The sequence below is a fragment of the Taudactylus pleione genome, unplaced genomic scaffold, assembly GCF_031769625.1.
Source record: "Taudactylus pleione unplaced genomic scaffold, aTauple2 ptg000162l, whole genome shotgun sequence".
NCBI lineage: Eukaryota > Metazoa > Chordata > Amphibia > Anura > Myobatrachidae > Taudactylus > Taudactylus pleione.
This window is the reverse complement of record NW_028284564.1, coordinates 10,617,743-10,761,921: the sequence shown is the minus strand read 5'-3', so window position 1 is coordinate 10,761,921 and position 144,179 is coordinate 10,617,743. Positions and strand designations below refer to the sequence as shown.

The window sequence follows — 144,179 nt, the reverse complement described above, 5'->3', positions numbered from 1 at the left end:
AACACCAACATAGCAGTCAAGGCCTCAGTTATACGTTTTGCTTCAGGATGACTGCTGTCGTACTTCATCCTCATCGCTAGGGACTGTTGGAGGGTCAATTGTTTAGTAAAAGTAGTGATGTTCCTACTTCCTCTCTGGGATGATGAACAACTCCCAGCAGCAGCAACAGCACTAGGAGGAAGAGGTTCTTGATCTTTCCCTATTTTATTTTTATCGGAGAAAGTTTGGTCCTCCATTTATGTTATATTGATATATATACGTGCGGCTAAAGCGCACACAAACACAGAAAATATTATTTTATTTTGGCTGGAGAGTAGTGCACTTTGTGGGTTACACCACCCTTTAAGAAATGAGCCAGCCGGCTCTTTACTTATGGGACACAGGCGCACGCTTGGCGCTGCTCCTTTGTTGATGCACGTGCAGCCACAGTGCACACAATTCACAAACACAGAAAATAATTTTTTTTTTGGTTTGGACTGGAGTGTACTTTCGGGGGTTACAGCACCCTTAACGGTCAAGCCAGCCGGCCCTTTACTTATGACACAGGCGCACGCTTGGCACTACTTTGTTGATGCACGTGCGGCTACTGCGCACACAATTCACAAACACAGAAAATATTTTTTTTTTAGGTTTGGACTGGAGTGTACTTTCGGGGGTTACAGCACCCTTAACGGTCAAGCCAGCCGGCCCTTTACTTATGACACAGGCGCACGCTTGGCACTACTTTGTTGATGCACGTGCGGCTACTGCGCACACAATTCACAAACACAGAAAATAATTTTTTTTTGGTTTGGACTGGAGTGTACTTTCGGGGGTTACAGCACCCTTTAACGGTCAAGCCAGCAGGCCCTTTACTTATGACACAGGCGCACGCTTGGCACTACTTTGTTGATGCACATGCGGCTACTGCGCACACAATTCACAAACACAGAAAATAATTTTTTTTTAGGTTTGGACTGGAGTGTACTTTCGGGGGTTACAGCACCCTTAACGGTCAAGCCAGCCGGCCCTTTACTTATGACACAGGCGCACGCTTGGCACTACTTTGTTGATGCACGTGCGGCTACTGCGCACACAATTCACAAACACAGAAAATAATTTTTTTTTTGGTTTGGACTGGAGTGTACTTTGGGGGTTACAGCACCCTTTAACGGTCAAGCCAGCCGGCCCTTTACTTATGACACAGGCGCACGCTTGGCACTACTTTGTTGATGCACGTGCGGCTACTGCGCACACAATTCACAAACACAGAAAATAATTTTTTTTTTGGTTTGGACTGGAGTGTACTTTCGGGGGTTACAGCACCCTTAACGGTCAAGCCAGCCGGCCCTTTACTTATGACACAGGCGCACGCTTGGCACTACTTTGTTGATGCACGTGCGGCTACTGCGCACACAATTCACAAACACAGAAAATAATTTTTTTTTTGGTTTGGACTGGAGTGTACTTTCGGGGGTTACAGCACCCTTAACGGTCAAGCCAGCCGGCCCTTTACTTATGACACAGGCGCACGCTTGGCACTACTTTGTTGATGCACGTGCGGCTACTGCGCACACAATTCACAAACACAGAAAATAATTTTTTTTTGGTTTGGACTGGAGTGTACTTTCGGGGGTTACAGCACCCTTTAACGGTCAAGCCAGCCGGCCCTTTACTTATGACACAGGCGCACGCTTGGCACTACTTTGTTGATGCACGTGCGGCTACTGCGCACACAATTCACAAACACAGAAAATATATAATTTTTTTAGCACTTGGGGGGAGCACCCCTGATGGACAGAGCACCCCCTGGACAACACTACAGCACTCCTTTAGGACTGGGACACTGCACAGGACTTTGGAGTGGACACAGCCCCTATGGAGAACTGACTGCACAACACAGTCCAGCCAGCCCCTATGGACTTTGAAGTAGTGGACACAGCCCCTATTAACAACAGCAGCACAGCACAACACAGCCAGCCCCTATGGACTTTGAAGTAGTGGACAACAGCAGCACTACACTACACTACACTACACAGCCCTAACTCCCACCCTCCCTCTTCACTGTCCACAGCCGAGTGAGAAAATGGCGCCGACGCGGGTACCTTATATAGGATCCAAAACCCGCGAGACTCGGAAGGCGGGATGATGACGTTTTGCCTCGATTTCAGATCCGAGTCAGGCGGGAAAAGTCGAGCCTGATTCGGATCGGACTCGGATCGGGGGGGCTCGGGGGGGTTCGGATTTCAGAAATCCGAACCCGCTCACCCCTAATTAGTATATGTGTCTATATATATGTACCTACAGTGTGTTTATGTGTATCTTAACTATGTGTATTTGTATATGGATATGAGTGTCTGTATGTACCTATGCATATGTGTATCTGCTAACTGTATATGGATATGAGTGTCTGTATCTATGCATATGTGTGTCTGCTAACTGTATGTGGATGTGAGTATCTGTATGTGCCTATGCATATGTGCGTCTGCTAACTGTATGTGGATGTGAGTGTCTGTATGTGCCTATGCATATGTGCGTCTGCTAACTGTATATGGATGTGAGTGTCTGTATGTGCCTATGCATATGTGCGTCTGCTAACTGTATGTGGATGTGAGTGTCTGTGTCTATGCATATGTGTGTCTGCTAACTATGTGGATATGAGTGTGTGTGTACCTATGCATATGTGCGTCTGCTAACTGTATGTGGATGTGAGTGTCTGTATGTGCCTATGCATATGTGCGTCTGCTAACTGTATATGGATGTGAGTGTCTGTATGTGCCTATGCATATGTGCGTCTGCTACCTGTATGTGGATGTGAGTGTCTGTATGTGCCTTTGCATATGTGCGTCTGCTAACTGTATGTGGATGTGAGTATCTGTATGTGCCTATGCATATGTGCGTCTGCTAACTGTATATGAATGTGAGTGTCTGTATGTGCCTATGCATATGTGCGTCTGCTAAGTGTATGTGGATGAGTGTCTGTGTACCTATGCATATGTGCGTCTGCTAACTGTATATGGATGTGAGTGTCTGTATCTATGCATATGTGTGTCTGCTAACTATGTGGATATGAGTGTGTGTGTGCACTAGGGGTGAGCGGGTTCGGATTTCTGAAATCCGAACCCCCCCGAGCCCCCCCGATCCGAGGCCGATCCGAGTCAGGCTCGACTTTTCCCGCCAGACTCGGATCTGAAATCGAGGCAAAACGTCATCATCCCGCCTTCCGAGTCTCGCGGGTTTTGGATCCTATATAAGGTACCCGCGTCGGCGCCATTTTCTCACTCGGCTGTGGACAGTGAAGAGGGAGGGTGGGAGTTAGGGCTGTGTAGTGTAGTGTAGTGCTGCTGTTGTCCACTACTTCAAAGTCCATAGGGGCTGGCTGTGTTGTGCTGTGCTGCTGTTGTTAATAGGGGCTGTGTCCACTACTTCAAAGTCCATAGGGGCTGGCTGGACTGTGTTGTGCAGTCAGTTGTCCATAGGGGCTGTGTCCACTCCAAAGTCCTGTGCAGTGTTCCAGTCCTAAAGGGGTGCTGTAGTGTTGTCCAGGGGGTGCTCTGTCCATCAGGGGTGCTCCCCCCAAGTGCTAAAAAAATAATATATTTTCTGTGTTTGTGAATTGTGTGCGCAGTAGCCGCACGTGCATCAACAAAGTAGTGTCAAGCGTGCGCCTGTGTCATAAGTAAAGGGCCGGCTGGCTTGACCGTTAAAGGGTGCTGTAACCCCCGAAAGTACACTCCAGTCCAAACCAAAAAAAAATTATTTTCTGTGTTTGTGAATTGTGTGCGCAGTAGCCGCACGTGCATCAACAAAGTAGTGCCAAGCGTGCGCCTGTGCCATAAGTAAAGGGCCGGCTGGCTTGACCGTTAAGGGTGCTGTAACCCCCGAAAGTACACTCCAGTCCAAACCAAAAAAAAAATTATTTTCTGTGTTTGTGAATTGTGTGCGCAGTAGCCGCACGTGCATCAACAAAGTAGTGCCAAGCGTGCGCCTGTGTCATAAGTAAAGGGCCGGCTGGCTTGACTGTTAAGGGTGCTGTAACCCCCGAAAGTACACTCCAGTCCAAACCAAAAAAAATTATTTTCTGTGTTTGTGAATTGTGTGCGCAGTAGCCGCACGTGCATCAACAAAGTAGTGCCAAGCGTGCGCCTGTGTCATAAGTAAAGGGCCGGCTGGTTTGACCGTTAAAGGGTGCTGTAACCCCCAAAGTACACTCCAGTCCAAACCAAAAAAAAAAATATTTTCTGTGTTTAGCCGCACGTATATATCAAATCGATATAACATAAATGGAGGACCAAACTTTCTCCAATAAAAATAAAATAGAGAAAGATCAAGAACCACTTCCTCCTAGTGCTGAAGCTGCTGCCACTAGTCATGACATAGACGATAACATGCCATCAACGTCGTCTGCCAAGGCCGATGCCCAATGTCATAGTAGAGGGCACATACAATCCCAAATGGCAAAGTTCAGGAAAATGACCTTGAAAAAGACATTTAAATCAGCTGAAGAGAAACGTAAACTTGCCAATATGCCATTTACGACACCGAGTGGCAAGGAACGGCTAAGGTCGATCCCTAGTATGTTCATGACTAGTGGTTCAGCTTCACATGACGATGGAAGCCCTCCTCCCACTAAAAAAATCAAAAGAGTTAAGCTGGCAAAAGCACAGCGAAGAACTGTGCTTTCTAAGAAGATATCACAAATCCCCAAGGAGAGTCCAAGTGTGGTGGTGGTTGCGATGCCTGACCTTCCCAGCACTGGACGGGAAGAGGTGGCTCTTTCCACCATTTGCACGCCCCCTGCAAGTGCTGAAAGGAGCACCCACAGTCCACTTGCTGATATGCAAATTGAAGATGTCACTGTTGAAGTACAACAGGATGAGGATACTGGTGTAGCTGGTGCTGAGGAGGAAGTTGGCCCGGAGGATTCTGATGGTGATGTGGTTTGTTTAAATCAGGCTCCGGGGGAGACAGTTGTTGTCCGTGGGATGAAAAAGCCCATCACGGTCATGCCTGGGCAGAAGACCAAACATTCCACCTCTTTGGTCTGGCAATATTTCTATCCAAATCCGGACAACAACTGTCTTGCCATATGTACCATATGTAAAGGTGAAATAAGTAGGGGTAGGGACGTCAACCACCTAGGAACATCCTCCCTTATACGGCACCTGCAGCGCGTTCATAAAAAGTTACTGTCAAGTTCAGAAACTTTGGCTAAGACCGTAAGCAGTCCAGGGACACCTAAATCCCGTTGTCCTGTTGTATCCAAGCGCCTGCAAACCACACCGTCAACTCCCTCCTCGTCAATTTCCTCCTTAGTCAGGATCGGAAGTAGTCCTGCAGGCCATGTCACTGGCATGACTGACTCTCCTATCCGGGATTCCTCCGGAGGATCCTGCATTGCTACGCCTACTGCTGCCGCTGCTGCTGTTGCTGCTGCTGGGAGTCGTTCTTCATCCCAGAGAGGAAGTAGGAACACCACTACTTTTACTAAACAATTGACCCTCCAACAGTCCTTAGCGAGGAGGATGAAGTACGACAGCAGTCATCCTGAAGCAAAACGTATAACTGAGGCCTTGACTACTATGTTGGTGTTAGACGTGCGTCCGGTATCCGCCATTAGTGCAGTGGGATTTAGACAATTGATGGAGGTAGTGTGTCCCCGGTTCCAAATCCCGTCTAGATTCCACTTCACTAGGCAGGCGATACCGAGACTGTACAGAAACGTCAGAAAAAGTGTCCTCAGTGTCCTGAAAAATGCCGTTGTACACAATGTCCACTTAACCACGGACATGTGGACAAGTGGAACAGGGCAGACTAAGGACTATATGACTGTGACAGCCCACTGGGTAGATGTATCACCTTACGCAGCAACAGCAGCAGCGTCACCAGTAGCAGCATCTCAGAAACGCCAGCTCGTTACAAGGCAGGCTACGCTGTGTATCACCGGTTTCAGTAAGAGGCACACCGCCGACAACCTCTTAGAGAAACTGAGGGAAATCATCGCCCAGTGGCTTACCCCACTTAGACTCTCCTGGGGATTTGTGATATCTGACAACGCCACCAATATTGTGCGGGCATTACATCTGGGCAAATTCCAGCACATCCCATGTTTTGCTCACACAATAAACTTGGTGGTGCAAAATTTTTTGAAAAGCGACAGGGGCGTGCAGGAGACGCTTTGGGTGGCCCGAAAAATTTCTGGCCACTTTCGCCATTCAGCGACTGCGTGCCGAAGACTGGAGCGCCAGCAAACACTCTTGAACCTGCCCCGCCATCACCTGAAGCAAGAGGTTGTGACGCGGTGGAACTCAACCCTCTATATGCTTCAGAGGATGGAGGAGCAGCAAAAGGCCATACAAGCCTATACATCCACCTATGACATAGGCAAAGGAGGGGGTATGCACCTGACTCAAGCGCAGTGGAGAATGATTTCCGTGTTGTGCAAGGTTCTCCAGCCCTTCGAACTTGCCACACGTGAAGTCAGTTCAGACACTGCCAGCTTGAGTCAGGTCATTCTCCTCATCAGGCTTTTGCAGAAGCAGCTGGAGAAAGTGAAGGAGGAGCTAAGACGGAGCGATTCCGCTCGGCATGTGGGACTTGTGGATGAAGCCCTTCATTCGCTTTGCCAGGATTCCAGGGTGGTCAATCTGTTGAAATCAGACCACTACATTTTGGCCACCGTGCTCGATCCTAGGTTTAAAGCCTATGTGGTGTCTCTCTTTCCGGCCGACACAAGCCTGCAGAGGTGCAAAGACCTGCTGGTGAACACACTGTCAGCTGAAGCGGAACGTGACACGTCAACGGCTCCTTCTTCATTTTCTCCCGCAACTGGGGCTGCCAGGAAAAAACTTAGGTATCCTAAGCAACCCGCTGGCGGTGATGCAGGGCAGGCAGGACCAAGTTTGGACATCTGGTCCGGACTGAAGGACCTGGCAACAATTTCTGACATGTCTACTGTCACTGCATATGATACTGTCACCATTGACAGAATGGTGGAGGATTACATCGGTGACAGCATCCAAGTAGGCATGTCAGACAGTCCATACCTGTACTGGCAGGAAAAAGAGGCAATTTGGAGGCCCCTGTACAAACTGGCTCTATTTTACCTGAGTTGCCCCCCCTCCAGTGTGTACTCCGAAAGAGTGTTTAGTGCAGCCGGGAACCTTGTCAGCGAAAGGCGTAGGAGGTTGCTTCCACAGAATGTGGAGAAGATGATGTTCATCAAAATGAATTATCAGCTCTTCCAGGGAGACCAGCCTCCAGAAGGTACAGAGGGACCTGTGGTGGTGGATTCAAGTGGGGACGAGTTAATAATTTGTGAGGATGAGGATGTACACACTGAAGAGGGTGAGGAATCGGTGGATGAGGAGGATGAGGATGACATCTTGCCTCCGTAGAGCCAGTTTGTGCAGGGACACATTAATTGCCAGCTTGTTTTGTGGGGGCCCAAACGAACCAATCATTTCAGCCACAGTTGTGTGGCAGACCCTGGCGCTGAAATGATTGATTTGTTAAAGTGTGCATGTCCTGTTTATACAACATAAGGGTGGGTGGGAGGGCCCAAGGACAATTCCATCTTGCACTTCTTTTTTTTCTTTGCATTATGTACAGTTTGGGGCCTAGTTTTTCTAACTGCCATCCTGTCTGCCACTGCAGTGTCACTCCTAGATGGGCCACGTGTTTGTGCCGCCCACTCGTGTCGCTTAGCATAGTCATCCAGCTACCTCGGTGCAACCTTTTGGACATAAAAACACTATTGTGAGGTGTGAGGTGTTCAGAATAGACTGGAAATGAGTGGAAATTAAGGTTATTGTGGTTAATAATAGCATAGGAGCAGAAAAACCTACAAATTCTGTGATTTTAGCTGTTTTTATGCTTTTTTAAAAAAAATACAGATCCAAAACACAAAAACCCAGAACCCAAAACACGGAAGGGTGGTTTTGGCAAAACCAATCCAGATCCAAAACACGAAGAAAGATCCAGATCCAAAACCAAAACACAAAACACGAAAAGTGGCCGGTGCACACCCCTAGTGTGCACCTATGCATATGTGCGTCTGCTAACTGTATGTGGATGTGAGTGTCTGTATGTGTCTATGCATATGTGCGTCTGCTAACTGTATATGGATGTGAGTGTCTGTATGTACCTATGCATATGTGCGTCTGCTAACTGTATATGGATGTGAGTGTCTGTATGTACCTATGCATATGTGCGTCTGCTAACCGTATGTGGATGTGAGTGTCTGTATGTACCTATGCATATGTGCGTCTGCTAACCGTATGTGGATGTGAGTGTCTGTATGTGCCTATTTTTGCAATTTTGTAACTGTATATAATATGAGTATATGTGTACTGTACATATGGATATGAATGTGTGCTCATGTGGTTGGTGTATGTATATTAGTATACGTGTCTGTATATATGTACCTACAGTGTGTTTATGTGTATCTTAACTATGTGTATTTGTATATGGATATGAGTGTCTGTATGTACCTATGCATATGTGTATCTGCTAACTGTATATGGATATGAGTATCTGTATCTATGCATATGTGTGTCTGCTAACTATGTGGATATGAGTGTGTGTGTGCCTATGCATATGTACGTCTGCTAACTGTATATGGATGTGAGTGTCTGTGTCTATGCATATGTGTGTCTGCTAACTATGTGGATATGACTGTGTTTGTGTACCTATGCATATGTGCGTCTGCTAACTGTATGTGGATGTGAGTATCTGTATGTGCCTATGCATATGTGCGTCTGCTAACTGTATGTGGATGTGAGTGTCTGTATGTGCCTATGCATATGTGCGTCTGCTAACTGTATATGGATGTGAGTGTCTGTATGTGCCTATGCATATGTGCGTCTGCTAACTATATGTGGATGTGAGTGCCTGTGTCTATGCATATGTGTGTCTGCTAACTATGTGGATATGAGTGTGTGTGTACCTATGCATATGTGCGTCTGCTAACTGTATGTGGATGTGAGTGTCTGTATGTGCCTATGCATATGTGCGTCTGCTAACTGTATATGGATGTGAGTGTCTGTATGTGCCTATGCATATGTGCGTCTGCTACCTGTATGTGGATGTGAGTGTCTGTATGTGCCTTTGCATATGTGCGTCTGCTAACTGTATGTGGATGTGAGTATCTGTATGTGCCTATGCATATGTGCGTCTGCTAACTGTATATGAATGTGAGTGTCTGTATGTGCCTATGCATATGTGCGTCTGCTAAGTGTATGTGGATGAGTGTCTGTGTACCTATGCATATGTGCGTCTGCTAACTGTATATGGATGTGAGTGTCTGTATCTATGCATATGTGTGTCTGCTAACTATGTGAATATGAGTGTGTGTGTGCACCTATGCATATGTGCGTCTGCTAACTGTATGTGGATGTGATTGTCTGTATGTGCCTATGCATATGTGCGTCTGCTAACTGTATATGGATGTGAGTGTCTGTATGTACCTATGCATATGTGCGTCTGCTAACCGTATGTGGATGTGAGTGTCTGTATGTGCCTATGCATATGTGCGTCTGCTAACTGTGGACCTCATTCAGAGTCGGTCGAATCGGCCGCATGGTCGTACGGGAAAAAAGGCCGGATATGCAAATGATTCCCTCGCAAGTTGCGTCCCTAAGTTCGGATCGGTAGCTGGCCGACCAAGGGGAGGAAGCGGCCGGAAGACCAAAAAATACGCCCCCTTCTCATACGCATTACACGTCATCTCCGGGCATTTAAGAATTAATTGAGACCATCGAGAACCATCGGAACTGGTCGTAGAGCTTAAGGTTGACCATACCCTCTCTTAAGCTCTACGATCATGTCAGTGTAAAAACCTTCCATGTCACATGTGCCATGACGCTACTTTGTTAATTATGCACTCCCATAAACCGTATGCACTCCCATAAAACGCCGTTCGCATAATTAGGCACGGCCTGCGTTCGGATCTCCACTCACCCGTTTTCAAGCACCTTCCCCTGTTACCACCCACAAACGCCTCAATCTGTCACTCAAACTACCGACCTGGCTGTGTTCAAGGAGAGAGAAATTTCTGATCGTAGTGGCTAGTTTGCGCACGCGCATTGCGACCTTTACACATGCGCAGTATAGCGAACATCGTATGACCGTGCGCCCGCTTCGACCGACTCTGAATGAGGTCCAGTATGTGGATATGAGTGTCTGTATGTGCCTATGCATATGTGCTTCTGCTAACTGTATGTGGATGTGAGTGTCTGTATGTGCCTATGCATATGTGCGTCTGCTAACTGTATGTGGATGTGAGTGTCTGTATGTGCCTATGCATATGTGCGTCTGCTAACTGTATGTGGATGTGAGTGTCTGTATGTGCCTATGCATATGTGCGTCTGCTAACTGTATGTGGATGTGAGTGTCTGTATGTGCCTATGCATATGTGCTTCTGCTAACTGTATGTGGATGTGAGTGTCTGTATGTGCCTATGCATATGTGCGTCTGCTAACTGTATGTGGATGTGAGTGTCTGTATGTGCCTATGCATATGTGCGTCTGCTAACTGTATGTGGATGTGAGTGTCTGTATGTGCCTATGCATATGTGCGTCTGCTAACTGTATATGGATGTGAGTGTCTGTATGTACTAGGGGTGTGCACCGGCCACTTTTCGTGTTTTGTGTTTTGGTTTTGGATCTGGATCTTTCTTCGTGTTTTGGATCTGGATTGGTTTTGCCAAAACCACCCTTCCGTGTTTTGGGTTCTGGGTTTTGTGTTTTGGATCTGTATTTTTTTGAAAAAAAGCATAAAAACAGCTAAAATCACAGAATTTGTAGGTTTTTCTGCTCCTATGCTATTATTAACCTCAATAACCTTAATTTCCACTCATTTCCAGTCTATTCTGAACACCTCACACCTCACAATAGTGTTTTTATGTCCAAAAGGTTGCACCGAGGTAGCTGGATGACTATGCTAAGCGACACGAGTGGGCGGCACAAACACGTGACCCATCTAGGAGTGACACTGCAGTGGCAGGCAGGATGGCAGTTAGAAAAACTAGGCCCCAAACTGTACATAATGCAAAGAAAAAAAGAGGTGCAAGATGGAATTGTCCTTGGGCCCTCCCACCAACCCTTATGTTGTATAAACAGGACATGCACACTTTAACAAATCAATCATTTCAGCGCCAGGGTCTGCCACACAACTGTGGCTGAAATGATTGGTTCGTTTGGGCCCCCACAAAACAAGCTGGCAATTAATGTGTCCCTGCACAAACTGGCTCTACGGAGGCAAGATGTCATCCTCATCCTCCTCATCCACCGATTCCTCACCCTCTTCAGTGTGTACATCCTCATCCTCACAAAGTATTAACTCGTCCCCACTTGAATCCACCACCACAGGTCCCTCTGTACCTTCTGGAGGCTGGTCTCCCTGGAAGAGCTGATAATTCATTTTGATGAACATCATCTTCTCCACATTCTGTGGAAGCAACCTCCTACGCCTTTCGCTGACAAGGTTCCCGGCTGCACTAAACACTCTTTCGGAGTACACACTGGAGGGGGGGCAACTCAGGTAAAATAGAGCCAGTTTGTACAGGGGCCTCCAAATTGCCTCTTTTTCCTGCCAGTACAGGTATGGACTGTCTGACATGCCTACTTGGATGCTGTCACCGATGTAATCCTCCACCATTCTGTCAATGGTGACAGTATCATATGCAGTGACAGTAGACATGTCAGAAATTGTTGCCAGGTCCTTCAGTCCGGACCAGATGTCCAAACTTGGTCCTGCCTGCCCTGCATCACCGCCAGCGGGTTGCTTAGGATACCTAAGTTTTTTCCTGGCAGCCCCAGTTGCGGGAGAAAATGAAGAAGGAGCCGTTGACGTGTCACGTTCCGCTTCAGCTGACAGTGTGTTCACCAGCAGGTCTTTGCACCTCTGCAGGCTTGTGTCGGCCGGAAAGAGAGACACCACATAGGCTTTAAACCTAGGATCGAGCACGGTGGCCAAAATGTAGTGGTCTGATTTCAACAGATTGACCACCCTGGAATCCTGGCAAAGCGAATGAAGGGCTTCATCCACAAGTCCCACATGCCGAGCGGAATCGCTCCGTCTTAGCTCCTCCTTCACTTTCTCCAGCTGCTTCTGCAAAAGCCTGATGAGGGGAATGACCTGACTCAAGCTGGCAGTGTCTGAACTGACTTCACGTGTGGCAAGTTCGAAGGGCTGAAGAACCTTGCACAACACGGAAATCATTCTCCACTGCGCTTGAGTCAGGTGCATACCCCCTCCTTTGCCTATGTCATAGGTGGATGTATAGGCTTGTATGGCCTTTTGCTGCTCCTCCATCCTCTGAAGCATATAGAGGGTTGAGTTCCACCGCGTCACAACCTCTTGCTTCAGGTGATGGCGGGGCAGGTTCAAGAGTGTTTGCTGGCGCTCCAGTCTTCGGCACGCAGTCGCTGAATGGCGAAAGTGGCCAGAAATTTTTCGGGCCACCCAAAGCGTCTCCTGCACGCCCCTGTCGCTTTTCAGAAAATTCTGCACCACCAAGTTTATTGTGTGAGCAAAACATGGGACGTGCTGGAATTTGCCCAGATGTAATGCCCGCACAATATTGGTGGCGTTGTCAGATATCACAAATCCCCAGGAGAGTCTAAGTGGGGTAAGCCACTGGGCGATGATTTCCCTCAGTTTCTCTAAGAGGTTGTCGGCGGTGTGCCTCTTACTGAAACCGGTGATACACAGCGTAGCCTGCCTTGTAACGAGCTGGCGTTTCTGAGATGCTGCTACTGGTGACGCTGCTGCTGTTGCTGCGTAAGGTGATACATCTACCCAGTGGGCTGTCACAGTCATATAGTCCTTAGTCTGCCCTGTTCCACTTGTCCACATGTCCGTGGTTAAGTGGACATTGTGTACAACGGCATTTTTCAGGACACTGAGGACACTTTTTCTGACGTTTCTGTACAGTCTCGGTATCGCCTGCCTAGTGAAGTGGAATCTAGACGGGATTTGGAACCGGGGACACACTACCTCCATCAATTGTCTAAATCCCACTGCACTAATGGCGGATACCGGACGCACGTCTAACACCAACATAGCAGTCAAGGCCTCAGTTATACGTTTTGCTTCAGGATGACTGCTGTCGTACTTCATCCTCCTCGCTAAGGACTGTTGGAGGGTCAATTGTTTAGTAAAAGTAGTGGTGTTCCTACTTCCTCTCTGGGATGATGAACGACTCCCAGCAGCAGCAGCAACAGCAGCAGCGGCAGCAGTAGGCGTAGCAATGCAGGATCCTCCGGAGGAATCCCGGATAGGAGAGTCAGTCATGCCAGTGATATGGCCTGCAGGACTACTTCCGATCCTGACTAAGGAGGAAATTGACGAGGAGGGAGTTGACGGTGTGGTTTGCAGGCGCTTGGATACAACAGGACAACGGGATTTAGGTGTCCCTGGACTGCTTACGGTCTGAGCCAAAGTTTCTGAACTTGACAGTAACTTTTTATGAACGCGCTGCAGGTGCCGTATAAGGGAGGATGTTCCTAGGTGGTTGACGTCCCTACCCCTACTTATTTCAGCTTTACATATGGTACATATGGCAAGACAGTTGTTGTCCGGATTTGGATAGAAATATTGCCAGACCAAAGAGGTGGAACTTGACAGTAACTTTTTATGAACGCGCTGCAGGTGCCGTATAAGGGAGGATGTTCCTAGGTGGTTGACGTCCCTACCCCTACTTATTTCACCTTTACATATGGTACATATGGCAAGACAGTTGTTGTCCGGATTTGGATAGAAATATTGCCAGACCAAAGAGGTGGAATGTTTGGTCTTCTGCCCAGGCATGACCGTGATGGGCTTTTTCATCCCACGGACAACAACTGTCTCCCCAGGAGCCTGATTTAAACAAACCACATCACCATCAGAATCCTCCGGGCCAACTTCCTCCTCAGCACCAGCTACACCAGTATCCTCATCCTGTTGTACTTCAACAGTGACATCTTCAATTTGCATATCAGCAAGTGGACTGTGGGTGCTCCTTTCAGCACTTGCAGGGGGCGTGCAAATGGTGGAAAGAGCCACCTCTTCCCGTCCAGTGCTGGGAAGGTCAGGCATCGCAACCACCACCACACTTGGACTCTCTTTGGGGATTTGTGATATCTTCTTAGAAAGCACAGTTCTTCGCTGTGCTTTTGCCAGCTTAACTCTTTTGATTTTTTTAGTGGGAGGAGTGCTTCCATCGTCATGTGAAGCTGAACCACTAGTCATGAACATACTAGGGATCGACCTTAGCCGTTCCTTGCCACTCCGTGTCGTAAATGGCATATTGGCAAGTTTACGTTTCTCTTCAGCTGATTTAAATGTCTTTTTCAAGGTCATTTTCCTGAACTTTGCCATTTGGGATTGTATGTGCCCTCTACTATGACATTGGGCATCGGCCTTGGCAGACGACGTTGATGGCATGTTATCGTCTATGTCATGACTAGTGGCAGCAGCTTCAGCACTAGGAGGAAGTGGTTCTTGATCTTTCTCTATTTTATTTTTATCGGAGAAAGTTTGGTCCTCCATTTATGTTATATCGATTTGATATATACGTGCGGCTAAACACAGAAAATAAATTTTTTTTTGGTTCGGACTGGAGTGTACTTTGTGGGTTACAGCACCCTTTAACGGTCAAGCCAGCCGGCCCTTTACTTATGACACAGGCGCACTCTTGGCACTACTTTGTTGATGCACGTGCGGCTACTGCGCACACAATTCACAAACACAGAAAATAATTTTTTTTTGGTTTGGACTGGAGTGTACTTTGGGGGTTACAGCACCCTTTAACGGTCAAGCCAGCCGGCCCTTTACTTATGACACAGGCGCACGCTTGGCACTACTTTGTTGATGCACGTGCGGCTACTGCGCACACAATTCACAAACACAGAAAATAATTTTTTTTTGGTTTGGACTGGAGTGTACTTTCGGGGGTTACAGCACCCTTTAACGGTCAAGCCAGCCGGCCCTTTACTTATGACACAGGCGCACGCTTGGCACTACTTTGTTGATGCACGTGCGGCTACTGCGCACACAATTCACAAACACAGAAAATAATTTTTTTTTAGGTTTGGACTGGAGTGTACTTTCGGGGGTTACAGCACCCTTAACGGTCAAGCCAGCCGGCCCTTTACTTATGACACAGGCGCACGCTTGGCACTACTTTGTTGATGCACGTGCGGCTACTGCGCACACAATTCACAAACACAGAAAATAATTTTTTTTTTGGTTTGGACTGGAGTGTACTTTCGGGGGTTACAGCACCCTTAACGGTCAAGCCAGCCGGCCCTTTACTTATGACACAGGGGCACGCTTGGCACTACTTTGTTGATGCACGTGCGGCTACTGCGCACACAATTCACAAACACAGAAAATAATTTTTTTTTTGGTTTGGACTGGAGTGTACTTTCGGGAGTTACAGCACCCTTAACGGTCAAGCCAGCCGGCCCTTTACTTATGACACAGGCGCACGCTTGGCACTACTTTGTTGATGCACGTGCGGCTACTGCGCACACAATTCACAAACACAGAAAATATATTATTTTTTTAGCACTTGGGGGGAGCACCCCTGATGGACAGAGCACCCCCTGGACAACACTACAGCACCCCTTTAGGACTGGGACACTGCACAGGACTTTGGAACTGACTGCACAACACAGTCCAGCCAGCCCCTATGGACTTTGAAGTAGTGGACACAGCCCCTATTAACAACAGCAGCACAGCACAACACAGCCAGCCCCTATGGACTTTGAAGTAGTGGACAACAGCAGCACTACACTACACTACACTACACAGCACTAACTCCCACCCTCCCTCTTCACTGTCCACAGCCGAGTGAGAAAATGGCGCCGACGCGGGTACCTTATATAGGATCCAAAACCCGCGAGACTCGGAAGGCGGGATGATGACGTTTTGCCTCGATGTCAGATCCGAGTCAGGCGGGAAAAGTCGAGCCTGACTCGGATCGGACTCGGATCGGGGGGGCTCGGGGGGGTTCGGATTTCAGAAATCCGAACCCGCTCACCCCTAGTATGTACCTATGCATATGTGCGTCTGCTAACTGTATGTGGATGTGAGTGTCTGTATGTACCTATGCATATGTGCATCTGCTAACTGTATGTGGATGTGAGTGTATGTATATACCTATGCATATGTGCGTCTGCTAACTGTATGTGGATGTGAGTGTATGTATGTGCCTATGCATATGTGCGTCTGCTAACTGTATGTGGATGTGAGTGTCTGTATGCACCTATGCATATGTGCGTCTGCTAACTGAATATGGATGTGAGTGTCTGTATGTACCTATGCATATGTGCGTCTGCTAACTGTATATGGATGTGAGTGTCTGTATGTACCTATGCATATGTGCGTCTGCTAACTGTATATGGATGCAGTGGCATAACTAGGGCAGGGCGAGCGGGGTTCGTGCCCTGGGCGCCGTTGGACCGGCGGCGCGGGGGGGCGCCGCCGGCCACGGTACCGGCCCGCCCGCCCTAGTTAGCCAGTGTAGCGCTGACCGCAATGAGTGCGGTCAGCGCTACACATTTGCACAGGACCGGTGCTAGGCTTCCAGCGCCGGTCCTGTGCTGCACGCCTGAGCCCATTCCCTCCCCCTGAGCGCTTGCCCAATATCGCTAGGAGGCGTGCTCAGGCTTTGCATAACACACGCATCGCCGCCAGCGCTGGCTGCGATGCGTGTGTTAAACAGCAGCCAATGATAGTCAGATAGACTCTCATTGACTGCTGCAGCACCCACTGCAAGAGCCGGACTTCCGTCCGGCTCCTGCAGTGGGTAATGGGACTGATGTCATGACGTCTGTCCCATAATGCTGAGCGCGCCACAACGGGCGGACTGGCGGGCGGGAGCGGCATCGCGGACAGGAGCAGGAGCAGCGTGGAATCAGGTAAGTATATTTTTATATATATTTATTTATTTTTTAACCTATCTGCACAACGGGGGAGGGGGGTGGCTACTACGGGGGGCGCCATTGGGAGGACCTCTACTGGGGGGGGGGCTACTCTACTGGGGACTACTACTTGGGGGGAACTACCACTGGGGGCATTCTAAAAGGGGCCTATTACTAGAGGCACTGCACTCGGGGGACCACTAGCACTCGGGGGACCACTACTGGGGGCAATAATAGGAAGGGCCACTACAGGGACCACTGGATAGGGGGGGTCACTACTGGGAGCCTGCATCAGGGGGACCACTACTGGGGGCTTTGCATGGGAGGGGGGGACTACTGCTGGGGGAACTATATAAGGGGCTTATTGTTAGGGGCACTGCGGGGACCACTACAGGGGGCAGTATAGGGGGGATCACTACAGGGTGCCTGCATAAGGGGACCACTACTGGGAAAACTGCATGGGGGACTACTGCTGGGGGCACTAAATAAAAGGGCACTGCATAGGGGGGGACTACTACTGGGGGCACCATATAAAGGGCACTGCATAAGGGGATACCACTACTGGGCGCACTGCATTGTGGGGACTGCTACTGGGGGCACTGCATAAGGGGCAACACTACGTGGGGCACTGCATTTGGGGGGGCCACTACTGGGGGTACTGAGTAAGGGGAACTAATTGGGGGCTGTATAAGAGGGACCACTACTGGGGATACTGTATAAGGGGCACTACTATGGGCCTGCATGAGAGGGACCACAACTGCATACTGGGGTACTGTATAAGGGGTACTACTGGGGTTAAGGTGCATATGGATAGGAATGTTCAGTTTGAAAATAAAGGAGTGTGCCATGTTAACACGCCCCATTTTTAAGTGACCACGCCCATTATTATTATTATTTTATTCGGGGGGGGGGGGCTCCCTTTTCAAATTTGCCCTGGGCTCCAAATACCCTAGTTACACCACTGTATGGATGTGAGTGTCTGTATGTACCTATGCATATGTGCATCTGCTAACTGTATATGAGTACGAGTGTCTGTATGTACATGTTTGTACTTATGTATATGTGTATAGAGTGTCTACTGTATGTGCACATGTATTTATCTAAGAATATATGCATCTGTATATGGATATATGAGTGTCTGTATGTAGAAATGTGTATCTATATGGCTGGCTGGTATTCATATACAGCTATACACAAATATATATTGGTATTTGTGTTTATTTTATATTGGTATAAGTGTGGTGGAGACCACATTGTTTTCTAAGCGGCATTTTCCATAACATCTTGGAGCGCAGATTTTTATTTTTGTTTTTGAATATATATATATATATATATATATATATATATTAGGGGTGAGCGGGTTCGGATTTCTGAAATCCGAACCCCCCCGAGCCCCCCCGATCCGAGTCCGATCCGAGTCAGGCTCGACTTTTCCCGCCTGACTCGGATCTGAAATCGAGGCAAAACGTCATCATCCCGCCTTCCGAGTCTCGCGGGTTTTGGATCCTATATAAGGTACCCGCGTCGGCGCCATTTTCTCACTCGGCTGTGGACAGTGAAGAGGGAGGGTGGGAGTTAGGGCTGTGTAGTGTAGTGTAGTGTAGTGCTGCTGTTGTCCACTTCTTCAAAGTCCATAGGGGCTGGCTGTGTTGTGCTGTGCTGCTGTTGTTAATAGGGGCTGTGTCCACTACTTCAAAGTCCATAGGGGCTGGCTGGACTGTGTTGTGCAGTCAGTTCTCCATAGGGGCTGTGTCCACTCCAAAGTCCTGTGCAGTGTCCCAGTCCTATAGGGGTGCTGTAGTGTTGTCCAGGGGGTGCTCTGTCTATCAGGGGTGCTCCCCCCAAGTGCTAAAAAAATAATATATTTTCTGTGTTTGTGAATTGTGTGCGCAGTAGCCGCACGTGCATCAACAAAGTAGTGCCAAGCGTGCGCCTGTGTCATAAGTAAAGGGCCGGCTGGCTTGACCGTTAAAGGGTGCTGTAACCCCCAAAGTACACTCCAGTCCAAACCAAAAAAATAATTATTTTCTGTGTTTGTGAATTGTGTGCGCAGTAGCCGCACGTGCATCAACAAAGTAGTGCCAAGCGTGCGCCTGTGTCATAAGTAAAGGGCCGGCTGGCTTGACCGTTAAAGGGTGCTGTAACCCCCGAAAGTACACTCCAGTCAAAACCAAAAAAAAAATTATTTTCTGTGTTTGTGAATTGTGTGCGCAGTAGCCGCACGTGCATCAACAAAGTTGTGCCAAGCGTGCGCCTGTGTCATAAGTAAAGGGCCGGCTGGCTTGACCGTTAAGGGTGCTGTAACCCCCGAAAGTACACTCCAGTCCAAACCAAAAAAAAAATTATTTTCTGTGTTTGTGAATTGTGTGCGCAGTAGCCGCACGTGCATCAACAAAGTAGTGCCAAGCGTGCGCCTGTGTCATAAGTAAAGGGCCGGCTGGCTTGACCATTAAGGGTGCTGTAACCCCCGAAAGTACACTCCAGTCCAAACCAAAAAAAAATTATTTTCTGTGTTTGTGAATTGTGTGCGCAGTAGCCGCACGTGCATCAACAAAGTAGTGCCAAGCGTGCGCCTGTGTCATAAGTAAAGGGCCGGCTGGCTTGACCGTTAAAGGGTGCTGTAACCCCCAAAGTACACTCCAGTCCAAACAAAAAAAAAAATTATTTTCTGTGTTTGTGAATTGTGTGCGCAGTAGCCGCACGTGCATCAACAAAGTAGTGCCAAGCGTGCGCCTGTGTCATAAGTAAAGGGCCGGCTGGCTTGACCGTTAAGGGTGCTGTAACCCCCGAAAGTACACTCCAGTCCAAACCAAAAAAAAATTTATTTTCTGTGTTTGTGAATTGTGTGCGCAGTAGCCGCACGTGCATCAACAAAGTAGTGCCAAGCGTGCGCCTGTGTCATAAGTAAAGGGCCGGCTGGCTTGACCGTTAAAGGGTGCTGTAACCCCCAAAGTACACTCCAGTCCAAACCAAAAAAAAAATTATTTTCTGTGTTTGTGAATTGTGTGCGCAGTAGCCGCACATGCATCAACAAAGTAGTGCCAAGCGTGCGCCTGTGTCATAAGTAAAGGGCCGGCTGGCTTGACCGTTAAGGGTGCTGTAACCCCCGAAAGTACACTCCAGTCCAAACCAAAAAAAAATTATTTTCTGTGTTTGTGAATTGTGTGCGCAGTAGCCGCACGTGCATCAACAAAGTAGTGCCAAGCGTGCGCCTGTGTCATAAGTAAAGGGCCGGCTGGCTTGACCGTTAAGGGTGCTGTAACCCCCGAAAGTACACTCCAGTCCAAACCAAAAAAAAAATTATTTTCTGTGTTTAGCCGCACGTATATATCAAATTGATATAACATAAATGGAGGACCAAACTTTCTCCGATAAAAATAAAATAGAGAAAGATCAAGAACTACTTCCTCCTAGTGCTGAAGCTGCTGCCACTAGTCATGACATAGACGATAACATGCCATCAACGTCGTCTGCCAAGGCCGATGCCCAATGTCATAGTAGAGGGCACATACAATCCCAAATGGCAAAGTTCAGGAAAATGACCTTGAAAAAGACATTTAAATCAGCTGAAGAGAAACGTAAACTTGCCAATATGCCATTTACGACACGGAGTGGCAAGGAACGGCTAAGGTCGATCCCTAGTATGTTCATGACTAGTGGTTCAGCTTCACATGACGATGGAAGCCCTCCTCCCACTGAAAAAATCAAAAGAGTTAAGCTGGCAAAAGCACAGCGAAGAACTGTGCTTTCTAAGAAGATATCACAAATCCCCAAGGAGAGTCCAAGTGTGGTGGTGGTTGTGATGCCTGACCTTCCCAGCACTGGACGGGAAGAGGTGGCTCTTTCCACCATTTGCACGCCCCCTGCAAGTGCTGAAAGGAGCACCCACAGTCCACTTGCTGATATGCAAATTGAAGATGTCACTGTTGAAGTACAACAGGATGAAGATACTGGTGTAGCTGGCGCTGAGGAGGAAGTTGGCAAGGAGGATTCTGATGGTGATGTGGTTTGTTTAAATCTGGCTCCGGGGGAGACAGTTGTTGTCCGTGGGATGAAAAAGCCCATCACGGTCATGCCTGGGCAGACCGTCTGGCAATATTTCTATCCAAATCCAGACAACAACTGTCTTGCCATATGTACCATATGTAAAGGTGAAATAAGTAGGGGTAGGGACGTCAACCACCTAGGAACATCCTCCCTTATACGGCACCTGCAGCGCATTCATAAAAAGTTACTGTCAAGTTCAGAAACTTTGGCTAAGACCGTAAGCAGTCCAGGGACACCTAAATCCCGTTGTCCTGTTGTATCCAAGTGCCTGCAAACCACACCGTCAACTCCCTCCTCGTCAATTTCCTCCTTAGTCAGGATCGGAAGTAGTCCTGCAGGCCATGTCACTGGCATGACTGACTCTCCTATCCGGGATTCCTGCATTGCTACGCCTACTGCTGCTGCTGCTGCTGTTGCTGCTGCTGGGAGTCGTTCATCATCCCAGAGAGGAATGAGGAACACCACTACTTTTACTAAACAATTGACCCTCCAACAGTCCTTAGCGAGGAGGATGAAGTACGACAGCAGTCATCCTGAAGCAAAACGTATAACTGAGGCCTTGACTGCTATGTTGGTGTTAGACGTGCGTCCGGTATCCGCCATTAGTGCAGTGGGATTTAGACAATTGATGGAGGTAGTGTGTCCCCGGTTCCAAATCCCGTCTAGATTCCACTTCACTAGGCAGGCGATACCGAGACTGTACAGAAACGTCAGAAAAAGTGTCCTCAGTGTCCTGAAAAATGCCGTTGTACACAATGTCCACTTAACCACGGACATGTGGACAAGTGGAACAGGGCAGACTAAGGACTATATGACTGTGACAGCCTACTGGGTAGATGTATCACCTTACGCAGCAACAGCAGCAGCGTCACCAGTAGCAGCATCTCAGAAACGCCAGCTCGTTACAAGGCAGGCTACGCTGTGTATCACCGGTTTCAGTAAGAGGCACACCGCCGACAACCTCTTAGAGAAACTGAGGGAAATCATCGCCCAGTGGCTTACCCCACTTAGACTCTCCTGGGGATTTGTGATATCTGACAACGCCACCAATATTGTGAGGGCATTACATCTGGGCAAATTCCAGCACGTCCCATGTTTTGCTCACACAATAAACTTGGTGGTGCAGAATTTTCTGAAAAGCGACAGGGGCGTGCAGGAGACGCTTTGGGTGGCCCGAAAAATTTCTGGCCACTTTCGCCATTCAGCGACTGCGTGCCAAAGACTGGAGCGCCAGCAAACACTCTTGAACCTGCCCCGCCATCACCTGAAGCAAGAGGTTGTGACGCGGTGGAACTCAACCCTCTATTTGCTTCAGAGGATGGAGGAGCAGCAAAAGGCCATACAAGCCTATACATCCACCTATGACATAGGCAAAGGAGGGGGTATGCACCTGACTCAAGCGCAGTGGAGAATGATTTCCGTGTTGTGCAAGGTTCTCCAGCCCTTCGAACTTGCCACACGTGAAGTCAGTTCAGACACTGCCAGCTTGAGTCAGGTCATTCCCCTCATCAGGCTTTTGCAGAAGCAGCTGGAGAAAGTGAAGGAGGAGCTAAGACGGAGCGATTCCGCTCGGCATGTGGGACTTGTGGATGAAGCCCTTCATTCGCTTTGCCAGGATTCCAGGGTGGTCAATCTGTTGAAATCAGACCACTACATTTTGGCCACCGTGCTCGATCCTAGGTTTAAAGCCTATGTGGTGTCTCTCTTTCCGGCCGACACAAGCCTGCAGAGGTGCAAAGACCTGCTGGTGAACACACTGTCAGCTGAAGCGGAACGTGACACGTCAACGGCTCCTTCTTCATTTTCTCCCGCAACTGGGGCTGCCAGGAAAAAACTTAGGTATCCTAAGCAACCCGCTGGCAGTGATGCAGGGCAGGCAGGACCAAGTTTGGACATCTGGTCCGGACTGAAGGACCTGGCAACAATTTCTGACATGTCTACTGTCACTGCATATGATACTGTCACCATTGACAGAATGGTGGAGGATTACATCGGTGACAGCATCCAAGTAGGCATGTCAGACAGCCCATACCTGTACTGGCAGGAAAAAGAGGCAATTTGGAGGCCCCTGTACAAACTGGCTCTATTTTACCTGAGTTGCCCCCCCTCCAGTGTGTACTCCGAAAGAGTGTTTAGTGCAGCCGGGAACCTTGTCAGCGAAAGGCGTAGGAGGTTGCTTCCTCAGAATGTGGAGAAGATGATGTTCATCAAAATGAATTATCAGCTCTTCCAGGGAGACCAGCCTCCAGAAGGTACAGAGGGACCTGTGGTGGTGGATTCAAGTGGGGTCGAGTTAATACTTTGTGAGGATGAGGATGTACACACTGAAGAGGGTGAGGAATCGGTGGATGAGGATGACATCTTGCCTCCGTAGAGCCAGTTTGTGCAGGGACACATTAATTGCCAGCTTGTTTTGTGGGGGCCCAAACGAACCAATCATTTCAGCCACAGTTGTGTGGCAGACCCTGGCGCTGAAATGATTGATTTGTTAAAGTGTGCATGTCCTGTTTATACAAAATAAGGGTGGGTGGGAGGGCCCAAGGACAATTCCATCTTGCACCTCTTTTTTTTCTTTGCATTATGTACAGTTTGGGGCCTAGTTTTTCTAACTGCCATCCTGTCTGCCACTGCAGTGTCACTCCTAGATGGGTCACGTGTTTGTGCCGCCCACTCGTGTCGCTTAGCATAGTCATCCAGCTACCTCGGTGCAACCTTTTGGACATAAAAACACTATTGTGAGGTGTGAGGTGTTCAGAATAGACTGGAAATGAGTGGAAATTAAGGTTATTGAGGTTAATAATAGCATAGGAGCAGAAAAACCTACAAATTCTGTGATTTTAGCTGTTTTTATGCTTTTTTTAAAAAAAATACAGATCCAAAACACAAAACCCAGAACCCAAAACACGGAAGGGTGGTTTTGGCAAAACCAATCCAGATCCAAAACACGAAGAAAGATCCAGATCCAAAACCAAAACACAAAACACGAAAAGTGGCCGGTGCACACCCCTAATATATATATATAACTGTAGTGCTATAACTCCACTTCTTAAAAGTTTTTATTAAAGCTACCCACACACATTTTCCCAGAGGGGCTATAAACATTAGCTGCATTACAATCCACTGCTCTCTGTAAAATCTTCCTCCCTCTCTTCCTACTGTCCTGTCCTTCCCTTTCCCTCTCACCTTCACCTGCTGTATACCCCTACTATGGTTATAACTATTTTGACTTTAATATGTGCATTTGTAAAAATGAAAAGGTAATCTGTACTGGGACAGGAATGGCTGTGTACAGTGGCGTAAATTCATCCCAGACGCCCGGAGGGAAGTTATACTTTGGTGCCCCCCCTCGTCACAGCCGCTGACACTGTAATGTAGCAATTCGCATACAGACAGGCTATAGATAGACAAAGGTGGCAGCTGATGGTCTGACATGGAAGCTCTCCACTAGTGTATGGTGGCGTGTCAGGTGCCGGGAAGGGGTGCCATGTATTGGGCTGCCGTGACGGTACACTCCGGGTACATAGTAACAGCCCTAAGTGCAGGGAATATGTTGTGGTTAATGGAGGAGGTGCCCCTTCAGTGCTGGAGCGCGGTGGCAGGCGCCTCCATTGTCTCCCATAGTTCTGCCCCTGGATGTGTATGATTGTATAGCTCTGCGTTATATGATGGGTATTAGTGCAAGGCTGTCCAAGTTGTAGTCCCACATCGGGGCGGAGTGTTCCGGGCTTATTTGTTTGCTTCTACAGTACTTGTCTGATAATGAATCTCTAACTGATTTATATTACATAGTGGGTGAGCATGAAAGGCTGACGCTGCACAATCTGTAGGGTCTGACTTATTATTCTGGCATGAGATGGATTCACTCTGTATTAAGGGGTTGATTCAGAGATGGGCGCTATAGCACAGCCACTGCGTCTTTGTGAAATTAGGCTAAAGCTGCAGAAGGCATCTTAAGCAAAGAGACACTCATTGGAGGTTCTCTTATCCGCTGCTGCATCAGAACAACTGCGTGATCATCGGGCATCTGAGTAACCCTCAGGTTACTCACAATGTCCAGCAAAATGACGCTGCCAGGGCCAGTGAAGCTGCGTCCAAGAACACAGCCATTTGGCTTTGGCACACCCAGAAAATGGTGCCGAAAACATCCCCAGCAGCATGTCAATCATGATTGGCGGGTGGGACACAGGGTGGTTGGATTTAGACCCGTTTACTAGGCTGCGTTCGCTTGTAGCCGGCCGATTGTTGCAAACTGCGCATGTGTATAAGTTGCAGTGCACATGCGTGAACCGATCACTGCGATCGGGAGATGATCGCTTTGATCATACTTCCAGAGCGCTAGTTTGAGTGACAGAACGGGGCGTGTGTGGGTGGTGGCTGGGGATGGTCTGTGTAAACGGGGTGCGCTTGCACTAGCGCAGGCATGGCTGGGCGTCTTTACACCAATTTAAGGGCGTGCATAATTAAGACGCAGCGTCAGCATACACGTCACTGAGCTGTTACACACATGGATGCTCGCAGTGCTTGCGGTAGGCAAGGGTCTACCTCAAGCACTGTGTGCTGGTTCTATGTCACCTGATGGTACCAATGTTTTCATACACTTCCTGGAGATGACGTCTGAAAGTGGACGTCTTTTCTCCACGCTGGTGGGCGTCTGACTTCACCCGGAGATCGCACGTTAAGACATAGAGGGAGCCCTATGTCTTAGCGTTCGATTGCGGTATTTGAGAGCACCTGCAGCCTAGCAAACAGATCTGAATCAGGCGCAATCTTGCAATAGGAGACCTGCACATGCACAGATCTCTAATCCCGCCTACTTTGCTATTGGCTCCGCCTACAGTTGATTTGGTGCCGCCTACTTCCAGAGATTTTTCCAGGGCCACTTTTAATCCCCAATCCGCCCCTGGCTGGAGCTACTTCATCAAGGGCTATTGTTAGAGTTTGGTTAAGGTGTGATACAGCAGTCTCAGGAGAAATGAATGTAGAAATTGATGACAGTAGTTGTTGTCTAGAGGTGGACAGTTGTTAAAATTACCGATAAGTTGTAACAAGCAGAGTGTGGATTCTATAAGCCACAAATAGTGATTTGGAGGTGGATGGGAGACACATGATGTGTATGAGGTACTATAGGGGAAAAATGTGGCTTTATTGTATTTGGCCATGGAATGATTGTTGGTGCCAGGCAGGGTGGTCTCAATATTGCAGAAACCGATGAACCTTCGGGACTTTCATACTACAGTTTACAAAGAATGGTGTTGAAAATAAATAACATCCAGTGAGCAGCAGTTATGTGGACAAAAAATACCTTGTTAATGCAATAGGTCAATGGATAATGACACAACTGTTGCAGGTTGGCAGGAAGGTGACAGTAACTCAAATAAATAGACAATTTAAGCAACATCATCAGTGTTTACCAGCAGCGGCTCCTACCCTCTTGCATGAGGCAGCGTGGCGCCGTGCATGTGCATAACACCGGTTTGTAGGGACTGCATCGGCTGCAGCCCCTAGAAGCTATGTAGGGCTGCCCCAAAGGCAGAGCAGCGGCTCCCACTGGAAGCCGCTCTCTGGTAATGGCAGCCCAGACTAGCAGTCCCAGGGGGAGAAAACACCTCCCCCTGGGGCTGCCCATCCTGTGTGTGACTGGCAGGTGGCGCTTCCAATGGGAAGCCACTGCCAGTCACAGTCAGTGTAGCCAGTGCAGTCACAGAGATGGTGGATTTTACTAGGGGATACTTTTACTTAGTCCTTAGGGATGGATACACCTACTCAGATACAGCTTAATGTAACCATATGTGTGTACCTTGTTCACTCCTCCATCCACTCCCAGTATCAAGCGCCGCTAGTGTAAGTTCCAGGGGCATATTAAGAGAGGAGAGGTCCTGTGTTCATTCCCCGTCTGGGGCCCCCTCCTCTCTCCTCGGCTGCCGTCGTGGCAGCCATTTTACCAGTGATTCCCCACTGCACATGCAGAAAACGCCGGGAAAATAGCTGAGGAAGCCACTTTTCAGGTGTTTTGTATAGCGCTACTCCATTGGACTTCGAAGAGGTAAGTATAAAAAAAAAAGTATGTGTGCAGGGTGTGCGGTGCGGGCCCCTCTTATACCCAGGGGCATGTGTGCACCGCACACCCTGCATCCATTATAAATACATCCCTGGCAAGTTCCAGTTAATTCTAAATACTCACACATTGTAGTGGCATGAGCAAAGGATAAAATTCTATGCAGCTGGACTAAACCATGTTGCAATGCAAGGGGTGCAATACATCTTTTTTTTTTTTTTTTAATTCAGGGTGAATATTTTTGCATGTGTATCATCCCGACAGGTGATAGGTTACTGCAGGCAGCTATGTCTTACCTAGTAAGAAAGAATCTCACTGCCCTGTTCAGTTCCCTCTGTCTTCTATCCATTCCGCTTTTCACCAGAGAGGCAAGGAGGGGTACCCCAAATACCAATAAATATACCTTTTTCTACAACAGAAAGTTTCTTTATTCAACACAGAATTAAATTCTCCTATACGCAGTGTTAAAAACTATTTCTAAATAACTTCTCACACTACAATCGATTCAAGGATACATTTTTACAATAACATTTTATATATACAGTTTTGCACACTAATAAAATTAACTTTCACTGTCAAACATATTGGTCTATAATCTATTGCTATTGCCGCAACCTAATAACCATTACAATCTAACACTTAAGACAAATATTACAATAAGTCACTGAAGGGAGCTTACACTCTTTGGCAAAGTCCCCTTTTGTTGGTGCACATATGTTTTATCCCTTTGCTGAACACTGTAACCGGCCCCGGAAGTCTAATAAATTGGGGATAGTATTTATGGCTGTTGGTAAAGGCAATGGGTAATTAATTGTCAATAGTTAGCTGTCACTTAGCGGAGGTAACATGGAGGCAGGCTGTTAGCATGATGCACGGTGAAAGCGTACACTTTAATGGTGCAAACCCGTCTCTGATAGTAACTTGCTTTCAGGACATCCTTGTGCATTGAATGGGTGAAGAATATGACCTTTCCAATCTACTTGTAGCAATGACACAGAGGTTTAGGCAATCTTTAAATACACTCGACTACATTATTAAATATGCTTAAAAGAGAGGCAGATGAAGGGAATATCAGTCACTTGCAGCTGTAGATCTGAACTAATCAGAATGATCTCTTAGTCCTCTCAGTATGATTTGGGGAGAGTTAGAGTACAACTTTGTCTCTTTCTGTGGGACAGGGTATTGGTGCAGGTATCAGTAATCTCACACTGTCATTCTTCTGTGCTGCCCCACGGACAGCTCCTGTTTATCCACCCCCTGATGTGACACCAGCCTCCCACATGCAGTAATTGGCTGCAGCCCGTCAGTAACACACAGGGGGATGGCAGATCTCCTTTCATTGCTTCTGCTTCGTAGACACTCTGGATGCTGCAGTCCTGGAGCTCTGCCACTCTCTCGAAACCCTATGCCTGGAGGTTCATGCTGCGCCTCACAGCTCCTCTCCCGTGCGCTGGGGGCTCCCGCTCTGACTGTCACCAAAAACCTCTGTAACTGACTCGTAACAGTCCACCTAAGCCAACTGCCGCAGCTTCCAGTCATGTGACCTCCTGCTGACTCACCATATGCCCAGTGCACATTGTATTTACATGTTATATATTTTATATAGGACCCAACATGAGTGAGTACACCCAGGTCTGGGGTACCACACATGTAACTCACAAGTACTGGACAGCTTTATTTTAAACACAAATTTAAATCTCTCTCCACCTGCAGTACAACATGGTTTGCAGAGGTGCACAGTTAATTCCTTTTTTTTGTTTTGCTCAGCCCCAAAGGGCAAAATTTACTAAGCAGCAGGTTTACTAGGGCCAAAACCACCATAAAAACTAATATTAGAATATAATAGAACAGGGCTGTCATTTATAAACTGCCTCCAAACCCCAGGGTTTAGGACCCACCGCTTAGAAAATTTTGCCCAAAGTGTCTTTTTAAAACATGTATTTGGGCTTACATACAAACTGAAATGAGCCTCATCTGTTGACATGACATGTTTTATTGCAACTCGTAGAAACAAAATGGGAAAAAAATCCTAGTTATTCAGGTGTAATGCTTGTACATTATACAATTATTTTGGCGATCCATCTAATATCGGCAGATCACCCAGATAATTGTACTGTGTATGTGCGTGACCAATCTAAAAATATTGATTGGCGCAAATGCGAGATCGTCCAGTATGCAAAATTTTGAAGTAACGAGTCGGCCGTATCGTGCAGTGTATGCACAGCCGCGGCCGACCGAGGGACATTTTCCCAGTTCCTTCTCAGGGGAGGAACAGAGAATGTCTCCTCCCCGGGTCAGGAAGCCAGGTATAGTGGCCATACACTGTGACATATCTCACTGTGTATGACCACCATATCTGCTGGGTGTCAGCCTGCTAGATAAAATGCCTGTTAGTCTGACACACATTTTATCTGTTAAGAGTACACACAGCACTGTTTTAGGGGCATATTCAATTACCCGCGAAAATCTGTTTTTGGCGAAAAGATTTCGCAGGTGACGTCATTTCGCCAGGCGAAAAATTATCCTCGTATTCAATTCAAAAGACTTTTCGCCGGTGCAGAAAGTCAATGCATTGGAATAGGCGAAAAAGATTTGCCTATGAAAGCTGTCGAAAAAAAGTGCAGAATTGGGGTTTTGGGGTGCAAACTTGCGGAAACCACCCAGCACCTTTGGGACAGGCCCTCAAAGGTAAACTGTGTAAAAAAAGTAAAATAAAAACCTAAAGAACACCCCAAATAAGAACTTTCATTTTGGGGATGAAAAAAAAAAAGTTGGGGGACAAACTTATAAACTGGCGAAATAGTCTCCAGGGGGTCCCCAAGTATGCCCCAGGTGTTTCGTCAGGTGGATTTTTTAAGTTTTGTAAAATTTCAGTTTAGCAACTTCAAAATATTCTAGCACCCATTTCTATGTACCCCAAATTTGCTAGGACTACTTATTATCTGCAAAAAAACCTGCTAAATGCTATTCTTCACCACTCCTTCAAAGACGCTAATTAGCAGCTATTGAGAGCATTTAAGTACAACCAATACCTTCAGCAGGCCTATTCAGGGGTATCTATAGTGATCCCCAATGTCAGTGCATCTTTTGGGGGGTGTCAGGCTGATTTCCCCAAATCTGACAAGACTTTTCGTCAGGTTCGAATTCGCCGGTCCCGTTTCCGCCGATTTCTAATTGAATACGGGGATAAGCGGGGACGAGCGTGATACTTATTCACATGCAAAACCAGCGATGTCGGCGAAAAGTCCAGCATGCGAAAAGTACAGGACTTTTTGCGGCTAATTGAATATACCCCTATGTCCTCAAAATACAGCTTTTCACTCCTAAAATAGTAACAGGAAACCAGTCATCTCTCTTTGCATAGAACATAATTGTTTGATTTTTTAAGGATGTTCAATAAACCACACATCCACATGTAAGCAAATATGGTCTCTGTATCACATGATGATCACAAGTGTTTATGCAACACCACAAGATGAACATGTGATTTGGCTGGTTTACATTATACAACTGTGTGTCAAACTAATTTCACAATAATATGACATGATAAATAAGCAAATTGCAAAAACAACTGTCATGCTTAACATAGCAGTGTCTTTAGCCTCTTCCGAAGGCTGCGTCCTCAATATCATATAAAATTAGATTTTGTAAATGTTCAAATAACAGAGAAACAATTCCCAGTTGCTGCTATTATTTGCCAGCTTGAGATTTATGATCTGTTGCATCAACTGTATAAAATGCACAAAGGGATCGCAATTGCAACCGAGTACACAGATCAGCCTATGATGTGTAATGCGCATGCACCGCAATGCGCGTGCACAGGATAGCATTGCGATCGCACTGCCATCACGCACGCAGATTAAAAGCCATTGCAGAGTGAGTGACGGGATGTCAGCGTGACAGTATGTCAGATAGAAAGCCATTGCAGAGCGAGTGATGGGGGAGAGGTGGGAGAAACACAGGCGTGCCTGTCCATTTGAATGCTGTTGCAAGGGCGTGCATAAATTAGCCACTGCGACGCATATGCAGCTTCAGTACTCACTGAATGCAACGGGACTTGCAATTTCTGAGATAGGTCAGAACTGCTGTAATTCTGCGAAGGGACCAATGTTACCGATGTGTATGCAGGACTGCGAGGTATTACGGATGTGAGAAAGAGGTAGTGGGTGTCACATTACCATATTCTCAAAGTTGAACTGCGTGCGATTACGCAGCCACGATCGCAATAGTGATCCATGCTGAATAAAGTCCAAAGTTCACTCTGTTATAAATAATACATGTTAGTTCTGAACTGCAGGTCACATCTCCTACATACAGAGAACAGGGGACCTCATTCAGAGTTGGTCGTTGCGGCTGCTCGGTCGTAGGGGAAAGGGGCCGGATATGCAAATGAAGCGATCGTAAGTTGCGTCTCTAAGATGGGTTCGTTAGCTGACGACCGAGGGTAAGAAGCGGTCGTAAGTCTAAATACACGCCCCCTTCTCGATCGCAACACACGTCATCTCCGGGGATATAAGGATTAATCGAGACCATCGGGACCCATCAGAGCTGATCGCAGAGCTAAAGGCTGACCATACCATCTCTTAAGCACTACAATCTAGTCAGTGTAATAACCACCCATGTCACGTGTGCCATGACACTACTTTGTTAATTATGCACTCCCATTAAACTCCCCTCGCATAGTCAGGCACGCCTCCTTTCGGATCTCCACACCCCCGTTCACAAGCACCTTCCCCTGTTACCACCCACAAACGGCTCATTCTGTCACTCAAGCTAACGACCTGGCTGTGTTCAAGGAGAGAGCAATTTTTGATCGTAACAGCTAGTTTGCGCACGCACATTGCAAATTTTACGCATGCGCAGTTTAGCGAACATCGTTTGCGTATGACCGAGCGGCCGCAACGACCGACTCTGAATGTGGTCCTGGGTGCTTTAGGACAAATACAGTGCTTCTGTAACACAAGCAAATAAAGTGCCAGAATGAAAACGCCAAGATACAGATGTTCAATACTAAGCAAGAATTTCCAAATAATCCCCAAAGACATCCATCTAAAGATAACAGGAATCTTAAGCTGGGTACACACTGATAGATACATTGGCCGATCAATTGATTGGCCAATGTATCTGCTGCCCGTCGAGCAGTGTGTACCCGCGATATGTCAGTGAACGCCGGCGTTCACCGACAAATCGCATTGGCTGTGCTGCACAGCAGATGGACAGATATGTCTGCAGACATATCTGTCCATTGGCAGGTGTGTACGGGAGGTTGCCAGACAGCCATGAACACACACAGCTGCAGCCGTATGGAGAGGGACGGGACATGCCCCCGCCCACCGGGACACGCTCCCTGGTTGCCGGGACCTGCGGGCAGACACAGATGATGGATGTTCAGTCTGTACGAACAACCACCATCTGCAGATATATCCGTATAGTGTGTACCCACCATTACAGTATATGTGAGATTGGATTAAGGGACTCTGTGGCCAGTTGTTTATCTTTGTTTAATGAGCATTTTATTTACATTTTAAACAAATATTCATACTATTAATTAAAGGGAATGGTTAGAGCTTGGGGGAAATGACTAAAGTAGTGATTGGCACATAAATGTAACCCTTTGTGATCAACTTACATTCAAAGCTTTTACAAAAATTGTTCAAGACAGTTAACATTTAAATCATATGCAGAAATATAGGAAACAATTGTTATAAACCAAAATTTAGTGGTGGAAAAGATCCCTTATGAATTCGATCAATTGGACAAAAATTTGACAGAAGAGCCAGATTAAAGATATGCCTCATTCTGTATACATACTACTGTATATATTTCTCCTATTATTGAGGAGAAAGAACGGGGTCAGTTTCCTTGCAGTAGATGGCAATTTTAGTGTATTATTAATGGTCCATAGCGGACCATTATGAAGCTTTGGGCACACCTGCTAAATGTGTTTAGCTTTGATCAGTGCCCACTCCTCCGAGTCCAGGATCTCCCCCGTGTCACATTTGTGAACCTGAAGACAGAAGAAATCTATATGCCAGTATCATAGCTGTAATACAGAACATCAGGGAATGGCATGGTCTTTAAATAGGTTATCATAGAAATGGCAGTGTTAAAATTATTGTATTAATAATTTGTCTGGAATATTAAATCCATCCTAAACTTCTGCAAAGGAGGGGAAATCCCAGAGAGGTGCAATGTCAGCAAACTCCTTGCTTTATGGATTTAAAAAAAAAGAGTAAGTCCACCTCAGGGGGGAAGCCAGGGCAATGCTAAACTGGAATGAGAAATGAGGCAGAGACAAGTAATGGGGGTTACTGTCACATTATCAATGGAAACACTATTGTCAGATGTTTCTTAATGTCAGAAGTTCTGTCATTGGGGAATCCAGACGGACGAGGAAACTGAAACTAAGTTCTGTGACAGACACAGATGGAATCTCAATGGGAAGTGCCTGGGATACAAAAATAAATCTTGGCAACAAATTCATATTGACAGAATTAGCTCTTACAGTCCAATAAAATAATCCCAGTTGTTACAATACAACAACCTACCTGTGATCTTTAATTTAGAAGAAGCAACACTATGTGGTCTCCTGTAAAGTAATATTGTTTAGCTTGGTTGCTATGGGTAACAGATACTGAGGCTTTAGCCCTGTCTGACCTGTACTCACACCCCACTTCATTTTGTGTTACCTTCTATGTAAGCATTTGCTCTCAATTTCAAACATCAGGTGATACAACCACGCTGCGGCATACCTCAAGCTACCCCACTATCCTGGTTTAGGTTGGATTGTTCTAATTCTAGGGGACTATCCCAGCAGCAGAACTTTTTTTCATCTTCTGGGATTATTGGGAGGTGCATTGAGCTGGCGGGTGGGTTTATTACTTCAGAAGTGACAGGTGTGGCCACAGGAAACATCACATTCCTCAACATGTGGATGAGGCCAGGACCACAGCACAAAATGACGGTGTCCACTTACTAGAAGCACGCCTTCATTATCCCAATTTCACAAATATAAATGTTGAAAGGTGTGCTCTGTGCAGCTTGGTGATTAGGTCATAGGTGAGAGACAGATAGGGGCAGTATTCAGCCAATGAGAGTGAGCATGCATAGCTGCCAAAAACATTTTTTTGGCGGCTACTGCACTTTATTGAATCTACCCTATAGGGGCTAAAATCTGAGTTGCATACAAAATGGCTGTAGTTGTGGGCAGCCGTGGAAGCCTGTTTTACTACTTCTAGCTAATGCATTTATCTGTTCAACTAATGCTGGGATTCGTGCCTCCCATTGATTTTCCACCAGCCGCCACAACCATCATCATTGGTATTGACATTACATCAGTCCCATGCTATGTGGAAGAGTTCCATTAGAAACAGGCTTCCTTTCCCCCTACGCACGACTCCGAATCGCAAGGAGGAGATTTTGATACACACCATGATACTCTCACAAGTCATGGTGGGTGCATGTGATCATTTTGCCACTGGCCAGTATGCTCCCTGAAATGCCCTATGCCACAGAAAGACAGATCCGGACAACTTTCATCCAACTCAGAATAGGACGGACATATGAAAAAAATGGTAAATTCTCTACTTCGCCTGCGCTGTTTGCAAAAACTCGCCATTTGAGTCCACGACTCTGAACCAGCCCAATTGTGTTCAGTGCTGCTATTGAATTTATGATAATAAACTGATGAGAAGAGATATGTAAGTTCCAGTTATCACTATGAGTTCTCCTTCCGTCAAGATCAATGTATTGGGAAAAAAAAAATCAATGGCGGAAAAATGTTACTGGGATTACAACAGTGAAACAAAAAGAGGAGCACAAATTATTAGCTATTTTAAGTATATCGCTAATATATGCACCTATGCAGCACAACACATTAGTTATATGAGCAATCTTTGCGGATATCTTTCTGTTCTCTTGGATATCTTTGGACAAATCAGACTTAGCCACACCCCGGTGTGATGTCACCTTGCCCTGCCCAATGACAACTAACACATCCCTTGCCGGTAGTCCACAAACACAGCATTTGTAGGAGGATATAAAGGTTATGAGAAGTAGAGAGAACCTTGCAACACATATATTATTATACATTTATTAAAAAAAAAAATTAAAATAAGAAAAATAAGGTTAGTGTGCTTTTAAGAACAAATTGTAAATGTTTTATAATAGCGTCATTTTCCTTGTGTCAAAAAGTTCTCATTTTATGTATAGTTTTTATTTACGTATCACATACCTACCCCATATTTTAGAAGATAACATTAGTTTTGCTATAGCATATGTATCAGGTCATAATTTATGGGATACATTTGTACTGACAGTGGTTAAACATCACAGTTTCAGTATATTCAGCCAGTGGAATTAATTTGCCTGTAGAGAAATTACAGTTTTAGAAGACCACTAACAATTTGGTCATAAATGTCTTTAGTCATTGGCACATATGATTTTACAGAATCATCTAAGAAATAGATTAGGTCTGATGTTACTGATGGGTTGAATCCTTGTTCCACCAGGCGGAATTTTTGCTGTTTAAATGTACCAGTTACTTCCATGTTTTCCTAAGAAAAAAAAAGTAAAATATATAGTAAGCAGTCATTAAAATTTGGGCTGTACAATCTTGTTTGAGGACAAAAATGTTTACAGATACATCCGTACTTAGATTTTACAGTCCCCTGCCCACTTTCATGTATAATTCCCGGGGCCAAAAAGAAGTGGACAGTGTTTATGTTAAATACAAAAATATACAGTTTGTAAAATGTAATCTCAGGTTATCAAATAGGAGGATAACAATATCAAATGCGTTCATACTGTATGTTTCACAACAAGACCAGCTTGGGCATGTTTGACATGTGGTGGTGAAAGGACTATCCAAAACAACATCACATGGTCTTTAAAAATTAGTAGAAAAATGCACAAAAATGTCACACACTATTCAACAACTACTAATATTTAACTGACACATAATTGTTCTGGAACATAGCAGAAATATGTGAATGATATCAAACGCATTGCTTAGCACTTTCGGATTGAACAGATTCGTAAACATAATAATATTATGTTTATGAAAAATAAAGGTATGATATTTCTAGGCTTTTCTGCTGCTACAAATGGCCGTATGTGACATGTTTGATCAAGCAACCTGATCAGACTATGAATGTACAAAGGTTCTTTCAAATCTACAGTAACTTCAATATTTTTGTATAAGTTATGGCTCCCATAGAATCATTTACTGAACTTTGCTAGACTCAAAGTCTTGAAATGTGAAATCTGTTCCCATAAACAAGACTGCAATTGTATGCTGTCCGATAACAGGGGTTCAATGAGATCTAAAACAGCATAAGAGTCAAGAAAAAGAGTGTCAAGAAATGTTGGTCCTAAGCACAGTGACCTGGTCCATGTCAAAGGGCAACGGACACCGACACTCGCTTACCAGGTCCAGCAGTGCAGGCTGGCAGCTGGGCAGGCGACGGGGAGCCCCAGACGCCCACTGCTTAAGTCCCCGGCTCTATCTCTGATGCCAGCTGCAGTTTCTCCTCGCAGCCGCAGCTCCCATAGGGCTACACGCGCCGCTAAGAATCAAATTTAAAGGGGCATATGCGCCAATAGTGACATCACTGTAGGGGCCAAAATTGAAGTCCCACTATACAGGAGGGTCTTGGATACTTCCCCTTTGCCAGAGTATAGGCTCACCTATCTCCAGCGTTTTGATACTTGTGTATCCTAACGTCAGCTATTTTCAGTGACTTGATTCCATCTGATCCTTTGGTACTGCATTTGGCATTCCGGTTTGATCGTGACCTCATTCAGTCTTATCCCTGGTACTGTTCCGTCCATCTGGTTCTGACTCAGCTTGTCAACTACGCTAGTACACCTCACTGCGCACTTTTAGTTACACTCCAGTGCACACCAGCACCGATATTAGAAAACCTAGTTGGAGGGCTGTTGTCACGCTGGGAGGCGGTTTTCTGGAAGCTGAGGCCTGAGGCTGCGGGAGGAAATGGAGGCGAGGGGCCTGAATGTACAACCTCCGCATCCACGGGTCTTGGTCATTGGCGAGACCTAGTCAAAGGTGCGGAATCTAACCCACGAGATGGTGATTGCCAGTGACCCCACCAATCGGGATATGGGCTTCAGCTGCACCTCATAAGCAGGTCGCGGTCCTTTGACTAGGTGACCAAAGCCTGCGGGAAAAAGGAGAGACGAACATTCGTGGCCCAAAGGGTCTGTGCCAGTAAGGGGCACGTAGGGACAAGGAAGTGTGCACCACGGTGCAATACTGTAACACGTAGGTAGGGACCACAGAGTCCAGTAACGAGGTGGGTAGTGGTACTGAAGCCAGCCAGAGATTATGACTCTGGAGAGGTGGGTACGTATAACTACTTTCAGGCTGTGATGGTAAAGCACTGGTGAAATGGATAGTATACTGCACACAGGCGGCGGTGGTAACGCACTGGTGGAATGGAGGTATACTGCACACAGGCGAGGTGGTAACGCACTGATGAGATGAATGATATAGCTGCACACAGGCTGAGGTGGTAAAGCACTGGTGAGATGAATGATATAGCTGCTCACAGGCTGAGATGGTAAAGCACTGATGAGATGAATGATATAGCTGCACACAGGCTGTGATGGTAAAGCACTGGTGAGATGGATGATATAGCTACACACAGGAATAGATCACTGGAAGCAAGGGAAACTGGAACGAGAGACCACTAGTAGCACTAGCAGCGACAATGGTTGTTCAGGCAACTACCTGATACACAGGAGTCGGATATATACCCCTGGAAGCCCACTGATTGGTCCACAGTGTCAGCTGACCGGCCAGACTGTCAGGGAAGGAAGGATAGTCAGAGAAGGAAGTGTCATGGCGGCGCCCATGACAGGAACTCTGATCCCCGCGCACCAGGCCGCCCGAGACACCAGCATCAGGGAGAATGCTCAGCATCTCCCACGTCGCCGCACCAGCCGCCCGACTGCCCGGGAAGGCAGAGGAAGCCAGCGGGACGGTAAGGGACGGCCGATCCCCGGCTGAACTCTAACAGCTGTGACCTGCATGTCGGGTTCAGTTAAGTCCAAACCCCTTTACGAGGGTCCCTGGTGAATACCACCAGCACGTTATACTCTGTGCCTCTGTACTGAGTATCCTGAGCCAATCCTGAAGTACGGTCAAGCATCCAATATCCATCTGTAAGTTGTGACAGTCCACTAACCCTCCCATTCCTATAAGAATACTTTTGAGGGTATGTCTCTCTGGGTTCCCACACCATTGTATGAAGTTAGCAGAGTCCTGACCCTCACAATAAGCTCAGCCAATCACGTTTTATGCTTCTTGGGTGTCTTTGGAGCAGAAGAGATTAGAAGCAGAGCTGTTTATATAAACCAGCTGCTAATTGAAGGAGCATCCTGGCCTCCAATTAGTAGCCAGATTCCATTCACACACAGAATTACTGCAAATGTCTAATGGTCCGTAGATCTCCAAGCAGTGCAGACTTTCATTAATAGATGTTCTCCCTACTTGTGAAAGCTGAGACTCTACTTACTACAGAAGGGACCTCCACCAAAGTATTCTTAGTGAGAATGGTGTTAGTTAAAAGCAATATTAAACTGTAAAACGTTTATAGAATGGTATGTATGGATATATAAGTTTAAGAAGGGACTCTTTAAGGGCAGAGAAGAATGACCCCTTCATGATCACCTGGCTAAGGTGATAGACAATGGAAGCTAAGTGTCCTCATTATAGGAGTCATTTTATAAAGTTACTGTAATTACATAGTAAATAAATAGGTAATTTAGTTATAGTGCTCTATAAAATGAAGGTTATGGTGTTTTTAGATATTAATTGACATTATGAATTAAAATTATTGCCTTATTGGTCCTTTCCAAGCGTGCGTAGTATATACAGGGATCAGTTACTGTGACAAAACTGTATTAAACCTATGTCACTGATAACATAAATTATGGAGTTTAGATGGAGTTCAGTTATTATGTCAGTACATTACTTTTCACAGTTCATAGCAGTACTCAAATTCCAGGTCTGGATTATTTTCATCTAGATTTAAAGGGACTATTATACTTTTGAGATTTGTTTATCAGTAAACATAAAATCAGGTTTAAGTCTGCAAAATGTAGACTATATCGTAGACTGTTAAATAAACTGGAAAGCATGGGATTGGATACAAAGATAGTTGAATGGATAAGATCATGGCTGCAGGATAGGAAGCAGAGGGGTCTTTGTACTAAGCAGTGATAAGAGACAGAGTGAAAAGTGATAAGTGATAAGGTGCCAGCCAATCAGCTCCCAACTGCCATCTCACAGGCTGTGTTTGAAAAATGACAGTTGGGAGCTGACTGGCTGGCACCTTATCACTTACTTATCACTTTTCACTTTGTCTCTTATCACTGCTTAGTACATAGACCCCAGAGAGTTGTAGTAAACGGAGTGCAGTCTCAAGAGGGAAATGTTACCAGTGGAGTACCTCAGGGATATGTACTTGGACCAGTGCTTTTTAATATCTTTATTTGTGACATTGCAAATGGTATTGAAGGGAAACTATGACTTTTTGCAGCTGTCACAAAGGTATGCAACAGGGTAGACACACCAGGAGGGGTAAAGCAAATGATTGATGATCTAGGTAGACTAGAAGAATGGTCAAGAACGTGGCAACTACAGTTTAATGCCAAAAAATGCAAGATCATGGACTTGGGTCTCAAAAATCTAAAGGCTAAATATAGTATTAATTGCACTATACTGGAAAGGACTGAAGAGGAAAGGGATCTAGGAGTCACTATTTCAGGTGACTTAAAGGCAAGCAAACATTGTAACAAAGCAATGAGGAAAGCAAGTCAGATGCTTGGTTGCATAGGGAGAGGAATCAGTAGCTGAAAGAAAGAAGTGATAATAACACTGTATAGGTCATTGGTACGTCCTCATCTCAAATACTGTGTTCAGTTCTGGAGGCCATATCTCCAGAAGGATAGAGACTGTACAAAGAAGGGCAACTAAAATGATGCAAGGTCTACACCACAAAACGTACCAGGAAAGACTAAAAGATCTTAATATGTATAGTTTGGAGCAGAGAAGGGAAAGTGGGGACATGATAGAAACTTTCAAATATATAAAGGGTTTTAACAAGGTAAAGGAAGGAGACATTCTTCAAAGAAAGAGAAGTATTAGAACAAGAGGACATGTTCTGAAACTGGAGGGTGGTAGGTTCAGGGGAAATGAGGAAAAATGACTTCACAGAAAGGGTAGTGGACAAGTGGAATAGCCTCCCATCAGAGGTGGTAAAGGCTAAGACAGTAAAGCAATTTAAACATGCATGGGATAGACATAAGGATATCCTTCAGAAGAAGTAAGGATCAATAAGGGTTGAGGTAACAATATGTTTAAAAATGGGGCAGACTGGATGGGCCAAGTGGTTCTTATCTGCTATCAAATTCTATGTTTCTATAATCATATAACAATATATATAATAAAATAATCATTTTTTACACGAATAGTTAAAACCCAAAAAGCATTAATAATAATGAATGTATATCTATGAAATTAAATATATAGCATACCTGTCTCACAAAAACAACACATACAGTACAGTATGTCATCACTATGCATTCCTTATGTAAGGCTGGAGCCTAAACAGTTAATCCAGTGTGTTCTTTGATAAGAGTTAATACTGTTCAAATCACAACCTCTAAGGTCACGAGAAGATTTACTTAAACCTATTATATATAAACCTATGGTAAGCCCTCTTCCATCTAAAATGAGCAATGTAGAAATAGGTAGTGTGAAACAGAGTATTTCAGATTGTTAATAGAAGTGCAGTGTCTGCATTAAGTATTTTTTATAACTCTCTTTTCCAGATTGCTTCCTTTACAGAGAAAATTGGCGTAGCATCACAGTTTTCTTTATCCTTTGCCCTATATATCGATGTCCGCATTATCCAGTAGAGACCTAACAGGGAATGTTTCTATTTGCAATTGGAGATGGCAAATGAGACCAAAAGCAGACAGAGTTAAATTAACCATCGATACAAAGAATTTAAATTTTATAATAGTATAGACTGGAAGATTACACATTGTGTAACAGGATATATCAAAGTGAAATATGAATTTTTCTTTAAAACTATTTAGTGTCAGTAGGTACATAGGGCCTGATTAATTACGGATCGCTATTGCAATCACGGCTGCGATTACGCATACATGTCTGCTGAAAAAATAAGAGAGATGGTAGACTTACCTTTGTTAGCTCTTTTTCTTTGAGGTCCATAGGGTCCACAGGAACTCCATGGGGGGGTATGTAGTTGGAGTGATCCAGGCATCAAACAGTCATAGCTTTAGCTCCCAGAATGTCCTGGTTCTCCTCCATATATACCCCACCCCCAGCCACAGGCATTCGGTTTGTAAACAAGCCCAACTGCAGAAGGCAGTACAAATTACACTAGAATCACTCTCACAAAGGTGAGGGAATCAGTGACAAGAAGGAACAGATCCCAACTGAGGCCAGGTGCGTAAGGGTGGGCACCCTGTGGACCCTATGACCCTCGAAGAAAAAGTTAACAAAGGTAAGTCTACCATAACTCTTATTTTCTTCTTCAGGTTCCATAGGGTCCACAGCAACTACTTTGGGGATGTCCTAAAGCAGTTCTCTTATGGGTGGGGACACTCACTGCCAGAGCATCCACAAAGGTGGCTGAGGGGTCTCTTATCCTGGACCTGTACCTGGGGACCTTGTGGTTGTGATGTGATGCCATGAGGTCTAAATCCGGTAGTCACCACTTGTCCACCTGGAGCTGAAAGATGTGTGGGTGGAGAGCCCATTCTCCGGCGTGTATGTCCTGACGACTTAGGAAATCCGCTTCCCAGTTGAGGACTCCTAGGATGAAAATTGATGAGATTGCTGGAAGATGGCATTCTGCCCAAACCAGAATGTTTGCCACTTCCCTCATGGCTGCCGGACTTCGTGTGCCTCCCTGATGGTTGATGTAGGCCACTGTGGTCGCATTGTTGGACTGAATCTGGACAGGCCTGCCCTGAAAGAGGTCCTGTGCCAGAATCAGCGCCTTGTGCACTGCATGAAGCTCCAAAATGTTTATGGGTAGGTACTTTCCTGAGATGTCCATCTTCCCTGAAAGGTGTGAGGACCTGTCACCTAACCCCATCCTCGAAGACTTGGGTCTGTGGAGAGGATAACCCAATTTGGGATCCATAATGGGTGACCCTTGTTCAGATGAGCTGTCTGCAGCCACCATGAGAGGAAGTACCACACCTCTGACAAGATGAGGATCGTTTGAGACCTTATCAGATGATACTGACTGTCCCACTGAGACAGAATCCATTGCTGCAGGGGCCTGGAATGGAACTGGGCATTTGCCACCATGTTGAAGGTGGATAACATGCACCCCAGGACCTGCATTGCTGAGTGAACTGTGATCTTCGATTGTGGAGCAATTTGCGCACCAGAGCAAAAATCTTGTCCCCCGGTAGAAAGATCATTTGTGCCAGGGAACCCAGTAGAGCCCCCATATGTACCATCTGTTGTGTTGGAGAAAGAGAATACTTTTTCCAATTGACTATCCAGCTGTGCTCCTGTAGACAGACAATGGTCAGCTGGAGATGACGTTGTTGTAAAATCTCTAGAGACTGCGCCAATATCAGAAGGTCATCCAAGTATGGCAGTATCCTGACTCCTTGTCGTCTGAGATGAGCCATCATGACTGCCATTATCTTGGTAAACACCTGAGGGGCTGTGGACAGACCAAAGGGCAGAGCCTGAAACTGGTAATGTTGCCGATGAATAGCAAACCTCAGAAACCTGTGGTGAGAATGCAATAGGCACATGCAGATACGCATCCCCTATTTCCAGGGAAACCATAACATCCCCAGGCTCCATTGCCAGCATAATTGACCATAGGGTTTCCATACAGAACTTGGGCACATGGATAAACCTGTTGAGAGATTTCAGATTCAGAATAGGGCAATGAGACCCATTTGGCTTCTAAATCAAGAATACATTTTAATAATAACCCCTTCCTTGTTGGGCCATAGGAGTGGGGATTATTATCCCTGAACTCAGAAGGGCACGAATAGCCTCTTGGAGTGCTAGGGCCTTGACCAGGTCTGATGGAGGAGCTGTACAAAAAAACTTCTGAGGGGGATGCCTCAGAAACGTGAGGGCATATCCTTGAGAGACCACTTTTCGAACCCAAGCATCCATTGTTGTTTGATGCTAGGTCTAACAACACTGGAGAAGTCAGCTTACCACCCCTAGAGTCCCCATGGGGAGGCCCACCCCATCAGGCACAAGGCTTATTGTCCGGCTTGGAAGCTGGATGTCTGATCACCATGATTTCTCGGTTTGCGGTTTGGCCTTCCTGCAGGAATTATCTGGAAAAAAAACTGTCCCTTTGCCCTTCCTTGTGGGCGAAAGTTCCGAAACGAACACTGCCTATATTTAGACGTAGTCACAGATGGTAATCCGGAAAATTTTGATGCTGCCAAAGTAGCCACTATGTTATCCAATTCTGGTCCACAGTATTTTTCCAGCAAAAGGCAAGGATTTGAGAGCTTTCTTGGATCACGTATCTGCCTTCTTGGACCTTAACCAAAGGGTTCTGCGAGCAACAACCGAAGTTGCCAATACTTTAGAACACAGGTTCTCAAACTCGGCCCTCAGGACCTCAAACAGTGCATGTTTTCCATGTCTCCACACTGAATCCAGTGAAATAATTAGCTCCACCTGTGGACCTTTTAAAACATGTCAGTGAGTAATGAATACACCTGTGCACCTGCTGGGTGACCTGCAAAACGTGACCTGTGTGGGGTCCTGAGGACAGAGTTTGAGAACCCCTGCTCTAGAAGCCAGAAGTCCTGCATCAATAACCGCTTCTCCCATATAAGCAACCACTTCTGACATTTGGGAGAGATAGAACAGTTGTTCTCTGGTAGTCTGTGGCATACTGTCTTCCAGTGCTTTCGTCCATTCCTTCATAGCCTTGGCTACCCAGGCTATGGCCATAGCCGGCCGGGTAATAACTCCAGATAATGAGAAAACTGATTTCAAACATGTTTCAAGTTTTCTCTCTGCAACATCCTTTAGTAGAGCTCTTGATCAATCTGTGTCACATGAGCATCTACAGTTGGAGGGACTTCCCACTTAGTACATTCACCAGGTGAAAATGGGTACAGAGATGTTAACTTCCTTGTAGCATGGAAACATCTATCTGGAGTACTCCATGCTTCAGCCATGAAGTCCATCAGCTGCTCACACTGAGGAAAGTAATCCTTTACCACTTTCTGATGCCTAAAGACTGGAGTCTTAGATTTAGGTGGGACTTCCTCTTCCTTTTTACTAAGTATGGATCTAACTGCTCTTACCAGAGAGCTGACATCCACGGAGGATTGGTGGTCTTCCCCAGCCGAGAGAGACTCAGAAGAGGAACCATGTGTATCCTCATCTAATGATATGTTAGAATCCCCAGGCTGTGCCTGATGGGATACTCTCTTATGCCCATGCTTAATGGTAACTGGTCTATTCGTTTGCACCACATGCTGAGCAGCGGTAGACAGTTGAACCATACTCTGACTTGAGAGAGCATAGGCATGCATCCAGAAAGGATGCATGGGGGCATATACATAGCAGGATGTAAATGCTGCGGGTACCCCATACTGGGAGGCAGTACCAGAGCTGCTGCCTGGTCCACTAAATGCGACATAACCTAAGACCAAGAGGATACCCAAGGTGGCTCTTCTACAGGAGCTGGTGTACCGGATTGGAGAGGTGGCTCTTTATAACAGCCAGCACACAAACCATCTTTAATGAAATCCTGAGCTGACAGGCCCGCCAAATAGGATTTACATGAAACCAGCACTGAAACCTCAACCTCCTGCTTCCCTTTAACCTTTGAAATATCAATGTATAAAAGGTACAAGGTATAAATGCGATGCAATGTGACAGTCTTCACAAGTACCTGTATTTCTGGCAGTATCAATACAGCAGCTAGCACAAGTCACATACAATGCATATGCAATTTAATCACAATGGGCTCTGAATCAACTGACCAACACCCAAGGCTTGGTAGGATGTAGAGAACTATATACCTGACCCAGGGGAGAGAGGTATACAGGGAGATGAACCCAAACCTTCTAAGAAAAAAACAGCTTCAGCAGAGCACCGATGGCGGACTATGAGCGTCTCATACACGAGGTGGGTAGGAGGAGCAACCCATATGCAGGAAACTTTCGTAGGATCTGTGTCTGTGTTGTGGGAGGGGCTGCCGGGGGAGAGCCTACCTCCCCTAGGTTGTAGCAGCCGGCCGGGTACGCTGGCCTCATGGCAGTAGATGCGTCTACAGCCGATCCCCGGCATCAGACAATAAGGCTCCGGTGGTCTAGTGAGGACGCAAACTGTCTCGGGCCCTCACTTCAGTGGCTTCTGGTGAGTCTCTGGCGCTGAAAGGACTGCCGCGCACGATTCCCTGTAATGAGGAATTGCCTTACCTGACATCTTCGTGTGTCCGATTGCAGTCTGGACCTCCAGCGTCCCTGGTAGCTAAGCTCCGCTGTGACCCGCCGAAATCAACAGGTACGTTACTGGTGTTGCAGCACCGGCGGAGGTAGAAGGAGTCGCAGTGCATGCGTCTTGTTAGGATACTCAGCACTGATAACCCAATAAATAAAAAAAAATGAAAGCTTAGGACTGCCTGTGCAGTCCCCTATTAAAAAGGTGCGTCTGATCCTGCTGAGCACTAAACAAAAAACTGAATGCCTGTGGCTGGGGGAGGGGTAAATATGGAGGAAGACCAGGGCATTCTGGAAGTTAAAGCTTTGACTGTTTGGTGCCTGGATCACTCCAACCACAAACCCCCCAAGGTAGTTCCTGTGGACCCTATGGAACCTGAAGAAGAAATATGCTAATGAATGCAATCGCAAAGCCGTCGCACTGCCAGCATATAGACGCCCATTTGCGATCCGTATTGAATCAGGCTCATAGTGATTTACAAGGATGTCAAGTGCATTGTCAAATAATGTAAAAACATAAATGTAGATCCTGCCTTAAAGTACAATGAAGATCCTGTTTCTACTGTAGATGGGTTAGGGCAGGGGTGGCCAGACTTTTGGACTACTTTCAAAGCTAAATTTCTTCCGTGATCTACCGAGTATTACATGTGCAAGTCCCATAGGTGTGCTACTAAATAGGGGTCGTGCTGTGCAAAAAAGGAGATGTGACCTCACAGCAAGGGGCGTGGGCACTGTCCCACCGAAATCACACATTGGCCCTCACAGTAAAAAAATTAAACACATTGGCCTGCACAGGCAAATATAAACACACACACATATTCAATGGTACTCACATTCACATAAAAAAACCCAAACACAATGTCCCCCCACAGGAAAAAAAAACAAAACATTGTCCCTAACAATACAAAAATGAAACCTACATTAAATTGCCCCAGCCCCCACAGAAGACTGACCTGTCTGAGACAGATCAGCTCCCAGTCCCTCCCTGTCGTGGGCAACACCAGCAGCCTCAGTGGAGGCCCATCGGTCTTGATCAGTCCAGGGTGCCACACTGTGCCTCCTTTTGGTTTTGCGCATTTGACCCGGTCCTGTCCCCGTGCCTTTTCCTGGCTTTGGCACCGGTGCATACATGTGACAGCCTCAGCCAATAAGAATCACAGGGACAGCCGCGGCTTCAGTTCAGTGCAGCTAAGCTAGCCAATAGGAATCACCCTGATTCTTATTGACAGTTAATGGACACCTGACCGAAAATGAACATGGTTTCAGCTAGCCACGGCATGAGCTCCGACGCTACTAACTGCTGTTGGATGGGCCAACGCAATTCACTGGTCGAGTGTCTACGGTTGACCAGTCGATCGTGATTGACGCTTTGCAAACTCTGGGTTAGGGTAAAACAAAAAAATAGGTCAGTATTACGTGTTCAGCTGCACACAGAACATACTGTATATCATTTTAATAAGCAGAAGCTGCTTGTGCTAAATATTAGCTATGCAAATAAGACACATTTGAAGGTAAAAAAGTTACACGAAAAGACACTCGGCGCTCCTGCATTATGTGTGGCATGACTTGTAGCGTATGGAGGATAGATGTATGTGGACACATCTGTATATGCACTTATGTGTTGTACAGCATAGGCCTCCCTTACTGAACTTTGGGGAGTGGTATGAAATACCGGTGGCTCGATAGCTGCCGGTTTAAATCCCAACACCAGAACCCAGAGTACTGCAGATCCTGACAGGGGAAGTAAGTACCCTATCCCTACACCTCTCCCCCCTAAACCTCCCTTAGTGGTGCCTAACCCTAACCTCCCACTGGGGGTGCCTAACCCTAACCTCCCACTGGGGGTGCCTAACCCTAACATCCCCTTCCTGCACCCTAAACCTAACCCTCCCAGGGAAGTGCCTAACCCTAGCCTGCCCTCGGGGGTGCCTAACCCTAACCCCACTACCCAGTAGCCTAACATTAACCCGTGGGGTGCCTAACCCTAATGTCCCCCCGAGTGTGGCTATATGTAACCCCCCATCCCCGGGGACAGTACCGTTCTTACTGGCGTCCGGACATTTGGGATTCTGGCATTCGGGATGCCGACACCGGTATCCTGATATCATTTGGGATTGCGGCATCGACATCTTGCCAGTGCTCGGGATTCAGTCGTCAGTATATCGGCGGCCGAGATCCTGTCCGCTGGCATTTTAACTACATCTCGAACTTTGCCAACATGAGAACGGCCCTTTACACCCCCAATCCCTCACTCTGGAAGTGAAGATGCGATCACAGTGGACTTGACATTTTCTGAGCATGCGCAATGCAAAGTCACGCTAGGCACGCTACACAAATTATTGTGTGTTCAACTGCAGTAGCCTCAGATGTTTATAAAGTATTATTTTGTACTCAAGAAGAGAGTGGCTGTATAAAGTATCAGGGAATGGGACTGAGGGCCTGATTCAGACCCGCCCGCGAGCGCTGAGCGCTCGCAAGCGGGTCGATGGTGCCCAAGTGCGCATGTACACGACGGAGGCGGCTCCATCATGCGCATGCGCGAGACCCGAATAACGACGGCCAAGCCATCGTTAAGGGTCTCGCACCAAAGGGGGCGTGCTGTCGATGGTGATTGACAGCACGCCCCCTTTGGTGGGCGTGCCGGGGGCATGGCTGCCCAGACGGAGGCGTTCCCATGGGAACGCCTACCGTCTGGGTCCGGCCCCACTGACATCACTTGTGATGTCAGTGGGAGTGCTTTTGGCTCTGATAGAGCCAAAAGCACTTCTGGGCTTGCGGCAGCGAGACTCTACCGCAGGGTCTCGTCGCAAGCCCGATGGTCGCGATGGTCTTGACCATCGCGACCATCATTTTGGCCGCTCGCTATAGCTGTGGGTGGTCACCCACAGCTATGCGAGCGGCCAGGAGGCCGCTCCAAAAAGGAGCAGGGATGGCCCTGATTCAGAGCGAGCGCTCTGTCAGAGCGTCCGGCTCTGAATCAGGGCCTGACTTTGCAGGTAGCAAGAGAAAGGATTGCAGCATATGTGGGGATATATCTGTTTCATAAAAGAGAGAAAGGTATCAATGGAAAGGGGTTACTGAATCAGTGGCCGAACACAACTGGACTATACAGTAGCTTCCTTATAAAATAATCTTCAGGTGTCTATAGGGAAATGGGAGTTAGAAGAGTGGTGGGAGGTGGTTTGATCACAATTGAAGATTGTAAATAGAGGACCTGGGTTTGAACTAGGGGTGAGCGGGTTCGGATTTCTGAAATCCGAACCCCCCCGAGCCCCCCCGATCCGAGTCCGATCCGAGTCAGGCTCGACTTTTCCCGCCTGACTCGGATCTGACATCGAGGCAAAACATCATCATCCCGCCTTCCGAGTCTCGCGGGTTTTGGATCCTATATAAGGTACCCGCGTCGGCGCCATTTTCTCACTCGGCTGTGGACAGTGAAGAGGGAGGGTGGGAGTTAGTGCTGTGTAGTGTAGTGTAGTGTAGTGCTGCTGTTGTCCACTACTTCAAAGTCCATAGGGGCTGGCTGTGTTGTGCTGTGCTGCTGTTGTAAATAGGGGCTGTGTCCACTACTTAAAAGTCCATAGGGGCTGGCTGGACTGTGTTGTGCAGTCAGTTCCAAAGTCCTGTGCAGTGTCCCAGTCCTAAAGGGGTGCTGTAGTGTTGTCCAGGGGGTGCTCTGTCCATCAGGGGTGCTCCCCCCAAGTGCTAAAAAAATAATATATTTTCTGTGTTTGTGAATTGTGTGCGCAGTAGCCGCACGTGCATCAACAAAGTAGTGCCAAGCGTGCGCCTGTGTCATAAGTAAAGGGCCGGCTGGCTTGACCGTTAAGGGTGCTGTAACCCCCGAAAGTACACTCCAGTCCAAACCAAAAAAAAAATTATTTTCTGTGTTTGTGAATTGTGTGCGCAGTAGCCGCACGTGCATCAACAAAGTAGTGCCAAGCGTGCGCCTGTGTCATAAGTAAAGGGCCGGCTGGCTTGACCGTTAAGGGTGCTGTAACCCCCGAAAGTACACTCCAGTCCAAACCTAAAAAAAAATTATTTTCTGTGTTTGTGAATTGTGTGCGCAGTAGCCGCACGTGCATCAACAAAGTAGTGCCAAGCGTGCGCCTGTGTCATAAGTAAAGGGCCGGCTGGCTTGACCGTTAAAGGGTGCTGTAACCCCCGAAAGTACACTCCAGTCCAAACCAAAAAAAAATTATTTTCTGTGTTTGTGAATTGTGTGCGCAGTAGCCGCACGTGCATCAACAAAGTAGTGCCAAGCGTGCGCCTGTGTCATAAGTAAAGGGCCGGCTGGCTTGACCGTTAAGGGTGCTGTAACCCCCGAAAGTACACTCCAGTCCAAACCTAAAAAAAAATTATTTTCTGTGTTTGTGAATTGTGTGCGCAGTAGCCGCACGTGCATCAACAAAGTAGTGCCAAGAGTGCCCCTGTGTCATAAGTAAAGGGCCGGCTGGCTTGACCGTTAAAGGGTGCTGTAACCCCCGAAAGTACACTCCAGTCCAAACCAAAAAAAATTTATTTTCTGTGTTTGTGAATTGTGTGCGCAGTAGCCGCACGTGCATCAACAAAGTAGTGCCAAGCGTGCGCCTGTGTCATAAGTAAAGGGCCGGCTGGCTTGACCGTTAAAGGGTGCTGTAACCCCTGAAAGTACACTCCAGTCCAAACCAAAAAAAAATTATTTTCTGTGTTTGTGAATTGTGTGCGCAGTAGCCGCACGTGCATCAACAAAGTAGTGTCAAGCGTTCGCCTGTGTCATAAGTAAAGGGCCGGCTGGCTTGACCGTTAAGGGTGCTGTAACCCCCGAAAGTACACTCCAGTCCAAACCAAAAAAAAAATTATTTTCTGTGTTTGTGAATTGTGTGCGCAGTAGCCGCACGTGCATCAACAAAGTAGTGCCAAGCGTGCGCCTGTGTCATAAGTAAAGGGCCGGCTGGCTTGACCGTTAAAGGGTGCTGTAACCCCCGAAAGTACACTCCAGTCCAAACCAAAAAAAAATTATTTTCTGTGGTTGTGAATTGTGTGCGCAGTAGCCGCACGTGCATCAACAAAGTAGTGCCAAGCGTGCGCCTGTGTCATAAGTAAAGGGCCGGCTGGCTTGACCGTTAAGGGTGCTGTAACCCCCGAAAGTACACTCCAGTCCAAACCTAAAAAAAAATTATTTTCTGTGTTTGTGAATTGTGTGCGCAGTAGCCGCACGTGCATCAACAAAGTAGTGCCAAGAGTGCGCCTGTGTCATAAGTAAAGGGCCGGCTGGCTTGACCGTTAAAGGGTGCTGTAACCCCCGAAAGTACACTCCAGTCCAAACCAAAAAAAAATTATTTTCTGTGTTTGTGAATTGTGTGCGCAGTAGCCGCACGTGCATCAACAAAGTAGTGCCAAGCGTGCGCCTGTGTCATAAGTAAAGGGCCGGCTGGCTTGACCGTTAAAGGGTGCTGTAACCCCTGAAAGTACACTCCAGTCCAAACCAAAAAAAAATTATTTTCTGTGTTTGTGAATTGTGTGCGCAGTAGCCGCACGTGCATCAACAAAGTAGTGCCAAGCGTGCGCCTGTGTCATAAGTAAAGGGCCGGCTGGCTTGACCGTTAAGGGTGCTGTAACTCCCGAAAGTACACTCCAGTCCAAACCAAAAAAAAAATTATTTTCTGTGTTTGTGAATTGTGTGCGCAGTAGCCGCACGTGCATCAACAAAGTAGTGCCAAGCGTGCGCCTGTGTCATAAGTAAAGGGCCGGCTGGCTTGACCGTTAAGGGTGCTGTAACCCCCGAAAGTACACTCCAGTCCAAACCAAAAAAAAAATTATTTTCTGTGTTTGTGAATTGTGTGCGCAGTAGCCGCACGTGCATCAACAAAGTAGTGCCAAGCGTGCGCCTGTGTCATAAGTAAAGGGCCGGCTGGCTTGACCGTTAAGGGTGCTGTAACCCCCGAAAGTACACTCCAGTCCAAACCTAAAAAAAAATTATTTTCTGTGTTTGTGAATTGTGTGCGCAGTAGCCGCACGTGCATCAACAAAGTAGTGCCAAGCGTGCGCCTGTGTCATAAGTAAAGGGCCGGCTGGCTTGACCGTTAAAGGGTGCTGTAACCCCCGAAAGTACACTCCAGTCCAAACCAAAAAAAAATTATTTTCTGTGTTTGTGAATTGTGTGCGCAGTAGCCGCACGTGCATCAACAAAGTAGTGCCAAGCGTGCGCCTGTGTCATAAGTAAAGGGCCGGCTGGCTTGACCGTTAAAGGGTGCTGTAACCCCCAAAGTACACTCCAGTCCAAACCAAAAAAAAATTATTTTCTGTGTTTGTGAATTGTGTGCGCAGTAGCCGCACGTGCATCAACAAAGTAGTGCCAAGAGTGCGCCTGTGTCATAAGTAAAGGGCCGGCTGGCTTGACCGTTAAAGGGTGCTGTAACCCACAAAGTACACTCCAGTCCGAACCAAAAAAAAATTTATTTTCTGTGTTTAGCCGCACGTATATATCAAATCGATATAACATAAATGGAGGACCAAACTTTCTCCGATAAAAATAAAATAGAGAAAGATCAAGAACCACTTCCTCCTAGTGCTGAAGCTGCTGCCACTAGTCATGACATAGACGATAACATGCCATCAACGTCGTCTGCCAAGGCCGATGCCCAATGTCATAGTAGAGGGCACATACAATCCCAAATGGCAAAGTTCAGGAAAATGACCTTGAAAAAGACATTTAAATCAGCTGAAGAGAAACGTAAACTTGCCAATATGCCATTTACGACACGGAGTGGCAAGGAACGGCTAAGGTCGATCCCTAGTATGTTCATGACTAGTGGTTCAGCTTCACATGACGATGGAAGCACTCCTCCCACTAAAAAAATCAAAAGAGTTAAGCTGGCAAAAGCACAGCGAAGAACTGTGCTTTCTAAGAAGATATCACAAATCCCCAAAGAGAGTCCAAGTGTGGTGGTGGTTGCGATGCCTGACCTTCCCAGCACTGGACGGGAAGAGGTGGCTCTTTCCACCATTTGCACGCCCCCTGCAAGTGCTGAAAGGAGCACCCACAGTCCACTTGCTGATATGCAAATTGAAGATGTCACTGTTGAAGTACAACAGGATGAGGATACTGGTGTAGCTGGCGCTGAGGAGGAAGTTGGCGAGGAGGATTCTGATGGTGATGTGGTTTGTTTAAATCAGGCTCCGGGGGAGACAGTTGTTGTCCGTGGGATGAAAAAGCCCATCACGGTCATGCCTGGGCAGAAGACCAAACATTCCACCTCTTTGGTCTGGCAATATTTCTATCCAAATCCGGACAACAACTGTCTTGCCATATGTACCATATGTAAAGGTGAAATAAGTAGGGGTAGGGACGTCAACCACCTAGGAACATCCTCCCTTATACGGCACCTGCAGCGCGTTCATAAAAAGTTACTGTCAAGTTCAGAAACTTTGGCTCAGACCGTAAGCAGTCCAGGGACACCTAAATCCCGTTGTCCTGTTGTATCCAAGCGCCTGCAAACCACACCGTCAACTCCCTCCTCGTCAATTTCCTCCTTAGTCAGGATCGGAAGTAGTCCTGCAGGCCATATCACTGGCATGACTGACTCTCCTATCCGGGATTCCTCCGGAGGATCCTGCATTGCTACGCCTACTGCTGCCGCTGCTGCTGTTGCTGCTGCTGCTGGGAGTCGTTCATCATCCCAGAGAGGAAGTAGGAACACCACTACTTTTACTAAACAATTGACCCTCCAACAGTCCTTAGCGAGGAGGATGAAGTACGACAGCAGTCATCCTGAAGCAAAACGTATAACTGAGGCCTTGACTGCTATGTTGGTGTTAGACGTGCGTCCGGTATCCGCCATTAGTGCAGTGGGATTTAGACAATTGATGGAGGTAGTGTGTCCCCGGTTCCAAATCCCGTCTAGATTCCACTTCACTAGGCAGGCGATACCGAGACTGTACAGAAACGTCAGAAAAAGTGTCCTCAGTGTCCTGAAAAATGCCGTTGTACACAATGTCCACTTAACCACGGACATGTGGACAAGTGGAACAGGGCAGACTAAGGACTATATGACTGTGACAGCCCACTGGGTAGATGTATCACCTTACGCAGCAACAGCAGCAGCGTCACCAGTAGCAGCATCTCAGAAACGCCAGCTCGTTACAAGGCAGGCTACGCTGTGTATCACCGGTTTCAGTAAGAGGCACACCGCCGACAACCTCTTAGAGAAACTGAGGGAAATCATCGCCCAGTGGCTTACCCCACTTAGACTCTCCTGGGGATTTGTGATATCTGACAACGCCACCAATATTGTGCGGGCATTACATCTGGGCAAATTCCAGCACGTCCCATGTTTTGCTCACACAATAAACTTGGTGGTGCAGAATTTTCTGAAAAGCGACAGGGGCGTGCAGGAGACGCTTTGGGTGGCCCGAAAAATTTCTGGCCACTTTCGCCATTCAGCGACTGCGTGCCAAAGACTGGAGCGCCAGCAAACACTCTTGAACCTGCCCCGCCATCACCTGAAGCAAGAGGTTGTGACGCGGTGGAACTCAACCCTCTATATGCTTCAGAGGATGGAGGAGCAGCAAAAGGCCATACAAGCCTATACATCCACCTATGACATAGGCAAAGGAGGGGGTATGCACCTGACTCAAGCGCAGTGGAGAATGATTTCCGTGTTGTGCAAGGTTCTTCAGCCCTTCGAACTTGCCACACGTGAAGTCAGTTCAGACACTGCCAGCTTGAGTCAGGTCATTCCCCTCATCAGGCTTTTGCAGAAGCAGCTGGAGAAAGTGAAGGAGGAGCTAAGACGGAGCGATTCCGCTCGGCATGTGGGACTTGTGGATGAAGCCCTTCATTCGCTTTGCCAGGATTCCAGGGTGGTCAATCTGTTGAAATCAGACCACTACATTTTGGCCACCGTGCTCGATCCTAGGTTTAAAGCCTATGTGGTGTCTCTCTTTCCGGCCGACACAAGCCTGCAGAGGTGCAAAGACCTGCTGGTGAACACACTGTCAGCTGAAGCGGAACGTGACACGTCAACGGCTCCTTCTTCATTTTCTCCCGCAACTGGGGCTGCCAGGAAAAAACTTAGGTATCCTAAGCAACCCGCTGGCGGTGATGCAGGGCAGGCAGGACCAAGTTTGGACATCTGGTCCGGACTGAAGGACCTGGCAACAATTTCTGACATGTCTACTGTCACTGCATATGATACTGTCACCATTGACAGAATGGTGGAGGATTACATCGGTGACAGCATCCAAGTAGGCATGTCAGACAGTCCATACCTGTACTGGCAGGAAAAAGAGGCAATTTGGAGGCCCCTGTACAAACTGGCTCTATTTTACCTGAGTTGCCCCCCCTCCAGTGTGTACTCCGAAAGAGTGTTTAGTGCAGCCGGGAACCTTGTCAGCGAAAGGCGTAGGAGGTTGCTTCCACAGAATGTGGAGAAGATGATGTTCATCAAAATGAATTATCAGCTCTTCCAGGGAGACCAGCCTCCAGAAGGTACAGAGGGACCTGTGGTGGTGGATTCAAGTGGGGACGAGTTAATACTTTGTGAGGATGAGGATGTACACACTGAAGAGGGTGAGGAATCGGTGGATGAGGAGGATGAGGATGACATCTTGCCTCCGTAGAGCCAGTTTGTGCAGGGACACATTAATTGCCAGCTTGTTTTGTGGGGGCCCAAACGAACCAATCATTTCAGCCACAGTTGTGTGGCAGACCCTGGCGCTGAAATGATTGATTTGTTAAAGTGTGCATGTCCTGTTTATACAACATAAGGGTGGGTGGGAGGGCCCAAGGACAATTCCATCTTGCACCTCTTTTTTTCTTTGCATTATGTACAGTTTGGGGCCTAGTTTTTCTAACTGCCATCCTGCCTGCCACTGCAGTGTCACTCCTAGATGGGTCACGTGTTTGTGCCGCCCACTCGTGTCGCTTAGCATAGTCATCCAGCTACCTCGGTGCAACCTTTTGGACATAAAAACACTATTGTGAGGTGTGAGGTGTTCAGAATAGACTGGAAATGAGTGGAAATTAAGGTTATTGAGGTTAATAATAGCATAGGAGCAGAAAAACCTACAAATTCTGTGATTTTAGCTGTTTTTATGCTTTTTTTCAAAAAAATACAGATCCAAAACACAAAACCCAGAACCCAAAACACGGAAGGGTGGTTTTGGCAAAACCAATCCAGATCCAAAACACGAAGAAAGATCCAGATCCAAAACCAAAACACAAAACACGAAAAGTGGCCGGTGCACACCCCTAGTTTGAACAGTAGGTTTAATTAAGAGTGCATGATTATAGCAGGATGTAAATTTAAAAAATAATTGTATAACTAGTGTAATTTCTCTTATGAATGCTCAGGATGGAAATATAATATATTGCCCACACATGCCTGAATACCATTAGAAATCACTGTTTTTAGTCACGCAGTTCATTGTATAAAATAATATATGGTGAAAAATTCCTGTAATTTAAAACCTCATTTTTTTGCATTTTACCATCAATAAACACCCCCACTATTTATCCCGCTAATTGTGCCATAGTTACCTACAGTACCTGACAGCGCAGTGTCTACATTGGTACTTGGAATTTTCCCCCAGTATTAGCAGACAGTGGGCCTGATTCAAAGTTGGGAATAGAGTAAGATAGAGTAAGTGACTGTGCATCTTGGTAAAATCATGCTGCACTGCAGGTGGGGCAGATGTAAAATGTGCAGAGAGAATTAGATTTAGGAGAGGCGCGTACAAACTGACATCTAATTTGCAGTGTAAAAATAAAACTGTCCAGCATATTTGGGCTACATGCAAAAGCTCCACAGGCAAAAATAATATATGTATTTGCACATGGCTTGTCCAGGTACAGAGTTACTTGTTCTATCTTACTCTATTCCCAAGTCTGAATCAGGTCCAGTATTTTTAAACATCCTTACCTGCAGTCTTAAAAATCGTGGGCATGCATAACCAGGTAGGTACATCGAGGTGTGCTCATAGGTGCTTTTCAAGTCCATAGACTGACCAGGCTTCAGAATAATAGATACCATTCCCACCTTTCCTTCATGCCCTGAAAGAAAATGTATACATACAAAGCTCAGAATGTATTCAGTTTTGTTTATTAACAACAAATGCTATATAGACCTTTCCAATTGATAGTTGGCTTAAAACTGCATTACCACTTAGTAAAACATTTTACTTGGGTGTCCTCTCTCTAGGTACAGCCCCAAGAACTTCTCAGGTCCTCTTACAGCCCAAGACAAAACCCATAGGGCAGAGGTTCCCAAACGCGGTCCTAAAGGCTCCCCAACAGTTCAGGTTTTAGAGAAATCCATGGTTGAGCACAGGTGGTTAAATAAAATTGACTGAGGTACTAATTAAGTCACCTGTGCTCAACCATGGATATCTCTAAAACTTGAACTGCTGGGGAGCCTTGAAGAACACGTTTGGGAACCTCTGCCATAGGGTATTACTGGGGGAATCAATCACAGCATGCAATCAAGAGATTGCACTTGTGATTGGTCCTTCACCACCACCATTTAAAGTTGCATGATTTAACTGATTTTTTTATAAAAAAAAAAAGAAAAAAGAGAAACCAACATGTAAAAATATAGGTAAAAAATAAAATCTACCATTGATTCAGAATATTTTTTTTTAGTAGCAATTACTTGAATTTACTCAATGGGGTTTACAGTCTGACTTGGCCATTACAAAATCTTATTTTTACTTTTTAAGCTTTCAGTTGTAGAACCCATATTTTAGCATTACATTTTTGCTTGTTGTTGAAATCAGTCCCATAAAACGAATCTGGACGTTACGTTGAAATGTAACCTTTATTAACTTGTCAATAAGAGCACCAATTTCCAAAATTGCTGAACTAATCAAAAATTAAATACGTTTGCAAACTTTTACATTTAGGCCATTAGCTATGTGCTCTTAAGTCACTTTGAAACTTAATATTAATAAACATAAAGAGCTCTATGTAATAATTTATAGGGTATTTAATCCTTTTGAATTTGTTCCAGCTAATTGTAGTCTAGTTGCAATAGAACTCAGTACCAGAGACTTGCAGAAAGTATTCTGTGCCAGATGGTTAAAAATACATTTTGAATTGAGAGCTAAATTATTCTTGATTGTTTTTTTTTTTTTAGTTGTCATAAACAATAGGTGTTATGAGCCTCAGTGATGTGCGATGAGGTAAATGGCTGGGGAGGCACACATGGGGGTGGGTTACTCACTGTAACTCTCCCCTCAATACACTAAGCTTAAGTGTCTATTGATTCTCCTACCCGTATCACTGTGTCTCTTCTCTTCCTCCCCCTGCTGCTACTGCTGACTGAGGTCCGGTGGGTCTCTGAGCAGTGCACTTCCTGGCCACGACACATCCAAGGTGTTCATCAGTGCTCAAGGCACCCCCCCCAAACACATAGTGAGGCATGCCTCTTTTGGCTATCTTTCTGTGCAGTAAATCCCCTACCCCAGCTCTGCAAGCAGTGTCTGATAGGTGAAGCTGAACTCTTGTTGCCTCACCTCACGTCTCTCCCTGCAATTTTTGGGAGCTCTGCAGATCTGGCCAGTTTTAACTAATAAATGATTACAATAAACAAAGATGATATGTATAAGTTATAAATATCTTCTTTGTATTATTCTAATCATTTTTAGAACAATACTCTGGAGCATGACAGTGAGTATGATAGGCGAGGCTCTACCTACCCTGCCTACACGTCCCTGATGAACCTGACAAAATATGTTGCTTGTAATTAATGTATCTAGTGATCTGAAATAATGGAAAATTTTAAATAAACTAAGGTTCCTAAATTACTGTATAGAATTCTAAAAGTAGAAAAGGCCAAGAAACTTTGTTGAAGACCAAAACATTTGAGATACTATGAATTTTTTTGAGTTCCAATTCAGCAAAGGTTTTTGTTAGTTAAATAACCAAGAATAATAATCTGAAAAAAATGTTTCTGATAGGGGAAACATTTAAAATGTGAAAATTGACATACAAATGTTTTTTGCTGTGTTAACATTTGTATACATACTGTAGTATTGTACCTTGTTTATATCACGCCACAAGGAGTCCACAGACCTTTACAAAGTACATGAACACTTTTCTTACATTTCACGAGTTTCGGGGAGTTTATTGTATGTATTTTGCTACTTAAGTAAACAAAATTATAGTCGCACATCATATACACATCCCTGTCCCCCAGCAGATAACGTCACTAATTTAGTAACAAGAGCTTAAGTCCATGAATGCAAGGCAGAAATAATACTCCTACTGAAAATCTTCTATCAAAATAGTAGATATTCACCCTTACAGAGGCCAAAGATCTACTATACACAGCATCAATACAATAAAAGAACTATAAGCCATTGCACTTTTCTGTATATTGTGACACAGTTAGGTTAGGGGGTCCCTCTCCTGGGTAGAGGATTCCTTCCTTACACACACACACAGCGGCAGGGAAGCAGCACACCAGACTGGATGCAAGTACAAGCTGGTCGGCACCAGTCTTTATTGTACAATGACAGAAATATAAAGAAAACATAAATATAAATCCTAGCCCTGTCGGGGCACTAACTTCACAGGTAGTTCCCTCACTACCAGAACCTGGCAGGGCCTAATACCCTCGCCAGCAACAAAGCACAGCACAGTACTCACAGATAGGTTTTTCAAGTGTCTCTGAGCAAACTCCCTGCCTGCTCTCCCAGGTGAGACAATCAGCCTTCAACACACTAGGTTTATATTGGCCACTCTCAGGTGGAAACCCTAACAACCTGTTACCAGGTTGCGAGAACCAAAACCTGGAGTGGCTGTGGGTGGAGCCCTCCCTCTCCTCTCACCCACAACCCCCAGGTCCCAAACCGGATTTTCAAAAAGCCGAAACTCAAGCCTGCTACACTGCAGACTTTCTCCTGGGGGTTTAAAACACAAAAGACAGGAATCTGTGACAAATGTACCTGCCACAGACCACTTTACCAGTGATCCTATCACATATCCCCCCACTTTGTTTCGACCTGTGGGGCGGAACAACTGAAGCCCCCAAACAATGAATGCGTGACAACGCGTCAGCATTGGCCAGCTGGCTTCCTGGCCTGTGTTCCACTGAAAATTTAAAAGTTTGTAATGCCAAGAACCATGTTGTAATTCTCGCATTACTGTCCTTATTTTCAGACATCCACTTCAGAGGGGCATGGTCAGTGATCAATTTGAACTTTCTTCCGACCAAGTAGTACCTGAGAGCCTCTAATGCCCACTTTATGGCCAACGCCTCCTTCTCCACTGTGGCATAGTTTCTCTCATGTACATTCAACTTTCTGCTAAGATAGAAAATAGGGTGTTCCTCACCCTCCTTGTTCTGGGACAGGACCGCTCCTATACCTACTTCTGATACATCGGTTTGTACTATGAATTCCCTTTCAAAATTAGGAGTCATGAGGACTGGTTGGGAACACAACGCTACTTTCAACTCCTGAAAAGCTTTCTCTGCCTCAGGACTCCATTCTACCATGACGTTTTGTTTGCCTTTGGTCAGGTCAGTCAGTGGGACTGCCATGGTGGCAAAGTTGGGTATGAACCTCCTGTAGTACCCCGTAATTCCCAAGAAGGCTCTCACCTGCTTCTTATTCAGAGGCCGTGGCCAGTTTTGTATGGCATCAACTTTATTGAGCTGAGGCTTTATCAGGCCTCTGCCAATGGTGTATCCCAGATATTTTACTTCCTCCATGCCTAGACAACACTTTTTTGGGTTGGCTGTCAAACCTGCCTTATAGATGGAGTCCAACACTGCTTGTACCCTGGGTAAGTGAGACTGCCAATCAGGACTATGAACGACCATGTCATCCAGATAAGCAGCCGCATACCGTCTATGGGGCCTTAGAATCCTGTCCATCATTCTTTGGAAGGTAGCAGGTGCCCCATGTAGCCCGAAGGGCAACATCTTGTACTGAAACAAGCCCTCTGGCGCTGAAAAAGCTGTCTTTTGTTTGGCGCTCTTGGTTAACGGTACTTGCCAATAATCTTTGGTTAGGTCAAGAGTGGTTAAATACCTTGCTGTCCCTAGTCTCTCAATCAGTTCATCCACTCTTGGCATCGGGTAGGCATCGAATTTTGAAACACTGTTCAACTTTCGGAAGTCATTGCAGAAACGCACACTCCCGTCGGGCTTTGGAATCAACACAATGGGACTTGACCATTCACTATGTGATTCTTCAATAACCCCTAACTCTAGCATATTTTTAATTTCTTTCGACACCGATTCTCTTTGTGCTTCTGGTAACCTATAGGGCTTTAGATTAACTTTAATCCCTGGGTCAGTGATGATGTCATGTTTAATGACCGAGGTTTTCCCAGGTACGTCAGAGAACAGCACCCTATTTCTAATCAGAAACTCCTTGACCTCTTGTTGTTGAATTGCTGACAGTTCCCGAAGTGACAGTGGCAAAAACCCAAAGGGCCCTGGACTTACTGGAGGGTCTCGGACGGCCAACAGTACCGTTCTATCTTTCCAGGGCTTTAACAGATTTATCTGGTAAACTTTGTAATTGACCTGCCCCACTCTTTCTAAGATTTCAAAGGGCCCTTGCCATTTAGCCAAAAGTTTATTTTCCACAGTGGGAACCAATACTAACACTCTGTCCCTAGGAGCAAAGCTGCGTTACCGAGCATTGCGGTTGTATACCCTCTGCTGTGCCTGTTGAGCCTGTTCCAGGTGCTCTCTCACTATCGGCACTACCGCAGCAATTCTCTCCTGCACTTGAGAAACATACTCAATCACCGTTTTGTAAGGACTAGACTGCCCCTCCCATGTCTCTTTGGCAATGTCTAGTAACCCCCTTGGGTGTCTCCCATACAACAAGTCAAAGGGTGAAAACCCGGTGGAGGACTGGGGAACTTCTCTTATGGCCAACAATAAATACGGCAATAAGTAGTCCCAATCCCTACCATCCTTGTCGACCACTTTCCTAAGCATGTGTTTTAACGTCTTGTTAAACCTCTCGACCAGCCCATCGGTTTGCGGGTGATAAACCGAAGTTCTTAACTGTTCGATTGTGAACAGGCGGCATAACTCTTTCATGACTTTGGACATAAACGGTGTACCCTGGTCAGTTAGTATCTCCTTAGGTATACCCAGCCTGCTAAAGACATGAACTAGCTCTCTGGCAATGGTCTTGGTTGACGTATTGCGCAACGGGATCGCTTCCGGGTACCTGGTAGCGTAATCCATTATGACCAGAATATACTGGTGTCCCCTGGCAGACTTCATTAAGGGTCCAACCAAATCCATCGCTATTCTTTCAAACGGCACCTCTATGATAGGCAATGGAACTAGTGGACTCTTAAAATGTGGCCTGGGAGCATGATACTGACACTCAGAGCAGGATGCGCAAAAGTCAGATACCTCTTTATGAAGCCCGGGCCAGAAAAACCTCTGCATTATTCGCTCAGTGGTTTTCTCTACCCCTAGATGGCCTGCCATTATATGACCATGGGCTAGATCCAACACTGTTATTCTGTATGCTTTGGGAACTATTAGTTGTTCCACAACATCTTCCCCCTTCTTAGTCACCTGATATAACAAATCCTGCCACATTGCCATGTGGGGATAGGACAAAGGACTATCAGGGTCTACGGGTTTACCATCAACTACTTTTACATTCTCCCTGGCTTTTACCAAAGTAGGGTCATTCAACTGCTCCACGGCAAAGACCTCTCTTCTGACCTCTAAATCAGGCAGATGATCACCTGGCCCAACAACACTTCCCACCTCAATGGGAGGCACATCAGTTGGCGAGCCACCGTCACGCTCCGCATTCTCTAGTTCGCCAATCATAGTAGAAAAAGGGAATAACTCTGACTCAGAAGAAACTCCCTCCTCCACTACATCGACAACCTTCTCAAATGGATCGGGGTTGTTCACCTCTGGAACAAAACGGCTTTCCCACAACTTCCAGAAGTGAGCAAAGTCTCTCCCCAATATTGCATCGTACATCAGACCATGTACCAAACCTACAGAAACTATAGCAGAACCACATGGTGTCTCGATGTTCACCTCGGCAGTAACATAATATCGAGTATCCCCATGTATGCAGGTCACACCAACAGTTTTCCCCTCACGCCGCAAGGGGTTCACCAGCTCAGCTTTTATAAGTGTCACCAAGCTACCAGAGTCTAACCGTGCCTCTACTCAGTTGCCATCTACAGTGAGTACACACATGTGCTTATCAGTCACAGCCTGCCGGTCAGCCGTACAGGCTATCTGTGCAAAGAAAGACCCCCTGCGGTAGACAGGAGCAGTATCACATTGCATAGGTTCAGTTGTAAGTGCACAATTAGCGGCAATATGGCCGAAGCCACCACATCGGAAACACTGAGTCATATTAATGTCTAGTCGTTTACGGGGCAAGAACCTTCCCGGCCTGGCAGGCCTGTCTCCAGGTTCTACACCCTCAGTCTTAGGTACATTCCGCCGCCCAGCGCCCTTCTCCCCTGGAACAGTCTTACCAGTGTCTGTGGGAGTTCGCCGGTGCGCCATCAGGGCTCGGTGGGGCATACTCATCAGCTCCTCAGCCGCCACGTACCTCTCCACCAGCTCGACCAACTGGTCCGCGGACTTAGGGTCTGCATGGCTCACCCACTTGCGCAGAGTCGCAGGTAATGATCGCAGGTACCGGTCCATCACGACCCTTTCCACGATCTGTGGTCCCATCAGCGTCTTGGGCTGTAGCCATTTTGAGGACAGATGGACGAGGTCATGCATCTGTGAACGTGGAGGCTTGTCCATATGGAACTCCCAGCGGTGGACCCGTTGGGCACGAACAAAGGTGGTGACTCCCAAGCGAGTTAGGATCTCCTGTTTTAGTTTTTTATAGTCCTTGGCATCAGCCAGGCATAAGTCAAAATAGGCCTTTGTGGCTCCCCAGACAAAAAAGGTGCCACCAGACTTGCCCACTGCTCCTTGGGCCAACTCTCCCTTTCGGCCGTTCTTTCAAATGCGGTGAGATAGGCCTCCACATCATCGCCCGAAGTCATCTTCTGGAGGAAGTGACTGGCTCGTACGGAGTGAGTGGTGGTGGGAGGACCAGTACCAACATCTCTGGGCCGGGCGATCAGGTGCTGTGCCACCTCTTTTATGGCCTGGCTGTTTTCCGCTAAGGCCCGGCGGGTTTCCTCGATGTTAACCTGTAATTGCCCCTGGGCTGTCTCCAAGGCCGACAGTTGCACCCTGGTGGATTCCTGCAGAGCCCTGGTAGATTCCTGCTGAGCTCTGGTAGATTCCTGCTGAGCCACTGTAGCTTGGAGCAGGGCTTTAATAATGTCCTCCATTTTGTCCTGGGGTGTAGGTTGGAAGCTGAACCTTGCCTCTCTGAGCATGGGCTGATGCCTCCTCTATGGGACTCCAAGGACACAGCGTTATTTCCACACTCACAAATTGGGTGTCTGTCCCTTTAATTTTTAAACGGAAAGTTTTCCTCTTGCTGCAACTTCAGTGTGTGTGGTTGCCCGCATTCTCCACCATATTGTGACACAGTTAGGTTAGGGGGTCCCTCTCCTGGATAGAGGATTCCTTCCTTACACACACACACAGCAGCAGGGAAGCAGCACACCAGTCTGGATGCAAGTACAAGCTAGTCGGCACCAGTCTTTATTGTACAATGACAGAAATATAAAGAAAACATAAATATAAATCCTAGCCCTGTCGGGGCACTAACTTCACAGGTAGTTCCCTCACTACCAGAACCTGGCAGGGCCTAATGCCCTCACCAGCAACAAAGCACAGCACAGTACTCACAGATAGGTTTTTCAAGTGTCTCTGAGCAAACTCCCTGCCTGCTCTCCCAGGTGAGACAATCAGCCTTCAACACACTAGGCTTATATTGGCCACTCTCAGGTGGAAACCTTAACAACCTGTTACCAGGCTGCAAGAACCAAAACCTGGAGTGGCCGTGGGTGGAGCCCTCCCTCTCCTCTCACCCACAACCCCCAGGTCCCAAACCGGCTTTTCAAAAAGCCGAAACTCAAGCCTGCTACACTGCAGACTTTCTCCTGGGGGTTTAAAACACAATAGACAGGAATCTGGGACAAATGTACCTGCCACAGACCACTTTACCAGTGATCCTATCACAATATGTTTCACAAGCACTGTCAAGGAAAGAAAACAATAAGATTATCCTACCAGGGGATTACAGACAAACCCCCACCAAAAATAAGTAGTGCACACCGCTCTGTAAAAGAAATTGCACCACCAAGGCAAGTTCTCTGAAACCTTCTACTTTACCAGAACAGATGACAGATGGACACCACCATCTGCACCATTCTGCATGGAAATACACAAAATAATTTAATAACCCCCAAGGTGCGTATCCACTAGGCAATTAAACAGGATGAGTGAACAATAACGACATCGTTATCGTTCAATCGCTTGTTAATCGTCCGCAAATCGGGCAATTTAAAGTGTAAAACGACCAGCGATGCGCGTGCCCACTGGTCATTTTTAACATCTATCATCGCCCGTACATGCTGGTCACCCTGACGATAACGTCAGGTTGATCATGTACGGGGATGATGGATGTGCGTTACACAAAGTGTACAAGCAATGATAATACTGCCACCGGGAGAGACAGCATCAGAAATGGGGAGGCAAAGTGTTGGGCGTTCATGTGTGATGACTTGTGATGATGTGATGAGGTGGTCTAAATTTAATGAAAATAAAATACCTCTCATGGGCGTGTAATGGGAGTGTTGTGGGCGTGTCAGTGAAAGCAGACATTGCGTTCTCAAACACAGAACGGCAGCCATGTTCAGAGACACTGCGCCTGCCATAGCGCTGGTGCAAGTGTAGATGGTGTCAAGATTCACCAGCGGTGTTACAGCGTGCTGAGGCACTGAGAGTGGCCATTGCACCTTCAGGCGCTGGTTACTACACCAGCAGACCCACCTCTGAATCAGGCCCTTTATGTTCCGAATATACTGTATACAGTATACCAGAATTATATTATTTTTGCTGCCAAGGGTTGAAGAGTTAAACAGAGAAGACAGCCTTTCTGAGTTTCCCTGTCTCAATAATAATACGGATGATATCCGAAACTTATTACAGAACAAAAGGTTTTCCTTGAGGTGATGACTAAAATGCCTTAATTAGACTAATAATATTCCCCTGGATACACAAATGCATGGAGGTCAGTATTAAAATAGTCCAAATTAACTAAATGAAAGGGTTTCTATGTCAGCTGCGAAGAGCGTGCTTTCCACAGATTTATTCTTTGATGACAGTAGGGCATTCATTCTTCTCATTTTTAATAAAACCCATAGGGGTCTATTTACTAAGCAGTGTTAGGAGAAGTGAAAAGTGAAGAGTGAAAAGTGATAAGGTGCCAGCCAATCAGCTCCCAACTGTCATTTTTCAAACACAGCCTGTGAGATGGCAGTTTGGAGCTGATTGGCTGGCACCTTATCACTTTTCACTTCTCCTAACACTGCTTAGTAAATAGACCCCAATATCATCTTTATGAATCAATTTGGGAAGGAACACAGAATGTCTATCAGCCATGAAGTATGTTATTATCGTCAAAGAGATCCTGTATTGGGTTGTTTACATTTTCTGATTGTAGACTCTTTAACATGTATATTGTTCAGAGCCGTGACAAGGGCTCTGAGCGCCCTGTGCTGGCCCCGCTCCCTTTGCACATGAGTCTTGAAGACGCTACTGGCAGCTGTAGTCACAGCAGGGTGGCCTGTCTGTAGCACGGTAGGGTGCCGTTCCAGGCACCCTGCTAGCCAGAAGCAAAGGCAGTGGGTGAGCAACGGTCTCGCCCACAGAGCCCTGTGCTCTATGCGGTCGCACGCCCCTAGGTGAATGTAGCCTCTGGTCTCTAGAATCTTGAAGATCATCATACCACCCTTTGTATAAATATTTTAAGATGACAACTCAAAAGGAATATTGACCAATGTCTCTCATATTTGTAAACAATCTTTCTCCCTGTAGAATGGTGAACCTTGATATGACCATATTTATTTATTACCAGTTATTTATATAGCGCACACATATTCCGCAGCATTTTACAGAGAATATTTGGCCATTCACATGTCCCTGCCCCAGTGGAGCTAACAATCTATGTTCTCTATCACATGCGCTTTTGTCGGGAGCCAATTAACCAACCAGTATATATTTTTGGAGTGTGGGAGGAAACCAGAGCACCAGGAGGAAACCCACGCAAACACAGGGAGAATATACAAACTCCACACAGTTAGGGCCGTGGTGGGAATCGAACCCACGACCTCAGTGCTGTGAGGCAGTAATGCTAACTATTACACAGTCTGTGCTGACCTTATAACCCTTTTCAGCAACAATTGGCTCTCTGAGATCTTTGCAGAAGTCTTTTCTCCTTGGTAACAGAAACGTGAATGTTACAAAACAAACTGCCAAAGGATCTGCTTTTGTATAGGAGTGACAGCACTAATAAAGAAGTGCTGGACCGGATTACAGATGTGTGCTCACTCAGCTTTGCTCTCAACGCTACACATATTCACCATAGTGGCGTCAGCTCTCAAGCTTTGCAAGTGTACAGTATTTCCGCACTGCTCTCACTACTGCACTATACTAAACATACTGTAGCACTTTCAATTGCACAAAATTCACACGAAATTTTGTTAAAGTAGCATAAAATCAGCAAAAAGGTTGCATTCTATCAGGGGGAGAGTAGCATCATTTTCGTTTAAAAGTATTGTAGCAAAAATCGTGAAGACTAATCAACTTTGCTGTCTATACAGACGACTGACAATGGGGATAAATGTGGAAAATCAGGTCAGGTCATACATATAATACAGTAATTTATGACATACTGTACATGTTATAGGTTGTTCATAATGTGCGAGTACTCCCAAAACATGCCTGTTCATCTATATGAAATATGCAGGAAAACAACAATGTACAGTACAAGAACATTATTTTCCTCTCTTAGCCGCATTGTCAGTCTTTGGTATAGATAGCCATGTTGTTCACGATCTTTGCTACTTTTTCATTAATATGATGCTACTTTACCTCCTACTATGTTGCTAATATTACGCCAGTTTTACGCAAATATTTGTGCAAATTTTGCACAACTGAAAGTGCTATTTTCTTGCATATTTCATATGGACGACCAGACATGTTTTTGAGAGAACTCGCACAGTACGAACAACCTATAACATTGCGCACCACTGTGTCCAATATTGTGGCACTATTTTAGCAAAACCTAGTAGGGTAACTATCTGTACCTGCTTATGCAAGTTGTATGGGTGTACTTAATTTTTCACACTTGGCTTCAAGATGGGTTAATTTTTGCTGCCAAAATGTTTAAAGATTACAATCTGCTATCTAATCTAGCTACTGTTCCTTTACAGATTGAGAACATTAAACTCTCCCCTAAGGCAAGGCAGTAAGTATTATTTGGTCAGTGGGATACTCGACAAAGAGACGTTTGTATTATAGGTGTGGGACACCACTCTATATATTGCATCACCAATTGCATTTTCTGATATCCATATTTATATATTCAACCTGGATTACTGCAAGCTATTTTTCCCCTTTTGTATTTATCAATCTCTTTTTTTAAATTATAACAATATTTTAATGTATTTTTATTTTCATATTTTATATATATATATATATATATATATATTTATATACACACACACATACATACATTTTTTTTTCCTTTTAGATTTTCATGTAGTGTTTCGTGGACCTTCAGTGTTACAGTATGCTTTACTTTTTTTCTCTCTCTCTCTCTCTCTCTCTCTCTCTCTCTCTCACTCTCTCTATATGCACATGGACGATGTACTGTGGGGGTCAGGTCGCTCGCAAGCGGGTCAATGTTGGGTGCATGCACGGGGGCTCGCACCAAAGGGGGCGTGCTGTCGATGGTGACTGACAGCACGCCCCCTTTGGTGGGCGTGTTGGGGGCGTGGCTGCCAGACGGAGGCGTTCCCATGGGAACGCCTACCATCTGGGTCCGGCCTCACTGACTTCACTAGTGATGTCAGTGGCAGTGATTTTGGCTCTGATAGAGCCAACATCACTCCAGGGCTTGCGGTCACCGAGACCCTACCGCAGAGTCTCGTCGCAAGCCCGAAGGTCGCGATGGTCTTGACCATCGCGACCATCATCATGGATGCTCGCATAAGCTGTGGGTGGTAACCCACAGCTATGCGAGCGTCCAAGAGGCCGCTCCATTTTTAGGGAGTAGGGCACTGATTCAGAGCGAGCGCTCTGGTCAGAGCGTCCGGCTCTGAATCAGGCCCTGTGTTCAGGGAAGTAGCGAGGGTGGCTCCAGTGGAGCAACTGCTCCAGATGCCTGCTCTGGCCAGGTCGCTGGAGATCAGCCATCCTACCAAGGGTATAGCACCCGCTGAACTGAGCGTGAAATGAAACACATAGATTAGTCCTCCAGACAGGGGACATGATGTGGATGGAGCACAGCTTGTGGCTCCGCCCACAACACACCCCCATTGTGGATGCACTGATCTCTTTATGTGCATCAGGCTCTGGTCATCAGCAGGTGGCCCCCTCCCCCAGTAGAATATCTGATCTCCGGTGCCTTGTAACAGTAAGAAGGGGGGGAGGAGATCTGAGTAAGGGGGAATATATGTATGTGTGAAGGGAGGGGAGCTGTGTATGAGTGTGGGGGTTGGTCTGTGTGAGAAGGGGAGATCTGTGTGAGGGGGAGATCTGAGTGAGGGGAGAGCACTGTGTGTGTGAGAGGAGGCTGAGCGAGGGGGGAGAGCTGTGGAAGGTGAGCTGTGGAAGGGAGAGAGCTGTGGCGGAGTCTGAATAAGGGGGGATCATTGTGTGTGTCTGAGGGGAGGAGATATGTGTGAAAAGGGGGAAGATCTGAGTGAGTGGGGAGAGCTGTGTGAGAAATTTATATACATTAATATGTAGCCCCAATGCGGTATTTAGCGTAGGGTCCTGTGGGATCTTAATCTGTCTCTGTGACTGAACAGAATGGGGGAGGGGTGGAGCCATGGGCATTAACAAAGAGGGAGGAGGCGGCGGTCTCCTCCCATCATCAACCCCGGCTTCTCCCCTTTTCCACCTCTGAGATGGGTCCCACATACCACCCTGGCCCTGACGTCAGCACAGAGGAGAGAACATGGTGGCTGTGTCCCTGCTGTGGAGGGGAGGCCTGAGCCGGGTACTGCTGCTGAGAGGCTGGGTTGCAGCACATGTGACTGGGAGAAGCCTGAGCGGTGAGTCTGGTGAGGTCACGCCTGACTGCTATGATGCCAAATGCCAATAAGGGGCACTACTATGGCAAGTGTATAAGGGGCACTACTGTGGATTAATGTGTAAAAGGGACACTACTGTGGCAAAACTTAAATAAGGGGCACTATTGTTAGATATAATGTGAATAAGGGGCACTACTGTGGCATACTGTAATGTGAACTATGGACATTACAGTGGCATAATATGAACTGTGGGGACTACAGTGTAACATAATATGAAAAAGGAGACAAAACTGTGACATAATGCAAATTAATGGGCACTAATGTGTGGCATAATGTGCAATGTGGCCATTATTTTATTTTATAGCATAATGTGAATAATGGGCACTACTGTGGCGTAACATGGATAAAATACACTATTGTGTGGCGTAATGTGATTGTGGGCACTAATGTGTGGCATAACGTGAATTGTTGGCACTACTGTGTGGTTTATTTTTAATTGGTGGAATTAATTTAGTGGGTTGGATTATAACTAGCCCTCCATGTCCCAGGTTGATACTGCCCCTAATGTTTATTTTTTTTTTTCCTTCAAATTGCTCTACATGCTGGACACGACCCCATACCTGGCACACTTGGGGTTGGGGACACGGTAGCACACACATGCTCCGGACGACATGACTACACGCTACACCCCTGACTATGTTACTTTACTTTAGAACTTTCTTTTTCTTATTTAGAATATGTGACAATTATGTGTGACTTTTATAGATAGGATTAAAGTGTTAAACATACGCAGGGCCGGCTCTAGGGGTGTTCGACTAGTGCGGTCGAACAGGGGCGCCACCCATAGAGGGCGCACCCCTCCCCAACATCCTGCTGTTCCACCCGTGGTCCGAAGTGGCCCGCAGGTGGTTAAATCGGGATGTTGGGGACCCCCACCGCTGCTATGCGGCGGTGCCGGACCCTGGAGTCTGACTGGATGCTGCGTGCATTTGCGCGGCATCCATTCAGTGACGGGAAAGTGGCTGGGGGAAGCCCGAGCTAGTGATGCTCCCCCCAGCCAGCCTGATGTTATTTGGAGGCGTGCCATGCAGGCACGCCTCCAAATAGCATCATATAGGGGGTGTGGCCTATGTTAATTAGGATCTTTACAGTGTGCAATGTTGGGGCGCACTGTAAAGAGCTGGCACAGGGTGCGCCAACCCCTAGAGCTGGCCCTGAACATATGTTACTGGTTCCAGTACATTTTTGCCACAACATTGTTTCTGGAGACATAAAGAGACACTTCTCACTCAAGCGCGACTGGCATTGCTCTTCTATTTTGTACGTTTGTAAGGAGACTGAGGTTCCCTTATTTGCAGAGTTGCCCCCCAAACAAGTTAACCATTTGGTGAGTGCTAGGTATTACATTGTGTTTTTAACATATCCAGGTTTTTTGGCACCATGCTGACTTGGTCTCCCAAAGGTAACTGCTACAATCTGCATGTTCCAGTCTTTCATTAAAAGGTATACATTCGCTACAGTCTGGCTTTGATACATTTATAATTTATACACATTATTATTTATATACACTTTTTTCTTCTGCACCATTATTCACTAGAGATCTCTTTTACCTGGAACACTCACTCCATAGGCATTAGCTTCCTGTATGAAGTCCAACATCCCAATTATATCAGAGACTTCAGTGGTAGCAACATTTTCTCCTTTCCACCTAGGAAGAGAAGCAGTTGTATAACTAAAGGTTTCAAGACATTGTGGTGAGTTGTAATATATCATGTATACAGTTTGAGGTTATCTACAGTAGTTTAGTATTTTATCTTCTGAACATTATGGTCAATAAACTGCCTGGTGCTTACTGTATAAACTAAGTAATCAAGTTATAATTTAAAATAAAAACATTGTTGTATAATCAAAATTATCAAATGTAGACCTCTAACACTGGATTAATATTCTATGAAGAGTATTCATGTGAAATAGAAAATTTAACACAAGTAATAAAATAAAAAATAAGAAGAACACAACGTGATAATTTCATTAAAAATTGTATGCTACCATCCTATATCATATTTACTTCAGACAACATACTGTAGTGGTTTAGTAACTGATTTTGCACAGTGCAAAATGTGAACTGTGTGGGATCCTGAGGACCGAGTTTGAGAACCACTGCCTTAAACATATAAAACTCACACTCACTATAAAACACCAAGTACTGGCACCACTATGATTCAGTTCAAGAGCTGACATTCACAGGTAGTCTTCAGTTACTCCATAACTTATCCCAAACTATAAATCACAACCTACTTTAATCAAAGGTACTGATTAACCAAACCCTGCTGTATAAAAAAAACAAACCCACTTGACATGTGAATTCGTTAGGAACACAAAGACATCACATTACTGAATGACTTAACATGGTAAAAAGTCACAATAGTTACTGAATAAAAATGGTGATAAATTGACAATCATAAATATAAATGCAAAATAGTTACTCATTTAGGAATATAACAGAAATACAACAAGAAAATGGTAGAACTACACCCATATGTTTCCATGAAATCTGTCATCCCCCAAAACTGACAATTTCTAAAACAATTACCCCAATTTTAAACTTTCTTTTTTTGTTGAAAACTCATTTCTCTGTGACATCACTGAAATATGTGTGCTGGTATGTTAATCTGTTTTAAACATGGCCATAGTTCTGTGAGGCAGCATTGCTAAACACTGTGCCGTTGAGCAGTCTAAGGTCATCTATTCCATTTTCTTCTATACATATTTTTGGCTTATCCTTATTTGTGTCTTAAATGAATTGTAAGAGTGAGAGCACACCTGGACAGTCTATCACATGTATTAGCTTTGGTTAAATGTTCAAAATATGCCAAAAATGAGTTTTCCAATATAATAAACGGTAGAAAAGGCATTATATCAACAGTGTGGGATAAGATGGGGTTTCTACCACATTTGAGGATGTTTTAAAAAGCAAATATCTTTCAGGAAGAAAAAAAATGAAGCCCTAGCTAAATTACATTGATAATTTGCCCCCTCGCAGACACACGTACTTCATACCTCACAAAATTTGTGACTTTGAATTTAGGAAGGGGGTTACGCACGTGGCAAGTTGGGGGCATGGCCAAGTTATAGTAGCTCCTCCCTCAGTTACTAATAATACCATTGTTGTACAATAATGTTCTATCAGTATGGAAAAGCTTTCTGATAGACAAAAATGCATTTTGAGGCATAAACAAATATATACATGCAGTTACAGTGTTTAATCAGAGAAAAGTTTAATATCAGTTTGGAAGTAGGGATTTGTTATTGTAGTTATGTTGTGAGTGCAGAAAGGTAAGAATGTTTTTCATATTTGGTAAGTGAAAAACCTAACAAACAATAAATTTTATGTATGCTAAAGCTACTGTCTCTTTTAAACGTTCAGCTGGCAACCTGACTTTTTGCCTACTATATGTTCTGCACAAGTCAAGTTGCACAATGTTCTGAGTAGTCAAAGGTCCCTCAATTTCCTTGTATAGTTATATTGTTCCTCTTTAGTTCAGTAGGACACATGTTAGGTCTATGATTTTGTGCCTGACAAAATATTGCAGGTCTATATTCTATTCAAAAGACAGTAGAAACATTTACATGTTACTAGATCATTATTATTTAAAGCTACAGACCACTGGATGGGCAATTATTCTTCTAAACCACAATTTAAATTAAGATCCAGATGCCCAAGATCAAATCTTTTCGACACTGACAATTCTGGGGGAGCGGAAACATCGGCCAGTGACCAAGAATATGTGAGCCATTCCCAAACCAGGGCATTGGAACCCCTTGTAGTGATGAAGACCAGCAGTCAACAAAAAAAAACTGCAACAAGGAGTAATGGAAAAGGCAAGAAAAGCCAAAGGGAGAGAGGAAATTCGTATTCAATTGATCCACAAGGACGCTTATGTCTGACAAACTCAGTTTCACAATAAAGGACTTTATGATTTTCAATGGTAAGCAGATCTCACATCTGAAAGTAAAGGAACATTTTAGCTCTGCCTCCGGTTCTGACATCATACACCTAGCCTCAATACACCATGCAGCACTAGTGAGCTGCAAGGTCCCATGTGACTCTGCGAGTGCAGAGCTCCATTTTCGCCCAAAAATATCGATCTTAGTTGCAATGCGATGCGACTTAGTCACACAATGAGATGGCACAGATTAATTTGATATGCGACACTTGTATATCTGTATGCAACTGAATTTGTATATGAAGCACAACGGAATTTGGCACGAAAAAAGCAGTGGCCGCAGATTCAGACTCAGTCGCACACAAATATACAAGTGTGACACTGGCAAATTAATCAGAATTCAAAAGACACTCGAAGCTAGCAGAGTCACGGTATCCGGTCGACAGTAAAAAGATGTCGACATTCAGAAGGTCGAGATGGTCATTAGGACGACCACCAATACTTAGACAACTTTCTGACTGTCGACATTCAGAATGTGTCGACCTTTTGCTGGAAAATAATCTGATCACAGCATCCACCAGTCAAGCATTACTTGAAGAATGGCCTGTGACACCAATTCTATACGCAATCTATCTGGGTGGCCAATAATTAATGCCCGGGTATCTATTACAAAGTGTCCCAGTACCTGGAATTTTTCCTCCAACTGGTGGTTCAAGCAAAAAATACTTTTTTGAAGGATACAACAAGTTTTCTTACACATTTACAACAATTATCACCACTCCCTCCAAATTATTGGCTATGAATTCTAGACATAACAAGCTTATATAACATAACACACAGGACAGGTATTGAAGCCATCAGAAGACAGTTGACCAATAATTCACAGTACAAGGGTGCTTTGGGTACTGATATCACAATTTTACTTCACATGTTGGAGTTAATATTAACTGGACCAGTTTTCTTTGCGATGACAAGCTGCCTGTAGCACCCTCCTTTGCAAACTCTTACATGTTTGAAATTGAGCAAGACTTGTTTTTTGAAAAATAATTTTTTTACTTGTGACATAGACAACATTAACGATAAGGCCATACATTATCTGGGTGTTACTGGAAAAGAGCAATATTCATACTAGTATTTACAATAAGACTACCGACAGAAACACCTTATTAAGGGCAGATAGTCACCACCCAATAGACCTTAAATGGTACCTGCCTTATTCACAGCTATTTCACATTTACAGGATTACAGATGACACTTTAAGGTGTGATGTGGAGACAGAACACGTCATCAGCAAATTGTCCATGAGGGGATATAAGATGAAGGATCTGCAGGCTGCTAAAGCCAGAGTCCTGATGATTCCACGCTCAGAGACCTTGACTTCTACAATCAGAAAGCAAAGCAACAATATACTGCTTTGGGTACAGATCCTACAATTCTTAAAGTCCACATGTTAACAAGAAGCCCAAAGAGTTTTGGCGATGATTACTAAAGACAAGGAACTTCCAGGTATTAAATGTTTGGAACTTGTATTGTACATAATGATATCACCAAACTGCACCCCCTAAATTGAGATCATCTGAAAAGGAAACTTGGTTGCTACAGTATGAGTGTGTATATTGTATGGTCTTACCTATGATAATTTAGCTGCCGTCAAGTATGAAGTTATTATTAGATGAAATATTTCTCCTGTTGATTCTTATTCATCCAGGACTTAATTTATTTTCTGCATAGGCTAGTAATATCATTATAGTGCTTGCATAACTACATTGTTGTTTTACAGGCATGTAGTGGTGAATTCTTTGTACATTGTTACCTTCATTTCATTCATTCATTAATTACAACTTTGTGTTTGATTATTTGTATTTTTTATTTACTTGAAAATTCTTGGGTTCATTGATTTCTTTGTATACCATTTGTGTTTTACTGTTCAGTATCAGTTTTTTTTTGTTTTGACACATGCGGCTAATATTATATGTACAGAAAGAATGCTCCAGTTATACCATTATTCATGCTTTAATGTGATCATACAATATATCTTGTTCTGTCCTGTGGTATCTATTGTTGTACAATAAGATTCTTGAAGTTACGATGTTTTATCATTGCTGTAACTTATTTCTTGTTTAGCTCAGCTTTGTTGTCTCTGGGTGGGAGGTGTGTTGTCAGTCTGCCGATTGGTTCAGTCTGACTCTATGGGGTCAATCAAATTAGGTGTGAATTGCGAGTTTGTTTCTTGAAACTTGCAGACTTTGCATCGAAGCGCGCTCCCGAGAATTCTCCAATCCAATTAAAAATGCCTATTCGCACTACTCGCAATGGAGGGGTGCGAATTGACTGCCAAATTAGATTTGAGAGAAGTGTATGAAAAAGTGGGGAGAAGATCCTGGACCGCCCAAAATGGATAATTTCGTTAGCAGGAATATATAGAAGGCTGTTTATGGGCATTAGGAAGGTACTGTAGCTTTTTAAATGGTGTCAACTGGCTGATTTGTGGGGGGGGGGGTTAAATGCAAGAAAATGATTCAAGTCAAACTTTTTTACTTAATCTCAAATTAATTAAACGAAAAATGCAAAAAAAAAGTAGGAGAAAAGGTGATTTTGGGGTACTTTGAGGGCATTTTGAAAAGTTTTTAAATAATGATAAAAAAACAATTATTTTTCAATTAAAAAATATTGTAATTAAATTTGGGGTGCTGAAACTAACGGAAAAAGTTGATTTTGGGGTAATTTGAGGCCAATTTTTTTTTACCCCCCAAAATGCCAAAAATAAGCGAATTGAAAATTTCCAAATGCCTAATTAGTCATTATGGGGGTGTCAAAGGGGTTCAGCACAGTGGGCCTGATTCAGACCCACTTGCAAGCGCTATGTGCTCGCGAGAGGGTTGATGTTTGCCCACTGCGCATGCCGGAGCCGGCTCCGCCGTGCGCATGCGCGAGACCCGGCTAGCGACGGCCGCTCCGTCGCTCCGGGTCTCGCACTAAAAGGGGGCGGCTGTCGCTTTTGATCGACAGCTCGCACCGTTTTCGAGGCGGGCAGGGGGGGTGGCTGGCCAAACGGAGGTGTTCCCGACGGAACGCCTGCTGTTTGGGAGCGGCCCCACTGACATCACAAGTGATGTCAGTGGTGAGCTTCCGGCTCTATTAAAAGCCAGAAGCTCACTGGGGCTTGCGGGAACAAGACCCTACCGCAAGGGTCTCGTCGCAAGCCCCGATGGTCGCGATGGTCGAGACCATCGTGACCATCACCTGGCCGCTCGCAATAGCTGTGGGTGGTCACCCACAGCTATGCGAGTGGCCCGGAGGCCGCACCAAAAAAAATGCCCTGATTCAGAGCAAGCGCTCTTTCAGAGCGTCCGGCTCTAATCAGGCCCAGTGTCCCAACAATTTAACCTTAAAATAAAGATTTTCCTTCCCATCTCTCTCCCTCAGGGAAGTGCGAATGGAAAGAAGCAAATTCAGTCTGACTGATTCAGTGCGAGTTGCTAATTGAATTGCAAAAATTATTCACTAAGCGGGATCCATCGTGATGCCCTGACATCACAGGAAGTGCCTTGCGTTTGACGTAATTGCGCCACTGATGGAGCCTTGAGTGGCTGAGGGGCATGTGTTACTTGGAGGAGTTCTTTGTGATGGTATTTAAGGTACGTTTTTGCATGTATGTATTGTCCCTGATGAAAGTTATGAATATAACTGAAACGTTGGATCAGATGCAATCTCTGTACATTATTTTGCTTTGATACAAGTCCTTGAGGGCCGTATGTTTGATGTGTATGGTGTATGACGAGTTATTTGTATTTGCAAAGTCCACACTCTCATCCAAAATAACACAACAGCAGGAGTGCTCGAAACATGATTACAGGTTCCAATTAAAAGTTCCAAAATTAGCTTCCAAATAAAGCAATGAGGGTTCTCACCAAGGGCCTGATTCATTACGGATCGCAACTACGAATACGCACTTAGCCGCACAATTATTGCGTTCTGCACATGCATCACAATGCGCATGCGCGAAGGGATCATCACACTGCGATCGCAGACACTACGCGGACCCATCGTAGAGTGATTGACAGGAAGTGAGCATTTGGGGGGTGGTCAGCAAAACGCAGACGTGTCAGTGCTTTTGAATGCTGTTACAGGGGCGTGCATAAATTAGCCACTGCAATGGTATGTGTAGCTTGAGCTCCCACTGCATGCGACAAGGTTAGCATAGCAATTTCTATGTAGGGTCAGACCTTGTGCAACTATGCATGAGGTTGCGATGGTACTCGATGGCTTTGCTATTTTACTAAGTATTACGGACTTGAGTAAGGGGATGTGGGCGTCCTTATGTTAGGCTGCGACGGCATTGCGATTGCAAGCATTAGCATATGTTCTCAGTGGACCTGCATGCGTAATCGCAGCTGCGATCGCAATAGCGTTCTGTAATGAATCAGGCCCCAAATTTCCAACTGAATTGATAATTTTAATAAAAAACTTCAAACCATCTTGCTGTCGATGTTTCGACCCTCGCAGGTGCCTTTGTCAAGATACATCACAGAAGTAAGAGTCAGCTTTAAAAAGCAGGACAGGAACATAACTAAAAAATGCATCCAGTGCTCCTTATATACCTACACATCAACAGTAAATGCACCAATTCGGGCAGCACAGATGGTGTAATGGTTAGCATTACTGCCTCACAGCACTGAGGTCGTGGGTTCACTTCCCACAATGGCCCTAACTGTGTGGAGTTTGTATATTCTCCCTGTGCTTGCATGAGTTTCCTCCGGGTGCTCCGGTTCTCTCCCACACTCCAAAAATATACTGGTAGGTTAATTGGCTCCTGACAAAAAGTAACCCTACTGTGTGTGTGTGTGCACATGTGATAGGGAACATAGATTGTAAGCTCCCCTGGGGGCAGGGACTGATGTGAATGGCCAAATATTCTCTGTAAAGCGCTGCGGAATGTGTGTGCGCTATATAAATAACTGGTAATAAATAATAATAATAAAAATAATAATAATAATAATAATAATAATAATAAATTAGTCAATCAAGTAACCAGAAGCATGCGATTCACCTGTGGAACACATGAGTTCCAGGAGGTGATACCCAATGAAATCTCACTAAGTTACTGAGACAGCCAGTGAAAAAGCAGCAGCAATAATGTTTAAAACACGGCCAATGAAATGATGGATCCTGGACACAGTTTGAGTTTCAGCTAGGCTGCATGCATCGGTTGTACCCAGGTGCATTTGGTGCGCCAATGTAGAATCAATACAAAATGCGCATGCATCACTGGGCAGTGGGCACCAGAATGTAATGGATGGACATGTCCGGATGTTACGTGCATTCCAGTTGGAATGCATTAGTCATGCGCCCCATTAGTCATGCGCCCCATTAGTCATGCGCCCCATTAGTCACTGGGTACCAGTAAATGGCAGACATGGTCGTATGACTTATGCGTTCCAATTGGAACGCATAAGTCATACGACCCAGAGGGTTCTGCTGTGGTTAATATGGCATGAAGACGGCTTGGACATGCTTTCTAGCTATGGAATGAACATAAACAGAAAGGACTATCAATGTAAATAAATTGAGCAAAATCTGTGAATAATATTATAAAAGTAATAAAAGTAAAACTTGAGCCACATCAGCACTAAGGCACCAGGGGGCCAATAGATACACATAACAAGTCAGTAATAGATAATTACATGGTGTACATAGTAATAACACCCACAGTATAAATTGTAAATATTAACATATACAGTGCATCCGGAAAGTATTCACAGCGCGTCACTTTTTCCACATTTTGTTATGTTACAGCCTTATTCCAAAATGGAATAAATAAATTTTTGTCCTCAAAATTCTACTCACAATACCCCATAAAAAGTCCATAGGGGCTGGCTGGACTGTGTTGTGCAGTCAGTTCTCCATAGGGGCTGTGTCCACTCCAAAGTCCTGTGCAGTGTCCCAGTCCTAAAGGGGTGCTGTAGTGTTGTCCAGGGGGTGCTCTGTCCATCAGGGGTGCTCCCCCCAAGTGCTAAAAAAATAATATTTTTTGTGTGTTTGTGAATTGTGTGCGCAGTAGCCGCACGTGCATCAACAAAGTAGTGCCAAGCGTGCGCCTGTGTCATAAGTAAAGGGCCGGCTGGCTTGACCGTTAAAGGGTGCTGTAACCCCCAAAGTACACTCCAAACCAAATAAAAAAATATTTTCTGTGTTTGTGAATTGTGTGCGCAGTAGCCGCACGTGCATCAACAAAGTAGTGCCAAGCGTGCGCCTGTGTCATAAGTAAAGGGCCAGCTGGCTTGACCGTTAAAGGGTGCTGTAACCCCCAAAGTACACTCCAGTCCAAACCAAAAAAAAAATTAATTTCTGTGTTTGTGACTTGTGTGCACTGAGGCTGCACGTGCATCAACAAAGTAGTGCCAAGCATGCGCCTGTGTCATAAGTAAAGGGCCGGCTGGCTTGACTGTTAAAGGGTGCTGTAACCCCCAAAGTACACTCCAAACCAAAAAAATAATTTTCTGTGTTTGTGAATTGTGTGCGCAGTAGCCGCACGTGCATCAACAAAGTAGTGCCAAGTGTGCGCCTGTGTCATAAGTAAAGGGCCGGCTGGCTTGACCGTTAAAGGGTGCTGTAACCCCCAAAGAACACTCCAGTCCAAACCAAAAAAAAAATTATTTTCTGTGTTTGTGAATTGTGTGCGCAGTAGCCGCACGTGCATCAACAAAGTAGTGCCAAGCGTGCGCCTGTGTCATAAGTAAAGGGCCGGCTGGCTTGACCGTTAAAGGGTGCTGTAACCCCCAAAGTACACTCCAGTCCAAACCAAAAAAAAAATTATTTTCTGTGTTTGTGACTTGTGTGCACTGTGGCTGCACGTGCATCAACAAACAGCGCCAAGCGTGCGCCTGTGTCCCATAAGTAAAGAGCCGGCTGGCTAATTTCTTAAAGGCTGGTGTAACCCACAAAGTGCACTACTCTCCAGCAAAAATAAAAAAATATTTTCTGTGTTTGTGTGCGCTTTAGCCTCACGTATATATCAATATAACATAAATGGAGGACCAAACTTTCTCCGATAAAAATAAAATAGGGAAAGATCAAGAACCACTTCCTCCTAGTGCTGTTGCTGCTGCTGGGAGTTGTTCAGCATCCCAGAGAGGAAGTAGGAACATCACTACTTTTACTAAACAATTGACCCTCCAACAGTCCCTAGCGATGAGGATGAAGTACGACAGCAGTCATCCTGAAGCAAAACGTATAACTGAGGCCTTGACTGCTATGTTGGTGTTAGACGTGCGTCCGGTATCCGCCATTAGTGCAGTGGGATATAGACAATTGATGGAGGTAGTGTGTCCCCGGTTCCAAATCCCGTCTAGATTCCACCTGCATCCTCAAAGCAGCAGCGACAAGCATGCGTCTGTCTGTTAAAGGGTGGTGACACCCTCAAAGTGTGCTACACAAACAATAAAAATATTGTTCTTTTTTTTCTGTATTTGTGAAATGTGTGGGCTGTAGCCGCACCTGCATCCTTAAAGCAGCAGCGACAAGCGTGCGTCTGTCTGTTAAAGGGTGGTGACACCCTCAAAGTGTGCTACACAAACAATAAAAATATTCTTCTTTTTTTTATCTGTCTTTGTGAATTGTGTGGGCTGTAGCCGCACTTGCATCCTCAAAGCAGCAGCGACAAGCGTGCGTCTGTCTGTTAAAGGGTGGTGTAACCCTCAAAGTTCGCTCCACAAACAATAAAAATATTCTTCTTTTTTTTTCTGTCTTTGTGAAATGTGTGGGCTGTAGCTGCACCTGCATCCTTAAAGCAGCAGCGACAAGCGTGCGACTGTCTGTTAAAGGGTGGTGTAACCCTCAAAGTGCGCTACACAAACAATAAAAATATTGTTCTTTTTTTTTCTGTCTTTGTGAAATGTGTGGGCTGTAGCCGCACCTGCATCCTCAAAGCAGCAGCGACAAGCGTGCGTCTGTCTGTTAAAGGGTGGTGACACCCTCAAAGTGTGCTACACAAACAATAAAAATATTCTTCTTTTTTCTGTCTTTGTGAATTGTGTGGGCTGTAGCCACACTTGCATCCTCAAAGCAGCAGCGACAAGCGTGCATCTGTCTGTTAAAGGGTGGTGTAACCCTCAAAGTGCTCCAAAAAATAAAAAACAATTTTTTTAATGTGTTTGTGACTTGTGTGCGATGTAGCCGCACGTGCATCAACATAGTAGCAGCGCCAAGCGTGCGCCTGTGTCATAAGTCAAGGGCTGGTTTGGACATCTGGTCCGGACTGAAGGACGTGCCAACAATTACTGACAAGTCTACTGTCACTGCATATGATACTGTCCTCAAAGCAGCAGCGACAAGCGTGCGTCTGTCTGTTAAAGGGTGGTGACACCCTCAAAGTGTGCTACACAAACAATAAAAATATTGTTCTTTTTTTTCTGTCTTTGTGAAATGTGTGGGCTGTGGCCGCACTTGCATCCTCAAAGCAGCAGCGACAAGCGTGCGTCTGTCTGTTAAAGGGTGGTGACACCCTCAAAGTGTGCTACACAAACAATAAAAATATTCTTCTTTTTTTTTCTGTCTTTGTGAATTGTGTGGGCTGTAGCTGCACTTGCATCCTCAAAGCAGCAGCGACAAGCGTGCGTCTGTCTGTTAAAGGGTGGTGACACCCTCAAAGTGTGCTACACAAACAATAAAAATATTCTTCTTCTTTTTTCTGTCTTTGTGAATTGTGTGGGCTGTAGCCGCACTTGCAACCTCAAAGCGGCAGCGACAAGCGTGCATCTGTCTGTTAAAGGATTACATCGGTGACAGCATCCAAGTAGGCATGTCAGACAGTCCGTACCTGTACTGGCAGGAAAAAGAAGCAATTTGGAGATCCCTGTACAAACTGGCTCTATTTTACCTGAGTGGCCCCCCCTCCAGTGTGTACTCTGAAAGTGTGTTTAGTGCAGCCGGGAACCTTGTCAGCGAAAGGCGTAGGAGGTTGCTTCCACAAAATGTGGAGAAGATGATGTTCATAAAATGAATTATCAACTCTTCCAGGGAGACCAGCCTCCAGAACGTACAGAGGGACCTGTGGTTGTGGATTCCAGCGGGGACGAATTAATACTCTGTGAGGATGAGGATGTACACAACACTGAAGAGGGTGAGGAATCGGTGGATGAGGAGGATGAGGACGACATCTTGCCTCCGTAGAGCCAGTTTGTGCAGGGACAGATTAATTGCCAGCTTGTTTTGTGGGGGCCCAAATGAACCAATCATTTCAGCCACAGTCGTGTGGCAGACCCTGGCGCTGAAATGTTTGGTTTGTTAAAGTGTGCATGTCCTGTTTATACAACATAAGGGTGGGTGGGAGGGCCCAAGGACAATTCCATCTTGCACCTCTTTTTTTTCTTTGCATTATGTATAGTTTGGGGCCTAGTTTTTCAAACTGCCATCCTGTCTGCCATTGCAGTGTCACTCCTAGATGGACCACGTGTTTGTGCCGCCCACTCGTATCTCTTAGCATAGTCATCCAGCTACCTCGGTGCAACCTTTTGGACATAAAAACACTATTGTGAGGTGTGAGGTGTTCAGAATAGACTGGAAATGAGTGGAAATTAAGGTTATTGAGGTTAATAATAGCATAGGAGCAGAAAAACCCACAAATTCTGTGATTTTAGCTGTTTTTATGCTTTTTTTCAAAAAAATACAGATCCAAAACACAAAACCCAGAACCCAAAACACGGAAGGGTGGTTTTGGCAAAACCAATCCAGATCCAAAACACGAAGAAAGATCCAGATCCAAAACCAAAACACAAAACACGAAAAGTGGCCGGTGCACACCCCTAGTATTTACATTTTATTTTGTTACTTCAGGAAAATGACAGATTGTGCTAATCTTTACAATTTGAGCTCTTTTACTGTATTAGTTCCAATCATATATATAAAGAGTCCACTCTGCGAACCTTGGTACCTGAACATATCATAGATGGGTTATTTAGCATTTAAGGACAAATTTCACTTCTTCTCTGACAAAATGCCTCAATCAGCATCAAACTCTGACTCTTCTAGAGACACACAGACACACACATTCTCAAAACAGGTGAAAGAGCCAAGCCACTTAGCACACTTATTAACAGGGCTGGAAACGTATGGTGCGTAAACACGGTACGATAATAATGCACAATATGAACGATAACGATATCGTTCATATCGTTATCGTTCAGATCGTTTATTTTTTTGTGTCTTCCAAACCTCAAACGACCAGCGATGCGTGGGCACGTTTGGACGATAACAATATCGTCCATCGGCCATGCATACAGGCCAACCTAGTTGATATCGACCAGGTTACATTTAATGGGCCACTTTAATGAGATTCAGCTCTATCTGTCTCATTCAGACCCGGTCGCAAGCGCCGATGCGCTCGCAACCGGGTCGATGGTCCCCACAGAGCATGCGCACGATGGAGCCGGCTCCGTCGTGCGCATGCGCGAGACCCGGCTAGTGACGGGCGCTCCATCGCTTGGAGTCTCGTAGCAGACGGGGCGAACTGTCGATGTTGAGTGACAGCTCGCGCCGTTTGCTGGGCGGGCTGGGGGCGTGCCCGGCCAAACTAAGGCGTTCCAGTCGGAACGCTTGCTGTTTGGGGGCGGCCCCACTGACATCATTGATGATGTCAGCGGGGAACTTCCTGCTTAAGAAGAGCAGGAAGTTCCCTGGGGCTTACGAGTGCCCAGACCCAACCTTCGGGTCTGGTCGTAAGCCCCGATGGTCGCGATGGTGATGACCATCGCGACCATCACCCTGATCGCAAGCTAAGCTGTGGGTGGTAACCCACAGCTTAGCTTGCGACCTGGAGGCGGCGCTTCAAAACAAGAAGTGCCCGCCCTCATTCAGAGTGAGCGATCGCTTCTTGCGATCGACTCTGAATGAGGGCCTATGTATTATGTAGTGCTAGACTGTAAGAGTTACTCACACATGCTGTGGACATGGACCAGTTATGAAATCCTGGTGGGCACTCTGGGCCCAAAGGATAGGTCAAAGAGTAGATGCAGTAACAAAGGCCAGCACTTTAACACTCTGGAACAACTAAAGTAGTTCTATATTCCATTTAGACACTTGCACAGTTGTAGACTCCCTCTGGACACATGGATTGAATCAGGACTCCGTCTGAACACAGGGACATTATCTGATCTCCCTACGACCACATGGACAGGATTTGATCTCCCTATGACCACATGGACAGGATCTAGACTCCCTCTGTACACATGGATAGGATTTGGACTACCTCTGTACACATGGACAGGATCTGGACTCCTTCTGAGCACATGGACTGAATCTGAACTCCTTCTGCCCACCTAGACAAGATATGGAGTCCCTTTGGATATACTATCAGGATAGCACTCTCCTCTCTGGCAGCTTTCTCTCTCATAATTGCAGCTTTCTCTCTGAAACTGGCAGCTCCCTCTTTGCAGAATTCTTGTTAAAAATAGCAGCTCTCATTCTGGCAGCCTTCACTCTCACAACTCTGCTTACAGCAGATATCTATGTGACATCTTCCCCTACTCTTCCAGCTTGATGGCAGATAGCGACACTATAATGATACATCTCCCTCTGGCAGCTCTCTGCAACCATTCTGTTCTCTGTACTCACTCTCTAATTTGATTCAGGATTCATTGTCAGGCTTATAGGTCTTGTGTGCTGTATCTCATTCATCAATATGACAGCTGCAGACACAGCAATGACCATACCTCCTTCCTTGGCTGCACTACACTTCTCTTTCCTTAGGGCTATTTGGTTCTCCATGGCAGATTCTGATGTCACTTCCTCGTTTGCTTCTCAAGTATGCTAGGCGATGAGATCTTCATCTTCCCAAGGGAGGCATTACAGTACACCCAGCGAGCGGCTCCTACTCTCCTCTCTCCCTTTTCCTGGGAATGTTGGCTCCAGGGATTATTTATGAATCTATCACATGGTCTCCCTCCCTTTACTCCAAGAATGCAGTATGCCTAGCTTTTTTCTCTTTCAATGAGGCCAATCTATGGGGTATGCATATCTACTTACTGCTCAAAGGATCCTGCTCTGATCTTCTAGGAATGTGCAGGGGCCGGCTTATATTTCCACTGTGATAATTATGCTAATTCCTAAGAATGATCACAAACACTGTGAATGTACTGACCCCATGCAGGGCCTTGAAAGACAAACATTCATCTCTGGGCTCCACCATCAGTGCTGGGATCCACAGTAGCTAATGCATGTAGTGTATACATGTAGTTACATCCCTGGTGTATGTACTGTGGGCCTGATTCAGAGCCGCTCGTAAGCGGCCGCTCGTTCGCTATGAGCAATGTTTGCACATCTGCGCATGCGTATGGGTCGTAATGCGCATGCGCAAACCAGTCATTGCGGTCGGAAATCATGTGCTCGCAAAACAGTGAGGAGCTGCTAATTTGATTGACAGAATGTACCGTTTGTGGGTGGTAACGGGAAGGTGCTTGAAAACGGGGGAGTGGAGATCCGAACGCAGGCGTGCCTAACGGGCAAAAGGGCGTTTAATGGGAGTGCATAATTAGTAAAGGAGCATCATCGACCACGTCACTTGGTTGTCTTTTAGCCTGAACTGCTTGCAGTGATAGCGGTAGAAAAAACCTACCACAAGCACTGCGAGCAGTTCAGATGCCTTTCGATGTACCCGATTAATCTAATAAATACCGGAGATGACGTGTGATGCGAACGGCAAAGGGACGTCTTTACAAAATAGCGAGCGCATTTTTCGTTAGCTCGCTCAGACATAGAGGCGTCAACGAACCGCAAAGAGCGAGCACTCAATTTAAATAGCAGGCCCCTTTTTTGGAACGAGCGTCTGGCTCTGAATCAGGCCCTGTGTACATGAGCATTGCACAAAAAGTGAGAATTGTCTTCCCATAGCAAACGGCTGCTGCACTGATTGTGTTCATATGCAGATAATACTTATGAACACTACCCTTATAAACAATTGAAATAGTGTGCTTTTTATGGTTGCCATCTAAAATATACTAACCTTGGCTTTAATGGACTGTAAGAAGTGGAAATCTATTCTGCGGAAGTGAAGTGCGGAGTAAAAATCTGCATAATAGACTAAACTGAATTGCAGAATGAAAAGAAAACATAAATTCTCCCCCCCCACACAAAAAACATTGGAGAGGCAGAGGAAATTAAATAATGGACCAATTGAAATAATATATTTCTAGCCTATTTAATGTTTGAGTAATCTGACTATCAATCAATCATAGTATATCAATATATGTTCTTCCTACTGACCTGAATGTATCTCCAATTCTGTCACGAAAGTAAAGAAAATTATCATGATCTTGGACCATCAGATCTCCAGTATTGAAATAAACATCTCCTTTCTTGAACACATCACATAATAATTTCTTTGTTGTGTGTGTTTTATTTCCAGTGTAACCAAAGAAAGGGTTGGCATGATTTACTTTGGATATTAGAAGTCCAGTTTCACCTGTGTGGGAAAGTTTAACTATAAATAACTGTATATAAAAATTAGCACATTTCATTTCTGCACAGATGCTCTGAGGGGCGTGTCTGTGTTACTTTCCCATTGGTGGCCTGCTCATTGACTCCTCCCTACAGTTGTGCCTACTGTCAGCATCCCTCTGATCAGCTCACGGGGTGTAATTCTTTGCTCTTATAATGTAACTTTGTGGGAGTTACCATACAGTTTTTACCAAACCCTTATAATTTTTATTATTATATACAATTATACAATTGCTTCACTAGCAGTTATTTATTAGTGCTTTTTTATAATGGAGTGAGCTGGGGGAAAAGGGTGTGATTATAGATATTGGTATTGTCTGGAGGCATGATATATATATATATATATATATATATATATATATATATAATATATATATATATATATTGTGATAGGATCACTGGTAAAGTGGTCTGTGGCTGGGACATTTGTCCCAGATTCCTGTCCTATGTGTTTAAAATCCCCAGGAGGAAGTCTGCAGTATAGCAGACTTGAGTTTCGGCTTTTTGAAAAGCCGGTTTGGGACCTGGGGGTTGTGGGTGAGAGGAGAGGGAGGGCTCCACCCACGGCCACTCCAGGTTTTGGTTCTCTTAGCCTGGTAACAGGCTTGTTAAGGTTTCCACCTGAGAGTGGCCAATATAAGCCTAGTGTGTTGAGGGCTGATTGTCTCACCTGGGAGAGCAGACAGGGAGTTTGCTCAGAGACACTTGGAAAACATATCTGTGAGTACTGTGCTGTGCTTTGTTGCTGGCGAGGGCATTAGGCCCTGCCAGGTTCTGGTAGTGAGGGAACTACCTGTGAAGTTAGTGCCCCAACAGGGCTAGGATTTACGTTTATGTTTTCTTTGTGTTATTTCTGACATTGTACAATAAAGATTGGTGCCGACCAGCTTGTACTTGCATCCAGACTGGTGTGCTGCTTCCCTGCTGCTGTGTGTGTGTAAGGAAGGAGTCCTCTACCCAGGAGAGGGACCCCCTAACCTAACTGTGTCACAATATGGTGGAGAATGCGGGCACCCACACACACTGAACTTGCAGCAAGAGGAAAACTTTCCATTTAAAAATTAAAGGGACAGACACCCAATTTGTGAGTGTGGAAATAACACTGTGTCCTTGGAGTCCCATAGAGGAGGCGTCAGCCAATGCTCAGAGAGGCAAGGTTCAGCTTCCAACCTACACCCCAGGACAAAATGGAGGACATTATTAAGGCCTTGCTCCAAGCTACAGCAGCTCAGCAGGAATCTACCAGGGCTCAGCAGGAAGCTACAGCAGCTCAGCAGGAGACTAACAAACTTCAGCAGGAAACCGCCAGGCAACAACAGGTTGCCATCGATGAAACCTGCCAGGCCTTAGCGGAAAACAGCCAGGCCATAAAAGAGGTGGTACAGCACCTGGTCGCCCGGCCCAGAGATGTTAATACTGGTCCTCCCACCACCACTCACTCCGTACGAGCCAGTCACTTCCTCCAAAAGATGACTTCGGGCGATGATGTGGAGGCCTATCTCGCCGCATTTGAAAGAACGGCCGAAAGGGAGAGTTGGCCCCAGGAGCAGTGGGCAAGTCTGGTGGCACCTTTTTTGTCTGGGGAGCCACAAAAAGCATATTTCGACTTATGCCTGGCTGATGCCAAGGACTATAAAAAACTAAAACAGGAGATCCTAACTCGCTTGGGAGTCACCACCTTTGTTCGTGCCCAACGGGTCCACTGCTGGGAGTTCCATATGGACAAGCCTCCACGTTCACAGATGCATGACCTCGTCCATCTGTCGTCAAAATGGCTACAGCCCGAGACGCTGACGGGACCACAGATCGTGGAAAGGGTTGTGATGGACCGGTACCTGCGATCATTACCTGTGACTCTGCGCAAGTGGGTGAGCCATGCAGACCCTAAGTCCGCGGACCAGTTGGTCGAGCTAGTGGAGAGGTACGTGGCAGCTGAGGAGCTGAGGAGTATGCCCCACCAAGCCCCGATGGCGCACCGGCGAACTCCCACAGACACTGGTAAGACTGTTCCAGGGGAGAAGGGTGCTGGGCGATGGGATGTACCTAAGACTGAGGGTGTAGAACCTGGAGATAGGCCTGCCAGGCCAGGAAGGTTCTTGCCCCGTAAATGACTAGACATTAATATGATTCAGTGTTTCCGGTGTGGGGACTTCGGCCATATTTCCGCTAATTGTTCACTTACAACTGAACCTATGCAATGTGATACTGCTCATGTCTACCGCAGGGGGTCTTTCTTTGCACAGACAGCCTGTACGACTGACCGGCAGGCTGAGACTGATAAGCACATGTGTGTACTCACTGTAGATGGCAACCGAGTAGAGGCACTGTTAGACTCTGGTAGCTTGGTGACACTTATAAAAGCTGAGCTGGTGAACCCCTTGAGGCATAAGGGGAAAACTGTTGATGTGACCTGCATACATGGGGATAATCGATATTATGTTACTGCCGAGGTGAACATCGAGACACCATGTGGCTCTGCTATAGTTTCTGTGGGTTTGGTGCCTGGTCTGATGTACGATGCAATATTGGGGAGAGACTTTGCTCACTTCTGGAAATTGTGGGAAAGCCGTTTTGTTCCAGAAGTGAACAACCCCGGTCCACTTGAGAAGGTTGTCGATATAGTGGAGGAGGGAGTTTCTTCTGAGTCAGAGTTATTCCCTTTTCCTACTATGGTTGGCGAACTAGAGAATGCGGAGCGTGACGGTGGCCCGCCAACTGATGTGCCTCCCATTGAGGTGGGAAGTGTGGTTGGGCCAGTGGATCATCTGCCTGATTTAGAGGTCAGAAGAGAGGTCTTTGCCGGGAGGGAGCAGTTGAATGACCCTACTTTGGTAAAAGCCAGGGAGAATGTAAAAGTAGTTGATGGTAAACCCGTAGACCCTGATAGTCCTTTGTCCTATCCCCACATGGTAATGTGTCAGGATTTGTTATATCAGGTGACTAAGAAGGGGGAAGATGTTGTGGAACAACTAATAGTTCCCAAAGCCTACAGAAGAACAGTGTTGTATCTGGCCCATGGTCGTAGAACGGCAGGTCATCTAGGGGTAGAGAAAACCACTGAGCGAATAATGCAGAGGTTTTTCTGGCCCGGGCTTCATAAAGAGGTATCTGACTTTTGCGCATCCTGCCCTGAGTGTCAGTATCATGCTCCCAGACCACGTTTTAAGGGACCACTAGTTCCATTGCCTATTATAGAGGTGCCGATAGTGAAAGAGCACCTGAAACAGGCTCAACAGGCACAGCAGAGGGTATACAACCGCAATGCTCGGTTACACAGCTTTGCTCCTGGGGACAGAGTGGTAGTGTTGGTTCCCACTGTGGAAAACAAACTTTTGGCTAAATGGCAAGGCCCTTTGAAATCTTAGAAAGAGTGGGACTGGTCAATTACAAAGTTTACCAGCCGGGGAAAAGAAAGCCGGAACAGATATACCATATAAATCTGTTAAAGCCCTGGAAAGATAGAACGGTACTGTCGGCCGTCCGAGCCCCTCCAGTAAGTCCAGGGCCCTTAGTTCCCGAAGTGACAGTGGCAAAAACCCTGTCGGCAATTCAACAACGAGAGGTCAAGGAGTTTCTGGTCAGAAATAGGGTGCTGTTCTCTGACGTACCTGGGAAAACCTCGGTCGTTAAACATGACATCATCACTGACCCAGGGGTTAAAGTTAATCTAAAGCCCTATAGGTTACCAGAAGCACCAAGAGCATCGGTGTCGAAAGAAATTAAAAATATGCTAGAGTTAGGGGTTATTGAAGTATCACATAGTGAATGGTCAAGTCCCATTGTGTTGATTCCAAAGCCCAACGGGAGTGTGCGTTTCTGCAATGACTTCCGAAAGTTGAACAGTGTTTCAAAATTCGATGCCTACCCGGTGCCACAGTGGAGAAGGAGGCGTTGGCCATAAAGTGGGCGTTACAAACTTTTACATTTTCAGTGGAACACAGGCCAGGGGGCCTGTTGTTTAAAGCAGACGCGTTTTCACGCGTTCATTGTTTGGGGGCTTCAGTTGTTCCGCCCCATAGGTCGAAACAAAGGGGGGGATATGTGATAGGATCACTGGTAAAGTGGTCTGTGGCAGGGACATTTATCCCAGATTCCTGTCCTATGTGTTTAAAATCCCCAGGAGAAAGTCTGCAGTATAGCAGGCTTGAGTTTCGGCTTTTTGAAAAGCCAGTTTGGGACCTGGGGGTTGTGGGTGAGAGGAGAGGGAGGGCTCCACCCACAGCCACTCCAGGTTTTGGTTCTCTTAGCCTGGTAACAGGCTTGTTAAGGTTTCCACCTGAGAGTGGCCAATATAAGCCTAGTGTGTTGAGGGCTGATTGTCTCACCTGGGAGAGCAGGCAGGGAGTTTGCTCAGAGACACTTGGAAAACCTATCTGTGAGTACTGTGCTGTGCTTTGTTGCTGGCGAAGGCATTAGGCCCTGCCAGGTTCTGGTAGTGAGGGAACTACCTGTGAAGTTAGTGCCCCGACAGGGCTAGGATTTACGTTTATGTTTTCTTTGTGTTATTTCTGACATTGTACAATAAAGACTGGCACCGACCAGCTTGTACTTGCATCCAGACTGGTGTGCTGCTTCCCTGCTGCTGTGTGTGTGTGTAAGGAAGGAGTCCTCTACCCAGGAGAGGGACCCCCTAACCTAACTGTGTCACAATATATATACACACATATACACACACGTATATATATTTTATATATTTGTTTTAACTTCATCATGCACATTTTAGAAACTTATAGTAAAATGTAGACACAAGAACATGAAGTAATATTCAGGAATTAGCACAATTTACCTTTTTTGACTTTTTCACACCAGCCTTCTTTATTTTTTATTGGTTCATCTTTTTGAATGTCATATTTTATCAAGTCAAAAGGAAACAAAAGCTGGAAACAAAATAGATCATATATTATTACTAACATTCTTTAAATCTTTGACTAAATATAATTTACAGTGTATATAGAGGAAATCTACATATACACTCCATGGCTACATTATTATGTACTTGGTAGGAACCCTCTTTTTGCTCCCAGCAGAGCCTCCATTTTTCATGGCATGACTTCAACACGGTGCTGGAAACGTTCCTTAGAGATTCTAGTCCATGGTGACATGATGGCATCATGCAGTTACTGCAGATAAGTAAGCTGCACATTCATGCTGCAAATCTTCCATTCCACCACATCTCAAAGAGGCTTTATTGGATTCAGTGTTGCGGATCGAGGGGGAGGGGGCATTAGAACAATTGTCCAATAAGAAGCCCATAGGCTTCTATTAGGGGCGTTGCCTTAGTGGGAACAAAGATTTCCAGAGCTTGGTACATACGGTGATTGAGGTCAAACCTCCAAAACCTGCATATTCTGAGGTTTGACTGTATTTTTAGTGTTGATACATCCTGCTCAATGAGTTAATTGTACTCTAATGGCCTCCACAGTCACCATATCTCAGACCCAGTGGGGAGCGATCAGGAGTCCTAATTCAGGACGATCGGCCCATGAAACACACACACTTCTCCATGGGCACTTCGGGCACCCATGGCCTCACTCTACATTTCGGGGCCAGGCTCTCTATTAAGCAATGCTCCTAATACAAGTCTTTGGGTTTCTTACCCCAGAGTATAACTCTGATAGGATCCCTCCCAGGATCCTCTGCGACTCGCACATGCACAGAAGGACTCCCGGGTCATTAGCCTGGCAGTTCCCACACCGCAAGGAACAGCTCTTATCGGGAGGGCTTAAATCTGCATGCATACGGCGTCACTACACACCGGTATGCATGCAATCAGTGGTGGGATGCATCGCATACAAAATGCTATGCTTGATGCCTCACACCCATAGTTATGTTTGTGGAACCAGCTTGTAATTACATGGGCTGTGTGACATTAAGCGTGATCTTCCTGCAAGTAGCCTTTAGATGAGTAGAATGTGACCATAAAGGGATGCAACAACACTCAGGTACATTGCGGCATTTCAGCAATGGTAAATTAGTATTACGGGGCCAAGTACGTGTCAAGAATACATTCCACACAACATTATATCACCACAAGGCAAGGTGGATCCATGGGTTGGCTCATGCCAAATTCTGACTCTACCATCTGCACATCGCAGCAGAATTTAATATTCACCACACCAGGCAACTTTTTCTCCAATTGTTAAGTGTCCAGTTTTGGTGATCAGTGCCAATGGGAGCTTCAGGTTGCTGTTCTTAGCTGTCAGGAGTGGAACCCAGTGTGGTCTTCTGCTGTTGTAGTCCATCCACATCAATGTGCAATGTGCTATGCATTCAGAGAGGTTTATCTGCATACCACTGCTGTAACGCATGGCTATATGAGTTACTGAGGCCTTTTGTCAGCTTGAACCGCTCTGGCCATCTCCTATGACCTCTCGCATTAATAAGGCATTTTTGTCCACTGAACTAGCCTTTCAATAATTTTAGCGTCTTTATCCAAATAGGAAAAGAAAATGTTAACAACAAATACAACAATATCAAAATATTGTACAAGATTAAATGAGGAAAATGAGAATACCTTTATCACTTCAGACCGTTAGCAGCATATTCACAAATGCTGCTATCAGCTAATACCAAATTATTTAAAACGTACTCCAATGAAAATGTAGTACTGTACATTACCTTGTAAAATAAATTGCTGCGGCCAACAGATCCAATTTTTCCAGTGTGGTTCATGAAACAAATGTTCCCTTCAGTGGCACCGTACAGCTCACACATCTTTATATCCCCAAACCTTGTGATGAACTCTCTCCACACATCACTGCGAACGCCATTCCCAACAGCCATGCGCACCTTGTGATCCTTTTCACCTTCTCTCTGCATAAATATGACAAACAGCATAGAAAACAGAGGGTAATATTATATCCCATGAAAATTATACAGAATCAGATTAGCACAAATTATTTATGCTGGGGACTAGTCATAATAGAGCAAATAAAATGCAGTAGATATGTCTGTTGTTAGTATATGTAAAGTTTACAATCATTTTGTCTCCTATAAAAGGTCTAGTAAACTCTGCAAACCCTCTCAACATCAAAAATATACCAGTATCCCCAAGGAGCATAGCATGATCCAGGCTCAAGAAGCCCCATTGGCACTAAACTCCCCATCGCCTGATGAGTGTTCCCTCCTAACAGTGCAGGGTCAAATATCAACCATAACAGTGGCGTAACTACTGCCCCCGCAGCCCCCGCGGTGGCTTGGAGGCGCTGGGTAGCTTGGGGGCGACGGGGGCAGTAGTTACGCCACTCAGTTGCGGAACTCCCGTGACTACGGAGGGTGCGGTCGCACCCCCCATCTGCCGGGCGCCCGCTGAGTGTGTTACCAGCGGGCGCCCGGCTCCTATTCAAACCCCCGGCGGCAGCCGGAGGACGGAGCTCCCTCCGTCTTCCGGGTCCCGCAGGGCACTATGGGAGTGATGTCAGGACGTCACTCCCATAGTGCCGAGGAGCGGACGCCGGGGACGGAGCTCAGGAGTGAGCTCCGTCTTCCGGGTCCCGCAGAGCACTATGGGAGTGACGTCATGACGTCACTCCCATAGTGCCGAGGAGCGGACACCGGGGTATGGACGGCAGCAGCACTGGAGCGGGGATAAAGGTAAGTGTTTTTATTTTTTCTTTGTGTGTGTGTTGTGTGCGCGCGGGGGGGAGAGCAACTACAGGGGGCTAACTACTGGGGACAACTACAGGGGGCTCACTAGTGGGGGAAACTACAGGGGGATCACTGCTGGGGGCAACTACAGGGGGCTCACTATTGGGATCAACTAGGTGCAACTACAGGGGGCTCACTACTGGGGGCAACTACATCGGGCTCACTACTGGGGACAACTACAGGGGCTCACTACAGGGGGCAACCACAGGGGGCTCACTACTGGGGCAACCACAGGGGGCTCACTACTGGGGGCTCACTACAGGGGGCAACTACAGGGCACAACTACAGGGGGCACTACTAAAATGGGCACAACTACAGGGGGCACTACTAGAAGGGGCACTACTTGAAGGGGCACAACTACAAGGGGCACTGCATATGGGCACTACTAGAAGGGGCACTACTTGAAGGGGCACAATTACAAGGGGCACTGCATATGGGCACAACTACAGGGGCACTACTTTAATGGGCACAATTACAGGGGGCCCTGCATAATGGGCACTACTACAGGGGGCATTGCATAAGGGGCACTATTACGGGGGCATTGCATAAGGGGCAGTAGTATAGGGGGCATTGCATTTTGGGGCACAACTACAGGGGGCACTGTATAAGGGGCACTAACTTGATACACACAGTTTACAGTTTATAACTATGTTCCCAATAATCTGGTTCTACACGGACATAAAAACTGTGCAACCTGTCTTGAGCTGAGGTGACAGACTGGCAGGAGCAGAGAGGAGGGTTGGTGAAGTAGATCTGTCAGGGTGGGATGTAATGGGCATTACTGTTTGGCATACTGTGTATTTGGCATTACTGTGTGCACAATGTGCTATTAGGGACATTACTGTGTGGCATAATGTGTAAGGGGCATTACTGTGTGGCATAATGTGTTGTATGTGGCATTTCTGTGTGGCATAATGCGTTGTATGTGGCATTACAGTGTGGCATAATGTGAAATAGGGGCATTACAGCATGGCATAAATTTGTTATAAGGGCTTTACTGTATGTCATTATGTGTTATACGTGGCATTATTGTGTGGCATGTGTAAGGGGCATTGCTGTGTGGCAAAATGTGTTGTAAGTGGCATTCCGGTGTGGCACACTGTGTTATAAGTGGCATTACTTAGTGTGTCATAATGTGTAAGGCACGTTGCTGTATCATGTAACCACACACCTTAAACGTCGTCTTTGGGTGTGTTTGATCTTTGGGCATGGGGGGGTCGTCTGAAACTTTTTTGGCATGGGAGAGCAAAATTTATAGTTACGCTACTGAACCATAATCATAATGAAATAACGAGACAGAGACTTGTAGAAGGGGAAAGGAAGGTCAGCTTTATTTATTTTGAAACTAATTAAACTATTTAATATACAGTATAACTGAACTAACTAATAGAAGAAAGAAAGACAGACATAGTATGGTGGTGCAGAAAGAACGGCCCCACAATGCAAGATCACCAACTGCACTACTAATGATCTCATCTCCAAGTGCCGGCTCAGCAGCGATGGCTTGTCGGGCCGCCAGTCTGAAAGGGCTCTTCGGTGGGTCGCACCTGGAATCTGTGTGTGTACAAATCTCGTGTGCGACCCGTCAGTTGCGATGTGAAAGGGGTACAAATGGGTGGGCAGGAAATAACTGAGCAGTTTCTATATAGTTGCTAAACCACTACTATCCCCTCTCCTTGGTGCAGGTCTTCAGTGAGTAACCACAGAGGTCCCATCTTCAGCTGGACACCCTGGCATGCAACTGCAACTTTATTTTCTTTCTTGCACTGCTCTAGCATTATCTATGCTGGCCAGCATGTGTCAATGACCTTTTCCTTATGGACTGTTTTGCTTGCAATTTTGGTCTCAGACTTGTTTGCAGACTTTCTTGGTTGGTCTGCCTGCTCCTGCTCTTGTCCTGTTCTTGGAATTGTTTACTTGCTACACATCTAGATGTAAGATTTTGAATTCCACACTGATGATCCACGGTTCTATGTTCTCCACATATTCCTGCTAGTCAGCATATCTCCAAGGCTCTGTTACTTGGCAGTGCACTCTGCTTGGGGCATGTTTAAAAAGTGGAAGCTGGGATGTACACAGGGGTGCCGAGAGGATGGAGAAGTGAGTACTACTTACCTGGGCTGCTGGAGGGGCCCAGGTAAGTTGCACATCGGGCAGGGAGAGAGTGCTTCTGCTCAGCATCAGCAGACTTTCTCCACAGCAAATGCTGCTGTGTGCTAGGCTATAGAGGCTCCAGAGAGCCTGCTGCCTCTGGGCTACAGCAGTCTCCTCTCTCTCCCTGCAAGTGTTATGGAGGGGTGAAGGAAGGGGGGCGATCACACTGATCGCTCCTCCCCATTTGGATCTTCCCCCTTGGTTGAGGGGGACAAATCCGCCCATTTTCCCAGCACATGCCGCCGCACATAGTATTTTTAAAAGAATTGAAGGGGAAGGGCCAGGGACGTGCAGTCAGGGTAGGCAGAGCCTCCCCTGTCATACTCGCTCCCCTATCATACTCCCTGTCATGCTCCAGAGTTTTGATATATAAATTGTGTTTTTATACATGTGTGCCTCCCCAGCCATTGACCTCACCACAAGTCACTGGGAAGGGCATAGCCACACCACACTGATTTAGCCACGCCCCCCTGTACCCAGGCCCATCATTGCTTTTGATGGCCCTGGTTGTAATAAGTAAAGTTGAAAAGTTCACTAGCACATAGATTCATGAAAAGGTAGTGGTTGCTATCTGATAAACACACAGAGCCAAACCTGTGATTATTTGCTCCAGTATTACACATTCTCAGCATTGTTCATCACATTTGTAGACTTATTACTTATTGGTTGCTACTTATTGATCATAGGGGTCAATGAAGGATACTTTACTGACCCCAATTGTAAATGTAAGTAAATATAGCAGGTAGTGTGGGCTGCAAAGCAAATGCTGCTGACCACAAGAGGAGATGTTAGTAGATATGGGGTAATTTGAATCAATAGATTGCATTTCCATAACCCTTTACCTACTTTAACGAGAGAAAATGATGCCAGTAAAAGCATGTGTATTGATGTCTTAAGTGATGTTTTTTTTTTTTAAGAAACAAAATTGTAATTGATAGAATAATGTCCCTGTTACAATGTTTCTTTACATCTGTGAATGCTGAAGCTTTAGCTTAGTATATACACATTTTTATAAACAAATCCTACAAATTAATATATATTCCTGCTATTCTGTGATAGGCAACCAGATATATTTTAAAAGGGGCGCACATTAAAGGTGCTACACACCTAGCGATATTTTACACGATTTGGCCTATTCCGACGCATCGTGATGACAAATCGTGTAAAATATGCCCAAATCGTGAGTGTCCACTCACGATCACGATGCCGATGCGCGTCCCCGCAGGTCGTACATCGCATCTTCAGATCTACAGTGCTGTAGGGAAGATCTGACTATCGCAGTCACGATGCACTGGTATAGTTAGGAGGCATGATACATCGTTTGTCACATTGGACAGTTTTAACACCAAGTCGTGCCCACGACTGCCGGGGAGCTGCTGGGGAGAGTTCAAGGGGAAATCGGACACAATGTCAGATCGAGAGCACATCGCCAAGTGTGTAGGCACCTTAACTTTAATCTCTGCAATAGTGAAGTTCATCAAAGAAAGAGACACCTATTAGCAGATCCAGTTCATCCATTAGGAATCCTAGGGTCCTGTCTACCTACTGTAGGCCCTGCTGGACCCTGGGTGGCTCAAGAAATGTTTTATTTTTATTTTTTTTGGGGGGGTGAAAGATGGGGAAGCAGGGAGCCCAAATCAGTATCTTGCATAGGAGGCCTAATAGAGTCTTAAAACCAGCTCTGCCTGTCAGCGGGATGTAGTTATGTCACAATCCCGACAGCAGAATACCGGCTAGGGATTTATGATAGGCGTCAAAATACCGCGGGGGTTTAGGTTTAGGGCAGTTAGCATTAGGCTTTGAGGGGGTGGATAGGGCTAGGCACCCCTAGGGGGGAGGGTTAGGGCTAGACACCCCCGGGAGGGTTAGGTTTAGGGAGCAGTAAGGGGGGGTTAGGCACCTCCGGGGGGAGGTTAGGGTTAGGCACCACAAAGGATGGGTTAGGGGGGGGGGGGGGGCAGGGGTGGTTAGCATACTTACCTGCCTCTGTTGGGATTTTCATCCTGTCGGACAGCCGCTGTTGGGATTTTAACTGGTGGCATTTCAATCCCATTCCCTATCAGCAGGCAGTTTAAACAAGTGTTACAAGCTGCAACAAATAAATCTGACAATAAAGCAGGAAGGAGCTGTTGCCCATCTCTGCTGTAGACAAATGTCCAGATGAAATAGCAGCCAGAGCATGTAACGGGAAAAACATAGCTCACTGGGCGGGAGTTAGCATTCCTGGGCCTGATACACTGGAGGATTTTATATTACTGACAGTGAACAACAAAGGGGCTTTCAGCCACAGCAGCTGGCACATATGACACAAACACCTACCTATTTTGAAGAAACTACAAAAGTCTATTGTCAGTTTTAGTGATCCTAATTAATTAAGATACGATTTTTATTAACTAAAACTAAAATCGCAAGAATTCAATTATTTTTGAGTTTGCTACAGCATGCTTTCATTCAGTTTACAGGCTCGATTGTATCTCCGGATAATGGTTTATGAAGTTTTTAGAAGGACGCTTTGTGCATTGTGATACTTATATTATTGTTCGTGAAAAGACTGCAGTAAGTACTGATAACAGGATAGATTGGTATGTAATGCCGGCTGTCGGGATGTCTCCTGTCAGAATACCGACAGAGGCATTCCGATGGTTGGTATCCCGACAGGGGTCGGGTAAGTATACTTACCCTCCCCCCCAACCCTAACCATCCCCTCTGGTAGCCTAACCCTAACCCTCCCCACCCCGCACCCTAACCCTCCCTGTTAGTCCCCCTCCTTCGTGCCTAAACCTATCCCTCCCCCATTAGTGCCTAAACCTAACCCCCCCCAGTAGTGCCTGACCCTAACCCTCCCCCCTAGGGGTGCCTAACCCTAACCTCCCCCCAAAAAACCTAACGCTAACTCCGCTAACTGCCCTAACCCCTCCTCCCGGCTAAGAGGACGGGCACCCTGAACTTACCTTATTCGGGCATCCGTCCGTATGCTTTCTGGCGTCGGGATTAAGATAGGCGTTGGCATTTCGACGCCTATCTTAACTCCCTTGTCGGAAATGTCAGCGTCGGCAATTAGCTGACTACATCCCGATAGAAGAACCGCCACATAATACTTGTGCCTTTACCACTATTCTTAATGGAAATATTTTCTTTTCAGTTTTCACAAGGCTAGTCAATGTAGTTACAGTCCAAGAGATAGGTCTTGGTTCCTCATCTCGGTCCCTCCTGTCCCCGTCTGTCTTGCTCTCACTTTTGCCCCACCCATCTCTCAACCCTGTCCTCCCTCCACCATCTCACTCATCTCTGCCCCTACTCCCAAATTCTCTCACGTCTGTTCCAAATTCCCCATCTATCTCTCATCTATTTCCTTCCTGTCTCTCTCATCTTTGCCCTCTCCCACTGTATCTTTGTCATCTCTCCACTTCCCCTGTATCCCTCTCATTGCTGTCCTTCCTGTTCAACCCTCCCAGTCTGTCTCTCATGTCTGCCCACCCCTTCCATCCCACAGTGTTTCTCATCTCTGTACCTCCTGTCCCTCATGTGTCTCTCTCTCATCTCTGCCCACCAGAGGGTGTCAGAGATCGCTGTGCGGGTTCCGGGTGCTGACAGTACAGTACAGACTGGAACATTCACACAGAACTGGAAGAAGAGAGACAGTGTCCATCATGCAGCCAGAGAGAGCTAAAAGTGGAAGGAGGCCTGGGCCTACCTCTGTCTCTGACTGCACAAATGCTAGACAGAGACATTAGGTGATTATTATGCCCTGTGCAGATTTCTACTTTTGATTTGCTGCTCCAGCAAAAACTAAACCCATAAAAAGCTAAAGCTACTTATTTAAAGTGTTAAAACCACTGAGCTACTGTACATGTTCAAATAACAAGAACAGACTGGGGTAGTTGACAACCCAGTTTCTGGAGCTCAGACAACAGACCGACATTCCTGTCCAGCTCCTGGATGAGTTTGTCGACAGCGGATAAGGAGGCAAGCAGGGCATGCTGGGTGCTCGGCATGCAGTGAAGCCAGTCACAATGTACGGGACAGGTTGAGCCAAGCCAGCTAGATGCAGCCCTTGAACCATTTCCAGCTGATGTTCCGGGTGCATAGCCCAGGCAAGTTACTGAGCTCTTTTCTGCAACTTCTACATCTAATTTCCAAACGTGGAGCACCAGCGGCCTGTACAGCTGGCAAAGGCACGGGAAAGACTCCAAAGATTGTTTCGGCCCAAAATGAGCAAAATTTTAAAAAAGATTCAATCTAAATCTATCAGAAGATGAACACTATTAGCCTGTATGTGCAATCATCTTCAACCACAAAAACTGGACCCCCGAAGTGGCCCAAAAGTCATATATGCACAGCCACATTTGACTATGGATGTATCAGTGTGTTTTGTTAGATACAGCACATCCTGTGCCACAGAATTGAACATTTCCATTATAACAGGACTGTCTTCACACTGAGCATACACAGTGACAGTCACTGTCAGAGGGCACAGTGACCTCCTCTGTCAGAGATCATCCAAGTCAACAAAGGCCCAAATTCAAAAAGATGTTTTCTCAGTATATGTTATTCATTTATCAGTCTCCAAATCACAAACAACATACACTGTTTTAATATAACAATGATAATAATATTAGTACAGTACTTGTATTCCCTTTAGTCATAAACTGACAAAGAGGTTAAAATAAATATACAATTTGTGAAAGCATTTTAGACTTACCACTGGCTGTTTACATAGATAGCGACACAGTTCTCCAATGTACTGAAACACTGTAACATTGCATTTTTTGCAATCGATCCAAAATTGGCTTGCTGAAAACTTTTTCCTCAGTACACATGTTGCACCTGAATGTCATGTTAAAAAAAAAAACATCACAAATGATAGTGCTGTATCTTTTTATATATTAGTATTATGTCATAAACAAATCAGTTACATTGCATAGCTTATTTAGTTGCAATTTGAAAACACATAAAGCTGGATAAAGAAAAAACATCACCTATAATTTATATCTAAAGGGCATACCTAGTAACCCAAGCTATTTATGATGCTAGCCATAAATTCCAGAGATTCAGGGGGGAATTCAATTAGCCCCAATCATTTATCGAGGGTGCAAAAAGGTGGTAGCCTCGGGCTTTAACGCCCGGGTCTGTTCAATTACAGCCCTTTTTTCTCGCCCCATAGATTATCTGTTATCGGAAGTTAACACAGAGAAACCGGGAAAAGTTCCCGGACTTATGTGTTAACCCAGTGTTTGCACCCGATAACAGGCTAATTATCATGTACATCTTTTGGGCTCTGCTCAGACCCGAAAAGAAATATGCGCTAAGTGCAGCACTGTGGGGCTAACTTTGTATTCTTTCAGTTTTTCAATTATAATTGCATTACGTAGACATTTAACAAATATAATTTTTGTTTTCCAATTAAATCTATACAATATTTACTGTAAAAATGTAAGTAAACAAGAGAACGTAATAGATCAAACATATTTAATACTATAGTATATAGTACACCGTGCAATACTTGTACTAAAGCATACAGATACAGGTATTAGCTCCTACTGCAGCAAAATAAATTCAAGTTAACCCTTCAAGGAAGTAATATAGCCACAGGTAGCCATAACTACTTCTTAGTCATTGCCCTCATACAAATTAAAGTTAGACATGGACCCTTGACTGTGGGCCACTAAGTACTCTCTATCCTGCAATTTTAGTTTCTAAGTAGCAGGTATAGTGGAATTTTGTTGGAAATGACTTCACTGAAAGAAGAGGTATGATAAAACCTACTGCTAGGTACTATACTACTCATCTTTTTATCCAGCTTTAATTGAAATGTAAGAAAGTTAAGTTTAGGTCAGCAACAACTGAAAAATAATGTCACTTTCATAGTTCTAAAAAAAGGAAAGTATTTTTTCAGGGAACAAATAATGGGTAGAGAACCGCCAGTGGCCTACTGGAGACTGGAAGACAGTCTTATAGACAGATGAATCATAATGAGAAAGCTTTAGGTTATTGCACTGCGCTGTTGTATGCCGACGGGTAGTTGAAAGGATGGTTCTTCGGTGTGAGGAATTTATGTACCAATCTTCTGGCGTGTTTTAATCTAAAACTTAAAAGGGTAATACATTTAATAGAAAAACACTCCATGTTTTGCTATAAGAAGCATTGTCCTTTTAAATTGTGGGCTTAAAGACACCAGGATTCTCTCAATCATGGAGGAGGAAGCGCTGCAACACTTCAGTAACTCGCTGATGTTTCCCCAGACACTCTCCGCCTGTGTGCGGCTCCGGGTACACCTTATTATATTTATTTAATGAATAAATAAATATAATAATGTATACCCGGAGTTCCTGAAGGGTTGCAGTGCCCTCAGCCTGGAATATTTCCAGAACAGTGGATTCATTTTTATATGATGAGCAAACCTCAGTAAATATCATTTTGAGTAACTAGCACCTTGGGAATTGCTGGTGCACACTTCTATTAGCATGTTTGAAGTTTTATCACCATTGGTGCTTATTATTCTTTTCATTTTTTTTTCATTTTTGCATGAGAGAACATATCTGATAAATCTCAGAATTACACGATTGTATATTTTTTTCTTTACTCCACGGTGAATGTATCAACATCCATTAAATTTGGGTTGAGACTTAAAGACTAAAGAAGAAAGTCCTGACAAGCACGGAATTCACACAAAGGCCCGTATTCAATTGGGAGCGAAAAGTCCGTTGCCAGACTTTTCAACACCTCCGCCGCTTTTCTGTGCAAAAAAGTATCGCGCGCGTCTCCGCGTATCCCCAAATTAAATTCCAAATTGCCAAAAATGGCTTTTATCTCCAAATTGAATACGGCCCTAAGGGGTAAATTTAATAAGAATTATGTTTTGGCAAGTTTAAAGATGAATGGCTTCGCTGGAATTCAGAAGAGTTTTTCAAGATCAAACACTCATACTTACTAAGAATCACGGTTGACAGAACCATGTTTTCCGATGGTGTATGCAATCGTGTTTAATCCTCTTTTCTCCCCCATGAAGCCTGCACAGATTAGGGAGATCCGTGCAGGCTTCTGTGTGTGTATAGTGTAAATATAAGTGTTAAGAAACATTGGAGCGGCCTCTTGGACGCTCGCATAGCTGTGGGTTACCACCCACAGCTTATGTGAACGTCCATGATGATGGTCGCGATGGTCAAGACCATCGCGACCATCGGGCTTGCGACGAGACCCTGCGGTAGGGTCTCGTTGCCGCAAGCCCTGGAGTGATTTTGGCTCTATCAGAGCCAAAATCACTCCCACTGACATCACTAGTGATCACTAGTGATGTCAGTGGGGCCGGACCCAGATGCTCGCCGGGTCTCGCGCAAGCGCATGAAGGAGCTCCCTCCGTCGTGCGCATGCGCACTTGGGCACCATCGACCCGCTTGCGAGCGTACAGCGCTCGCGAGCGGGTCTGAATGAGACCCTCTGTTGCCAGGCATTAGCATATTTTCACACATAGGCCATATTCAATTAGTTTCACACCAGCGAAACTTTTTTGCATGCCGGACTTTTCACCTACATCCCGTATTTTGCATACGGAAAAGTATCGGGCGCGCTCCAGCTATTCGCCGTATTCAATTAGAAAGGTTGCAAAAACGGCACCTGGCGAAACTGAAACAGGCGAAAAGTCCTGTCAAAACTGGGGAGCTCAGCCTTACACCCCTCAAAAGATGCACTAACATTGAAAATCACTATAGATGCCCCCAATTAGCCCTAATGAAGGTATTTGGGGTGCTTAAGTTGTGCCAATTGGTGCCATTTAGCGTATTAACACAAGTGGTGAAGAATACCATTAAGCAGTATTATTTGGTGAAAATAACTACTCCCAGCAAATTTGGGGTACTTGAAAATGGGGGCAAGCATATTTTTCTGAAGTTTTAAATGACGTAAAAAATCCACTTCCCCCAAGCACCTGCATTTAAAGAAACACCTGCCCCATACTTGGGGACCCCCCAGAAGTCTATTTCGCTAGTTTTCAAGTTTGTCCCCCAACTTTGAACCTTTTCACCCCCAAAATGAAAGTACTTTTTTGGGGTGATCTAAAGTATTTTTTTAAGTTTTTTGACAGTTTATCTTTGGAGGACTGTCCCAAGGGTGCAGGGAGGTTTCCCGAAGTTTGCACCCCAAAACCGCAATTCTGCACTTTTTTCCGCCTGCTATTCATAAGCGAAACTTTTCCGCCAATTACATTGCATTGTCTTTTTGCGTACGCGAAAAGTGTTTGGAATTGAATACGGCGGAAACTTTCTACCTGGCGAAATTACGTCATCCGCGATACTTTTCCGGGGATTCGAACTTTTCGCCTTTAATTGAATACGGGCCATAGGCTGAGTGAGAAATTGCAGCTGCAAATGCATTAGTGTACAGCTCTGAATCAGGCGCTTTACCGTTTATTATGGTGGCCAACCAGATCATTTTCCTCTGCACCTCTGTGGAGAAAATGAGTTATGTTACTGGTTGCAAAGTGCCATTTCCTGACTGTTACTGGATGCAATTCATGGCCATTGCAGAGATCTGAAACTCCCTCTTATGGCCCGTACACACGTTACGATAACATGTCAGATTTCAACGATAACGATACTATCGTTATCATTAAAATCTGACAGTTGCTAACGAGCATACGATGGACGATGCGCGTCCACATATGGTAGTTGACGACGAACTACCGTCATCTGTGCAAGCAGGCAGACCTGGTCGATTTCTTCTGATCATTATCTAATCGTTGCTGTCGTACCGTGTGTACGCAGCATTAGGAGCAAATTCAATTAAATGCAAGTTGCTTAAAACGGCTCGTGTTGGGATCAGTATGAAATACTGCTGGATGTTAGCCCGGCGGATGTTATACCGATGCCAGAAAGCAGAACAGCAGGATCCCATGTGAACATTCAGCATGTTGACACTGATGTGATGTCGACACTGTTGACATGTCAACAACTTGTTTTAAATTTATTTCTATGCCTTACCCTACGGCTAATGGAAATGTTGACATTATAACAATGTTGACATTTACGGTGTCGACATCATGAATCATGATTCGTGAATATCGACATCGTGACCGTAGACATTGTGACTGCTTACTGTGTGCTCATCTATGCTCTGGATTTATGTATATGTTAGATTTAAATATGTCAATTAGATTTGTTTATTTGTATATCATGCACATTTTTAGAAGCATCATACCCAAAACACAGGCAAGTTTTCCCAATGAGTAATACATATAAAATATTTGCATTTTTTTTATTGTAATCTGCTAGTTTGCAAAAACATGGCCTGATGTGAGTTTTATTCTTTATACTGTATATTTGACGGTTTGATACATCCCTAACTAAGAGCCTTATTCACAGGTGGATGCAATGCCAATGTTTACGCAATTACAATATGTAACATTTTATATTTTGTTTGTCCTTGTGTTTGCAGTATTATTTCCTAATTGCATATGCCCCAAGTGTATAAAAAATACCAATTATTCCCCACAAACTATGGAATTATGACTTCTTAAATCTCCTGAAATCGAATTGAAATCGAACAGCAAAATTCCTTAGCATATCTAAAATTTACTAAGATTCTATTTTGCATTTGATGTTCAAATCGAATTCGATCTTGTTTCATGTTATGAAGGGATTTGATGTTCGATTTTGAATGTTCATGTGCAAATCAAACACCAAATCCCAGTCCAAATCGAACCTCAAATCTCCAAATGAATAGACCAGCTTCATGTTTTAATTTTTAGCATGAGCAGGTCTGATTGACACAGATGCATGTATACATCAGTGAGATGCTAGCATGTATCTTAGTGTAAAATGCTTGCTAAGTGTTAATTGAAAAAAAAAAAGACGTGCCCCCCCCCCGCCCCTAAAAGCACAACCAGCCCCGTACTTGTCATAGCCAGCCCTGGTTGTGTAAATACAGGGGAAGAAATGCGTAGGGTTCACCTGTACTTAGCGCAACCAGCACCAGGCTCTGAGCCGATCCTGGTCCTGGAAATACAGGGGGAAAAAAAAAGCGTAGGGTTTTCCTTTAATTTCCATAAGCAGCACCTGGCTATTTCTAGCAGGGGGGGGGGGGGTAATGCCACAGCCAGGGAAACCCTAACACTGTGTTCCCTGGCCAAAACATTACCGCTGACTGCTAGTCTGCCCTGGGATCCCTTGGGAGTTGGGGACCCCCCCAATAAAGGGGTCCCCCTCTCCAGGGCATGCCAGGCCTAGGCTGATAGCCCGGGGCTATCCCTGGCACCCCTGGGCACCCGGATAACATTGTCTTTACCAGTAGAACTGCAGGTCCCAGCAGCCTCCCCCGCATGCTGGTATTTGAAGAACCAACCATGCATGCACTGATGTATGCATGCATCTGTTTCAAATAGAACTGCTCATGCTAAAATCGAAAGCATGAAGCTCTTCTATTCATTTGGGGATATGAAGTTCGATTCTGAGTTCATTTTACATTCAATTTGCAAATTGATTGAGAGTAAATGAAGGGATCCTATAATCTTCTACCGGAAAATATTGATGTTTTTCAAAAATTCGATTTTGAATTAAATTCATTTTTCTGTTTGATTTGACATTCGATTTGGGCTTAAGAAAATCCCCTCTAAGAAAATCGAACCAACATCGAATAACAAATAGAACAGAAAACAAAATTGAACCTTGGTAAATATACCTCCTGGTCAGATATATTTTGAAATTATCTTTTCCAGGAGATTTCTGATACTTCATTGCAGTTGCAACGCAGGGGCTGCAGAGCATTCCAAGTCTGCCAGAGGGAAGCCCAGTAACGCTGACTGTAACTCCAAATGCTGCTTCATTTTTCTGGAAGTCTGCGGGAATGGTAAGCTCACCAGGGATCAGCTGGGTGTATATCACAGCTGCTGCCAGGACAGAGCATTCAGCCTAATCCCTACCAAGTTTCCCTGCTTTCTTTGACTTTGGGACAACAGGGACACCAATGCGCACTACTACAGATGACACTGGCCACAGCGGACAGAGGGGGACTAAGCTTTGGAGAGTGATAAAGTGGAGAGAGATAAAGTACCAACCAATCAGCTCGTAAATCATGTTGCAGGCTAGGTTTGAAAAACGACAGTAAGGAACTGATTGGTTGGTACTTTGTGGTCTATTTACTAAGCCTTAGATGGAGATAAAGTGAACGGAGAGAAAGTACCAGCCAATCAGTTTCTAACTGCAATGTCACAGGTTGGGTTTGAAAAATGACAGGAGCTGGTTGCCTGGTACTTTATCTTCGTCCACTTTATAACCATTCAAGGCATAGTAAATAGACCTCTTTATCTTTCTCCACTTTATCTCTCTCCAAGGCTTAGTACATCTGCCCCAGAGTTCTGTGTGGGAACGAATAACGTCAAGTGAGAGCCACTGGTGGACTCCAGGAAGGTGCTGGTGCCTCTGAAACAATTTGTTAGAGCTCTAGATAAGGATTTGGCAGTCCAAGTACCTTCAAGACTTCTTCCCTAAGCTGCCTGAAGCAGAAGTCAAAGACTGTTTTTTGTGGGACCACAGATTAAGAAGATCCTACTGTGTGAGGAATTCCCAAAGATGCTCTCTCAGAAGGAGGAAGCTGCTTGGACCAGCTTTATCACAGTGGTTCGGGGCTTCCTGAGCAGTCACAAGGCCGACAACTATGAGGAGTTGGTTGAGACTTTGGTGAAGAACTTCAGCACAATGGGGTGCAGGATGCCCCTCAAAGTCCATATTCTTGATGCTCATCTTGAGAAATTCAAGGAGAACATGCAAGCATACTCGGAGGAGCAAGGATATACTGAAGTTTGAACGCCGCTACCAAGGAAAGCATAACGAGAATATGATGGAGACTATATCAGGGGGCTGAAAGAGATGGAGGGAGTGAATGTGGGAGGTGGGATGGAGGGTGGGAGGGATTTAGGGAGGGTGGAAATGAGAGGGGGAGATAGTGGACAGATAGGAGTGTGGGTAGAAGGGATGGTGAGAGATAGCGTAGGAGCATGGGTGGGTAGGATGGTGGAAGGGATTTAGGTAGTGTGTGAGGTGGAAAGGGCAGGAAGGAGGGGGGGTGTTTTGGGGGGTTTTAGGGATGGAGGGAGGAAGTATAGAATAGAGTGGGCAGGAGGGATTTAGGGATGGAGAATAGATGGATGATCCCATCCATCTAAGAAAACACTAATAATGAACTGAATGACAAAGTTAAAAAACATAAACTGTGATAAAAAACAGGAGATATGGTAAGAACTTACCTTTGGTATCGCTGTTTTTACGAACTCCATAGGGTCCACAGGGTTGACCTTGGGGTATAGGTTGGGAACCAAATCCGGGCACCACGCAGTTATAGCTTTCAGCTCCCAGGATGCACTCGGTCCACTCTCCTTATAACCCTGCCCTAGCCAGAGGCACCTCAGTTTGTAAGTAGCCAAAGGCTGGAGGAGGAAAGAAAAAGAGAGAAGACTGGAACACTCAAGAACAATACTCACAGAGAAGGAGATGGGAAACCGGTGACCCGTCACACAGCCCATATGAAGCCAGGTGCATCAGGGCGGGCGCCCTGTGGACCCTATGGACTTCGTAGAAACAGAGATAACAAAGGTAAGTTTTTACCTTATCGCTTGTTTTTTAATTCAGGGTCCATAGGGGGTCCACAGGGTTGACCTTGGGGATGTCCCAAAGCAGTCCTTATAAGGGTGGGGACGCTCAAGTGCTGAGAGGAGAATCCGTCGCCCAATGGAAGCATCCTGAGAGGCAAAGGAATCCAATGCATAGAACCTTAGAAAGGTCTGGACAGAAGACCACGTGGCCACCTTCCAAGGCAAAACAGCTGAGGCGCCACAGCGAGCTGCCCACGAGGGGCCCACAGCACGAGTAGAATAAGCATCAACAGAAACCGAAAGGCCTTCCCATGTGCAAGCCCCTGAGATAGTCATACGAAGCCATCCAGCCAATGTCTGTTTATTGGCCAGAGTGTTTATTACGCCATCTTGTGTTTCTTAGAAACGACATCCACCAGGGTGGCTGTTGAGTTAATCCCTGCAAGGGAAATGACAGACTGTTGTGGTACCTGAGGGAATTGCATGTACTGTGAAAAACCTCAGTAGGGAACGAAAGTCTGTGTAACAGGGGTAAACCGCAAGAACTGCGAGATACCTTGAGAGGGAAAGGTAGCATGTTGAAGTAATCCCAAGTGGGTTACAACTATGGGGGCCACCAGGCGATCCACAATGGAGGCCAGGTTCTTGAGAAATAAACCGCCCAACGGGGTCCTGTAAGGGGCCTGGCACCTGATGGCACTTTATACATAACCCTTCTTGAGCCAAATCCTCCATACTCATAAACTTTCTATCATCAGATGATAGTGTGACCCATAAACTTAAACTAAACTTAACTAAAATAAAAACACAAGACCAAGTTATGCCATTTAAATTAACTGGTCAGCTTTATTTAGTTACAATGGTAGGTATGGTGGCAGGAGAAAGAACGGCAAATAACCAGCATCCCCTTGGCTTAGGCCAAAAGTATATCACAACTTGTGAGGGCCAACTATCCCACACAAGGGTAGGTGTAATCTTAAAACTTGCAAGGGCCAACTATCCCTTTCAGAGCAAGTGATGCGGCCCCAACACCCATGCCAATGCACCATTCATCCTGCTCAGTCGAGAGGTGCCGCTGACTCCAATAGGGTGAAATCAGCCTAATCAGTGCATTGAAGAGGTGCGCACCGCTATTACTGCCACAAGATGGACGCTTCAATATTGCCAGTCTTCCCGCCGCAGCGGTTCTCAGTAAAGAACCAGCCCGCCACCATACTAACTAACTAAACCCCGTAACACTGCAAATATGCCTTCCGGAAACAGAAAATTACCCTCCTCAGTGAAATGTACCCCATCCCTACAAAAAAGATGGGCATCCTGGATTCGCATTAAAGGATGATGCACCACTAGCCCTCCCAACTCCAGCACATGCCTTGCCACCCATTTGTTCACGCCACACTATTATAACAATAGCGCCAGGAAAGCCTGGCGATGATAGAGGACCATACTAGAAAGCAGTTAGGCCATAACCGAACCACCTCCCTCAAGTCGCGAACATTTGCTTTAAAGCGTGACTGCCCAGCCCAAAAAATAAAAGAGTGACCAATACACCAAATGGACCTATCGTCCTGGAAGCCTGCAAATATACAGAAATATAATAGATGAATATATATGCAACATGTCAAATCATAAAGGAGGATTGGTAGGGTGGGAGGGGGGGAGGAAGACTTGACCCGAGGTGAAAACCTACAAAAAACCTGCTGGATCTTTTCTATTGTAAACATTTTCCTTTATGAGCTTCTTTTATTTATTAATTTATTAATTTTATTTTAAGCTAACCAATCAATGTCCAAAGCAGGGCAAAAAACAGGGCAAAATCTCTCGGGACCCCCACCGGAAAGGCAGCGAGTTGGCCAAGGCACTCAAGTCAAAACGAATAAAGTATAACAATTTATGGTTCCACACGAACATATCTTCTGTAGGCATTGGATTTCCATCTTCCGAGAGCCTGGATCTCCTGTGAAGAAAGACCCGAAGAGGCCGCAAAAGTTGCGGCACCAATTCTAAAAGAATGGGTGCCGTATCTGAAGGGGAAAGCCCGAGGTGCTGTATGCAGCGATGGAAGACCGACCGAAATTGAAATTTTTTCAGAGGAGAGCAATCCTCATGCATGAGCCAAGCGCCTGGCAGCACCGGCCAGCAGAGATAATATTGGGAGGCCAAGTGAACTGGACGAATCCTGACATCAGGACAGGATCTCAGGGACACCCAGCGACCCTTACGCATCTGATCGATGTTAGAACGACGAACACGACACAACATCGTTTCGCGCAGAAGAATGTGGGACCGAAATAGAGGGGTTTGGGCATGCCGCAAAGCTGCGACCAGCTCGCCGATATGAAAGGCCCCATGAAAGGCCATCGCAAAAGCGAGGTGGAATAACAGAACCTAGAACTGTGTGGAACAAATGGCTGGCAAGCTATCACATCGCAGCAATAACAAATCAGGGCCAATCGGACGGCGCTGATCATCCGCTGTAGGCATGACATGAGACCAACCCCTAAGGGCTCCTTGTATTGAAAAACCCTTAGCGATGTCTCTAAGGCCCGCTAATCGCAGAAAGAAGGAAATACCGGCAAGTCTGAGCGTCATATGCCCGTGACCTGCCGGAATCAAGCAAATACCACACAAATGCGACCATATGAGAATAGCGAGATCTACCTGACGAACTCCATCTCTACAAAAACTGATTCCATGATGCCTGGTAAGCAAAGTCCGTGGGGCCACGGACCGACTTGCGAGATCTTCCATTCTGGCTTGATGATCTGCCAACAATGAGAGGGACAAGGCTCACCAATCAAAGCCACGTACGGCGCCAATGCTCGAAACCTCCCCCAATCCTGCCTGGAGAGCGCATCTGCTATGGAGTTATCCACCCCTGGCACATGACAGGCTGTAAATAAAATATTAAACTGCAAAGCACGCAGCACTAGCCAAGCAAGGAGACGCAGCATCGGCAGCGACGACGATCTTTGATTGTTAATTGCTTGAACGACGCCCAGGTTGTCGCACCAAAACACAACAGATTTGTCACGTAACCGAGGACTCCAGCTCCAGGGCCACAACTATGGGGAACAATTCAAGCAGGAACAAATTCTTGACCACTCTCGCATGAACCCATTCTGATGGCCACTCCGAAAAACACCAATCGCCATCCAAAACCCGATGCCCAGCAGCATCGGTGAAGAGCTGCAGGCAAGCATTAGGCTGAAGTTCTGAAGGCCAGACGCGCACACCATTAAATCAAACTAAAAAGGCCTCCCAGACCGCCAGGTCCAGTTTCACTTCAGCCAACAGCCGCAGAAAATGATGTGGCAAACGTAGCCTCACCAAGGTCCTCTGCAGCTTGCAACAGAAAACCCTCCCCATTGGGATTATCCGACAAGCAAAGTTAAACAGCCCAAGCAAAGATTGTCCTTGCCGGAGCGTCACTTTTCCTCTAGCCAACGCAAGGAGGATGGCATCCTGCAGACGATGAACCTTGTCCGGCGGCAATCGGCAAAAACCTTCCAAGGTATCAATTTCGATTCACAAGAAAAATTACTTATTGGTGGGGCCTTCTGTCTTATCGTGTGCAATTGGCCCCCCGAATTCCACGAAGAGTGCTTGCAATGAAAACAGGAGGCAATCGCATCGATCGGAACCCGCGGGACCTACGCACAAAAAGTCATCCAGGTAATGCGCTATTCCTGTTTCACCAGACCCCATGGAGACACACCAATGGGAGAAAAGAACTGAAACGCTCGAAGAAGGCACAGGAAACCGAACACCCCATAGGAAGACGTTTGTCCGAATAGCACCCATCAGGTAACCGAAATCCCATGAAACTAAATTATTTAGGATGTAGAGGCAACAACCGGAAAGCGGACTCAATGTCCACTTTCGCCTACAAGGAACCTGGGCCAGAAATGCGAACCAATGCAAGCGCCGAGTCGAAGGACTGATACCTTACGCGACAAACCTCTGCCTCAATGGCATCATTCACCGAATTACCTGACGGATGTGACAAGTGCTGTATGAGTCGGTAACTACCTGGGGCCTTCTTGGGGACAACTCCCACTGGTGAAAGGACAAGATCAGGTACCGGAGGATGAACGAAAGGCCCAATCATGCGCCCCAGTCCAACCTCTTTCATAACACTGTCCTTAACCAGCGAGGCAAATCATAGGCCGAGCGTAAGTTCCTAGGGGACCCGGAACCCACTGGCCCAACTATTGGAAGTGTAAACCCATCTTCGAAACCCTTGCGCAAAATTTCGGCGGTATCCTTTACCGGATACCAATCTAGCCACTTGGCCATGAAATCCAGATGAATGGGAGTTGTTGCCCTACTTAGAATTCCCGACCCCAGCTCGTTTGGAAGCGGGAGCCGCTGGGGCAGCTTGGGCTCCTACCGTACCCCGGAAGCAATCCTTGCTGGGGTGTGTTGAGCCGCACCGGAGGCAAAGGTGCCGAAAACGACATCTATTTCCCAAGGTGCAATTCCCGATGTTGAACGTATAACATCTTCTCTTGTTCTGCACACCACTGGCTGACTTCTGCGGCGAGGGGGGCAAGGGTTGAACTGGCCGCCCCGGAATCAGATTGGAAAGGGAACGCGCAGGCTGTGCTACCTCCATCCACACCTCCATATCTTTACAACCAAGGTCCATGACTCGGACCCGATCCTGTTTGCGACGAAACTCTTCGCCACGCCGAGGTCTGTGACGACTTGAATAGACCGTGAATCAGGTGTAAATATCTCATAACATTAAGGTACTCGGCCGGCTGTGACTTAAGGTAGCAAGCCGAAAAAACACAAAACCCTGAGAGCCAATTGGTATATGACTTGTATGTCTCTATCCCTATACCGCCTTTTGCCTTGTGGTAGCAAAACCTTTTTTGCTCTTGGCCGTCAGGGTAAACATAGCGTCCCTTTTTTATACTATGTTTCACTCTGCTACGCAAACCTCTGGTCACTGCCGTATTAGCGCAGTGCACCACATCATCGGGACCCGCCCCCCGATCCACACTAGTACTACTCCCCGAGGACTTCTCACTAGAATGTCGGTGCCGACGGGAGCGACGCCGACAAGACCTCCTGGCCCTTTTACGTCTAGCCCTACGAGAACTATCGCTTGAGGAAGAGGAAGAAAAGGAACTAGACCCCCATTCAGACAAACTGCTACCCTCACCGGAAGGACCAACCACTACATTGTCAGTTCCGGATTTTGCAACAGCGATGACCGCAGCTGGTCTGACTCTGGACGGAGCATCAATTACCGGTATCTCCTCCGAGCTGTCACCTGTAAACGAAGATACAGAGGCAGCATCTTCCGAAGTGACAGTGTCCGCCGCCTGAGGGGGCTGAGGAATGGAAACAGCGGGATCAAAAGAGACAGTGGGGGCCAATGTCGCAGGAGATAGGGAGAGCCCACAAATCCTGCCTAATTGCTGAACCAGGGAGCCCAACTCCGCCCCCTGGAAATACGAGATGGCTGCAGGCCCCGCCCCCCAGGCTCATCCTGAGATGGCCGCTGGCTCCGCCCCCCGGCCGCCACGTGACTGCGCCCCCCCTTAGCTCTCTGCCCTTGTACTTGAGAGTGCGCCGGCGCCATTGCAGGCTCCCGGCCCACTCCCCTATGGGATCGGTTGCGGCGTCCCTGACCCCGGTCCGCCGGGGTGAGAGCGACCACCGCCGCTATTGACGCGAATGCGCGCGGCTGCTCCGTGCCCGCGCTCTCCCGGCCACCACGAGCGGCACATCAATGGAGGCCACGAGCGGCTCAGCTACCAAGGCCGCACTAGACTCCCCGGGACGCCGCACGAGCCAATACGGCCGCGTATGAATGGCTGCAGGGGGCCCTGTAGCTAGTGCGCCGGACCCGGTACCATCATTGAGGCGGGCGGGTACCGAGTACGCACGTTGGGGGCCTGTGACATCTTAAGCTGGCCACACACTAGACCAACTTACATCCAACCAGCCAACTAGTTGATTGGTTGGAATGAAAATCTGGTCAGGAGTGGGAGTAAATGATGATCAGCAATTTGCTCCTAAATGCCAGAAAACAGATGAAAATGGTCGTTCAGCCAAGTTTGTTAAATGTTTGATCTAAACAATTTGTTCAAACAACAGTTTTTGTCCATTTTCCAGCGTTTGGGAGCAAATTGCTGATTGTCATTTGCTTTCATACCTTACCAGATTTTCATTCCAACCAATCAATTAGTTGGTTGGTTGGACAGATAATCTTTAGATTTGTGGCCAGCTTTAGAGTGAGGGACAGTGTATTAAAAGAATAGGAATAAAGAATAGGAATAAAGTAACAGTGAAAGACTGAGCAGAGGGAGAGAAGGAAAATTGAGGAGAAAGAAGAAAGAGTGTGTAGGAACAATTACAGAGTATGAATCCACAGAGCTGACAAGAAAAATGACTTTCCTTGTCGCAGATCAAATTCAAAGAGGCAGATTTACAACGTCAGATTCCCCACACCCTCTCACATAACACGCCCCTTAAGATCTCGCCCTATCACATCTGCCTACTTACTGTAAACAAAAATCTTTAACTTTATTAACCCCCTCTATCCCTGACTAGAAGTTTATGTGCCCTCGGTTCTAGCCCAAACCTCCGTTATATTACCTGCAACACATGACTTGCAGGATAGCAAAAATGGGTGCAGTATCGTGCTCTATTTCCTGGTCAGACATATCTGACCAACAATCATTGTGGAAATATCAAGCAGCGCTATACTGGTCATGACTGGCGCTAAGATTAGCTGCAGGGACCCGTTATCAGTGTATGCAACAAACAGTGCCATCTAAAATATGGCAACGTGTAGAACGCCACAGTATGTGACCAACCTCACAAATATTGACAAGTATATATATATATATATATATATATATATATATATATGAGGTCTCAGAACCACCCTAGGTGCACCTGTATTAGGGCAGATTGTAAAGAAAAGGGATAGATATACACTGACAGGTGAGAGAATAAAGCACAGACAGTCAGCGCTAGCTTAAGTCACATACAATGCAGAAATATATATACATAAACATTACATATAATATACTGCAAATGGCACTACATTCAGCTGCCCAGATTCAGTGTCTGACGAAACCCGCCATCACCTGTAGTGGAGAAACTAGTAAGGGTCTCCCTTACATGCTACAAGCTGGTTTTCACCTCTAAATACGTTCCTGTCTGACACCGGGGAGCCGCACATGGAAGTGTAACTGCAAGGAGAAAGTAAGCTCCGTGAGCACTACACGTTGAGTCCTGTCTGATTTCCACTGACGGGCAGTGACATCCTTTTAAAACAGCCGGCCGGCGGTAAGCAGTCACACTATTGACTATTTTCATGAAAATCAGTTCCAATTTCGAACGGCATCATTAAACATTGCGCTGAAAGCGATTATCACTGATTCAGTGTTATGGAACATTTACAACAGGCTACCAATAACCGATTGTTGTCTATCTGAGGAGAACCTGATGTGTGGCTATTTAATTATAAACACCATACAAGAAACATCTGAGGTGTATTTATTATAATGCGTTTGAATAAACGGCGATACCATCATTTTTTATCCGAAGGACAAAGACTATTACTTGGAACCACAGTACTGATGGTTACTTTTTGCATACTAATATAGGAGATACCTTCTGCAGAGGTTATTCTCCTTTCCATAGGTATGAGCCATTATTGATATACAACACCAGCTTGTATTTTATGTATAACTGTATGTATATGTGTGTCTTGATTTTTATAGTTCATTTTATTGCTTATAATTATTTTATCTTATTGAATTTAAACAATCTTATTGGCCTACTAAGGCATATAAGTTGAATATTCTATATCCAGGCTTTTTTGTATTGTAAAGAAAAGGGATAGATATACACTGACAGGTGAGAGAATAAAGCACAGACAGTCAGCGCTAGCTTAAGTCACATACAATGCAGAAATATATATACACATAAACATTACATATAATATACTGCAAATGGCACTACATTCAACTGCCCAGATTCAGTGTCTGAGATTCTAGCGCTGTGTACACATACCCAAATGGTGAGGTATGCAGGGGGACTGGATCAACTGTCATCCAAGGAGATCTCCTTTATCACAGTAGTAAAATGGCCACCCGGAGACCTCAGAGGAAGCGTGGACCACGGAGGAAGTAGCTCAGGGACGCCAGACCTAACGCTGGAAAGGCGCGCTGAGCTGAGAGGAGGAGCCGCTGTAACAGGGAAGGCTGCCTCCCCTGGCCAGCTATTAACCCCTGGGACGCCGGCTTCTGCTGCCAAACGTTAAGTCCCTGGTGGTCTAGTGGACACGCAGGGTATGCCTCCTGAGAGGGGGGGCCCGCCGCCACTGCCAGCACCTCTGGTGTGTCCCCAACAACCTGAGGCAAGAGACTGCATAAATACGTTGATCGGTGATCCACGACCTTACCATCCCCGTCGATCCGGCAGCAGTCCTGGGCGCCCACAGAATCTTGGGTCCCACCGAGATCCCCAGATCTGTACTGGCGCCGCGGCGCTGGCGGGGTGAAGGAGTGGCAGCTTGGACGTCCAATGGACAGTACAACGCTGCCTCTCTGATGAGTTTTAAAATTAAAATAAAACTAAAAATCTCATAAAATAAAAACAAGCTTAGGGGCTGCTATCAGCTATCCTGCGTTAACGGTGACCCGACTCCGGCCGGGCACCAATTTTAAACTGAGGTGCCTCTGGCTTGGGGGCGGGGTTATAGGGAGAGTGGACCCAGTGCATCTTAGAAGCGGAAAGCTTTAACTGCGTGGTGCCTGGATTTGATTCCCAACCTATACCCCAAGGTCAAACCCTGTGGACCCCCTATGGACCATGCTAGAAATAAGTCAGTGATCAGCTACATCTTCTGCTGTGACATCTTACAGTGTAAGGGAAGCTAACAGTATGTTAACTTAAATGTTATATGAAAATAATATTGAATGGGTAGATATAGATACTATAGAACATGGACAGCCATACTACAGACTCCTGCTAATATCTGGCCTACTACCTGAATTCAGCAGCTTTGTCTGGAGGCTGCTTAATCCTTGATGAGTGGTGTATGGGAACTGCATTGTGTGAGGTTCCAGCGACATCACTTTGAGCGTGTCACCGCCAGACTGGCCCCGTCTGCTGCTTTGCCTATAACCACCCTCTTCTGAACAATCCTTCAGGCTGTGACTAAAGTGATGTGTGGTTGACATCTTTAGAGTAGCATCTTAGTTAGTGAGGCCATGAGTTGGAAAAAGTTGAAAATATCTGCCTTATGAACATAGCCGCTGCTTATGTAGAATATATTAATTTCACTATTTTATTTAGCAGCTCTATATTGATTAATTTGATTTATCCGTAAAGTGATTGACAGACAGGAACCATTTGTGGGAGGAAATGGGGAGGTGGCGGATGAAGCTCACACGTGTCACAAGTCAAAATGGCTCCGGTATCTCAGTTCCCCGTGGCCACTCTGTGCAACCATAGAGTTACTCAGGAGGGTGATTATTTCCTGTTCTGCGTCTGATGCTGCATCTTTGTACGCAGTTTGCTTGGAATGTCGGAAACCGCCGGTGGGAGTCTCACTACAAATCTCTGGCTATGATATTTGCATATTTTCGCAAAGCCGCTGCATACAAATTTGCAGCAGCGGCATTAGTGTTCATATATGAATCAGGGCCTAAGCTTGACAGAACATAAAAGGAGTATTGTCCTCTTACAGAACATAAAAGGAGTATCGTCCTCTGACAGAACATAAAAGGAGTATCATCCTCTTACAGAACATAAAAGGAGTATTGTCCTCTGACAGAACATAAAAGGAGTATCGTCCTCTTACAGAACATAAAAGGAGTATCGTCCTCTTACAGAACATAAAAGGAGTATTGTCCTCTGACAGAACATAAAAGGAGTATCATCCTCTTACAGAACATAAAAGGAGTATCGTCCTCTTACAGAACATAAAAGGAGTATCGTCCTCTTACAGAACATAAAAGGAGTATCGTCCTCTTACAGAACATAAAAGGAGTATCGTCCTCTTACAGAACATAAAAGGAGTATCGTCCTCTTACAGAGCATAATAGGAGTATTGTCCTCTGACAGAACATAAAAGGAGTATCGTCCTCTTACAGAACATAAAAGGAGTACTGTCCTCTGACAGAACATAAAAGGAGTATTGTCCTCTGACAGAACATAAAAGGAGTATCGTCCTCTTACAGAACATAAAAGGAGTATTGTCCTCTGACAGAACATAAAAGGAGTATCATCCTCTTACAGAACAAGTAGAAATGATGATTTTGTAAGAATGTATTTGTCTATTGTATTACTGGCTACTTTACTTTAGATTAACGGTGATTGGCCAAATTCTAGTACGGTTATACGTTTTTGTCACATCTGATATCTGCACCACATTGACTCACTCATCACCCCTGTTAAAGTAAGTCTATGGATGTCTTGACATTATAAGCACAGTTTGTGTTACTCATGCATACTCACTCAGGCTTGGCAAAGTGTTTAACAAAAGACACAATTTCAAACCTGCAATAAATAGCTATGAGAACATAACTATGTGTGAAATACCCAGTCATACCTAGATAAACGCATCCACCAATCCCGATGAGAGAAGCGGCACTATGGTACAGAGGGAGAGTGACATATAAAACATCATCTGGTTTGCCACCAAAAGCCCATATTCCAGCAGCACCTCGCAGTGCTTGAAGCTGACTAATAACGGCTGCTTTCGGGAGACCTGCACAGAAAAGAACATTTCCAGTTAAATATTATATTATAGCTATACATATGTGCCTATGTTCATTTTCATCTAAAATAAGTCAGTTGTTATTTAATAAAGTTATCCAGTTTTTTTCTATGTTAATTGTGCAACTCTTCTTCGGCTCAGTATGTACAGTACATGGTTCCTATCAGTTATATGTGAATCCTGGTATTTTGTGTGCATTATGCCGACCGGACATACAGTAGCAACAAGCACAGTGCGCCTACCTCTAGGGGAGGCACAGACTGAGATGTAACTATTATGTTACAGTAAATGTTTTCTTTTTCATCAGGTAAATGAATTGAGGTAATCTATATGAAAATGTACCTGAATTGAGGATACATAGTATAAGATAGTGACCCTATACTGTTCTATAGGACAATAGAAGGTACAGAATGTGTGTAAAAGGTGGAGCTTTGATGTGTGTAGGGTCATAGAGGGGATAGAAGTTGCATAGATACTATAATTAAATATATAGGGTCCTGGTTCTATGTAAATCTTTATACAGCCCATTAAAGTACTATAGAGTACACCAAGAAGACATAAACTCTAGGTCAGAGGACTAGGAATTGAATGTAATGCTGCATTTGTATATAAACAGCTAATTAAGTGTGCCTTAGTTTTGCACTGGTTTGCCTGTAGATCGGAAGGGGGGGGGGGGGGCAACTAGTCAGAGGCAAAGAGGCAAAAAATATCTGTAGTCATTAAAGAGCCGATAGCATGCATGCACCGAAGGCGCCCTCAAAAAATTGGGCATGGCTTAGCTGTCACATGGCCACACCCAATTTTGTGCGCACGCCTTTGGCATGACATTTGCAGGAGCATGACCTTGTGTCACAGCCCCGTTTTTATTCACGCTGGGGGCGAGCCCAGCACATAAACTTCCCAATATAATTTTATCACTGTTGAAGTGAAAGAAAACGCCAGAGCAATATAGAAAACATTTAAAAAGCCATGTTCACATAAAATACACAGAAACAGGATGTAGTCAGGATACCGGCGGGCCCTGTCCCGCCCGCCGATATCCCAACACTGAAATCCCAACATGGGACTAAAGATAGGCGTCGAAATCCCGACGCCTATCATTAGCCCCACTACGAAATTCCGACACCCGGCTTACCGAACTAAGTTAAGCCGGGAGTCTTAGGTTCTAGCCGTGGGGGGGGGCTAGGGTGCGGGGAGGGGAGGTTAGGCACTAGGGGGGGAGGTAAGGGTTAGGCACCAATAAGGGAGGGTTAGGGTAGGGAAAGGGGAGGGGAGAGTTGGTGTGCTTACCAGCCCCAGTCGGGATTTGGGTCCTTCGGTCTTTTGCTGTCGGTATATGATCCGGCGGTTATTCAGCCGCCAGCATTACACACCGATTCCCACAGAAACAAGCCAGATCCACATAAAATACATTAAAAAAACTACATCCACATAAAATACATATTGAAATCCAGAACCACATAAAATGCACTGAAAAAGCCAGATCCACATAAAATAGGTTTTATAAAACAAAATCCACATAAAATACACTTTGAAATTCTGACCACATAAAATACATTGAAAAAGCAAGGTTCACATATTACACACTTCAGCTCCTCCATGTGTCACTCCAGCCCCCTCCCTTGCCATTCCAGCCCACATTCATGTGTCATTGCAGCCCCCATGCCACTGCAGCGGCCCCTCATGTGTCACTCCAGCCACCCCCCACCCCCGGAATTATCACAACAGCCGCACTCTGCTTCCATAAGCATGAAAGCAGCAATCATCTCCCCAGCTCTCAGGCAGTAGTGCCCATTATGCTGTGCCCCCTGTAGTTGTGCCCATTAAGCAATGACCCCAGTGGTTGTGGCCCTTATGTAATGCCTCCAGCAGTTGTGCTCATTATGCAATACTCCCAGTAGATGTGCCCTTCTGCAATGCCCCCTATACTTGTGGCCCTTCTGCAACGCTCCCTGTAGTCGTGCCCCCTAAGGTAGTGCCCCCAGTACTAGCTCCCCCTCCCCGCCCACACCCCTATGAAGAAACTTACCTGTCTTCATGCTGGCACCGCTCCACGCAGTCAGGGTTCCCGAGTCCCATCGTTGCTGCTGCTGCCACTTCCTGCTGGATCTAACCGAATCCTCCTCACATAGCGGGTGGCGTCATGACATCACCCACGCACTGCATCACTGGGAACGCTGGCCTCTGTAGTGATCAGAGGCTTCTTTAGTCTCTGATCGCTTCAGAGATCAGCGTTCTCAGTACCAGTGGGGGTCTGCCGAGCCGGGAGCCACAAGGGAGACACAAAAGAGCCACATGCGGCTTGAGAGCCGTGGGTTGGCCACCCCTGGCCTAGATGGTCCTCATGCTGCACATATCACAGTACATATGATGGAGCATGCTGCTCTCAGGGGATACTGTACATCTGCAAAGTAGAAATGTACCTGGGTTTGCAAAATGTTACTTAAGGTGTCAGATCTCCATCACCCACATACCCCCAATTCGCTGTGCTTCCACTACAGTCCCCCATCCCCCAATTCTCTCTGCTACAACTACAAGCAGTGTTGTGCCCTGGGCAGCTTCACCAGTCATGTAGCCCTTGGTTACGACCCAGTCATAAATTACTTTATATTTTATACTGTATAATTTGGGGCTCATTTATCAACGAGTTTTAGCGTACGCAATGGGTTTTAAAACTCGTTGCATATGAAAAATGGTGCTCAAGCCAATCAGCTCCCAACTGTGCGCCTGATTAATCAGCAATCGCAACTCCGATTACGCACGCAATTGGCCGATTGCTATTTCTTGTGCATGCATATGCATTGCAGGGCATGTGCACGAACACTCCACTGCGATTGGGACTGCGATCGCAGTGACTACGCAGTGGTGACAGGGAGGGGGGGGCGGCAAAACGCAGGCGTGCCAGTGCGTGTGAACGCTGTTGCAGGGGCATACATAAATTAGCCAGTGTAAAGCCATACACAGCTTGTGCCTGCACTGCGTTCGATGAGATTAGCTATTCCTGAGTATGGTCAGACCTTGGGCCTAATTCAGAGCCGCTCGCAAACGGCACGATGTTTGGGCCCTGCGCATGCACCGTGTCCGGCATGCGCGAGCCCCGATGAGCGACTGAGCTTCAGTCGCTGCTGGGCTTGCTATAAGACGGGACGGCTGTCGATGGTGAGTGACAGCTCTCCCTGTTTTGTAGGCTTGTAGGGGGGGTGGTTGGGCAAATGCAGGCGTTCCCTTAGGAACACCTGGCATTTGAGGGCGGACCTACTGACATCAGTCGTGATGTCAGTAGTGGACTTCCTGCTCTAATAGAGCAGGGAGTCCACTCGGGCTTGCGGCAGCCAAGACCCTACCCCAGGGTCTCGTAGCAAGCTCGATGGTCGCGATAATCACGACGGTCCGCAGGCCGCTCGCACAAGCTGCGGGTGGACACCCACAGCTTTGCGAGCGGCCTGGAGAATAAAAATAAAAAATAACACCCACAGACCCTGCGAGCTGCCTGCGGGAGCGAGCGGGTCTGAATCAGGGCCCTTGTGTAAGTGTGCGCTGGGCTGCGATTGTACTCAATGTTACTGATGGTTTTGCAGTCTTGCTAAGTATTACGGATGTGTGTAAGGTAAGGTGGGAGTCCTTATGTTAGGCTGCGTATGGCATAGCAATCGCAGACATTAGCATATCTTCGCAGTGAGACTGCATGCGTAATCGCTAGTGCGATCCGTACTGAATCAGGCCCTGTCCTTTTTCAAACAGATGACAGTTGGTAGCTGATTGGCTGGAGCACCGTTATTTAAAACTCATTGCATATGATAAAACTCGTTGATAAATGGGCCTCTTACTGTTTTCTGCCTGTCTGGACTTTTGAACCGTATCAGTACAGATACTTGCTTTTTGTATGCACTGAGGGCCTGATTCAGACTTGGGAATAGAGGGCCTGATTCAGAGCCGGACGCTCTGACAGAGCGGTCGCTCTGAATCAGGGCCGTCCTTCTATTTTTTTAGAGCGGCCTCCTGGCCGCTCGCATAGCTGTGGGTGACCACCCACAGCTATAGCGAGCGGCCAGGAAGATGGTCGTGATGTTCAAGACCATCGCAACAATCGGGCTTGCGATGAGACCCTTGTGGTAGGGTCTCGTAGCCGCAAGCCCAAGAGTGCTTTAGGCTCTAACAGAGCCGAGAGCACTCCCACTGACATCACTTGTGATGTCAGTGGGGCCGGCCCCAGACGTTAGGCGTTCCCATGGGAACGCCTCCGTCTGGGCAGACACGCCCCCAGCCCGCCCACCAAAGGGGGCGTGCTGTCACTCAACATCGACAGCACGCCCCCTTTGGTACGAGACCCAGAGCGACGGTTTGCCCGTCGCTATCCGGGTCTCGCGCATGTGCACGACGGAGCCGGCTCCGTCATGCGCATGCGCACTGGGCCACCATCGACCCATTTGCAAGCGCTCGCGAGCGGGTCTGAATCAGGCCCAGAGCAAGATCTCTCTCTCAACTGATCATCTTGGTGAAGCCATGCTGCACTGCAGGGGGGGCAGATTTAAAATGTGCAGAGAGATTTAGATTTGGGAGGAGTGTTTCCAAACTGACATCTAAATTGTAGAGTAATAATAAAGCTGTGCAGTATTTGTGGGCTACATGCAACAGCAGCCAGTATTTACCCCACATGCATTGCAACATGGTTTGTTTGAACTTTTCTTTCTTTTGAAAGCTCCTATGTTTGGGGATGTAAAAGTGCATCCTATATTTTTATAATCAGTATATGGATTTGTCTCACTCATAAAATGTATAAATGATCAAACTAATTAAACAATAATTTGTTGTGTAATATACAGCAGAAGAGGCTGGACTATTTATAATTTGTTATTCCACCTCAAATTAGCCTAATATGCTAGCCATGCCCTATTTGGGAAATTCAGTTAAACAGGGGGGAGGGGCGCTGTTACATAGGCATGCTCCTGGTGTCTTGGCTCCACGCTACAACTGTGTGCGGGCGTGATCACAATGCAATCACTGCGTGCAGTTTCCACAATGGTAAGCAATTGCTCAATCTACATAAATATTGGCATTAAGTAAATCTTGGAATCAGGCTCAGTGCACAAATGCACTTGTAAGAGGCCCATGGTACAAAACATGGAATATTTCCTCTGGACAAATAATGGTGGAGGGCTTGTTGGATAAAGACGGCATGGTGATAAGGCATGCACAACTACTAATTTAGGAGTTTTTCTAATTCAGTGTATATGCCAGCGCCATAACTAAATATGATCCTGCCTATCTGGTCTGTCTGTGACTTCATATAAGACAATTGGTTATATTTGCTTTTTTAAATACTTTAAAAAAAGACAATATGAAGAAATTTCCAAAATCACCAAACATTTTATATTGAATGTGTCAGATTATTACTGGTAAACCACATACATTGTCATCACCGTATAAGACGTGACACACTGTGCTACAAAGAATGCAACAAATGTGAGCTACACAGCTGACCACTTGGGCCCAGTACAAAGTCTTACCTGTAGTCCCTGAGGTGAAAATGAACAGAGTTGCAGCATTTATGCTACTGACGAATCGTAGGCGTTGGGGCACAGGTTCATCGCTTACAGTTTCCAGTTTGTCTAAGACAGTATTTACACCTGGGAGAGTGGTTTCTTTAGCCATTACCCAAACTGCAATGCTGTCTTCCTGTAGGCTTGGCAGAATTTCTTCCAATGAGTCAAGCATATCTTGTAAAACAACAAAAAAACGTTTTGGAATTATACATTTTAACAATACTAAACATTTTACTATAATTAAAAGTGCGTATCCACATGCCGACTGAGGAACGTTTCAACAATTACGACATCGTAATCGTTCAGTCGTTCCTCATACTGTAGATGCCCACGCTGAACGATATGTCGTTCAGTGCAGGCACCCTCCCTCATCCCTGAACATGCACAATCTGTCGTTATCGGCAGATTAACCGGCATGTTCGGGCGATGATTGAGGTCGGAAACAACCAGTGGGAGCGCGCATCGCTGGTTGTTTTCATCATTTTCATGCCCGAATAATGAGCGATTGAACGATTACGATGTTGTTATCGTTCAATTGCTCATTTTAATCGGCAAGTGGATACGCGGCTTAAGTTTATATCTGGTACTAATTGGAAAAAATTAAGTAAGGTTGAGGACACACATACAAATTGGAGACATGTCTCATGCCAACAATAATAATATGGCACGACATATCCCAAGCTATATTTGATGCCAAACATGAAAAGCAAAATACTTACTGCTCCCCCTACTTTCTAGGACGAGACTTCTCTCTCCCTCCAGGTCCCGCTGCTCCAGTGTTTGAAGCTACTCATTAAGAACCATTTATAGCCTCAATGCGTTCATTGCCTTCCATACTTTGATTCAGATCAGGAAGAAATGCTATTCTATTTTTCAGTAATTGGATAATTGGGCTGTGAGCCCTTGCAGGAGGCATTGCATTCCCTGATTAGCAGCAGAAAAGTGATTAGCCCACAAGTATTCTTGGTTTTGAGCTAGAGGAGAGACCAACATGGTGACAATAGGCTATTCATTGCACACAAGTGTTCTCGAAGTATTCTTGGTTTTGAGCTAGAGGAGGGACCAACATTGTGACAATAAGCTATTCATTGCACACCAGTGGTCTCCATGTAACTGAAGCCTGGACCTTCCATTTAAACACTGGCTTCTCTGCAACATTTTACACATTTTCATCAACTCAACCAAACCTTTACACTAGAGATGAGCGATTTGGATATGACTCAGTTACATTCGGATCTGAAAACGTAATCTTATTGGCTATCCGGCTCTCACGTTTTTTGGATAACCAATAAGATGACATTTTCAGATCTGAACTAGCATTACGTTGGCGATAAGAACCAAAATCAAAACCAAACCGCTACTCTCTACTTTTTATACAAATGTTGTTGTATTGTAATTTTGATATGTTACACTAGGGTGTCTACACCAATAGGTCTGATTCTGATTTGCATACTGCTCCGCATTGGCTAACAGAATGTCGCCCCACTGTTTTCCATCCAACTGTGCAGCCGTCATCATTAGGATCCCATGCTGAGTGCAAGGTGTTCTTCTGAAATAGGCATCCCCTCAACATACACACAACTCAGAATAGGACGCAACTTTGACTATATGCCCACAACATCCAGCAACACCCATTTCATCGATGGAGAGAACGGGCGAGATCTATCCAACTCAGAATCTCCCAAAGAGGTGTAAAGATATCCGTTAGACGCTTTCGAGCTTTGCTAGATGCTGGTGCAAACTGAGCTGCATGCAACTCAGAATCATGAATATGTTGGGCAGACCACAGTGCATTCAATAAAAAAATGGTAGTTCTGCTCAGTTATTCCCTTTTATAGCATCAACACATAGAGACCTGATGCATGCATCAGTCCTGTAAGAGAAATGCAATTTTTTGTGCTTTGATGTACTGTTATCAGTCTAGTGCAATGGTTCCCAAACTTGGTCCTCAAGGCACTTAAAGCTGGGTAGACACTAAATAACGTGTGTACCCAACGATGCGACAGACGACCCCCACCGCCGACAGATCGGGCAGCCCGTACACACTAAACAATCCGGTGTTTGACTGCCTGATAGGTTAGCCCCTGCCGCATACCGCTGGGCTCGTCAGCCACATCGTCTGATTGGACTGCATGTACAAAAGACCAGATGATGTGACAACCGCACGGGAGCGCGCACTGCGCGATATAGGCCCGTATTCAATTAGCTGCGAAAAAGTATCGCCGATTGTGACTTTTCGCCAGGTGGAAACTTATCTCCGTATTCATTTGCAAACTCTTATAAGTGTATGCGAAAATGCAATGCAATGTAATAGGCAAAAAAGATTCGCCTATGAATAGGTGTCGAAAAAAGTTCAAAATCGCTATTATGGGGTGCAAAGGAGGAAGAACCACTCTGCACCCTTGGGACAACTGTGTGAAAAAAAAAACCTAAAAAACTTTAGAGCAGCACCCCAAAAAATTACTACGAAAAAGGGGGTGAAAAAGTGCAAAGTGGGGGTACAAGCTTAAAAACTAGCGAAATAGACTTTTGGGGGGTCTGCAAGTATGGGTGAGGTGTTTTTTTGGCCTGCAGGTGCGTTTTTAAAACTTTATTTTAGCGACTTTAAACCATGCTTGCACCTATTTTTAAGAACCCCAAATTTCACAGGACTACTTATTTTATAAAAAAAAAAACCTGCTTAATGCTATTCTTCACCATTAGTGCAAAGACGCTAATTAGAAGAAATTGACACACCTTAAAGTACCCCAAATAGCTTTATTAGGGCTATTTGGGGGCATGTACATTGATCCCCAATGTTAGTGCATCTTTTAGGGGGTATCAGGCTGATTTACCCAATTCTGACAGCACTTTTCGTCTGGTTTGCATTCGCCATTTAGCGTTTTCGTGTTTTGGATATGTATAATGTGAATAGCGGGGGCGCGCACGAAAAGTTTCCGCAGCTAAAATACGTGATGTAGGCGAAAAGTCCGGCATGCGAAAAAGTATCGCGGGTGCGAAACTAATTGAATACGGCCCATAGTGCATACACACTACACGATTTTAACGATTTGTTATTCCGATGCGTCGGAATCGGCCAAATCGTTAACAATCGTGTAGCATGTAGAAGCCTTGACAGTCCAGGTATTAAGGCTGGGATCGGTATGGAATACCGCCAGACGTGTCCCGACAGCGGAGGACCGGCAGTGAAGATCCCGACAAGTAAGTATTTTTTTTATTACTAACCTAACCCCCCCTAACCCTCCCTTAGGGGTGCGTAACTCTAACCTCCCCCCAAGTGCCTAAGTGCTTTTTTTTTTAGAATGGCCTCCTGGCCGCTCGCATAGCTGTGGGTGACCACCCACAGCTATAGCGAGCGGCCAGGAAGATGGTCGCGATGGTCAAGACCATCGCGGCCATCGGGCTTGCGACGAGACCCTTGTGGTAGGGTCTCGTTGCCGCAAGCCCCAGAGAGATTTCGGCTCTAACAGAGCTTGAAAACGGGGGGGGGGGGGAGATCCGAACGCAGGTGTGCCTAATTATGCGGACGGCGTTTTGTGGGAGTGCATACGGTTTATGGGAGTGCATAATTAACAAAGTAGCGTCATGGCACATGTGATATGGGAGGTTTTTACACTGACATGATTGTAGACCTTAAGTGAGGGTATGGTCAACCTTAAGCTCTACGACCAGTTTCGATGGTTGCCGATGGTCTCCATTAATCCTTATATGCTCGGAGATGACGTGCAATGCGTAAGAGAAGGGGGCGTATTTTCTGTCTTCCGACCGCTTCCTGCCCTTGGTCGGCCAACTATCGATCCGATCTTAGGGACGCAACTTGCGAGGGAATCATTTGCATATACGGCCCCTTTCGCTTACGACCGTGCGGCCGCTTCGACCGACTCTGAATTAGGTCCTTTATCCCTTCCTTAGTAGGTACATCATGATAAGTCCAGACAGTTGGAGCATCATGTTACTGGTCAGGAGGAAATGATTCCTTGCTGGGTAAGTGGGGCCCATATAGATACTTTTATTTGTAGATATTTTATTATAAAGGACAGGAAGCATGTACTATGTGGGCCTCATTTATAAAGCACAGTCACTGCCAGTGGCGTAACTAGGGTATTTGGAGCCCAGGACAAATTTGAAAATGGAGCCAACCTTGTGCACCTGCCGAAAAATGGGAGTGGTTACTTAAAAATGGGGCGTGTCAACATGACACACCCCCTTTTATCGTCACTCTGAACATTCCTATCCATATGCACCTTAACCCCTGTAGTGCCCCTTATACAGTACCCCCAGTATGCAATGTCCCCAGTTGTGGTCCCTCTTATGCAGGCCCATAGTAGTGCCCCTTATACAGTACCCCCAGTATGCAATGTCCCCAGTTGTGGTCCCTCTTATGCAGGCCCATAGTAGTGCCCCTTATACAGTACCCCCAGTAGTGGTCCCCCTTATACAGCCCCCCATTAGTTCCCCTTATTCAGTGCCCACAGTAGTGGTCCCCCCCAATGCAGTGCCCCATGAAGTGGTCCCCCTATGAAGTGCCCCCAGTAGTATCCCCCCTTATGCAGTGCCCCTTATATAGTGCCCCCAGTAGCAGTCCCCACAATGCAGTGGCCCCAGTAGTGGTACCCCCCTTATGCAGTGCCCTTTATATAGTGCCCCCAGTAGTAGTCCCCCCTATGCAGTGCCCCCAGTAGTGATCCCCCCTATCCATTGCCCCTTGTAATGGTTCTCCCTATTTAGTGCCCCCAGTAGTTTTCCCTCCAGTGCAGTGCTCCTAGCAGTAAGCCCCTTAAATAGTGGTGCCCCCAACAGTAGTCCCCCCCATGCAGTACCCGCAGTAGTGATCCCCCTATCCAGTGCCCCCTGTAGTGGTTCTCCCTATTTAGTGCCCCCTGTAGTGGTTCTCCCTATTTAGTGCCCCCTGTAGTGGTCCCCCCCCCATCTAGTGCCCCCTGTAGTGGTCCCCCCTATGAAGTGCCCCCAGTAGTGTTCCCCCTTATGCAGTACCCCTTATTTAGTGCCCCCAGTAGCAGTCCCCACAATGCAGTGCCCCCAGTAGTGGTCCCCCTTATGCAGACCCCCAGTAGTGATCCCCCCTATCCAGTGCCCCTCATACAGTGCCCCTGAAGTGGTCCTTCCTATTATTGCCCCCAGTAGTGGTCCCCCCAGTGCAGTGCCCCTAGTAGTAAGCCCCTTATATAGTGCCTCCAGTTGTAGTTCCCCCCCCCAGTAGTAGTCCCCAGTAGAGGTTCCTCAGCCCGATGAAGTGCCCCCAGTAGTAGCCCCCCCAGTAGTAGACATCAGTAGTGCCCCACCCCCAGTAGAGGTCCCCCCCAGTAATGGTACCGCCGGTAGTAGCCACCCCCTCCCCCGTTGTGACCCCAGTAGTGCAGACACATTAAAAATAAAATACACTTACCTGCATCCACGTCTGACTCTCATTGGCTGCTGGTAAACATACACATCGCTGCCAGGCTGGCGGTGATGTGTTTGTTAGCACAGCCTGAGCCCGCCTCCCACCCTCCTCCTGGCGCTATTGGACAAGCGCTCAGGGGGAGGAAGGGGCTCAGCTGTGCAGCCTAGCGCCGGTCCTGTGTAAATGTGTAGCACTGACCGCACACACTGCGGTGGGCGCTACACTGCCTAACTAGGGCGGGCCGGCGTCCAGGGCACACGCCCTGCTCGACCCCCCTTAGTTATGCCACTGGTCACTGCACACCCCAAAACACCTTGTTTTTCCACTGGTGCATTTGAACAATCAGCTTGATGTTGTATATTGATGTGCATGTCTAATTCTGCACTTGGGAGGCTCATCTGTAGACTAGTGCCGAGAAGCAGAATATGTAGAGTGGTGCACTGTACAAAGGGGAACAAATTACACCAAAATCCAGTCTTCTGCCACTTAACCACCACTTACATGAAATACAGTTTATTTTATTATACTAAAATACTGCTAGGCTTTACCTTAAATGGGAGTTAGGGAACACCTGGACTGTTTGTATTATATAGAAATGTGATTCTCCACCCTGTTATTTCATATCATCTATACCAGTGGTTCTCAAACTCGGTCCTCAGGACCCCACACAGTTCATATTTTCCAGGTCACCCAGAAGGTGCACAGGTGTAGTCATTACTCACTGACACATATTAAAAGATCCACAGGTGGATCTAATAATCTGACTTGTGATTCTGTGAGGAGACATGGAAAACATGCTCTGTTTGGGGTCCTGAGGACCGAGTTTGAGAACCTGTGATCTATACAACATGACCCCTTCCACCCGGAACAAAATGCTCTGCTTCTGGACTTCCCTCTTAATTGATGATTGCAGCCACCTATGGTGAAACACCTGTCTCATCTATTAACTAGCACAGCACAGGTGTCTGCAATCATTACTTAGGTGGGAAGTCCAGGAGCAGATCATTTTGTACCGGGTGGAAGGGGTCATTTTGGAGGGTAGGGTATATGGAGGCAAGAGCAACCTCACTCCATTCACGTTTCCCTTCCATCTGCGCCCCCTGTCATTGCTACCAACCTGTTGCACAAAATGCTTTGGCAGAACACTACTGTACTAGTAACACATATGCAAATCAACACTCACGGCAGGAGCAAAACTGATGTTTCCTGGCCTACTGAATGTTCCGCACTTTGGGCCTCAGATTTGGGAATAGAGTAAGATAGAGCAAGTAACTGTGGGCCTGATTCAGAGACGGACACTAATGTGATCGCAACTGCGTTTTTCTGTATGCAACGCAGTTGCAAAAATATACAAATGTTAGCAAAGATCACCAAGCATAGAGACGCCCAATACTGCCTTCTCACCTGCATGCGACTTCGTATACCTACATAAACATTGGTAACATTGAAGTTCATCGTCGGCCATTTTACCCTTGCGGCAGTCAGACCAACCGCAGGCCAGGGAGCTCTTCTGCCACTTAGAGCTGAGTATGCAATTGTAGTGGCTAATTTATGCACGCCCACGTAACGGTGTTCAAACGGCCAGGCACGTCTTCGTTTCGCTAACCACCCCCCGTCAACACACCCAAACGGTCACTTCCTGTCAATCAATCTGCAATGGGCCTCCGTGGTCTGCGAGAATGCAGGGCGACTGCACTGCTGCCTCCGCGCACTGCGATGCATACGTATGTACAATGCCAAACAATCGCTCGATGTGTGTGCGATTTGCAGTTGTGTTCATCTCTGAATCAGGCCCTGTGTACCTGGACAAACCATGCTGTAATGTAAAAGGAGCAAGTGCATGCATTTGTTTTGCATGTAGGGTAAATACCTGCTGTCTTTGTATGTAGCCAACAAATACTGAACAGCTTTATTTTTACACTGCAATTTAGATGTCAGTTTGGACACACCCCTCCCAAATCTAAATCTCTCTGCACATTTTAAATCTGCCCCACCTGCAGTGCAGCATGGTTTTACCAAGGTGCAGTTACTTGCTCGTTCTTATGGGGCATACACACTAGAAAATAAAAGTGAACGATATGAATAACAATATCGTTCAACGATATATTGTTCATATCGTCCAGTGTGTATGCACCAAACGACCAACGATGAACGCTCCCGTGGGTTCTTAACGATGTTTGATGTCATGCAAACATGCAGTCCAATCTGCCGATATCATCAGAATGTGCCTGTTCAGAGAAGTGGCAGGGTGATGCCACTGAACCATATCGTTCAGTGTGTACACCCAATATCTTTCAGCACATTGTCTAGTGTGTATGCCCCTGTACTCTATTTCCACATCTGAATCAGGCCCTTTGAACACAGCTTTTTCTGATCAACTGATTGGCTGGTACAGATAAAACCAGAATAACTGACTGTCTTTATACACTGAAGTGTCACAAGTCATGGGATAGATGCCTAGTATCGTGTAGGACCCACTCTAGCCCGGCAAAGTGCAGCATCTTGACGTGTCATCACTTACAAAAGTGGATGGAATCCTCTAGAGCAGTGGTTCTCAAACTCGGTCCTCAGGACCCCACACAGATCACATTTTCCAGATAACCCAGCAGGTGCACTGGTGTATTCATTACTCACTGACACATTTTGAAAGATGCACATGTGAACCTAATTATTTCACTTGTGATTTTGTGAGGAGACCTGGAAAACATGCACTGTGCGGGGTCCTGAGGACCGAGTTTGGGAACATGTGCTCTAGAGAGATGTTGACCCATGCATTCTGGATAGCTTCTCACAGCTCCCTAATATTTGTAAGTGCAGGATCTCGGGTGCAAATGGACCTCTCCACCACGTCCCATAAATGCTTGTTTGGGTTCATGTCGGGCAAATGTGGTGGCCACATGTCGGGATTCTCCAGAATGCTCCTCGGACCAATTCTGGACAATTTGGAACTGATGACCGCTTTATCCTGCTGGAACATTCCATTGTTGTGGGGGAACATGAAGTCCATGAAGGGCCACAAATGGTCATCAAGCAATGCCAGTCAATGACCTGTTCAGGTGGACTAGCAGACCCAACCCATGCCACGTGAACACACTCCACATCATAATGGAACCACCGCCAGCCTGCTCAATGCTTTGTTGACAACTGATGTCTATGGCCTCATGGGGTCTGCGCCACATCTGAATCCTACCATCAGCTTGAAACAACTGCAAGCGTGACCCTTTGGACCACACCATATCTTACCAGCCTAAGGTCCAATTAGCAACGTCACAAACCCAGGTGAGCCGCTGATAAGAACCTAAATCACTCCAGGGCTTGCGGCAGTGAGACCCTACCGCAGGGTCTCATCGCAAGCCCGATGGTCGCGATGGTCTTGACCATCGCGACCATCATCATGGACGCTCGCTATAGCTGTGGGTGGTAACCCACTGCTATGCGAGCGTCCATGAGGCCGCTCCAAGAACAGGTAGGAGGGCCCTGATTCAGAGCGAGCAATCTGGTCAGACCGTTCGGCTCTGAATCAGGCCCTGAGTGGTACCGGTAAATATAAGTGCTACATGGATCCTATGTTTTACATCATACAGTGATTTTCTCTTGTGGAACTGGCTTTCCTCTGGTGTACTAAATGCATACCCTTACACATGACTAATTAGGGGCTCTTTTTGATTTTATGTTTGATTTGTATATGTATTTCATACTTTTACAGATTGCACAGCGTGCTTTTTAGATATGTTTTTTTTTTTTCTTAAAGGATACTCAAACAGTCCTTTTTCATAGTAATCTTGCTTCCCCATTGGGGGTGATAGTTACTCGACTAATTTAACAACAGTGTTATAACAGAACTATATTATATGCGCCGTTTTGTCCATTTTTATACTTTTTTGTGCAGTATACAGTATGTGTCTGATCTTTGCACATTCACTTGTATCTCTTCCACTTTTCATTCAGACTGTAAAATAATATAAAATGCAAACATTTTTTGGGGTAACTACATTGTTATTACTATAGGGGGATTCAATATAAAGAACAATAATTTTAAAAAGCCTGTATTGCTGTATCACTAAACGTTTCATTTTCTTAGTGTACCTGATGATCTAGCGGCCCATCTGACTGGATAATATTTTTACCTATTCTTATATGTGGGTTGGGTACATGATCCGGGCACTGATAATTTCCGGCGGTCAGAATCCCGGGAACGGAATCCTGATGGTGGAAATCCTAACATATGCAGGTAAGTATTCTAACTCTTCCCCTAACCCTACTCCCAACCCACCTTTGCCACAGCCTAACCCTAACCATCCCCTATCGCAGCCTAACCCTAATCATCCTCTTTTGCAGCCTAACCCTAACCATCTCCTTTCGCAGCCTAACCCTAACCTTCCCTTTCGGCAGCCTAACCCTCTAACTAACCCTCTCCCTAACCCTAATACTCACCATCGAGATCGCAGCCGTTAGGACTCTGGAGCCGTGATTCTGACTGCTGTCAGGATTCCAGTGCCGGGATTCTGACTGCCGGCATTGTCTGCGCCCAGATGCCGACTACATACCTTATATATTTCTGTTATTGTCAACATGAAACATTGAATTCTATCTGAAGTACACACTATTATTAGAATTGTATATGTCCTTTGGGAATCGGTATGAAATACCGCCGGCCACATGGTTCGATTCCCGGCAGCGCCTGGCCGACCAAAGCAGAGTTCCCTGCAGCGGAAGCCCGACAGCGCTGGAAATCCTGGGTGCCCTAAACCTAACCCTCCCCCCCCCCATGGCTGTCCGCTCGCGGCGCCCGGCATTCCTTCGATCGGGATGCCGGGCGCCTGTCTCCCGGCATCGGGGAAATGTCAGGCGTCTACATCTAGACGCCCGGCATTTCATCCCTCGCCGGAATATGACAGTCGGGAAGCCGGCTGCTGGTTTTAAGGCACCCGGCTTCCCGATTGTATACCGTCCTTTGTACCCAAAGTTATTCATAAAGATTTATTGTCATTTATTTATTCAGCTACGTGTACAATAATGTTGACACTACATAAAACAGCCTTCTAGTACACAGATACCAGGTAAGCAAGGCACTCTAGTATTGGAGGTTGCTTGATGTGAAGCAGCATGCATCATGGTTACATAGGCTTGCCTCATCAACCCTTTCATTTGGAACACAGGTGAATTACTATACACAGGTTCTGTGGCTACTTAAAACCAGGTGAAATGGAGACAGACAGCCACAGAGCCTGTGTAATTTATATGCATCACAAATTAAAAGGATGGTATGGCAAGCCTGTGGTTACACCCACTGCAAAATACAGGTCATCATAACGGTAATTGTATCTGCTTTATACAACGTGCTGAGGAGGGGACTTATGGTGCATACACACGGTCAGATTTTTCTTCAGATCTGAACGATAACGATTTTAAAAATCGTTCAATCGTTCATATCTGAAAGAAAAATCTGACATGTGGGCAACAATGAACGATGTGTGTTCCCGTTTGTCAGATAACGATATCTGACACCTGATGTGTTTCCAGTCAGAGTTGGTCGATTTTATTCATTTTAATACAGGCAAAAATCGTTCAATCGTTTGCAAATCGTTCAATCGCTCATCTGACATACAGTATCTGTCCGTGTGTATGCACCATAACATTCCAATGTTTTTGACACATTTGTAATTAGCACCTCAGTCAGTTTGATTATACAGATTGAGTCTCCCATATCCAAAATGCTTGGGACCAGGGGTATTTTGGATATCGGATTTTTCCGTATTTTGGAATATTTGCATATCATAATGAGATATATTGAGAATGGGGCCCAAATCTAAACACAAAATGCATTTATGTATTATATACACATTATACACACAGCCTGCAGGTAATTTTATACAATATTTTTTATAATTTTGTACATCAAACAAAGTTTGTGTACATAGATTAAATTATGTTTCATATACACCTTATACACACAGCCTGCAGGTTATGTTATACAATATTTTTAATAGTTTTGTGCCTTAAACAAAGTTTGTGTACACTGAGCCATTAGAAAGCAAAGGTTTCATTATCTCAGTCATGCTAAAAAAATTCTGTATTTCAGAATATTTGGATATGGGAGACTCAACCTGTAACATCTGTGCAAAAGCATGGATATCCTTAAAACCTGGACTGTTAGGATGGCTTGAGGACCGAGTTTGGGAAACCCTGTACTAATGTATCAGAGATCCATGTCTGCCAAACACTACTCCTCTCTCTGCACGTGTGTGGAGTCGCCTTTTGTTCTCAAACAGTGCATGAGATTCATAGCAGAAGAAACACATGGTAGTGTGCACAGGAACAAGGCGTCCCCTGGCTGAGGCCCTGAAATACTGTGAATTAACCCCTTCACAACAGGTTGTGGTGTTAAATGGATAACAAGCATGAACAATTATATTTCTGCACTATTCTGTATAATGCATCTAATAATGTATTGTCTTTCTTCATTACTACTCTTATTTTTGAATAATACTGTGTTTTTTCCCCATCTGGTGTATACAATAACCAACACAAAGGAGTTTTTACTTAACATTTCCCAGGTTGTTCATACAAAAGTTGTCTGACCAGAAAATGCATTTAACCAAGTATGACGGAACAGCATGCTCAGCTAAACCTCCAAAGTCATCCAACCTTCGTGTGCAGCTTTGTCTTTCTGTAAATGTGATTTAATGCGGTTTTACAAAGTGTTCTTCCAATTGACAATAAGGTGAGTATACAGCAGTTGTCAATTGTGCTAGGATAAAGACTTATGTCAAACGTTGTGAAGCAGTGATTCAGGAAGGGGAATGACATAACTCATGTGCTACTCAGTTGTATTTGAACTACATTGCCCAGCCTGCTCACTATTTAGCTGCTGTAATCCTGGTGTTGTTACATATGTTGAAAATGTAAATCTAAGTTGTGTCAGACTTGGTAAAAATACCATATTAGACAGTATAAACATTTTCTATACTCATCATTTCCTATTTGATACTTTTTCTATACGTGTTGTACACCCCCTGCTAGTTACGCCTCTGTCCCCATGTACCCCTTCATTGGACAGCCCTCACACAGCTCCCCACTGTTACTGGAATGTAGACGTCAGCCCAAAGTGATGGGTAGAGCCGTCAGCTCTGTATGACCTAACCCATCCCAAGTGTGTAGTAAACACAACTGTAAAAAGCATCAGTCCCCAGCCCCAGTCACATGCTGCATCCACTATTTCCATACTGAGCGGGGGTTTGATTCTCAAACATATTTCTCACTGTCAGCTAGGGATGGACATCAGAAGCCGATGGTGAACAACCATCGATGTTTCTGATTCAGTAGACGTACTTTTTCAATAGAATAGTGAAAATTTGATGGTTACCAGCCATTGGATGCAGCTTTCCGATGCCCATCCGATGGCTGGCTGTTTTTTTCAGCCGTAGACACCGGGAAGTGGTGTCCACAGCTTAGTTAAAGTGTGTATGCGCAAAGCCATGACTGTTTCTGCGCATAAGCAAAGTATAACCATCGTAATGGTTATACTGCACCATCGAATGGTTGCAATGCGATGGCTAGTTGCCATCGCATAGCTGGATTTGAAGTCAGAAGCCAAGCGACCATTCAATGCCAGAGTTCCGATTTCCATCTCTGCTGCCAGCTTTCTCCTCTCCTGTGTGTCACTGTTGAGAAAGAGTGGTTACAGCAGGATAACTGTGGCAGAAACTGAGGGCCTGATTCAGCAGTGCATCTGCGCAGGTAAATGAACCATTCTGCGCATGTGCAGACTGGCAGTGATTGAGAGTCTGCTGCTGTTTATGGGCTGGGAGGGGGTGGCGATAGCCTCAGTTTCCTGAAACGGAGGCATGTCGCCGCTGTTGGGGGGGGGGAGGGAAGAAGCCAGGATCTCCGTCGGCTGACAGAGATTTCCTGGCCTCTTCCACTCAACTGCGGCAGCCGGCAGCGTGACCCCATGGGTCATCTTAGCTGGCCGATGTTACGCAGATTATTCGATGCTGCATTGGACAACGCAGCTTGGATAAGTAATGCACAGGAGGCGTGATGCCTCCTGCTGCATTACCATATCTGCAAGGATCACAGCTTTGCAATTGTGATCCTTGCTGAATCAGGCCCTGAGAGTGGTTCCCCAAAATAGAGAGTTGAGCCTATCTAGAACTGCCCCTTTAAGCCATGTTCCCATGATTGTACCAACAGTCCATGCATGAATACTGCTTAAACCTAGATAAAAATTAATACATGGGTTATTATTGATGTTGTTGATTGTATTACAAATCTCAACTCCAAACCTCAAGTACCCTCAACATGTCATATTTTCAGGATTTCTTAATCATGCACTGATGACATAAATAATTTTGCTTGATCAGTAATTATCTCACCTGTTTTCAGACAGAAATCCTGAAAATCTGACCTGTTGAGATACTTTGGGATTGAAGTTGAGTGTCAATAAGCAGTGGCGGATTCCCCACTAGGCCCCTCCCCCACCATGAGGCACGTGCCTATGGGCGCCACCTGCCGGGGGTAGTACCGCAGGCAGCCCCCTCCTTGTAGCAGAGCAACTGCTTATCCTTTTGTTTTGTTTTTTATGTAGTACTACCAGCGGGGAGATGGGAGGAAGGGGGTCCTGGGAAGCAATTGTTGTGTGTGGAGAAGTTTGGGCTACCTGCTGGGTACAGCTTGAGGACCAGCTGACTCTGGTCAGTCATGAAGGGGACAAAACCAGAGCTGGTTGTGTTTTTGCAGGGCCGCCCAGTAGCTGTGTTAGGTATCTATGAATAAACACCAGCGGCACTGGCTCCAGCCCCATCATAACGACCAGGAATGGTTGGTCCCAAAGCTAAAGCCTCTGGGACCCAGGAGGTAGCGCCAACCTCTCCGCACACACAAATTGCCGCCTGCGTCCCCCCTCCTCCCATCTCCCTGCTGGTACCGCTAGATAATAAAAGGATCGTCAGCTGCTCTGATGCAAGAAATGGGGGACGGGGGCAATAATGTTTTGCCTAGGGTTGGCCTGACACTTAAAACCACCACTAGCATTAACTTTAGCGACCATCCACCAATTCCTACACACAATGGCACGTTAAGTGGTATAGTTTGCAATGCATTTCAAAGTTGTATTTTATACTGATGGATTAATGAAGCACATAAAACCAATGAGATGACATTACCTGCACCCACAATAAGGATCTTCGCTCCACAGCTATGAAAGCAATGCAACAAGGATCTGGATCGGATGTTATAATTAAGAAACGCCACCAAGCAGCCAATTTTGGCCAAACCAAACCAGACATTCAGGAAGTCCGGCTCATTGTTCATAAGCATCGCCACCGTGTCGTTCTTTTTCAGCGTTGAGTAGTTCATGAAAACTTGGGCCACCCTATTGCTTCTTCTGTCCACATCACCATAAGTGTGAACCTGCCCATTGAATATTATAAAGGCCTTATCTGGAAACCGCTGGGCTTGTTGTACAAAACGATCCACAACAGTCACGACATGACCTGTCCTCCTATATTTTTCGATCAGGATGCCATAGCGGATTACTTTCAACAAGTATAACAGATCAAGCCAGAAGTATGGGAAAAATCTCTTCTGTAGGAAATGCAGAGCGGCCAAACCTATCACCAGCCCTGTTATCCAGCCTAGATCCATAGTTAGCGCACAGAACAAAAAAAAGTATAAAAGTAATGACAGAAAAAAATAACAAAAATGCTCAAGTTACTTAGTTAGGAATGGCCCAGAGGAAACACAGGTGTGTCTACAGGGTGTCATAGCAACAGCTGTGATACTGTCACCACACTGAGGAGTGAGGACAGAAGATAAGCAACAACTATAACAAGAGTATATTTGATTGTGGATCTGAGAGCAGGAAGGCAATCCCTTCTTTCCAAGTCACATCCACTTTTACTGTCTCTGCAGGTCTCTTCCACCAGGAATAGTCAGTTACAGATCTTGATAGAAGGACACGTTGTTCTTGATGTCATGTTTCTCGCTGCAAGTCTGCAGAGCTCCAAGTGACTCCAAACTATCCTATACTCCCGAGAAGAGGAAAACATTATGGGCTTATTTCTTTCAAAAAAAGGGGATGGTTTCTGAGACGATGAGCTTGGAATCTGTAACCACCGCCTACTTGTTTACAAGCCAAGGCTTAGATAACACCCATATAAACGCCTCAGTCAGTCAGAAGTATGAGGGCTGCTAGTGAGGAAGCCTGTCAGGCAGGCAGGGCGGGGGAGCTGAACAACAGGGGAAGTGCTGTTGTATGTTATACAATGTGAACTCAGTCTCTCACTTTAGCTTTCTCACTGGTCACTGCAGTGTAAGATATGTGAGGAATAAGGATCTCAGGCTTTATAAGAGGAAATAATCTGTTACTTGTGTTATATACCTTTTATTTAGCTACAGACTAAATAATGTTAAAGGGTGGATTATACTGTAATAATACTAATAAAAGAAGTACAGTACAGAGATAAATGTGCAAATGTAGTATACAACCTAACCAGTGCAACAAGAGTAGTGTTCCAAGGTTTTTCCATGTTTAACCTGTTTGCATGGTGCATTCATTTGTTTTTATTGATTTTCAAAAATTTTTTTGCAAGTTGTTTCCCAATATCCCAGGGTACAAGCAATTTGAAAAGTTGCACTGATTTTACAAATGTTTAGTATATGATGGGAATGGGATCACCTTGTGGCAGCCCTGCATGTAGCATTCTTGCTTTTTAATAATAAAACAAAAGTCTTATTTACTAAAGTGAGAGTTTTTAGAAGTGGAGATGTTGCCCATAGCAACCAATCAGATTCTAGCTATTAGCTTCTTGAAGGTGTTAGTTAAATGTTAAGTAGAATCTGACTGGTTGCTATGGGCAACATCTCCACTGCCCTCATGTGACACTAATTCCAACAATCAATGCACATTATAGACGGTGTTTTAATGGATACCATTTACCAGCATGGGTGAAATGCTCATAATTTCAGCCGTGTCAGGATCATAGTGATATCATCATAGTGGCTGATATCACTATGACTTTCAAAGTGCATTGTCATAGGATGCCACCTATCTAACAAGTCAGTTTGTCAAATGTCTGCCCTGTTGGAGCTGCAACATTAATGTTGTTATTGCAAAGTGGAGTGTAGGAATAACAACTGCTAAGTTTCAAGATGGTAGGCCACACAATCCCACCAGGGACGTGCAGCCTACTCCTACCCCTATCATACTCCCTGCCAGGCAACAGAGTTTTGATGCCTCCCCAGTCATTGACCACATTGCACGTGACTGAATCCCACAGATCAGGAAGACTAAGAGAGGTATTAAATTAGATACGAAAAGTCGAAACATTTTCGCTTGTCCGACTTTTCACCTCATTCGGCTGTTTCAGAGGCAAAATCATTCCATGCGCCTCCCCGCTTTTCACCTAATTCAGTTGCAAAGCAGGAGAAAACAGAATTAGGCGAATACGGAACAGGCGAAAAGTACTGAAAGAATTGGGGAAATCAGTCTGTACCCCAGAAAAAGATGCTCTAACATAGGAAATCAATATAGATGTGTACTAATAGCCCTAATAAAACTATTTTGCGTACTTAAGTTGTGTAAATTGCTTGCTATTAGCATCGTTGTAAAAGTGGTGAAGAATGGCATTAAGCAGTATTTTTTGGTGAAAATAAGTAGTCCAGTCAAATTTGGGGTACTTGAAAATGGGTGCTAGCATATTTTTATATCTCTAAAGTGAACTTTTAAAAAACTTGAAAAATCCACCTGCTGCATGCACCTGCAATCCCAAAAAACACCTGACCCATCCTTGCAGCCCCCCAAGAAGCCTATTTCGCTAGTTTTTATGCTTGTCCCCCCACTTTTGAAATTTTTACCCCAAAAATTACATGTTTTTTTGGGGTGTTCTTAGGGTTTGCTTTTTTTTGCAGACCCCAAGGGTTCTGAGTCGTTTCCCCACATTTGAACCCCAAAATAAAGATTTTGCACTTCTTTTCACCTGCTATTGATTGGAGAATCTTTTTTTGGAGAATTCAATGCATCAAGTTTCCGCTTAGGCGAAATTGTCCTGGAATTGAATTTGGCAAAAAAAAATTTGGCAAAATTTTCTAAATAAAAACAGGCGAGAAAGGCTTTTCGCCTCTAATTGAATATGGCTCTAAGTGCTGAAGTGTGTGGCATATAAAAAGCATCCATCTTCAGTTGCAACAATCACTACTGAGATCTAAACAACATCTGATAGCAGGGCCAGCTCAAGAACTGTTAGTAGGGTGCTTTAACCACTTGCCTGGCATGGTCGCATCAGATGTGACCACACCAGACTAGGCTTTCCCTGACATGGTCGCATCTGATACGACCAGTCAGAAATACCCACTAGACGGCTGTGGGAACCTAATTGTCACGCCTGTCTCTGGAGAATCTCCTGCTAAGGAGTTGAAAGCTGAGGTCTGGGGTTGAGGGAGGAATCGGAGGCGAGGAGCCTGAATGTATGATCTCCTCATCCACAAGTATCGAATGTTGGCGAGACCTGACCAAAGGCGTGGAGTCTAACCTGCTGGGAGGTGTTCACCAGTGACTCTTCCAAGCATGATATGGGTTTAAGCTGCACCCAGCAGGCAGGTCGCGGCCCTTTGGTCAGATATCCGATACCCATGGGAATGGAGACAAACACAAATGATGGCCCGAGTAATATACTTCAGAAAGCAGCACTAGCTGAGTATCTACACTGGAGAGTGACTCTGAGTATACAGCTAAGAGAAATAGATGCTCCTCAAATATGAAAGAATGACTCAGTAGTAGTATCCTGTGGAAGTACTGAGTATACAAGCTAAGATGTTTGCAGTGTGGCAGTGCGGCTAAGATGTTTGCCGCACTGCCACACAAGGAGATGACACTTGTGGTTGCTCGCAGGCTAGATGTAATTGATGCACTGCTGCACAAGGAGATGGCACTGGTGGATGCTCGCAGTGAAGGTGTTCTTGACACTCTGC

At 45.8% G+C, this 144,179-nt stretch overlaps 1 protein-coding gene across 2 annotated transcripts; it reads right to left on the bottom strand.

Moving 5' to 3' along the window:
- Window positions 1-28,969: 28,969 nt before the first annotated feature.
- SLC27A6 (solute carrier family 27 member 6) lies at window positions 28,970-141,343 on the bottom strand. 2 transcript variants are annotated; one of them, XM_088475117.1, is made up of 10 exons: window positions 140,375-141,342; window positions 125,768-125,977; window positions 120,093-120,251; window positions 101,627-101,751; window positions 93,742-93,936; window positions 91,910-92,000; window positions 86,890-87,088; window positions 71,296-71,393; window positions 56,412-56,542; window positions 28,970-35,549 (listed from the first exon to the last, which is right to left on the bottom strand). In XM_088475117.1, the coding sequence occupies exons 1-10, from the start codon at window positions 140,853-140,855 to the stop codon at window positions 35,373-35,375; spliced, it is 1,866 nt and encodes a 621-aa protein (XP_088331243.1). In that variant the 5' UTR covers window positions 140,856-141,342; the 3' UTR covers window positions 28,970-35,372. The 2 variants fall into 2 exon arrangements, with proteins under 2 accessions (XP_088331243.1, XP_088331244.1); XM_088475118.1 differs by lacking the exon at window positions 120,093-120,251 and having other exon boundaries at window positions 140,375-141,343.
- Window positions 141,344-144,179: the final 2,836 nt, after the last annotated feature.

What these genes read in the sequence shown, in the direction of transcription:
- SLC27A6 (XM_088475117.1), bottom strand. Translation starts at nt 140,855, where the DNA reads ATGGATCTAGGCTGGATAACAGGGCTGGTGATAGGTTTGGCCGCTCTG. An exon ending in ATCTATGTAAACAGCCAGTG is followed by an intron (nt 93,937 to 101,626) that starts GTAAGTCTAAAA and finishes ATATTTATGCAG; the next exon opens with AGAGAAGGTGAAAAGGATCA. An exon ending in AGAATTGGAGATACATTCAG is followed by an intron (nt 71,394 to 86,889) that starts GTCAGTAGGAAG and finishes TTCTCTTCCTAG; the next exon opens with GTGGAAAGGAGAAAATGTTG.